The sequence below is a fragment of the Ixodes scapularis genome, unplaced genomic scaffold (genome assembly GCF_016920785.2).
Source record: "Ixodes scapularis isolate PalLabHiFi unplaced genomic scaffold, ASM1692078v2 PGA_scaffold9__187_contigs__length_104089568, whole genome shotgun sequence".
Taxonomy (NCBI): domain Eukaryota; kingdom Metazoa; phylum Arthropoda; class Arachnida; order Ixodida; family Ixodidae; genus Ixodes; species Ixodes scapularis.
In genome coordinates, this window is record NW_024609884.1 from 5,532,940 (window position 1) to 5,677,118 (window position 144,179).

The window sequence follows — 144,179 nt, forward strand, 5'->3', positions numbered from 1 at the left end:
TTTGTGTCACTTGTTAACAGTAATCGTCTATTGCTTTTTAATTTATACCCAACTGTGAAATTTAAACAAAATACAGAGGTGGTCGAAACTTGGGGAAGAACTTGAGAACGACGCTCTTGGGAGACGTAGAGCGGTTGCCAACGTTCGCCTGTTCTTTGAGGCCACTATAGGATCTTTCTTTTCAGGCACCCCTTCCGCAGACAGTTGTAGTTTCATGGAACGTCGGATTAATACGTCATATTTAGTCTTTTCAATACTTCCATTCTCGGGGAAAACTTTGTGAGGCCGTTCAGCAGCAACCAAAACATGTTTGGGTGCCTCAATAATGTAAAATGGGTCATGCAACATTTTTTGTACTTTCAGTAAATACCGCTAAGAACATATCCAAAACATCCATTAGTTTTCTCCTCCGCGCAATGGCAGACGCAGAATAAATAAAGGAAAGAAACAGCTTTTCCCTCCTCAACTCGTAATTAGAACAAGCCGTCACGTGATCTGACGCTAATTATATACCGTCAGTGTTTATCATAGTCATGCGCTGTGGTGGGCAAAGCATATAGCATGAGCTGAGCTTCAGACTTTGCTATTATCCTCTTTCATTGAACGTGAGCCGTTACCCGAATGTTTGGCGATGCTGATTGTCATGAATCCGAGTACTCGACTCAGGGTCATGAAAATCACGCACGTCACGGTGTCATGTCACTCTCGGTGCGAAGTCGTGACGTCATGTTACGTCACGGGGTCTTTCTAAAATTAAATCAACTTGACGCAGTAAGTCACGTGACGTCGACATTACTTGACAGCATGTTTTGACACCATGATGCCAGGTGACCACGTGACGCATGGTTAATCATAGTGCCAATACAAAAGCGCCACGAGAACCCACAATTTTTCTTACATTGCAGTTCTATACATGACGATTTTATCAACACATAGAAATACAGCTGCCAATTGTTTATTCACAGGTATTAATTTTGTGATACTAACAAAAAAGCAAAAAGAAATTACCCTGAACCGTTTTGAACCGGTTACTGTTATATTTTTTTCCGGTTCAGTTCCAAGATGGCGGTGAAGATTTCGGTTCGGTTCAGTTCCGGTTCGGCTAAAAATAACGGTTCGGCTCTGGTCTTCGGTTCGGTTCCGGTTCGACACTCTGGGCTGAAGTGCTCGTGGTCGAAGCGATGGGTTGAAGCGTAAGCTCCGGTCGCGTAAACTCGTAAGCGCCGGTTGCGTAAGTGTCGGTCGCGTAAGCTCGTAAGCGCCGGTAGCTGGAGCTGACGTGACCTGACGTACTCGACGTCGTCCTTGCGGTCGTCTCAGAAGTCATACTTGACGTTGTCCTTGAAGTTATCCTAGAAGTCTTCCTCGACGTCTTCTAGACGGCGTCCTTGAGGTCGTCATAGACGTCGTTCTTAACGTCGTCCTCTAGGAAGTCGTCCTAGACGCCATCCTCGATTTGTGTACGGCATATTACAACCACTTCATCACCGCACCATTTCCTTTCCTAATTGTTTTCACTGACGATGCTCCTCTAAAGCTACCGCATTTCATCGTGTTTAATCATATAAACAAAGCTGCAGCAATTCTTTTTTTTTTTCGCTGTTTATTGCACCGCCAACATGCGACCGAAAGCCGCTTCCTAAACGACAGTTTGGAAGCCGCAAAAAGTAGGCTCATCTTGAAACAAGTCTCCCGTCGTTGAAAGGCAAGCAGTCAGATGCTTGGGCTCGATAGTGAGCGGTTCAAGGGACTTGAGTCGGTGCTGCACCATCCTTTAAACAACCTGAGCGTTCCCTGTGGCGTGTTCGGCACCTCTTCGATTTCCGCTGAAAGGTGAGCTCCGAAGTGCTGACACACAGAACCAAATTTACCTTCGAGGTCGTTTCAACCGAAAAATTGTAAGGGAGCGGGCCATGGCTGTAGCCATGGTTTTGTTGTGTCGTAGGAAAGGGCAAGCCAGCCACCACAGGAATTGTAGGAATCGAATGTTTCTACAAATATATAATTTATTAAACTGATTAATACGTCGTGAATTTACCTGAGTACGACTTATGCGTCTGCTCCGGCTACTGGTCCCAGGTCGTCCCTCTCGCTCTTCGGCGGGGCTCCCTCGGCGGGAGCCGAGTTGTTTATTCTGCCGCGCAGCCGGGGCTCTCGTATGGTGTTCGGGACCCCGGTGCGTGGCAGAGACTCCTCGGAGTCCGACTTGTGTGTGGCGTCGTGGGAAAGAGCAAGTCACCGCAGGGCTCCCCCCTAGTGGCGCAGAGAGTAGAGAGTTGGCTCCAAATGAAGAAAGATGCTGAACGAAGTGGTGCCTAATGGCCCAGGTCAGGTACTGGCTTGTCGTTGATACGTATACGGTTGCCTGTTCGAGCGCTGGGCGTAATGTATTCGCGGGAACCATAAGCGTCAGGAGGACCATACACAGGTGTTCGCAATAGCCTCGCCGGGGTTGAGGCCTTGCCTTGAGTCTGCCGCATATTCGTGCTAAATAGCTAGCGGTGATACGTGGCGGTGAGTGGCCGGTGTTGAGCAGCTTGCGGTCGGCTGCCTGTAATGAGACGCTGTCCGTGAAAGTTCGGAGAAAACCACACACAGCAATTAGGACGTGGTGATTTGCGTGGTGTTGCGTTGCATGCGGTGAGTTGCGCGGTTGAGGGTGGTACGTGTGGTACAGCTCAACCACGGAACGTGCACTGCAACACCCCACAACTCACAGCATGCCACCGTCAACCACGGAACTCATCCCGTGCAGTGCAACACCACACAACCCACCGCGTGTCACCCTCAACCACGGAACTCATCGTGTGCAGTGCAACACCCCCCAACTTATAAGTTGTGGGGTGTTACACTGGGCGTTCCGTGGTTGAGGGTGGCATGCTGTGAGCTGTGTGGTGTTGCACTGCACGCGATGAGCTCCGTGGTTAAGGGTGGCACGCGATGAGTTCCATGGTTGAGGGTGGCATGCTGTTAGTTGTGTGGTGTCGCACTGCACAGGATGAGTTCCGTGGTTGAGGATGACACGCGATGAGTTGCGTGGTATTGCATTGCACGCGTTGAGTTCCATGGTTGAGTGTGGCACGCGGTGAGTTGCATGGTGTTGCCGCGCCGGGGTTGCACGCGGTGAGTTGCGACGTTTATTCTGCCGAGCAGCCGGGGCTCTCAAATGTTATCCCCGGCGCGCGGTAGAGACTCGTCGGATCAGGAGTCCAACTTGTGTGTGGCATCCATAGTAACCCTAAGATGTAGAAACAATAAAAAAAAAAAAGCGGACGTCGTAGGGAAAAGCCAGCCATCACAGTTTCACTATTGCCTCAGGGAGAAATTGAGACGCTCAAAATATTACGGATCAAAAACACTCCGAAGGCACTTAAAGGGCAACTCCGCTTCATTTTTGATAGTTAGAAAGCTATGTAGCCCTCTTCAGTATCATATAGGAAGACCCCATGTCAAATATTACGATCTAATTCCGTCTATATATTTAATAAACTGGCCAGCAAACCTTCAAGTGAGCCAAGTCGCCGAAATCTGCCAACTCTAGCGTGCGACGTGAGGCGCAATCGTCAGCACAGTCAATGCGACGGAGTTCGAGCGGCCAACGTTGAACCAATACGTCAGAGGCATGACTACGTCATTCTCACGTTTTGTTTGTTTTTACTTCTCAGAGCGAAATTGAACGATGACGTCATGAGTTTCTTCTCCCGGTGTTGGCTGAACGGCGTCCACGTGATCACCGTAACGCGGATGCGCCAGTTTTCGCTGCCCTGCGCGCTTATCGGTCTGTTTTCTCCACTCCCCTTCTCCTCTTTCGTCTTCTCCCTTTCCCCCTTTCCCCCGGGCCATCACCGTCCACGCCATGCGTAGCGACCTGCCCGCGTCGCGTGTCCTGTCCCTCGCCCCCCTCCCCCCCCCCCCCCGAACGTCACAAGACCACGTGGTTCGACGTGACGTGGCCATGACTCTGACGACACGAGACCAATGTTGCCTGACGCAACCGAAGTTTCGGTTTCGGTATCACCTGATGTTCAAATTAGGATTACACATATAATATTCCATATTTCGCGAATCCGAAGACGTAGAGATGTTTAGTAGTGCTTCGTGAAATGGAATCAGATGTAAGCCTAAATTTTTCGGAATTGAGCGGAGTTGCCCTTTAAGACTGCTCCCGTGTCGTGTAGGAATGCGAAAGCATTATTGTCCGACGTTGACATGACACTCCCCCACTGCGCAGGCGCGGCGTCCCCACCGGCTTCACGGCTTCCGTGACGAAACATCTGCATTGCTGTGCTTTTCTTTGTGTTTTATTTGTGAGGAGCGTCCGCTTTGACCTTGAGCGGCGCGTGCTTTTCTTCCCCGCCGGCTTCACGGCTTTCGTGACGAAGCGCGTTGCTGTGCTTTTATTTGTGTTTTGTTTCTGAAGCGCGTTCGCTTTGACCTTGAGCAGCGTGTGCTTGATGACGTATTTTTATGGCCATCTTTCGGGCACAACTCCGACGCATTTTCGCGTAATGGGACATATAAGGGTTTCGCCTTAAAACAAGTACGAACCGTTGGATAAAACGTCCTACATACTAAGATCGATCGTGAAATTTTAAATCTCAGATATGGCCCTTCGTTCAGTTTTCTACCAACGCGCGGTTCGTAGGCGCCGGGCCGGTTTATTCAAAAGTGCTCGGACTGCGTGTTCCCGGTTTATACGTACATCACGCACGTCGGAGCGATGGAAGAAGGTCGGAAATGTTCTCAAATTCGAGCTTTTTGGAATTATTGCGAATTTATGACCGTATGCAATCCCCTGCAAGTCGCCAGCTGCTCTGCAAATGTCTCTTTCCTGCACTGCCCCTCGATGTGAGGCGAAGCCCGCCTGCGCGGATTTGGTTTCGGCTACGGCATAGGAAGTGAAGTAAGGCGACATAGTACGTCGCGACACAGCGTTCACCGCATCTTCGTCGTACGGTGACCAGACTATAATGGTCGTGGGCACTTAGACGAGCCGACAGAACGCGTGCCTCAACATTGACGACAGCGCCCCACTTTGAAATACCGCGCCGGTCGCTGAGTGGTCGCGCGTGCCCGAAGTGCGGAGTGAGGACACCGTCACCGAAGAGTTGATTACGTTGGGGCAAAAATATCTTCTTTGTGGTTTAAATAAAGTGGGACCATCGCGAGGCGTAATGAGACGTTTCAATCTCCCCACCCCGTCTTTGGTTTTTCTCTTTTGGGAGGGTTCTTAGCGGCACTTTGGGCCCTGGGCGTCCACTCGAGGAAACGCCCTTTGAGCAGTCGGCCCGAGGCCTCAGCCGGCTTCCCCGAGATGGCGCCACGCGGACGCCGGTCTTGGCGCGGCTGCAGCCGCGGTGCGCGCCCTCGGCCGCTTTCCGGCCACAGCTGTGTCGGCCGTGTTGCACACTCTGCCGGCTGCGGAAGGCGGCGTAGGCAGCGTAGGGCCCGAACCGGCAGCGCATCGCGAACATGGCGTCCCGCTGACGTCAGGAGCCCGCGCACGCGTTGCCTAGGAGACCGTCAACTGGGTCCGGCGCGTCGATTGGCGTAGCCCCAGCGAGCGCTCATTATCATACCGCCGCGGAAAGCCGCCTTCCGGGCCGCACGGTGCTCTCGACGTCTGTCCAGCGCGTTCCAGGGCCAGCTCGCCAGCAGCGGCGCGTGTGGAGTGTGTTGCCCGGACGGCGCCCCGAACGGCCCGCGACGCAGGGAGGCTCGGCCGCCGCCCACCGGGGATCCAGGAGACGCCCGAACAGTGCGAGCCATGGGCTGTGCCATGAGCGCCGAAGAGCGGGCGGCGCTCGCCCGCAGCAAGCAGATCGAGAAGAACCTCAAGGAGGACGGCATCCAGGCCGCCAAAGACATCAAGCTCCTGCTGCTCGGTGAGCGCGGGGGCTCCTCCGCAGCGCCGCGCGGCTCGCCGGCGAGGCCCGCCGCGGCACCCGGCCTCAGGCCCGGGGCCTCAGGTCCACGGGCCCCGGTGCCTGACGCCGGGGCTGAGCCTCGTGCACTGCCGGACTGCACGGGACTGCGAGCGTGATTAGGCTTAGCGCACGTCATGGCGTCCATCATGGCTCTGGGCAATGACACTTATGGCGCCTCCGCTGCTTTCTCGGCACCACCTCTGACGGCACCGCTTCTTTCTTGCAGGTGCGGGAGAATCGGGCAAGAGCACCATCGTCAAACAGATGAAGTGAGTGGTGCCGCTCCTTGCCGCCGTCCGGTGCATGCGTGCGCGCGCCATGCGCTCTCAGGGATTCCTGGGGACCCCGGAGTGACCCGGGGCGTCCCTAGGTCGCCCTTGGGGCACGCCAGCACCGCGAGCCGGTCGCGATGGGCTCGTGCCACCGCGCCAACGGGCGCAGGCGCGAGCACGGTGTTCTCGAACCCGTGCCCGCGCCTCGCTCCGGGGGCTGTGCTGCACGCGTGCTGCAGTCGTGGAAGGCCGTGTTTGGCACGAGGTTCCGAACGTGCGGCCCTCGCTGTGGGCGCCGCTGCGCCTTCACGTTGTCCTCGGCCGACCCAGGGCTTCCCCTCGCCGGCCGAACCCGGGAGCCCCGCACTCGTGACGCACGCGGAGGCACATAATCGATAAACACTCTCCAGGCGCCATCTTGGGACGCGGCCCGACCGAAACATGGCGGCACGCGGCGGCCTTCTTCGGCCGCTCCGCACGCCCGGCACACGCCGTGGACGCGTTCACGCGGAACCCGCCGGCCACGTACCCCGAGCCCGGCTACGTGTGCGGGCGCGGCACTGACAGGGCCCGGCCGAAAGGCCTAAGGGGCGACCGGAAGGCCTAGCGATCGGCCGAGGCTCGCCGGACGGCTCTGCTCGAGCAACGGAGCGCAGACGGTCGAGAGCCACAGACTGGTTTGAGACGTCGTTCTGTAGAGCGGGCTTCGGTCGGGACTCGGTGTCACGTTGAGTTCGGACGAAGCTAGGTCAACAGATCAGACTGGGTGTCGCGCGCGGGGATGCAACGGTTGTGGGCTGGGTACGCGGAGATGTTCCTGTTGCACGAGCGTGAAACCTTCGCTACCCCCTCTGACCGGCGACATCCGAGCTCAATCCCTCGAGTGCATGTAAGCCCGAAATTAAGACCGAGTCACGGCCACTGTTCGGAGGAAGTCTGATGTGAGCTGACTCGATGGCTGGCCGGATCAATTAGCTCGATCTTCCGGAGTCGCATGTCTCGTACGTAACTGTCTTGGTCAGCACCACCTTGAGAAGGCAAGGAGCGTCTGTCTCTTTCCCACCTGGTGAATGCTCATTAAAGCGAAAGATACCATCAACCTCGTTAGGGACTGACGAGCTAAACGAGCCGGGTTTCCCGATGACCTCTGCAACCATCCAGGTAAACAAAAATGACAACATGCTGGGCGTTTTTGTGGGAATGCACGTGTGTTCTTCTCTCGTTGGTGCTGGCTATGGCAGCTCACAGTGGCGCTGGACGTCGGTCTGCTCTCGAAGCGCTGCCTCGGAAGCGTTTGTGCGTCGATCGACGGACGCATGTAACGCGAGGGCACTCGAACCGAGAGCCCGATTGGCCTTGCCGTAAAGCGAGGAGCGTGATTTACGACGCGGCTGCGTTGTAACTGCTTCCAGTGTGCGGCCCGACCTTTTCGCGGAGCTTCCTCGCAGAAAATCAAAGTTCATAGAGGAAAAGCTGGACGCTGTAGGGTCGGAACGTTTATCAGCCTTCTGTTTCCTCTTACGTCGTTTTCGGCACGGTGGACGACTCGCTGTTCGCTCGCTCAACAAACTATAAGGCCACTGCAGTTGCGTGCTCCGCTTTGGGGCTTGACCGTAGTATGAAACATCAGGATATCACAATACGCTTGAACACTGCGTTACAAATCGCAGAGGACTCGTGTATCGAGATGCACTGATTTACGAGCGTGTAGAAAATGTTTAACCGCCTGAACATACGCTCGAAAAGACCTCCTGAATGGCTTGTTGCTGGCGTACTGCAGATATTTTGTGCAATACACGGGAAAGTTGTGACTTTGCAACGCGTTTTATTTATGAACATTGTGTGCCACAAGAAGTATATCGTATGTGTAGCGTAAAATACTACCACAATTGAAAGGAAACCCGCCAACTCTCTTGTCGGCTGCCTCTCTGAGATAATCAGGTTCCTTTTCAGGTTCTTCGTACCAAAATCGACTACCGTAAAAGCTTGCTTAATACCGCGGTTCGTTTCCTTTATGTATTAACGTGTCGATTTACGTGAGTAGTGCGAGTGATTGTAATTTGACAAAAAAGACAACACCCCAAGATGTCATTCGTCTGGCTCTTGGGAAGACAGTACACTTACTTTTATTGTAACAGAATGCGCAAGTGGGCTAGCTAGTACCTAATTACTACGTAAAAGCGCAGAAAACAACAACAAAAGAAACGACAACAAAAATGTAGGAATGAACACACGGACCCAGGTGTTCACACGAAGCTGGACGTTCGTACGCTGCTTACATACAGAGAGCAGGAACTCTGTGGTTACAGCATTGTCCCACTCACGAGCCGAAACGAACGAAGTCTTCAACGTATCCGACGGACGCAAGTTGGCGTTGCAAAGCGAGTGTCGACACTTTCTGACGCAGTTCGCCGTCGGAAAGTTCCCGAGCCCGATTATTTCCTTATTAGTGGCGCGGAAAGATCTGAACATAAGTCACATCCGGGCGTGGTTCCTTTTTTTTTTTTTTTTATAACCATTTCTTTATGTTCCTCGTAAAGTGGCAGGTCCTCTAGAAACCCTACTGCGATACTCTCGTGTTCAGATACCGCTCAGCTCGGTCTCTTATCTTGCAGTTGTGACGCCAGACGACACATTATTCGCTTTTCGTTCCTTTTCTTTTTTTTTTTCTTTTTTTTTTACGGCTGGCATATGAGAACGAGCCGTCGGAGCAGAGTCGTAGTTTGCAAAGCAGCCAAAAGCGTCGTCTACAAATCCGAACAATGGTTGATACACACCGACAGACTGTTGACAAATGTTTAGCTGTGTGCACAAACCAGCGTCTGCGCGTGCGCACTGCCTACAACAGCGCCAGACAGCGGAGTTGGTGTTTCCAATCCCACATTCGCGAATATGCTGCGCCCATTTCGTTGGAGGGATGCCCTCCAAAGGCACACAATTTGGACGGTACATTAATTGAGAAATGTGTATCTATAATGAGAATTACGATGAAACTTGAGAACACTAGACAATCGATGTTTGAAACTTGCAGTTTTGCGTGCGTTCTTTTTTTCAATTAACGTCGTTTCACATTTGGCGTTGCCGCTAGGCAGAAGGTGACGGCAAAAGAAAACGCCCGAAATTCCTGTTTGGTCAAATTAATGCGACATAACTTAAACAGCGCAGTCTAAGAGAAAACAAGTTTTAAATTAAAAAAATCAACTAAATCGTCTTTTTTCATTGATCTGAATTTTAAATTTAAGATTTTCCCGCCATGCTAGAACCAAAAGAGCTTAATTTCTTTGGTTATTCGGAAAACTTTATTTGCTTCAGCTAAACAAAATAGGCATCAGTCCGAAGTTTATATGTAAAGCTTTTGAGTTGTTTAACGACAGTTGCTTCTTCTGGTTTTGAAGTGCGTAAAACGGTGGTATAATCTCATTAAAAAAAAAAAAAAAAAAAAACGGAAAGCTTGTTTAAAACAAAAAGGATGTACTGGCTGATGCAAGATCAACCGAACATACAAGTCGGTCAGTCTGTCTCTTCCTGTCTCTCCACGTCGCCTTCTTTGTTGGTCCGCGTGATTGTGAGTGCATGTTTCCTTTATATTGTGATTCGCTTGCATAAGATGCCACGTAATTGATGAAAGAAGTGGAAGATAGAAACAAAGCTTACCTCTCCGGTTAGCAGAAGATTACCGCGTTTGTTCGCGTTCAGCCTTCTAGGTTTACGTTTTTGTTTAATGATTTTGTTTAAACAAAATAAATGCACTTGAACAAAATCAAGTTAGAGATAGACGATAACAAAAGCGTATTTCTGAGATTAGGTCTGTGCGAAAGGTGTTTTAAGAAAAGTATCAGTGAAATTGGTGTGACCTAAATAACGATTTAAATCATCTTGATGTTTATTCTCCACCTTGAACTCGGGGTATTCATGGCGGTATGCTATCAGAATATTATTCCCTCGTTCGATTTTGTGAAACAAAGTGTAGAGGTTGCACCTTCCAGAAGCCGAGAAGATTTCTCGTCGGAAGCGAGCCTGCACTGTGATTTCCTAAATTTATATCCTGGGATAAATAAGCGGAGAACAGCTAGATCAGCTTTTGCAGGTCTGCCCCGACCCTCATGGAACGTCGCCCTCTAAGTGTCGGCTCGAAACTGCTGAACGCGTTTCACAGTCGGACGCCAGCGTCTCCGCTAGCGACGCCACGCGCGTTTTTCGAAGCGCCCCTCATAGTTCCCGCACGAGCGTACACTCGTTGTCGCACCAAAAAAAAAAAAAAAATAGAAAGTTTTGCGCATTATTCGTAAGCCATCCGAAGTAGTTACAAACATTTTGTTTGTCGAAGGAAGAAACTATGCTTTTGGCGTTCGACACACGAAGTAGGGAGGAGGGAGGGAGGGAGGAAGGAAGAGGAGGAGGAGGAAAAGGAGGAGGAGGAGGACTAGGAGAGGGGAAGAGATTAAAAACGTTCCGCAAGAAGCCGGACTTTTTTTTTTTTTTACTACGGTTCTTGAGGTGAACAAGCGTATAATAGGCGTAAACGTGCGATCAGGTGAGGCACTGCGACTTGATTTCACCTCACGCAATCGGAATTCAACTTTCGTTTTCTTTGTGTGATTATCGAGAAAAAAGGCTTCGTCGGCAGCCATGGCACGGTACAAAGGACACAGTTTCGCTGTTCAAAGCCACTAGCGCTGAAAGCTGCTAGTGGCTGATCAGATTTTACGGAAAATAAAGACCGGGATAAATGATAGCCCATTGTTCACGCGCGTCACTCACGTAGTGTTCCACGTGATTCGTAAAGAGATGGCTGGAAACGATGAACTGAAGGCGACCGTCTCTGTGGCTCGACAAATAAAACAAACAAACAAAACAAAATAAAACCTCGGTGACTTTGAGGCAAAGCGTCGACCTACGGATCCACAGCTGGCGGGATTGAATCCCGACCGAGGTGCCCGCAATTTGACGGAGACTTATTGCGAGTGCGCGTGTAACTGAGGTTTTGATTGGGCGTCAAGGGGCCGCCTGTGGTCTAAGGTTGTCCTGAACCCTACAGTAGTGCGTGCCACGTGCCCATTTTTGTTGCTTTGGTACGTCAACCTCCAGAATTGGCTTGGGGGACACGTTGAAAATCTACACAAACACAAAAGCACAAACCTTCTTTGTTTTCCCTCTTATGTTTTTTTTTTTTTTTTTTTTCAGTACGAACGTGGTTACGTTTGTGCTGTATAAAACCATCTCGCCAGAAATTTCCGACTTACCTTTTGCTCCGTTCTTTTCTTTTACAAAGACAGGATTGAAGACAGGTGAAATATATCGACAGCTAGGTGGTGCGCGAATATCGTCTCGCATTTAATAGCGCGATGTGCACTGTAAAAGGAGTCGGTAAAGGCGGCTTCCCCTTCGAGGGATCTAAAATTCTAAATGATCAGCATCATTCTTTATCAGTCGGGAAGTGACATGCGAACCGCCATTGGCCAGTCCCTAAATATACTACAGCATGTCAGAAGTCTGCCGTGAGGAGTGCGAATGGTTCCTATTAAATTACCTTGTTCACGCAGTTGTCTGCTTATTAACTGTTCAACTATAGACAATGTTGCATGCAATCGCATCGAGTTAGCGTAAGCGCATGCACACGAGGGCTTGAAATGAGTTCAAACAGCATCCTTCAAACTGAACGTCGAAAAGCTGAAGTAAACCATGTAGGTGCAAGCGAGCTCGAGAGTGACGAAAAGAGTGTGAGGATGGAGACATCTGCCAGAACTTCCGAAGCTTCACTAAATTTTAGTAATTGAAAGAGAACAAGCTTGGCCGAAGCTTGAAGACAGAGTTTCAGGGTGGATTTTTCATCCAAGTGAAGCAGTATGCTTCGCATGTGCGGACTATCTAAGAGAGACAGAAAAAAAAAAGATCACTTTTAGCCGAAATTTGCCCTTGCAGACTATAGGTATAGGAAAGTGCGCATATAGAAGAAGAAATATGCCCACCTATACCACGAAAACTAAACGATGTGTCATGTGACAGGAAATTTTAACAAGGAGTATAGTTCCAGGGTGAAGCACAGTGAATGGGCCAGGATTCCATCGGTGCGGGATTGGTTCAGCCAGGGATAGCAAACCCACAACGAAAACAACGATCGCCGATCTCACGCTACGTGCCGTCGAGGACGGTCGACCAGAGCAAAAAACGCAATGTCCATTACGAGACGTCTTTCTGTGGACCTATTACTGCCCGACACTAGTTGTTTTTACGTACACATGGAGGCCTAGGAAGGTTCCCCTAATCTAACCAAGCGCTCTGAATGCGCCGTGACGTTGCACTTTTGGTCCCTGTCGTACAGGTGCGAGCGATTCGAGCGGGCCTGTATTTATGTATTTATTTCGACACCTGCCTTATTGTATCGTCCATGTGCATGGGTCTCCAGCCGTATGAACCTGACGGCAGCGGGACCAAGCGAGACGAAGGGACATCGCCGCACCGCTGGCCAATCGTATAGCAAGCGGCGATGTCTTGGTCCCGGTTGATGCCGCCGTGTAGATTAGGGCCCCTAGGGTCGTGGTTGCTAGAGTGACGCAACGCGATGATATTAACCAGCACTCTGACGGCTCTGGTATTCTGAAACGCTGATGCTGGAGTACTTTGCCTGTTGAGCGGAATAGAATCGAGTTTCTACGGAGGATGCAAAATCCGCAATCGTGAAGGTTGATGCGTGCACAAGGAGTCTGGTCATTTCCGAGTACCACCCGCCATCGGAATCGTACAGGGCTTCCCGTGATCCCGCTGTAGCTTCCAAACTGTTGTCGCCTTGCAGTCCATGTCCCAACACTCAGCGGGCCAGCAGTGCGGAAAAGCAATTGACCAGTTTTGACTCCCTGTGGACTAGAGGAACTTGAAATGAACTGTGTCCTATCCATTTGCAAGAATTGTCAAGTATAGGCGATTCGTAAATACTCCACTGAAACGGCTCCTGCTTTTCGATGTAACATTATTAGGGAAATACTGTGCGGTTTAATCGACTAAAAGGCCATACTTTTTTTATGTATCACTCTACTTCCAAAAGTCCCAAGTAACGTAAAACCACGAGACCCGTGCCGGGAGAAAGTATAACATCCAGCTTTTTTCAAGACGCTATGCGCAGCGCAGGTTCGTCTGCTATTTTGCAGGGATTGTGGTGACGTCAGAACGCTGAGCTCTGATTGGCTCTGATTGAGGGATTGTGGGTAGACCTCGAGGCAGCCTGCTTTGAGGTCTACCCACTATCCTTCCGATCAGAGCCAATCAGAGCTTGGCGTCTTTCTGACGTCACCACAACCTCTGCAAAAGAAGCAGACGAACTTGCACTCCGCAAACTTCTTAGGGAAGAGCAAATATTCATTTAACTCTCTCAGAGCTAACGCTGCGTAGGAGTATCTTCGCACGACGGCGACGGTCTTCGTGGGTCTTCCGTTTCGCTCGGTCGTCGTTTCCTATCACCTTCCGTTCTCTTCGTCACGTAACACGGGCGTCGTCATTTTGGTGCGGCGATCCACGAGCGTTATCTGCTAGGTGAACACACTATACTTCGCCTCACCAACCTACGAGCCGATGGAAGGCAGCGCCAAAAGCGCAACGTCACGTCGTGTTTCAGCGCGTACGTTTTCACCGGTTGAACCAATCAAGCGCGCGCCGTGGTCGCGCTTTTAGTCGGTGCGCTCGTGTGTCGCCTTTGGCTGCGCTCCGACTTTTTCTGAAACAAAGTATATGGAGAGCGTGCTAAAATAGGAAGCGCCAGTTCGCCAACGGGCTTGCGTGGTGCGGACGCGCAACGCACGAAACGACTTAGTGACGTCACCTTCCGCGTCATCAGTGACGTCACAGAAATCAGCGCACGAGCAAATATTTACCGCTGCTTACACCTTCTAGATTAGAAAGCCGCAGTGCTGAATTTGCCTGCTTCACCAAAAGAGGTGGGGAGCAGATTGGACATGACTGCGGCGTCATCGTCACTGATCATCACTCTCACTGATTGAACGCGAGCTGAACGCTGACGAAGCACCAATTTCTGCCCTGCCTCTTGCAGGTGACGCAGTAAAAAAAAGATTCCAGTTTTCACACTCATTCAGCTTTTTCGACATCTCCCTGTTTATGGGGAGCGCTCAGAAACGCGCCGTAACTACACCACGGAACCACGTACATGTCGACGACAGCGGACCACTTTTACTTGAAAGTAGCTTGGGCGTTGGTTGAGCGCGCAGGCGACCTGATGAAAAGTTGACCTTGAGATAGTGAGGAAATAAACGGACAACACAACGTCTTCGAACTCAGCTCACATGTAATTGAAGGCCAGAACAGGATATTTTTTTTTTAATGTCTATTTCCAAAGGTCTTAAGTAACATGAAAACGCTTTTATTTCTTTCGCCGGTTGGGCTGTGCAACCTCTCGTCAGCATCTGGGCTCACGGCCGTTCTGGTGCACTGTATGAGCTCTCTACCGGATTACGCCTTTCCCGCTGACTCAGGATGGTCACGCTCCCAATCGCGTGCCGTCTGGCCCACCAAATTAATCGATTGGCCGCGAGCGAGCGCTCTCAATGGCTGGCCCGCAACTATATAACAGCAATCCGGCTGGAACGGGGCCCGGCGGCCGAGTTGGAAGTGTCCACATCTCCGACATACACCGCGACTGGTGGACGAGCATCAACCCGCCAGGTGGCCGGGAGCGTTTCAGCTTAGGGTTTTGGTTGTTTGTCTTGCGTCCGCGTTGGATGTTTGGACATTGACGTGACCGTATGTTGGACAGATATGGCCATGCTTGTTGGTTGTCTTTATGCAACAAATTTCCAGAGCTTTCCACATTGGGCAAAAAAACACTCCGCAGAAGACAGCCACTGCGCATGCTCAGAACGCGTTCCACAGATCAGTAGACGAAGATGGCAGAAGGGAATTGTTGGGATTATTAATATTTGCGGTTGTATTTTTTTATTTGAGAGCTCGTTAAAGATCGAGCACATTAATCCCCTACCATTTGGACAACCGAAACTGGCATCAACGTCTGGGGAACAGCACTGTTGTATCTTTAATCCGCGTTGCTAGCCTTAAGAAAAAAAAAAAAAAAAAGCAGTTCGGTTTTGTATTTTGCAGCTAACGAGCGAGCATTTCGAGGGCGTCCCGACGCAACAGTTATCTTGAGCAACCGTTCCACGAACCACCTACGTATCTTAAATCTTACTCATTTTTATCCACTCAAAATTCGTTCTCTTTTTACTCCGCGGCGAGAAATATTGTCTCGAGCATTTAGAAATCACTAGCTGTATTTGAGTTGGCTGTGCTTGGGCTAAAATATATTTTTGGCGGCACTTTCTCTAAAATCTGCTAAATGCGGTATTGATGTGTCTTGCGAGCTGCCTCTGATCGTTAGGAGCGATGTCCTTCTTGCGTCAAAGGGTCTGACGCAACAACGGTTATTTGAATCTTCTATGGAGTACGTGGACCGCCGCCGACCCAGGAACGGCCAGCTGTGAGGTGTACGCACAAGACGCGGGCTCGTCCCGCTCCAAGTTCCGCCCTTGTGGATTCCGAAAGACAGGTCGGCCCCTCGGTGTCTTGGCTGCCGTTCAGGGCGCAGAAAGTTCCAAAGCTCGCCGTCGGCTAAGCTGCACTACGATGGCTGCTCCACCTACCCGTTATATTTTGTTTTTTCTCCTTTCTTTGTGTTATCCACAGAGAAACCTGAAAGACCGGGCGGTGAGGTTCGGCTTTTCTGTTTTCGGCGGCGCTGGATGAAGGAGCGCTCGTTAGGCCGGCATCCGCCCACATCCAAGGCGATTCGGCCGTGGACTTTCTTAATCAAAGTTCGCTTTGTGGAGTTTTGATGTTGGTTTTACGACAGCGGCCATGACGGCGGCGGCGGCGGCGGTGGTGGTGGCGCGCCGGTCGCCAGCAGAGTTCCAGAGAGCCGCGTAGCGAGCTCCCTGGGGTCTCGGCGCGGGGTTTGGGCGCGGTGACCGGGACAATCCCCGGTCTGTTTTGCTTGGCATGGGCCGAGACGGGGCAAGGAGGGGGCTGCGGGTGTATCGGGCGGTGCAGGGGCTATGTCCTCCTATTAATAAACGGCCAGCGGCGAGGGCGGCAAAGAGCCCCCCCATCCTCCCGAGTGTCTCTCGCGGGCATCCGCGGTATGCCCGCCGCGGAATCCAAAACCCCCGCAATGCCGCGCGCGTCCGTCAGCGGCGGCGCTCCGCTCGGTTCAATCCGCCCTCCAGAGATTGTTTTTCTTTTTTTTTTTTTTTTTTGCGGGCGTGTGTTGGTTGGCCGGCTGATTTCATTTTTGCTTCGTAGTTTGTCTGGGGGCGGAAGGCGGGGGTGGGAGGAAGAATGTAATATTCCCCAAAGCCGCGCGTTTTCCCTTTTCATTTCTTCTTTTCTTTTCTGGTCAGTGAGGTCGGAGTTGAGAGAAGGGTGCGCAGGATAGAAAGAAAGGCGTCGAAGCCGGAGGAAAAGTTGAGTTTAGTTACAGTAGCGCCTCCGAAATAAAAGCGATACTCGCTCAATGCATTTTAGGGCAACGAAAGTGCCCCGAGTTTAGCTGGAGCGGTTTCTTTATAGCTTGACCGACCAAGACCAGCGTTCTCCGCCGTTCTTGGTCGGGGCGTCTTCACCGGACACGCAGATGCTCGAGGCATTGCACCGAGTCGCGCCTCTGACGTCTCGCAGGAAGGACACCCTGACGCAAAGTTTCGTCGTTATTCCTGGACACGGCTTTGACGTCGAAAAACAGAACGTCGCGCGTTTTTTTTCTTTTTTTTTTTTCTTTTTACACGGGATGTGTTATATGTCTGGCACCTAACCATATCCGGTTAGTGTCAGCAACGGAAGTCGAACCTCTTCCTCGAGTACCTCCGGTTTACTCCCGGCGGAAGTAAAACATGACGTGTTCAGACATACAGCGGCGCTCTGCCCCGCGAAAGAGCGCGCTACGGACTTCCCCAGAGAAAAAGCGCAAAATAGAGCGACAGGAAAGCAGAGAAAAATCGTTCCTTTGCCGCAACAGGTTGAGGTAGGCTCGAGTGTTTGGTTCTGTTTTGCCGCGAGTTGGTGCCATGGGCTCTTGTTCGGCGCTGCCGAGTTCAAATTGTTCTGCTTTCCGCATGCTTCGTCTACTGCGTCTCACGTTCCAGCAGTCTCTGAGAAACTCGCATTTCAACTGCGGCCGCAGATGGCACCTACACGTAAGACATCCACGGAGCATTCACGCGCTTATCTTGCGCGACACAAGGCCGCTTTCAGGCCATCCAGTCTCCACATGTATACACAGTTTCTTTACACTATAACACATCCCATTCCGTGTTACCACTGCGTTTGTGCACGCTAGTACGGCTGAGAGGCGACTCTGTCATCTATCGTCCATTGATAGACCAACTCATTGTATATAAATATGAGCGGTTTTCGACGGAAATAATCAACACGGCTCGACCAAAAAAAAAAAAAAGAAATGATTTTTTTTTTTAGCAGTTTGTGCACATGTCTCGTTCAGTGCCACCGCATCTCGGCATGGCGTCAAAAAAGCGAGATGTTGCCGGAAAGCCCGTTCGACGCGTATAACGGGGGGGGGGGGGGGGGGGGGGGGGGGGGTGGAGGCGAACTGGGAAACAATCGCCATTGTTGGAAGGCTCCGGCGGAAAGCAGCGTCGCAGGCCGACATCAAAAGGTCGGCCAGAACAGCGAGGTGTAGTCGAGGGCGGGCGCCGCCGAGCCCCCCATTGTACGCGCAACCTGCGATCCGGGACACGCCGCTGCTCCGATCTAAGGTTCTCGGCGAAGACGCCGGGAGAAGCGACGACAACGACGCGGCCGATGGCGTGGGAAGCTGTTCAAAAGGCGAAAAACGCGCGGGGTTCAAGTCGAGTCGTGCCTGACTGCACATGTGGCAAGCGACAACGGCCTTTTTTTTATTATTATTATAATTCATACGAGCGTATACTTCGTTTCCCTCGAAGCTGGACAGCAGCCGACAGTATAGTATCCTTGGGAGCTAATCTCAGCGTGTGACTAATTGAACCGCTGACAGCAAACCCATAAAAGCATCGAGTGACAAGGCACTTTTAGCGCTACTAGAATGGCTGCCGAGGAGAGTATACCGTCGGCCTAACTGTCGCATGTACTCGTGTCGTATATAGTCGACGATTCGTGCCTTTAACGGGCGACACTCGTTAAAGGGCAACTTTGGCTTTTGAGCTCGGCGTGAACGGTAACAGTTTAACAGACACTACACTCTAAAAAAAGCCCGTGGGTCTACTTTCCCGCACAACACTCGGAGAGCCAATCAGCGCACCTTACGTGGGCAGCTCGGCGAATGACGATGCTGAAACATATGTTTAGTCCAAAAAATGCAGTCTGAGTTGTGACATTAAGCAATGCAAGTGTGACGTTTTGCATTGCTTAATGTCACAACTCAGAGTGCGTTTTTTGGTCTAAACATATGTTTCTTTTTCGACATCGTCATTCGCTGAGCTGCCTCCGTAAGTTGCTATGATTGGCTCTCCGAGTGTTGTGCGGGAAAGTAGACGTACGGGTTTCTTTTAGAGTGATAGTCCTGCGCCCGTTTCTCGCGTCGAACACGGTCGGATCGGGACGTATTTATTTTCACTCCTCGTTGTCTGTACTGGTCGGCCTCGCGGATTTCGCATCCTTTTATTTATTCTACGATGACTACCCACTCAAATTCCGACGTTTGTGTGGGAGACTCGATTTCTTTACAACGTAACTCGACTGTGCAACGTTATTTCACTCGTAGCGGCCGTCCTGTTAATTAAACAAGGCGATCATTCTCGAAAGTAGATATACGTAATATTTTGATCGGAGCCGTTGTTTGCGAACTTCATGCGCATAATCAATAAGAGCATGCGCCTTTTTTCCCCTCTAAAAAGAGGTAAATATTTTTTTACAGCCTTATCGAGCAGAGTGTATGAAATAGAGAATCCTTATCGTTGTAATGTTTTACAAACTGCGGTTAATGTTTGCTTATTGCAGAAACAAGGCACGCGTGAGTTTGCTACCTTGAGCCGCTGGCATTAATAATGAAGTGCAATTCCTTTTTTTTTTTTTTCATATATAAAGCTTTCTAGCTTTATTTGTTTTGGGAAATAACACTCACTTATATACAGACGTTCCTTTTTGTATTACGTTCTTTTTATCTTTTTTTGTTTCCGTGGAACGGCACTGTATCTGATTTTGAAAATAAAACACACTAGCGGTCAATAAATTACGTGGAATGAACTCCAGTTCGTTTCACCTTCCTTTTTATTAGTGTCCCTTTCGTTTCGTTCAGTGTTTCGTCACACTTATACACCCGTCTTCCCGCGTGTCGTCAAATGTCTGTCGACGATCAGTTTGCATTTTACTATGCATCTTGAACCAAGGCCGATGTTTGACCGCGTGCGAAGAGCCGACGCAGCAGTGACAAAACAATTACTGAAATGGCCCGACCGGTTTGCGAGCAAACACGAAAAAAAAACAAAAAAACATTTGGCGAAGGCTGTTTACGCAACGTGTGCCCATCGACAGAACGAGACGCCGTCCACCATGTTAGCTCTCAGTCGAAGTTCTGACCCTACTTCAGCTTCTCCTGTTCTTAACCCTTTGACGGTCGTCGCCGTACATGCATACGGCGGTGATTACACATTTGAAAGTGCCCGCCTGAACGCGTAACTCCGCGCACCGCGGGAGGTCCTGCAATTTGTTATACCTGTGGCGAACTATAAGCGTTATAGTTGTAGGGTGTTTCGCTTTGCTAGCCTATACTCTGTTTCATACTTTGCGTGCAACGTTGTCAAAGCTACTGGCACGAGCGTGGGGCTACTGGCACGAGCGATCATTTGCACGCGTCCGCGCGCAAACAAAACCATAGAGGACGCCACGCGCTCGCGCCAGTAACTTTGACAGCGTTGCACGCTAAGTATGAAACAGAGTATAGTTATAGTTTTGAAATTAGACGCTCCGCGCACGTGATGCTCTCTGCGCGTAGCGGCCGCTCTGGCGATACTGCCAATGAGAGCAGTGGCTCTTCCGATTCAGACTTTCGACGCTTTTCGGAATAAATTCGGATGATGAGATCTCATCCGACATAGAAGCTCTGTAAGATACCTCAGATTGGAAATCTGAAGCGGCTGGAATGCCGTGGAACTGGGCGCGCCAGAGTGAAACCGAAGGGAAGAAAGGTGGCAGTTTTTCGCATTCAATATTTTTATTTGATGCTTCTAAACATAAACAGCTTGTAAGCACTGTCTATATGTGCTTCCGCTAAATAATAATGACGATGAAAGAAACAAAAAAAAACTTAATTTATATATAAATATATATTTCATATTATTCCTTTGGAAACAAGACCTCATCACTGGGAAACATATTTCGGAAAAACAAACTCTAGCGTCAAAGGGTTAATACCCACGTCAGACAGGCACATTAAATACCTTTAGAAATAACTCATTTAAAGGAGTGGCGAACCGGCACTTGCCGGTTGTCGATCCTGGGTTCAACCCCCGCCCCTGCCCGTTTCGATCTGGATGAGCATCGTACCGGCGTGCGATCGTGTATCACTACTGCGTGGTGCACTTTATAAAGACCCCAGGCTAGCGGTTGTACTGCATTGGCTAAATTTCTCATCTACAGCTGGGACACTCGTCGCCCGTTGAGGCAGACTAAGTGCAGGCTGTATAAGCATAACGGTTTTAACCGGTTCGAATCGTTTTGAACCGCTAAATTGGGAACATATTTTCCGACTTGTTTTGCTAATAGTCACTATTTCAACCCTTAAACGAGAAACTTTGTAGCTTTTTATCATTCGTACAACCTACTTTTATTTTCAGGTACCAAAAATAAGAAATTGTGTTATTTATTTTTTAGGAAACAGCAAAGGAAAAGCTATATTAACGTACAAAATGTGTTTATACGACTCGACGCCTACTTGTTTACCTCAGTCGCATATATTTTACCTGAATGGAAAGGTTATCAGCCCGATAGGTCGCCTAAAATACCCGTGATTGGTACAACCTCGCGTCGCAGTATTAAAAGTTAAATCTTAGTTGTGCTCTTGAACTTAGGCATTAATTACAGTGCATATAATTATGGAAAGGGTACCTCTTCGCCATATATATTGTGAAATAGAGTTTACGAAATACGTTTCACAATATGATGACGACGCAACTGAGCTAAAAGCGATATCTTCAAAATGCCACGAAATTTTCGGGACAAGCGCTTGCAGTCTACCTTTTTTATAGAAACACTGAGCGGCAGTCACAATGCTCGTTTTCCTGACCAACATTGTTTACACTCAGCACCGTGATGCGGGCGAATAATCATGCAGAAAAGAGTGATCGAAATTGCTCACTCTAATCTGTATGCACCTTCCTGCTCAGATCAAATCTGGCTTAATATAGCATGTGCACAAGTGAACATTTTCAGCATAACTTGGCGTTTGAGGTTTATTTGTTCTTGACAAAATGCCGGCCAATTTATTTTGCAAATAAATATCACCCTTGCTAACTGGTGATTTAAGAACAACGTAGTATGTCATACTCTACTCGACACTGCAGCTACTTGATTGGTCACTTTCTGCAGGTCTGTGTGCGCAATCGTCATAGTTGCGCGACACGCTTCCTGTGTACTTCGTTTTTGTTCTGCCCACATACACATAAAATTGTTGTTCGTCACATAAACGATGCAATAACAAACTTCTATATGTTTGAGAAGTTAAGTATGTGTGAGGAACACACAGTTATTTAAAGTAGCTTCAAAATCAGAAATTTGTTCCAAGGCTCTTCCAAATCTCTTATAGACGCGCGATAAAAACGCCGGAAGAGATTTGCAGAGCATATTTCAGATAATTTTGGGGTGCATTTACTTATTCATTCATTCATTTGTTTATTTTTTGTGTTCATGAACAGCTTGACGCCTTGGTAATAATGCACAACAAAAGGTTCACGGGTTTGTTACAAAAGTCTTAAAAGCTACGAAATTTGGGTTAAAAACATCAATATCTGCTCCCCTGAGGGTATTGCAGAAGTGTTGGATACGGGTCATGGGACTGGTTTGTATGATGTGATTAACATGTAAAGTGTGAAGAAACCCGCAAAACTCGACTCGGAACGTGAATATTAATATCAGACGTGAGATCTGGGCAATCAATTAATCCATGAATACATTTGTACAGGAAAACAAGATCGAGCTCACGCCGTCTGGAACTCAAAGTAGGGCATTTGCATCGTTCCAACAGTCTCGCATAAGAATAATAAACAGTATGACCAATGTAACGATCGTAAACAATTCGAACAAAAAAAAAACGCTTTTGAACATTTTTAATTATCTCTTGGCTTGTAGAACTAATACAATTCCAGATTACAGAGGAAACCTCCAACTTCGTCCGGATTAACGAGAAATATAACTTATGATGTATATCTTCAAGGTAATCGGTCTTTTACTTATGTTTTCCAATCTTCAGTCACTAATTAAATATATATTTTATTGTCATTAATGAATTTGACAGTATGAAGTTCACATAACCGCTTGAGACCGACGCTGGAGGACGATACTCGAAAATGACAACTGCGGAAACGCGCTTTTTTGTTCGCTGATTGGCAGTGTGAAACACAAGGTCGTAGGGTATGCCAAAAAGGACTGTGTGCTCACATAATAAATACGAAGGCAAATACACGAAAGTTGCAGCAAGAGCTATAATAGATGGTATTTTTCTGAATAATCCCTTACGGCAAAAAAGCAATACGTAGAGATCCATGCAATGATATTCCTTATTACACAAAAATAGCGCGAAGAACAGACAATATATTTTTAATATAAACCACATTTGGACATCGGCTTGCACGAGTTCGAAACTTCGCGAAATACTGTCTCGGGAGGTATAATACTATATTCGATTTTTACGTCCATTTGTTTTGGGCCCTCACTCGGCGCTTTTTCGGTCATTCGCTCTATCATTTTATTAGGCTGCCGTATATCATCGCGACACTGCTATATCTACTGCACAACTTTACAATTTGGACATTCACTTTTGCTAGTGTTGAGCACATCGTATTTCACCAGAAAACTGAACTGTTTAACATAGTTTGCACGCGACGTCACCGCACGCTATGCTGGTGGTCATTGCGATTTGTTCTTGCTGAGAAAATCAAATCGGGTTGTGCAAAATGCACGCTGCAGAAGGTTCGCGCCCAGTGCAAGTCATGTGTTCGACAGACATAAATTATTCTTGCTTGGTGCAGCGCCGTGACGAACGGCGCGAGCGTCCGGCACCACGAAAACGCGCTTTCTGGTATAGCAGTGCTTTTGCAAACAAACTAGTTTCCGGGACCACGCTTTCTGTTTTGTGCCGAAGATGCGGAGCAGAGGAACCTTTACAACACAGCTCCCCCAGAGAATACCTATTATTCCTGCGGGACTCCATCCTCTGTTTGGGCGTGCTAATTCCACATTTATATTTGTGTCATTTGTTAACAATAATCCTGCATTGCTTTAATTTTGTATCCAAAAACTGTGAAGTTTAAACAAAATACGGATGTGGTCAAAGTTTGGGGAAGAACTTGAGAACGACACTTTTGTGAGATTTAGAGCAGCTGCCAACGTACACACTTGTAGTTCTATTTATCGTCGAATTAATAAGTAACGTTTAGTGAGTTAAATACTTCTATTCGCGGGGACAACTTTCCGAGACAGTTCAGCAACAACGAAAATATATTTGGGTGCCTCAATGATGTGTACATGTAAACTGGGTAGTGCAACAATTTTTGTACTTTCAGTAAATACCGCTAAGAGCTAATCCTTGACGTTGAACAACTTGCAAAAACAACCATTAGATTTCCTCTCCGCTCAATGCCAGACGCAGAAAAAATAAAGGAAAGGAATAGCTTTCCCCTTCTCCACTCGATATTAGAATAAGAGGCCACGTGATCTGACGCTAATTATGTACCGTCAGTGTTCATCATAGTCATGCGCTGGGGTTGGCTAAGAGTAAAGCATGGGCTGAGCTTTAGACATTGTTAGAGTTCGGCTATTTTCATCTTTGACTGAACACGAGCCATTACCCGAATGTTGCGCGATGCTGACTGTCATGAACCTGAGCACTCGACTCGGGCTCATGACAGTCGAGTACCTCACGGCGTCACGTGACTCGCAGTGAGAAGTCGTGACGCCATGTGACGTCGCGGTGTTAACAACGCTAATACATCTTGCGACGTTCTCAATTTAAGTCAACTTGATGCAGTCAGTCACGTGACTACGTCACGGGGCCACGTGACATGACATTACTCGACAGCATGTCTTAACACCATGGTATCACGTGACCGCGTGACAGATGATTAATTGTGGTACCAGTATAAGCGCCGCCACGAAACCCAACAATTTCTCACACGTTGCTAATCGGTATATGACAATTTGATCACTACATATAAATGGCCAGCTGCCAATATTTATTTCTCAAACAATCGTTTTATAATACAAAAAAAAAATAGCGGTGACCCGTTTTGAACCGGTCACCGTCATATATTTTTCCGGGTCAGTTCCGGTCCAGTTTCGGTTCAGTTCCAAGATGGCGGCGAAAATTTCGGTTTGGTTCAGTTCCGGTTCGGCTAAAAATAACGGTTCGGTTCCGGTTCGACACTTTGGCCAGGGCTGCGCTCGGTGCTGCCGCGTTCCAATTGTTCTGTTTTCCCGCAAGCTCCGTCTACTGCGTCTCGCACACGTCAACAAACTGAGAAGGTCGCATTTACACCGCAACCGAAGATGGCACCCACTAGCAAGACATCCACGGAGCGCTCACGCGCCTCCCTTGCACGACACAGGGTCTCCACACGTGTACACAGTTTCTCTCCACACTAATGCATCATTCATGGAGACTTAATGTTTGATTGAAACGAACCGGGGCGTTAACTAGTGATGTAATCGTAGTTACGCTGGGTTGGGTGGGGGGGGGGGGGGGGGGGGGGTTGATAAGGTCGTACACAGTGCAACATGATAGCGAAGATAAGATTTTAATCTTATCTCGTATTTCTTTTACCACTGGAATAAAGGTCTATTTAGTTTTGAAATTATGTGTACAACGGCATGGGTCAATATATATTTGGTGCACTTCATCATTGAACTTTTTTTTTTCTGTAACAAGCGTGTAAAAGTGATAACGACATCAATTCCCCTCTTCCTTAATCCATATTGGTTGTTCCATTTCTGCGGCACCACATTTGAACTCTTGAAATCTAGTAAACCAGGGAAGAAATGTGCTGCTTCGTAAGCCACTGTGCCTTCTTGTGCTGTGCGATAACGCGAATGACGTGCGTGGAATAAGGATTAATGGCATATACTCGGATTTTGTCTGGAGAGCTTCGTCGTAGCGGCAGGGAGCCATGTCGTGTCGGGTACACCGTCATTTATTTATTTATTTATTTGTTTATCTTTCAAAAGAGAGGTGGAATAAATGCGCGTCACGTTAGGTCACATCACATTACGCGTGATGATTTTAAAAGATCGGTGGAGCGTGGAAAAACTAGCTAAAACTGCTGTAGGACAAAGCCACCGCGCGCTGCTACATCTAGAACCTGATGCCTCGCATCGGATCCTGGGCCCTGGAATAATCTTGCAGTAATTTGTCCGTTTGTGTGTGTGTGTGTTTTAATAATCTCCGGTTTGTGATAAATAATCTAAGAAAGTAGCCGTTGCCGCGGAGAAAACTCCAGCACGGTCAAAAACACGCACTTTAATTTGGTTCTCGGCGTCGTGCAAGATGCGTTCGCACGAGACGTAGCAGTGAATTGTATAATTGTGAAAACTTATGGTACACTCTTTTCCCTTTTCCAGTTTGACACCACGAAATTTTATTCAGAGTGCCTATGAGACAGATATACCGATGTCTATACGCGCTTCATCGTCGAAAGTGTGGCGATGCGTTCGGCCTCTGATTTGGCACACGTAAATAATACCGCCCGCTGACGGCGGGCGTACCTCAACGCTCCGGACATGAAGGGCGGTTGGAAAGCCGGCGAACCAGCTAGCAAATGCCGAGTGAAACGTATAGAGTCGAGATCGCGAGCTGATTCGTCGCTCGCCTTAACCGCATTTGGTCAAATGCTACTTGAAATGCCCGCGTGGCCGGGGTATTAAGCTGCTGCTAAGGCGGTTACACCTGACGTGCTTCGGACTCGAAATTTCGTCAGAATCCATACTGCTACAAAACATCGCCCTATGAATTGTTTTGTTTTGTTTTGTTTATGCGTGGATCAGCAGATGTAGTCATCGACATAAAGGAACGTTGACTGAAACACGATGTTCACGACTACAGGCCGTTGTTCAGAGTTGCGACGAAACAACATTTGAGCTATCGGCTCGGCGGCGCCCAAAATGGCCCCGGCAAATACGGAAACGATATGCGATCATCGTTGTGTAAACTGAGAGGGAAAATGGCGCAAGGGATTCACCAGCATGGCGACACACACCACGTTCCGGAAGGGGAAAGCGGGTTCGTGAAAACGCCCCATCTATTTGCGATCGAAAGGAAGAAGTTCATTTCCGTTCCATTAATTGACCCGTCCACATAGCCAGGGGCCTCTAAGTGTGACTAACAAAAAGATAAAAAAAAAAAGAAGGTAATGTTTCAAACCATAAACAAGTGTTTTATCGCCGAGGCCCGCGCAGGTTCTCGATACAATTGGCCATTATTACGTCATACGTTACACTTTCTCCGAATCCAAGAAATAGGTTGTACTTGTGATCCGGTTCGTCGCAAGTGTCGTTATATGTTTAATTCCCAGCGGCCTCTAAACCGCCGTTAGCCGTCCAGTTACCTTCGTTCAGTAAAGGCCCCCACTGTACACTCTCGTATTTCGTTTGGAGTCGCTTATCTTTACTCGAGCCGCCGTGGCTTGTGTAAAGTGCAATGCGTCCACGAAGTCTTTCGCAGTGTTAGCGCGCGCCTATAAGAACAGCTGTAGCCGCAACTGCCGGTCGCAACCTTCCCCGGCATGTTTTCATCGCTCGGAAGATAGACGTATCTCTCTCTTCCCTTCTCCCTCCCCTCGCCAGAGACAGCCTGTTCACGTTATAGTCCGAGCTCTTCCCGCAGCTTGGAGGCACCTGGGGTTGCGAGGGGAACCGCGCTGCGGGACAAAGAACCGCGCACCAAAGCGGAAGAAACAAACGATGAATCGACCAGCAGCGTTTCGAGAGTGAGCTTCCGTCGACTGGAAATAAAGGCAGCAAAGTCGACAGGTGTGTGTGTAGGGACGGGCCGACGACGGAGTAGGTATAGGGACCGGGGTTCTCGAAGCGGGATGGTACCGGGATGAGAAGACTAGCTCGCCCCCCGAGAGTCGACCTCCTCTTTGCGGGTGAACTGGTCAGCTCGTTCTCGCCTTCGCGGCGTGAGAGGACGCTCGTCCTCCTTTCGCCTTCGTCTGGCCCCAGGCGTTCTAGAGCCGGGCCGTTCGAGCGTCGATTCGTGCTCGTCGGTTTGCCCTCGGGTAGTGTGCTTCCCTCCGCCAAGAATCCAAAGTTTCATTATACGACATTATCTCTCTCATAGTCACGAAGTGATAATAATAATAATAATAATAATAATAATAATAATAATATTATTATTATTATTATTATTATTATTATTATTATTATTATTATTATTATTATTATTATTATTAATTTTATTCAACAGAAGCAAATACGCAAGATACAGGGACGGGTCTGTCGAAGCCAATGGAGACTTGACGGGGAGGACCCGTCAAGCCTCCATAATAATAATAATAATAATAATAATAATTTATTATTATTTTACTATTATTAATATTATTATTGTTTATGTTCGACAAGTCGCGCTAAAGAAGTTCTTTAATTCATAATTTAAAAACAAAAAAGACGTTTTTTTTTCTTTAATTTGTAATAAACAATGCAAATAAAGCGTCTCTGAACTTTTTCGATCCTAGCTGCATCAGTTGTAGTCCGCGAATTCCGTACAGCACTGTACAACTCGGGCGTAACACGAACTACGGAACACTAAATCATGCAAGAAAGAATAAAAAAACAATTCTAGGCCCCTCGCAGTTTTTCTCGTTTATCCTTTAGGACCCACCCAACCTTCTTCTATTTTTTTTGACTCCTACACCAAATAGAGTAAGAAAACAAATAGATGTAGAAGTGTACGACGTAACCCCCATTGCGACAGCCGTGAAGCCGCGCTCACGCTGCAAATGCACATCTTACGAAAAGAGTCAGCAAACACTGTCTGTTATATCATTGGTCATCCAAAATCTGCCCGCAGACAAGCTCAAAGCAGTGCATAAAGAAAACACGCTCGAAAGATCCTGGAGGCGCGATAATTCTTTCATCGTTGTCTACGACGACTGTCTCTTGTATACGACGATGGGAGCAGTGGAAGTGTTTCTCGATTCGATGCACAAGTCGCGTCCCGCGCGTGTAAGCTCGCGCTACAGCTCCGATTGAAACTCACGTCCTCTCTTGTCGGTAGACCGTAAAAGTACCGCGCTGTTCCGAGGCGCGCGTCGGCAGGCGCGGCAGCTGCCCCCCCGCCATCTGTCGGCTAGCCTGGGAGAAGCGTGGCGCGCGATAGATCGACCCGCGCAGGATGCCGGCACCGCCTCCACCCCGCACGGCTCGCGCTGGGGCTGGCGTCGACGGCCACCTGAACTACTTCCGGGACGCCATTTTCGCCAAGACTCGATACTTCTCAAGTGCTCTGTGCGACGGGATAGTCGAAGGGGAAGCGATGTCTCACCGTGGGGCTCACGGAGAACAATAACCCCAAAAAGAAAAAAAATCTGGTTTGTGTGTATGTTTATAAAGCCTAGACTTTAGTCTGCATCAACGGGCAACTTGTCTCCAAGCTGTATACGAGCAATTTAGCCAGTGCAGTACAACCGATAGCCTAGGGGTCGTGAACGTGCACCACGCAGTGGTGATATACACGACCGCACGCCGGTACGATGCTCATCCTAGATCGAAACGGGCAGGAGTGTGGGCGGTGACCGCAGGGCTGTAGGGAGACTGCTGGTGTTCATTTGCTCGCTCATTGATGGGTATAATGGAACGGCGTTGCGCTTCGGAGCATCTAATTTGGAAACGTGATTGCCGTTGCACTCTAGGTACGAATTTAAACGAACGAACACACAATTCGAATTTTGTTTGGCATGTCATGTTTCGATTTCTGTATTTGTTTGTCTAATGATTCCTAGCGGAAATGCCTTTACATTTTGAAAACCAAATGCGTTGTTAGAGCGCTGCTACGCAACAAAACCCCAAACCGAGAAGAAAGAAAAAAAAAAAGGGAGTCAATTGTGTTTAAGACTGAGGCGTTGGCCGTCCTTCAACTTTTTTGGCAGTGGATAAAAGTGAAATGTGTTGTACACGTTGTACACGTTAGCAAAACTAGAAATACCGAAATAAGTTATCTGTTGTAGAAAGTAATGCATCATCGTTGCGATACAAAATAACGGACCTTGCATGCGTCACTCCATTTTTGTTCGTAAAATTCTTATTTTTAAAATACAGATACCATCAAGCTTGAAGCGTCAGGGTATAAAAGAATATACTGTAATGTGGAGAAACTGGCACTATTGTTTGAGAACACCGACATAGAACTCGGCGAGAAAGAATGCGAATACGTGTAGGAGATCGTTTGTGAGACGTTCCCTTTTAAAAGGACCATACGACCGGCGTATAAGGGTCGCTAAAGGGCGCGGAGTAACAATGGAAAGCGGTGGTGAACAACGGAATGTATTTTTCGCAAGGAGGAGACATAAGTAGACAAATATTTTAATTTCTTTCATTGTTGTGTTTTGCTCTTGGCAAATTCCATACTTGGTAATTAAATATATATATAGTACGTCTCTTTCGATAAATGAGTTAAGTTTTCGAAGGACCTCCCATTGTTTGCATAGAATGATCGGTGGCCAAGCTCCACATTGGTCCACTCTATATATATATACACACGTATAAGGATACACATAAAGCGTTGCGCCTTATTTTTTTGTGTCTGATACTCTAAATGTCAAAAAGTGGTTCTAAACGTGAAGAATGCACTAGACCTGGGTGACAAATCATTCTCGTTGGATGGTCGAGTGTGTACAATTCTTTCGCAAACTGCCTGTCGAAGGGAGTGCTGGTTTCTTTTTCTCGTTCTTCCGCAGCGTGAATCTTCAGTAACCGAAAGATAAAGTGTACAAGCGGGGACTTCTGGAGAAAAAAAAATAAGATGAGACGTTGAATGTTCAAAGAGCGTGAGGTCACTCTGCCCTTGAGATACGGTGACACTGGTTTCACGCGGTTGATGAGAAATTTAGCAGTGCAGTACGACAGCCGAGCTGGGGTCTTTAAAGTGCCTCACGCAGTAGTGATTGAAATAGTCTGGTTTGCCGTCTGAGAGTATACAAGGCAGCTTGACGATTGCACAAACACATTACTCGAACGTTTGTTTATGCGAGTATTTTGCTCGTTCATATTTTGGAAGGGGAATCTTTTACGTTGTGAAACTGGCGCGTTTATTATTCGCTGTTTCAAAAATGCAATGATTACGTTAGCAAAAAAAAAAAAAAAAAAAGTAACTCGTTTGACCGTTACTGGTAAGGCGTCACTGCGAGCACTGCGTTTCTCTTGGCTCGAGATTTTCCCACTGTGTTGAACTTGGCATAGTCTGGTGCTTTCGCTGTGCCCACTCTTCTCGTCGTCTTTCTTGGCGTGTCACTTTGACTGTGACGGAGCGTCTGTCTGACCTCCCCGGACGCACGAACGTCAGAACGCTTGGCCGTCCGTGTGCGTCATGCACACTGGCGTGACGACGCTCCAGGAAGAGTGCACACGATACGAAGAACAACGATGTTGACACTTTCACGCGGAACATGATTGATGGCGGTTGATCGGAGCCATCTTGAAAACAGGATCGGCAAGCTCGAAACGCAATGAACCAAGGATAACTACTACGACTATAGTTCGTTTCACCTTCGCTGCAGCGTCAAAAGCACACCGTCATGGTGTTCAGCATGTTGCTGTACGTGTTCTATCATGGCTGAACCAATCATAAACAAAAAAGGTCCAGTGACTGGCGCTTTGCACGCCGCGTGATAGGTCCCATTAGCTTCGTAGCGTCGGGTGCGTCTGGGCTTACACTGAAACAAAGCTTCCGTCCTCTGCTACGCATGGCCCAAGCTCAAGTTGGGTGGATAAAACAACCTTCGAATTAACTTCCCTCTGTGCAATTATAGCGTTCGATCCAGGTAGCACGAACACAAACATTGAAGCTTATTCGCATTTTACTCGACGAGGTACGGGTGAGCCACAAACCCTACCGCTAAAGTTGGTGGCCCTGATGATCACTTTCAACCACAGTCGTATTTTTGATTAAATTCAGTTCTAAGAAAAAAAAAAAAAACAGGAAAAAAACAGCGATAACTTGTTTTGTGCCAACTGTATCGCGCTTTGTTCAGGGTATCCGGTGGAAATCTGGCATCGAGCCGTATCGCTCAATCCTTGCCGAGTAAGCCTTTAGCCTCGGTAATTCGTTTAAACCCGCCATTGCTTTAGTATCATATTTTCTAAAATACCGCAAAATAGAAATATTGCCACGATTCGACTTGTAGATTGACTGAGCACTTGCTTCATTTCGATTGTCTTCGTCCACCTTATTGGCCTCCTACCTGCTCAGTTTCCCATTTATTACCACTACTCAGTGTTCACAAAGCTCGATGAGTGGCTCTGGCTTCTCTCTCTGCCTCATTGTCTTGCTCGTTCCGCCTTTTACTGTTACTCTAAGAACTGCCTCGTCATCTACCCAGAGCCCCTGTATCGGCTTGGACTTACCAAGTGTCGCGCACATTAAACCACTGCCGGTGATGACAATGTTTGAATTTATGTGAGGCAAGGGCAGCTACCTGTCGAAACCGAAACCAAGCGTGGCTAGACGGGTCTCTTTTCTTGCGTTCCAGTCTGGGATCTTGATTGTGCATGTATACATCCAGCCAGACAGTTAGACAAGCTCCAGACAAGTGCAGTCTCGTCCGCTAGATATACGCGACCGCGAGAGCTAAGTTCATACACAGGAGGTAGCCATTAGGCCGGATATGTAGCAGACCCATCTCCCAACCAGTGTTGAAATGCACGTTTGCAGGGATCCCTTGAATTAGTGGCGGTTTCCTTTTACGGTTCCGATAAAGGCGTTTCCTTCTGTTTGCGTCTGAATGTAACCAACCGTAATGTAAGGAGCATTGATTCTATGATCGAACGAGTTTCGATCTACCGGTGGGACTCGACTGAGAAAAAAAATGCACACACTGCGTGGCCATGGGCGCTTCCTTTATTAATTTCCAGTTACTCCTGTATTATATTCGTAACGAGCGTGTTGTCTACTTGGAGCAAAAAGAATAAAACAGAAAGAGAACAAAACACGGACGGGCACAATCTATCAAGAACGTACACCCGTGAGCGATATGAAGGTGAACAGCCCTCTTCTTGTTTTTGACGCTCCTGCAAGTTTTGGAACAAGCTCTGTTTCAGAAGAGGGCTAGAACGCAGAGTTTAGACCCCCAAACCACGTACCATTTGAGACGTTGAGAGTTAATATAGCTTTAGGGAGCCGTAAAACAGGCAAGAAACCACGTAAGGTGTTCACCTTCATATTGCCGGCGGGTGTACCCGTCTGTGTCTCTTCCTCTTTCTGTTTTATTATTTCTGCTAGAAGAATATTCTTGCATTATTACATACCCGTCATGGCTGTATGACTAAATCAGCACTATTTAATAAGCTTCGTTTACGATTTTTTTTCCTTTTTTTTTTGGGGGGGGGGGGGGGAGGAAAGTTTGGTTTTTGTATTCATTATTTTTAGTGAGCTATTTTCAACTACCGACTCTATAATATACGGGCGTATTTCGAAACAGGTTTGTTTAACGTGCGCCCGACGATCGTTCAGCGGACGTGACATTCACCGCTTCAGTAAATCGGTACGGGGTTCAAACGTAGCCTCGCTCTGCTCTTCTATAGGCGACTCGCGCGAAACATTCTTTCGAGTTCCTCCGTCAGCTTCATGTTCTGGTCCAAGCTGCATGCCGTCGGGAACAAAACGGTTGTCCCCGTTCCGAAGCAGAGATGTGACCGCAACAAATGATCCCAGTATACGTGGCGGCTTATGCACCACTCGACTGCGTACAAAAGAAAACAAAAAGAAAAGCGGCAGTCTAGTTTTTCAACAGATAACAATCAAGCAGCATGCATGCGCCTTGGCCCATTCGGCAAGCCAAGAAAGCAGGCACCCCAACGCACTCTAGCCGCCGACGAATCCCGAACATCTCATGGTCGCTCGGCAGCCAATCAGGTTGCGGCATTCGCCGATAAGAAGGCCCAAGAACCAATCACTGCTGCACGCAACTCTTGGAATGGAGCCAACGGACTCTCACGGAGTTTGCTTAGTACGGTGCCGATCCTCAGCTGCAGTACGGAGAAAGGGGGATCAATAAGCGTGTTTCCGAGTGCGGTGTTCCCGTCGGCATTTTGAGAACGGCCGCAGGAAATTCGCTGCCATCGCTCCTCCGAAAAAGATGCGATTTTTTTTTACACGTCAGTGAGTGTACGCTTTGGCGGATTTAGCGCATTCAGTCTCGTTAAAACTGCACGCAAGAATAATGCACTCCTGTGTGTGTTTGTTTGTTTGTTTGTGTGTGTGTGTGTGTGTGTGTGTGTTTGTGTGTGTGTGTGTGCGTGCGTGTGTGTGTGTGTGCGCGCGCGTGTGTGTGTGTGTGTGTGTGTGTGTGTGTGTGTGTGTGTGTGTGTGTGTGTGTGTGTGTGTGTGTGTGTGTGTGTGTGTGTGTTGGACCAGCGTGCACGATGATCGGATTTGCCTAGCTCTTAGTCTCGTTATAATTTATACGATCCTTTTTAATTTTTTTCTCCTTCAAAACAAGTTTTTAATTATTTACCTAATAAAAAAAGGAAAGAGAGAGAGAGAGAGAAAGCAAAGCCAGTGTTTCGCATGACGAGCAAAGCCGTCACGAAATGCAAGAACATCCGACGTTAAAGGAAAACAGACGGAGAGGAAAAAGAAAAGAGGTGGGCCGTCAGATAAAAAAAGGCAGAAAAGGAGTCTGGGCCAAACGGCCTTCATCAGGCCTTTTTCTATTTTTGTTTGTTGAAGGTCGTTCGGCCAAGACGCCGGGTATTTTATTGCGTTGCTCCCGTCGCGTACGTTTAATTTTGTTTCCTTTTTTTTTCGGAGGGGGGGGGGGGGGGGGCTTGAATTTGCCGGTTCTTCGACATAGGTTCCGCCTCTTTAAGAAACTTGGTTCCGTTTATGAGTCCAGCGCCAGTGTAACGAGACTTGCACTCGGGTAGATCAACTGACGCACATTTGGGAGGCTAGCCTTACGCGGCAGTGTCGTCCCTACAATCGTAAACAACTGATCACCCCCATCGGTCTGAGTGGCTGTTCTTTCGCGAATGCCTTCATCGGTGTAACTTCGACCGCGCAAAACGACTCAATAAAATGCTCACTGAAGTGTAATCCTACTTTCGAAACGGGCTCTTAACTATTACCTGAGGCAGGAAAAGATGGGAAGCTACCTCTCCGGGGGCGTTACGTTTTCTACGAATTCGCAAATCACAGCAGCAGCTGTCGACGTTCCGACGTTTCGAATTCCGATTTCGCAATGTTAGCGCTTTTCTTTCTCCTAGTTAGTTTTGACGCTTCGCATTTTTGTTTTCTCTCAGATAGTGGCGTGAAAGAAGCGAAGTCGTCTTCTTGTCCCGCTTGGTGTTTGGATTCTGCTAGCAACTCCTCTACTTGGTTTCACCTTAAGCTTAAGCCCATCCGAAGCTGCAAGCCCATGGGGCTAATCAAAGAGTGCCAAAAGTGCAACGTCACCGCATCCGTCATCTCGTCGGTCTGCTGTAATTTACAAAACCAGTGAAGTGCGGTGAATGCACCTTGACCCTGCTCTTTGATCTAGTCGTGTCCGTTTTTGTACATATTTGAGCTTTTGACCGCGCTCTTACTTTTGGGGGAACAACGTTAGCAGCCACGGAGAGAGTGAACATGCCAAAATCGAAGCTGCAGAGGCTTTTTCTGCTATGGCAAACAATAATCAAAAGTCGTACCTTGAATTTTCATAAAAAAAGTAGAAAAAAAACAACATAAAATCGCCATCCGAGGCGGATTTAAATTTTAAGATCCGTCAACCGTGCTGTCGATAAAAGTGTGGTGTCACTCGATTCTCGTGTGTATCAACAAAACATTCGCCTCGAAATTGCTTTCTCCTGCTCTTGGCTCACAAACGGATTGAGAGGTTCGAAGGAGCCAAATATATACTCGGCTGAGTTTAGAAACGTCCTGAACAAATTATCTCGTTTTATTAGCGCAGTTATTTCGGTAGTTTCAAGACTGTAGCGTCAGCCGTCGTGGCTTTGCACGTAGTCCGCCTTGAAAGTTAGCTGAAAAATGTAGTACTCTGTTTCGCTTTTCATATGAAGAAGACCTCGTTGGTTTCCAGTGAGTGTGTCACTGCCAAAGTTTTGTTTCTCGAAGGCCTCCCCCACCTACTTGCACGTCGGTCCCAAAGGATCTGCGCCTCTCTTCCTCGCTTTTTATGTTTGTTTTCTTTACTTAATTTTTGGGTCCTGTTTTATTGTCTCGGTTCCACATCTTTCATACCCGAAATGTGACTTAGCGGAGCTTGTCTTACGCGGAGATGCGTGGCATGGTGTAGCGGCATTTCGTCCTCCAGAGTAGGCAGTTGACCCAGAACTGGACACCGCGTCGTACGGCCTCTCAGACTCTCCCAATGCTCGAGTAGAACCAACGTACCCGCGACAGACGCCGCTGTCCGAAACCTCGCACACTTTTTTGGTTGGAGTATTTACTGCGGTGGACGTTTGGACACATGTAGCGGAGCGACGAGCAACCGCGAGACTGCAATTAGGACGTGGCCCCGCTGCTACTTGATTTTCGACCTAATTAAGCGATATCGTGCCTGCACGGAAACCCGTTTTCTTGGACGTCGCACGACGTCCGCGCATGTTGTACGAAGACGCGTTCCGGGTACGAGGCGGTCGCCGAAGGACGTGCGGTAGTGACCAAAGATAGGATAACAAGAGAAAAGAAGACACGAGGGACCGCGAAAAGTAAAGCGGTCGAGCGTCGAGTGCAAAAGCGGAGCACGCGGCGCGTCTTGCCGGGTCACAGCGCCGAACGCCGCTCGGGACGCACGCTTGCGCAGAAACAGCGAAAAACGGAATGAAATGGATCCCGACTGACGTCACGGGCCATGATCGTGTGACGTAAGGGATCGATGCGCTTTGACGTCAGCAGTTCGGGATGCAGCCCTCCCTCGCTCTGGCGCTTCTCGGGTCCCGCTTGAAAGAGGGGGAGGGGGACAAATATGCCCCCAGAATGTCTCTCCGGGTTTCTGACGATCAGGCTGGCACGTAGAAAGACCCGCATTCGCCTCCTTTCCTCCAACAGGAAGCTCTCGTTCTTTTTTGATTCTTTTACGAGACGAGTTGAGAACGAATCGGGAGTAAGAGAAGGAGCTGCAGAGCGAAACGTTCTTCCGGCGAGGGGGAAGGGAACGGGCACGAGAGAGAGAAAGGTTCACGGAAAAGGTCATGACCCCGGAAAAGCGACGCCTTCCCTGGTTAGGCTCTCCCTGTTCCTCGTTTCTCTTCCCGTTTTGGACGTGCTCGCTATTTGAGTTCTTATTAAAGCGGCAACTCGTGCAAGATGAGAAACAAAGAGCCTCGGTCGGTCGAACCTGTTGGGTTGGCACCTGGAAAAGCGCCGTTTGGATGCTTGTTGTGCAGTGCGTCAAGAAAGATGCGCATGGGAGAAATTGGGTATCGCTGCTGTCGCCCAGCCTGGAGGAGGCATGGCGATGCTGAACGACCGTCAGTGTCGGCTGCTTGCGCCGCTGGCGACGGGGCGCCTGTTTTTCTTCGCGTCTGGTGGGTCTCGCAGCGGGGGGAGACGTTCTGAAAGGGGCGGAGAGGCAGATCTAAGGACGCGTGCCGTGACTGAGTGTCGCTGAGCATCATCCATCTTGGTAGTAACAGCTGTATCAGTACATGGACATCTCGGATATTCCCGGGTGAACATCGGCTCCCGCTTCTGTGTCCTATGTTTGAACGTTGAGATGTTTGGTAGGAAAGTAACAAATAGCCAGATACGTGCTTTTACGTCTGCTGAATATAAACAAAAGTCTCTGTAGTTCCCCTTAACATATTAAAGCGCGTGCGCAGAGAAAACATGCAAAGCATAACGTTGAAAAGAACTCTCTCACGTATGAAATGAAAAGAAACAAGACGTTTCTGCTGTCATCACACGCAGTTTGTTCCAACATTTTTGACTCCGCCTAGTGACTCTTAGGTAATATGTGTTGTAAACAGAACAATGGTTGGTGGATCTACGGCGCGTCGCCGTACTCATGCGCAGTGTTGCGACGACGGGAAACACCAAAGCTGCTTCTCCGCATTGCAGCCGCGCTCGGCAGGCAAAGCACGCTTTACAGGGGCTCTTCCGAGTATAGTCGCCCGCCAGAATTCCCCGTGGCCTCCCTCTCCTTGGGGTCGACTTGAGGAAGCGCCTAAAGTTCACCCTCCAATCGAGACAATTTGCCTCGACCAACGCAGTAATCGACATCGTCGAAAGTACAGCTAAAAAAAAAATGTATCGATGTGCGCGTGCTTTTTTTTTTTATTGTGAGTTCGATGTGGCGACCGAGCGCTCGACCTCGCGTGCGAGGAAGCATCTTCACGGACCGAACGTGCGCGAAATTGAATGCAGCGCGGAGCATTTAGCACCGCCGACCAAGCTTGCAACCCCTCTCCCGTCGTGGAAGCCGTAGCTTCGCTCTGGACCGCTCCCAAAGCACATACGGTAACGCCCCCCACGGAACGGCACGGAGCGACCGATTGCAGCCTCGAGCAGCGTCGTCCCTAAACGAGAGCGGACTCTGATTGTCGGTCCGCGCCTTGGCGCGGGCTTCTCTCTCTTTTTTTTTCTTTTTTCCCCCTCTCTCCTCTGGCGGAGCGACCGGGCGGAGAAGAGAGTAGTGCTTTGGGAACGAGGCTACAAGGGTTTGCCCCTCGCGCCCTCGTTCCGGAACTTATTCTCGGTCCCAGCGAGCGCGTCGGCGATCGCTGCGCCGCCTGGGCGACCACACCCAGCAGCGCCGGTGGCGGCCGCGGCGGCCGCCGTACTATCTATCACGTGATGGCTCTGTCGATTTTTTCCTCGTTTTGGTTATTTCCCCTCTCCGAGAACTATTGGGGTCGCGCTGCGAGTTAGGCTTAGAAGGACATCCGCTCCTTTACGGTGTTCCGGCTATTTGAGTGCGGCCGCGCGGCGTTGTCTGGCTGAATGCAGAATTTGACGAATGAAAAAGAATAACGACTTTGTTGCGTGAATTCTCCCGTTTTATTGCTTGTTCTCGAAATTCGAAAGTAGCCTTTAAGTGGTGAGTTCAAACAAACGGAAGAATACTTCGAATTAACGTCCTTACGTTAATTTAATTTTGGAAGCTTTGATTTAGTTACACATTACGTCTTCTTTTTCTTCGATTAACTGCGCTGGGAAGGTCCGTGGCTGCAGCTAAAAAAAGGCACTCGTTCTGTAGATCTTTTTTTTTTTTTACTTTACATTATTATAATTTTTCAGAAAAAGAAAACTAGTTTGTTTTACCGTAATTCATTTCGAAATTTTCAGCAGTTGCAGGTTCCGTCGCTTTGCTTTTCAAGACCATTCACAGATACACCTCGTCGCGGAATTCGACTGGTGACAAGTCGGCAATCGTGACATTTAATGATGACGAGGGTGAAGACTTCAATATACAGTAATTCTCAGTGTACACAATTCTTATATCAATACGAGTGCGTAGGGGTATTGATAAGCGAAGATACAGAATATCTCGGTGTGCATGAAGAGTATTTAACTGGTACAGTAACACAAATGTAGCTGTAATGAAGAATAGAGAGCAGTGTGAAGCTACAGTAGGTACGCAGTGACATGGAAGAGAGACTTGGCGCCTAATCTGGCTTTCGTGAATGCAGTCCTGTGCGCGAAACCGGAATTCCAAGCAAGGTTAGAAATTAAGCAGCGCGGGATGAGTAGGCTGGCCCTGGGAACACATGGCAAGACAACGAAGTAGGACGTACAAGCTTGGCGACAGGAGACTGATAGCATCCGAAGACAGAAAAGCTAGAAGTGAGATGATAGAAGTTGAGGGTCGACTAGGAGAAACGGGTGATGGGCAATAGGCACGCAGTACCCCACTAATTGTAAAGACTCCGACATAAACTAGAGGAAACTAACTAGAAAACCGACAGTCACATATTTGGGCAACAGTAGAAGCAGGGTAGAGACTGATTAAAAAATATTACTAAGAAAAGATTTCAGGCCACAAAGTGGGACATATAGGAAGCAGGCATTGAGACTAGATCTGCCTTGGGAGCGTCCAGAACGTTCAAGATGGATATTGCTAGAGAAGGTATCTAAGACAATCCTAAGGGACGATCTCTGCTGTTCGAAGACAAGACGGGAATGTTGTGGACTAAGATCTACAAGGCTAGATATCAAGAGATAGGCTGTGTATAGACAGGAGGATGAGACGACTGAGCGCTTGATACTCTAAGGGGTTTCACACTGCAGTTGCCGAAGGTGTGACTGATTCGCAATACACACTGGGATAGCAAGAAAAAGAACAGGCGTTGAGAAGATAGCGAAGTCTGATGGTGGCATAAGGCGAGGGGGGTATCAATAATTCCCTATTCTTCCTGAGGGCACCCAGTTGCGATAGGCAGATCCGTCCCACGAATATTAACGTTTCGAAATAGGAAAAAAATTACGAGACATGACCTTGATTTCCTTGTTACATGTGTCACCTATTGTTGTCGAAATTAGAAAGACTGGGTTAGATAACAAATGGTTCAACCGTTTGTTATCCATTCACTAATGAGCGATTGTGATGGTAAGGACGCGATGGCCCGCTGGCCCGTGGATGCAGATCTGGTCGTAGGTGTTCCGCGGTGTTGGTTCGCTTATTTCCGAGCTTCGTTTGTTTGACCTCAAAATAGAGTTATTTCCGCCATCCAAACTTGTCGTTCCAACGCTGAAATGGCCGCGGATTCGCTTGTCGCGTTTCGACGGGCCTCACTGCACAGAGTGAACCCACACGAGGACTGCCAAGAGGCTGTCAGTTTTTGCTTAATTTTCCGGGGATTCCTTTTCAAACGTCGGGTTAATTAGGCGCACTAAAATTACCTTCGTGATACGGGTTGGGGTTGCTCGTCTCGCTTATTCGCACATAAACTGAACGAAGCTGGAGACGTTATTCTTGTCTACTTTCTTTTGGGTAAGCCAGCGAATAGCGGACGCGTTTCTTTCGATCTTATCGGGAAGTCTTACAAAAGCTGAACGTGAAGGGGCTTCCCTTATTCGGTTTCATGCACGCCATATGTTTTTAGAGGAAAACTATAAATGTTCATGTATTTGCCGAGCATGTAAAACGTGCACGAAAACAAGCAGTAACGTCTAGCTAGTAGAGCTGATTTCCCCCGAAAACGTACATTTGCGCAGTCGCTATCAATACCTTATTTTTGTTTTGATTTTTTACATTTTTCTTTCGAAGCGTAGCCTTGTATTTTTGAGACTTAATGAAACGGAAACTCGTTTTTCTATCTACCAAGGAGTGGACGGCTCGAAAACAGCCGAGATGACTAACGATCTGTCGAGGTAACGGTACCAGTCATCGGCTTCTCTTTGCTGACAACGTTTTAAAGCGCTGCATTTCGATTGGAGTTCCGTTTCTGTTGAAATACATTGTTCAATCCCTGACCAATAAAGAAACAACTAGAAGGTACAGCTTTTGTCGTTTAACTGACTGTTGCATCCGAGACGCTTGTCGTCATGGCAGACGTTTACTTTAAACAGGCGACCTTGTCATACGAAGGGCGAAAAACAGGTTTACTTCTTTCTGTTTTCTATTGCTTACAGTCCTTGTTTTTCAAAAATCGTTTCTGAGTTCGGGATTTCAGCAACACCTTTAGCAAAAAAAAGAAAAAGAAAAAAGAAAACAAAAATGTGTAGGAGAGGGGGGGCTTGGAATTACTCGCCAGACGCGTACTCATTTCAAATTTTCTCGGAACAGGCGTATCGAATTTCCCAGGAGCATTCCACGACGGTATTGTAAACGGGGCCACAGCGTCGTGGATGTCGAGAACTTGTCACCAGACGGACCGTTTCGGCGATCGACTGGGACGAGTTATTTGTTTCCCTTCATTTTTTGTGCTCTTTTTTTTTTTTTCATTTCCAGTTGCATGTCTGTCTGTACTCTCGCTTAGCCCTATGGTTTCGTTAAGCTGCGACGAAACCTCTCCGTTGGGGACTTTCATTCGGGGCTGCAATAAACTGACGAGGTCCGATTCGACGACAGGAGGAATGTTTCAGGTGGCGCGAAACACCTCTGGTCTCGGCCAAGCGGAATCCCGCAGACAAGATTGCCTCTCGCTGCAGGCTTACACGCAACCGACGACGTCCCACGGACCTCCCAACAGAGGTCACTCGTTTTAACGGTCAAGTCGGGCGACCCGAAACCGCAACACCGAACCGTGCTTCAGGGATCTGCGTATTCAGCTAGCTAAGCAGCTTCACTAGTACGAGCCGGAGTAATCCAGGGAACGCAGTGCAACATGACCGGGAATGTTACGTTTCCAAGACATACTGTCTCTAGTTTTCTGTGCGTGGCCGTGTATCCCGGTTCGCGCGCGCATGGTTGTAGAAGCAGTGCTGGCCGAAGCCTGGCTAACTGCTCCGTTGTTGAACCATTTCTGCCGCCCGAACGCGCGTGGTCGTTATCGAAATTGCTATAGTCTCGGGTGTTCTGTTCCTCGGCTAAGCCGCGAGTCTCGGTACAATAGCGAAGGTTCTGCGAAAGCGGTCCAGTGTACCCCTCATCTGCGGCCGGACCTCTACTGACGGCCGCTCTTGCGTGCACCTGGCTTTCTTCTGTACCCGCAGAATCATCCACGACAGCGGCTTCACGCAGGAAGACTTCAAGCAGTACAAACCGGTGGTGTACAGCAACACCATTCAGTCCATGGTGGCCATCCTCAGGGCCATGCCAAATCTGGGCATAAGCTTCGGAAACAACGAACGAGAAGTAAGTCCCACTTTCTTCGATTCTCCCGACTGGCCGCCATCAAAGGCCCCGAACGTACGATAATACGTGTGTGTGCTCGAAAGAAAAAAAAAAAAAAAAACGAAGAAAAAGAGCGAAAACCTCGTGCACGTCTCCTAGTGGCAGCGGACCTTACGCTAAAAGACTTGGCTGTAGAAAATGTAAGTTTCTTGGCGTAACGTCGGCTGTCACTCTGCAACCTCCAGGAAACTCCTTTACAAAGTTCTTACTACCAGCTTCGATTACCTCAGTGACTTGTTTGTATGTGTGCGTGTGTCAACACTGGAATAACCGCTGAGAGTGGAATAACCGCTGAGAGTAGAAATAGAAGAAGAAAAAAAACAGGGAAGAGACCGTGAGGATGTCTGAATAAAGTCGAGGCAGTCGGTAACAATGGGTAGTTTATTACCCGACTGCCAATAAAAATCCACTTTATCCGCACCGGCTCCTTTTTTAGAAGCGAAATCACAAGGCTCCCAATTTGAAGCGCGCAAGCCACTATCGTCATCCGTTCGGCGACACCCGCATTTTAGACCTGCGTCGTCGCAAATCAGTTGCTTCGTCCGGAAATGTCGAGTTAAATGTTAAACGGGTCGCTCGCTCCGGCGTGCCGCTGCGCATAAATTTTGAATTTTCCAACTCGAGTAGAGATTTGCGTTCCCTAGCGTTTAAGTCAGGGCCGAAATATCTGCGCGTGGTGCGGTAGCGTTCACGGCGTGAGCGAAAGCAGTCGTTGCCCAATAACCCGGAACGAGCGAAGAAAGGCGAATCCCGAGCGTACACCGGCGGACATGAACCGGGGGCAGCCCACGGCGGCCATACAAGCCCTGCGCGCTTTGGCCGCTTCCCCCCGACCGCGGTTGCAAGGGTTCCTCACAATGGGACACCCCGACGAAAAAGAGAACATGGCGGACATTGAGGCGGACAAAGGCCCCGGGCAAAGCATCTCCGGGGGAAGAGCCGAGGAACCGCCGTGGAGGGGTCGACGACGTCTCTTTGGAGAGACGAACGAGGCGCATGCCCGACCACTGAACGTCATTCGAGACGTCACCTGTGACGACGCCGCTTTCGTTAGCCGGGGACCTGGGCCGCCTGGGCCGAAAGGTCACGCTGCGCTCACCCCGGCCCTCTCTCGTTCGGTCGCAGGCTGGAGGGAAGGGAAAGCGATCTGACGTTTCGATTCGCTGCATCATACATGCCATAAACCTCGCTTGGTTTGGTTTTGCGTAGATAGCTCGCTTTAATGGCGAAACACTTTGCTTTTGGCACTGTGCTCATTAAAAAAAAAAAAAAAAACATTTCGCTGCTCTCGCTCTTCCTCTCCCATGTCCTCACCGAGATGACGGGAGCGCCTCCACCGTCGGTGGCGTCGGGGCGTTGAACTTTATTGACGGGGGGAGCGGAATGCTCGATGGCCGATCAATGCGACTGATCTTGCGGGGCGCAGCACCCGGTCTCGTTGACCATGGCGACCAGCACCCTTCGCCGATTTTTCCCGGTGACCCAAAGGTGCGACGTTGCGGAAGTCGTGGCTCGCCCCTCGGTGCTCTCTTGGTATCAGATGCTCAACGCCCCGCAGCAAACATTCGCAAAGAGGCGCGCCACACGCGCGCATCGGTAGGAATCCCCCGCATCGAGATGAGCCAACACCACCTAGAATACTCGAAGCATGTGCACTCGAATTTGGGCGTCATCCGATGCGTCAGAGCTCGGCTGGGTCTCGTGTCCAATCATCGAGTTTAATCAGTTGGCGGGATCCGACTCTGATGACGTTCATCAAAGGAAAAGTTCCTTCATCATTCTAGAGGGTGTTGGATGAGCACGCACCAACCGACGGCTTTAGAACCTTTCTGTAACTCATCCCCGTGAAACATTCTGACCGTCACATTGCAATGCATGCGTATGCACGAAAGTGAGGTGCACTTGGCGTCCTCCTCTCCTTTTCGCGCGGGAGGCGGGACGAAAAGCTCACTCGATGTGCCGCAGTCCTCGCAGTGCGTCGTGAGAGAAAAAAAGCGGACAGACCGTGTGCGGAGAGAGAGAGCGAGAGAGAGCTACGTTTGGCCAGGCAGAGAGGAGCAAGCCTTCATAGAAGACGAGCAATGCTAGTGTATTTCGACGGAGTTTGCAGCAAAGCACCGCAGAAACACAGCTCCGTTTTTGGATTGATTTTTCGAAACTGTGGTTTCAAAACTCGCACGTAATCGAACGCCCTGAAATCTAGTTCTTGCTGTTTTTCTTTCTCCCTCTTCATCAATGTTAATCTTTGTATTTCTTTTTTATTTATTTTGTTTATTTTACAATACTTGAGGCCCCGCTAGGGCCCCGGCAGGGGTGGACGAATAATACATAGTACAGAACATAATAAAAAAAAGGGAAAACTCCAATACAATGAACCAAAACTCTAGCACCAAAAAATAGCAAAAAAAAAAAAGAAAAGAATCAAATCAAACCGTCAGGCTCGTAGAGCTCGTAGCTGTACGAGAAAATCATCCGGCGATGAGCTGTGAACGATCTCTTTAGGGAGTCCATTCCAATCAGTTATTGTTTTTAGAAAAAAAAAAATTAGTTTTTGAAAATGTTACTGTTACTGCGGTATGGCTGCAGTAATCTTCCGTGACTGAATCGCGTGTCTCGACGTAATATAGGTGATAGGGGGAAACGTCAACCTTCAGGTGTCCATGCTAAGGCAAGTATAACAACTTGGGTACTAGTTTAGTCACGTTAAGGCCTGAACCGTTGAGCTGACACAGTTGCTGTTGTTTTGTAGTCTTTGTTACCTAGGCGGGCGACTCCTCGTGCATTTCCCAAAATATTAAAGGAAAAATAAAATAGCTTCGACAAGTAACAGAGGCACTTCTTTTTTTTCTTTATTTTTTATCTTGGCGTATCTTGTGTGTGTGTGTGTGTCTGTTTTTTTTTTTTTTTCAACGCTGTCCGGCTGTAATTAACAAATTTAATGCCCTGCTTCAAAAAAAAAAAAAAAACTTAGTTATGTGCTCGTTGTTTACCAACAGGACTGGATATCAATTTCCTGCGAACTTTACCTACTTGAGAGGCCCGAGAAATATACACCGACGTATTACAAGCAGTCGCTTAGTGCATCCAGTAACATGAAAGCGTGTCGCATTCCTTCATTGGATGAAAGCACGTACCTCACGGATGATCGCAGTGTTCGTTGAAAGGGCTGACACAATTTTTGCCGCACTCGCACGACATACAAAATCCCAGACGGTGCGCTCCAAATTCTACCTGGTCGTGACGCTGGGAAAGGTCATCCCATTAGACAGCGGTGGTGCCCCAAATGGTGCCTTGCACGTATTACTGGGCCCCAGGCAGAGCCGTAGCATCATCGAAGGCTCAGTGCTCGCATCAAGGCTGGGCCAGCCGGAAAGGACACTCTGTTTTCTTACACAGTGTTACTGACCATCGCTTGCAATCGAGGAGTCGTTTGTGAAACTGCGCTGTTCAAACAGTAACAAAAAAGTAGACAAAAAACACGTAGTTCGCAAGGGCCTGTACTCGCTGTGTCTACTAACAGCACGTACATGCTCTGAGGGTAAAAGAACAAAAGCGCTGTCTCCTATCCCGATAAGAAGTAGCTTTTGTTGGTGCGAGTTCTCTGAGCAAGCTCGTAGCTCGCTGCGTGACCGACTGTTCCTTGACGCCTTCGAAAATGTTGGCGCAGGCGGACGCCAAGATGGTCTTCGACGTAGTCGCCCGGATGGAGGACACGGAGCCCTTCTCGGAGGAGCTGCTCAGTGCAATGAAGAGGTTATGGACTGACTCGGGGGTCCAGGAGTGCTTCGGTCGCTCCAACGAGTACCAGCTCAACGATTCCGCCAAGTAGTAAGTACACCTGCTGAATGACTCGCCTCCACTCACTTCCCCCCCCCCTCCTCACACACACACACGCACAGCAGATGCGGAACAACAGCTAAAGCAGTCAAATACATTTAGTCAGTATCCTTCCACAGCTATTGGGCGAGTCACCGCTTGGCGAGTTATTCCGTGGCGCCGGGCAAAGTTCGTCGGTTGTCCGCCGCAGATACCCTCTATGCCTGTCCAGACTTTGCGCGTGGTGCACAGCGAAAGCTACGGGCGTGGGGCCATATTATCGGCGGTGTTGCATATAACTAGCACCGATAATGCGCGACAAACATCGCAACCAAAACAGGGCGTGTGCTTGACTTCTTCTACGCGATCGATGCTACACGCCGCTGACAATGGCAAGTCAAGTCAGCGAATTCCACCGTCTATGAGAATTTCAGCGTTAGGCGAGCTAAAAGTTCAAGATTCCCCGCCCTTTTAAGCATACAAGTTACAGCCATCTTTGGGAGTGCACACAGGCTTCGAAGTTTCCAAATTTGATCACGGCGCGTACCCTGTGCTCATCCTCGTGGCCGCTTGCTTCGAATCTACCCGGGCATTGTAAGAGACGTTCGAATCGGAACAAGCGTATTGCGAACAAACGCGTGGGCAGGATGATCGCACTAGGTAATCTCTAGAGACTACCGACCATGTGCCGAGAAGGAACATAGAAAGCGAGAAACAGGGGGGGGGGGGGGGGGGGGGGGGGGGCAGCGTAAACGAACATGATGAACGCAGAACCTCGTTTCCCTGCGGCGGTCATTTCCGTAACCCGAGCGCGCTTACGAAACGCAGCGCAGATGCCTCGATGACGACAGACAGGAGGCGCAGGCTGCTCTTTAGAGAGCGGTCATTGCACCCGCATTTTGAGTCCCCATATCTCGCGGACTGTTTCCACGGCTAACAGCGTGTTCAAAGAAATCGAATGACGTCACTAGGCGTTAGTAAAATCACTCGATCCACCCCCCATGCTCCCGTACGGAACACTGGTCCCTAGGAAGCGCACCTTGGCGGACAAAGCGAACGCCCGAGTGATCCGTGCTGGTCCCGTAGGCCTCAGGCGCGATGAGGCGGCAGCCTCCAGTGGGTGCGGGATGCAAGGCGGTCTTGTAGTGGACGACTGCCTGGGGATGGATCTCGCCTTGAAATTACGGTTGATGTAGAATCGAAAATCAACCTTATGTCTCTCGAAAATGCGCGGACGTGACGTTGGTAGAATAGTAATGCGCGAGGGAGTGGATACTCCTGAAAGGTTGGAGCGGGAAAAGAATAGTAATGCGCGGTTTGCGAACCTTCAAGTGCACCGAGAAGCCCATCGAAGATGCGGCCTTTCAAAACCACAGGGTCCACCAGAATAATTTCCATTGTACCTTCGGAGAGAGCGGTGTTTACCATTTCGTTTCGTTAACCAAGCACTGTCTCGTCCCAATGCCAAGGCGGTGATGGGGGTGACGCCCCGTGACGCTCAGCAAGCCTTACCATTTGTGAATTCTTCCCCTGGGGACACCCGAAGGGCCCACAGGACTCCGGAGTATCCCATTTGAAACCCGCAGACAACCGGCCAGCTCAAAGACGCCGTTTCTCATGCACCAACACCGCAGCAAATATGGAGACGAGTGATGGGGAACTTAGCTTGAGGAGCGTCGAAGCGTGATGGCAAGCGGACTATAGAACAATCGTACAAGTGATAAGGGAGTGACAATATGGTCAACATTGCTCTTCCTGATTATACAATAAGAGTTCGACTGTGCCTATTCCGCTTACCTCTCAAAGCCGGGAGATTATTCTACCGAACCCTGTACAAAAGCGTGCGCCCTCCATTGCCTGACATAATTTAAAATAATTTATCTCGCCCCTTCATTGCCTGACAGAAAGGTAGAGAAAACGTAGTTTTTATGCTTGTTAAATTAAAAAAAAAGTTTCAGTAAGTTTATTTTAAAAAAAAGATGTGAATCTTGAGATTTTAAAAGTAAACTGGGACATGTCCATGAACTTTTTTTAAGGATCATAATATACCAGTCATGCCTAATTTTTACTGAATGGTACATGAGCTTAAATATCATAAATACTATGGTCACCGTTACAAGCATATATATAAATATATATATATATATATATATATATATATATATATATATATATATATATATATATATATATATATATATATATATATATATATATATATATATATATATATATATATATATATATAATTCCGTGAAAGATTTGGCAATGGTCCATATCTTTTCCTCTAAGAAAGGGGGTACAAATAAGTCTTCTCTTTAAACGCACTGCTCGATATAACGAAACCATATATGTCAAAGAAATCTTATTGCATATATAAGAACACATAGAAAGCTTTACGTATAAAGAATAAAATAAAAATACGTATTTAAAAAAATGACGTTGAATTTTGCACTTTTAGCTTTTTTTCTCAAGTTTACAGTGTTGTTTCTTCTATATAAACTACACTTCAGTTAACAACATTATAAATTTTACATAGGCTTAGGTTCAAGCTTTCATTTGATATGTTTCTTATGCCTTAAATAATTGTACATCGAAAGCTAGCTCGATTCAAACTTGGCCCATTATTGTCAAAGGTGCAAGATTAAAAACATCCTATTTTTTTAACAAAAAAAAAACCGTTTCTAGCAGTAAAAAAAAGAAAAAAAAAGAATCTATAAGTTTCGAAACTCCAAAATGTGTCACTGGTGAAGCATTATCCTCAAACTGTTCATTTAGCATCGTAAGTTGTCCATTACATGTCATACTCACACACTTTGTAAATAGATTTTCCTGTGCTCTGTCGTAGCTGCTGAATGGGGGGGGGGGGGGGGGGGGGGGGGAGCTTTTTTCTCCGGCCTCCCATTCACCACATGTATCTGGAGTGAAAAATAAACTCGTATCGTATCGTAGCGTAAAACTCCAAAAATGGCAAGACGTACTTCTGCTTTTTCGAAGCCCACGACTCAAGAAAAAAAACAAATGTTCCGTAGTTCTAATTTGCGGTTTTGTTCTAGCGACACATTTTCCACCAACATATATTTTCAATTTCAATTTGTTTTAAAATAAAAAAAAGTCTTTTTTTTTTTTTGCGCGCGAGATTTGAGATGAAATTGTTTATTTATGCGATGTCGATTCATTGACTATAATTCGAGGCGGAAAAGAACAGGCTCCGAGATCCCTCAAGGCTTCTTGCTTAACGCGCCTAAATAGAGAAAAAATGCGACTAATCAAAACTTGTTTTATTTATTTTTTTTTTTTGCAGCGGTAGTTGTTAGTGCTTTTTCCCTGCAAAAAAAGAAATGCTCATGTACGAAGGCAAAAGCCCCACTGTACACGCAGCCTCGTCGTTCCGCACACATACATGCGACCCCCAAGGCTCGCTCTCTCTCCCTTCCCCCCAGGTAGGCTGCTAAAATCGGAGGACACCAGTGGTTGTAAAGGAACATTGAGACAAATACTGATGAATGGTACTTTCGGACCGAGAGAACAAATCTTAGAATATGGAAAAGCAGAACAAACCGTAAAAAAAAAAAAAAAACACAACGAGGGAAAAAAAATACTGACAACAGGAAAGGGGCGTGTATCCGCGAATAGCTGATTTCATTTTCTTCTATTTCGTTTTTTTTTGTTGTTGTTATTGTTTACTTACCACCCTTATCGATCGAGTCTCCTTCTCTAAAAATAAACAAGAACGACCCGTAAAAAACTTTTTTATGTATCTGTCCCATGAACAGACGTGTCTGAAAAGAAGCGATCTTATTATGATGGTAATTTGTGTGAACAACATTGATCTGCTGCATTTTGCAAAGATTCCTTTTCATAAGCGTGTTTTTCTTACGAGGAAACTAAAGGCGTTCTCTTGACAATTTTGATCGAAGCGGTATTTTTTTTTAATTATTATAACATTGTTTTTCGATGTTTTTTATGACAAGGGAGACAGAAATTTTGCACCTTTGTTTCCTCTTCAGCTGAGCGCCGAATAAAATCCTTCTGAAGTGACGCAAGTGGAATTGTAGAATGCTGTATACAGCAAGGCGGCCAAAGCGCTCTCCGAAGCAACCGTTTCCACAGTTGTGTGTATATGCGTTCGGTAGCACAGTGTTCAATGCCCCCTTTAAAACTTTGCATTCACAATTCACCGCCAACATCACGCGACGTTACATTCGGGGCAATTTTCTAGACGCATCGCCGCCGTTGCTGCGGTTCGGCTGTTTGTTACGATGATTTGAATGGCAACTTCGTCCCTTCCCATGGAAGTGGTGTTGTTCATTGCAAATCGAACAACACGCTGACCAACGCTATCGAACCTACGTAACATTAGGATTCGAAGAAATACGAGAGTAAGTTATGCCCGTTGTTCAGTACTAGGGTTGTTGGCACCTGGTCGTCCGTTTGCCATTTCTGCTCGGGCGCCGCTAATTTGTGTCACGTTCTATACGAGTAATATTTGTGCCGTAAGTACAACCCGATATCTACAGTGCCCTTCATTGAAAATTTCAGGTGAAATAAATAAATATGTGGCGTTACGGGTGGGAGAAACGCTTGCGAGGCGGCAGACAGCGAAATAGGAAATGTCGCCTACAGCCTGTGCGAGCGAAAAAAAAAAAAAAAAAATCCGTTGCAAGTCCAGTTCACCGGCCAGAGCAGACGAGTTCCACGTACGCGGGAGGTGCGCCCGTTGTCCTGGTCCGTTCTGTTCAATTCGCAAAGAGCCGGTAAGACGAGAAGGCAGCCAACCAACACCCATAGAGCGCCCCAGAACCGCCGCAACAAAAACACGTAGAGCGGACGCCACGGAAAAAAAAATTTCTGGAGTTTCTCCCGAAGCACTCTGGTAAATCGAACCGGGCCAGCTTGTACACTCTTCTCTGCGCGATCATAAAGGGAAGACGGAGCGCGGGGGGCCCCCCAAAGAAAGGTCGTCCGCGACAATTCCGCCGATTTCCGGCGAACTTGCGCCGGGGAGCGGGGCAAGTTCCCTGCCTCTGGCGCACTTTCCTTTCGTCGCGTTGCCAGCGTGCCCCACTGCGCCCCAGTCGCGTAGGCGTTCCCTCAGTTTCAGTCCTTCTCCGTCGCTCTACTTTCTTCCTTTGTTTTTTCTCGCTTTCATTTTTCTTTTGCTCGGCAGTTGCTTCTCCGCGGTGTTCATCTCGGAACCATTTCTGCCAAGTCTTTTTCCGTCGTTAAGTATTCGAGGGTTGATTTTCTCTGCGGCGGCTGCGCCATCGATTTTCTCGTGGGGACGCGGAAGGGAAAGGGGACCGCTGGGGGAGTTGAGGGAAGTGCGAGGGACGGCCTCCGGTCCCGCTCGAACACACAACTCGTTCCTCTGCGCTCTCAACGACGCGAAGCGCGCGCCTGGCGCGTCATCGTCGCGCCATCTACCGCCATCCAGGCGCACTCAACAGTGCGCTCTCACAATACGATCGCGACGCGTTGTTCGAGCGGAAAGGAGCTAAAACAACGGACTGGGTAAAGTTACCATGAAGATGCGTACTGTAAAAATGGCTTACGTAGGTTGTTCGTTTGATTCGACGTTTCGAACGAGGACTGCTCGAAACGCCGTTTGTTTGTAGTAATGCGGCACGGCAGGCCTCAGGATGGGCCAATGGCCTTTCTGTTGTGTCGCAGCCTTTTAGGCTGAATAATTATTATTATTATTATTATTACCTACATATACATGTACTACAGTACACTATTTTTTCTTTCGTATGTACACAGTGTTTTACCGACAATTGAGAGTAAAAAAAAAGGGGGAGGGGGGCAGTTAAAAAAAAAAAAAAGGAATGATTGCTTCGGAATAACGCTACTAGGGGGTTTTCGTAGACCGCGTTTCCCCTCCACTAAGCCCTCCGCAACGAAGTAGCCGTTACTGCGCCTGCGCGCCGATAGCCTTAACTGTAGAGTTCCGGGTCGCGTAGCGGGTTGCGGTGAGCGTTGCGGGACGGCGAAAACGATCTACGAAAACTCCCTAATAGGGAGTTTTCGTAGATCGTTTTCGCCGTCCCGCAAGGCCCTCCGCAACCCGCTACGATAGCGGGAACTCCACAGTCAAGACTATCGGCGCGCAAGCGCAGTAGCAACTTCTTCGTTGCGGAACGCTTAGCGGAGGGGGCAACGCGGTTTACGAAAACTCCCTATTGACAGCAGTGGACGATAACGTTATCTTCTGGATAACGCGCGGCCGACAACGGTGGAAAATGTTAACAAATAAAAGGTGCCTGCAATGCGCCGCTCCGAGTCTTCATTGCCCGGTGGGCCCCCCTCTCGAAACGTCACCTTGAGCTCTTCAACAGTAACTCTAACCTTCCTTCTCAACCATTCTTCCGGAGTCAGTGGAATACGCAAGTGCGCTCAAAGTCGGGGAAATAACTTCGAGACAAGCACCTGTCGTTTGAAACTCTACGCTAGTTCGTCCTGTTAAGGTTCCTCGGTTTCGGCGAACGCGCACTGCTCGAACCTGAAGAGCCTCGAGGATAGCTAAGCTCCAGAACAAGCGTGCCCGACTGTCGTGGCTGATCGAGTAGTTCAATATCGTCCGCGTTAGCTCGCTGCCTGCGGCACTTCCGCTTAATTCAAACGCCAATCTTTCAGGTCCATTTTAGCGCTTTCGCTCGATCACTCCAACGCTCATTCAGAAGTTGAAGATAGAGTGAGAGACAGGCGAGCTGTTTTATGTTACACATTTTTGAAAAAAAATAAAAATAAATAGGATACGACGGACGAAAATAAGGGGGCAAACACAAAACGTCTCAAAACATATAGTTCATTTATAGTGGCGGTTGAACCGCATTCACAAACTTCACGCGCATTTGATGACGAAAAATGGGCGGATACGCTTTGCAAGTGCGATTCGAACGCCAGTGTGGATGCAGCTTTGAAGCGGCGTTCATTGAGCCGCGGTTGCGGTGAACCTTTGATGCCCGTTTTAAAAGTGCAGTTGGGATCCCACGTGTGAGATTTTGCAACACAACTCGTCAACGACAATTAAGCGATTTATTTTTCTAGCTTTGTTTTTTAAGTCACCGGAACAAGTTGATTCGGGGCACAATAGCCGCTCTTTCGAACCTCCCGCATGATAGAGAAAACGAATTTATTAGAATAGAAAAACCGCTCTTGGGTGTAGAGCTCTAAAGAGAAAGCATAGCTTCCAGCACAACAGTGACTCATTCATTTGCTTAGTTGTTGGGCAAACAATCCCCCCCCCCCCCTTTTTTTTTTTTATTGTTCCTTCGCAGGCTACGGTTACTGTATTCTTTCTTTTTGTATGTTCGCGTGTATCATTTACTCAGTTCTTGGCCTCGTCCGATCGCGCACTGCGCAAGGGCAGCGGCGGCAGCCAGGAGGGCAACAGACGCCGGGGGCCACTCGCCTAAAGGCTAAAAATACGAACGTCCCATTGATTTTTCCTGCTAGAAGTGAACGCTTCGTTTTGGCTTTTGGCTTTCTGGCGGGGGCGAGAGGAAAGGGGGGCGGCTTGTCGACTTCCTCTTCCTCCCCACTGCTTCGCTGTCACGTGGGAAAAAGGGGTCACGTGACTGGACCTCTGCCGCTCGCGAGCCGTATTCCCCACGGTGACCGGTCCCCTCGGTGCTGGACCGTGGGTTGGGTGACTTGGCTGTCCACTGGACCCGAATCCGATCGGACATTACACCTACATTTGGAGCACGGCGCAAAAGCGAAGGGAAAAAGAAAAAAAGAGAACCGCGAGATAGAGGTGTCTGACCTCCGCAGTCTCTCGAAGCAGCGACATGTTTTCGGTTCCCGTCTGCAAAGTTCGCGCTATTCAGCGTGCTGAAGGAGCACTATTAAGGGCTGCAAAGCTTCTAAAAAGAGGCAGACTGTTTCAAGAAGCTTGACGAAGAGAAAATAAGGGAAAAAGAAACAAACGCAAGAAAGAAAAAAGCCTGTCCAAGTTTACCTTATTTCTTGCTACATCCCCCACGTCTACTTGAGCCACGAGCTATCCCAGAGTAGCACCGACTTTGGCGCATAACAATTACCAACCTTGCTCGTGTGCTTATATGTTCGCGTGCTCCCAGTCAGGTACTGCAAAGGAAAGTTTCCAAAATACTCGTATGAAAGAAGTCGAGAATTAGTCTAGAATGGGGTTGCTTAGCTAAGCAGTTTAACGTTCATTAGAGCGGTGTAACATTTTACTGGAAGCAATCGGGTGCCCATTCGGCCCATCTCATCCGCTGCCCCACACAGCAAAGTTGTGGTGCGGTGAAGTCCCCATCACAATTGCGCCTTTGGCACTGTCGGTAATTGCGTGAAATACTCGGTGTTGGGAAGTACTTAAAGTGCGTTGTACCTAAAGTAGTACTTTAAGTAGTCTAAAAAAGACTTGTACTTCACTTCATGTTCATTCCCTGAGTATGTACTTGTGCTTCGCTTAAAGTATTTTGTCTAGTACTTTCCGAGGAACGCACAGCTCCCTATTTCAAAGCACATTCCCCGAATTCGGTCTTGTTAAGTTTGTATTACAAAATGATGAAAATAAAACAATGCCACTCGACTCTATCCAGTATTTTCCGCCGTTTTCAAAAACAACTGATGCACCCCCGATTAACACTGAAGCAATACATACCAGTTGAAAAAAAAAAAAAGAACACTGAATAGAGAAATGAAAGGGCATCGTGATTGTGTTAAAAAGTACTTGCACCTTACTTTGAATGTACATTATGTGTATAGTATTTGATGTGCCTTGCGCCTGGAGTACTTACTACCTAAGTAAATCACCTCTAATTTATTTTATACTTTACTTCAAGTGCTTTTCAGAAGTGCTTTACCCAACACTGGAAATACTCATCTGCAAATACATAATTATGTTAGTGCAGTTTAGTAGTTCAAACTGCTCACATTTTACTAGTCCCTACTACGTAAAAACTGACGTGACGTGGATTCGCAGTTTACTTAAGCTAGGCCTGGCACTCTGATATTGAATTGACTACTATTAGACTACAGCATTTCATCGTTTTGTGTTTTTTTCTAAATTTTCTTTTATTTTCTAGTCAATAAAATAATAGACTGCGGAATGTATGGTCAGCTAATATGACACTAAACTTCAATGTTTAAAAGCACCTTTTTGACAATTGGTAATTTTTCTTCTAAACTATACTCCTTTTATATCTCAACTCCCAACACTTGGAGCATTTACAAGCTGGTGTTTGTTATAAATGCAGACGGACTGAATAAGCAAAGCAGCATATTGCTTTGTAGCGATATCTGTTTATCTAGAACTTTGGCGCACCCAGGATTTTCGTCTAAAAAAAAGGGGGGGGGGGGGGGGGGGGAAGGGTTAGGAAAGCTATGCAAGCTTTTTTATTTATTTCCTAGCTATAGCTTGCGATTAAACGAACTTCGACGTGATGTGTTGAGATTGCTTCAATTTGCCGGAAAAAAGTTTCATGATCCGTGGTGTAGTCGATACCATTGGGTGAATTATTCGCAGGACATATTTTTCATGATTATTTTGAAAAGGCGAAACTTAGGTCTTTATGAAAACCAAGTTGTTTATCGTATACACCGTTACACGCAACTTCGCAGACGACAAAAGCTACGGCGCCTGCAACCCAGCGCGAGCTGTCAGAGCCAAGTATGTGTCCTCCCGGGGCTGTATTGCTTCATATATTGCCGCATGGCCGCGCCCCTCGTGGGCCATTGTGTATGACAAAAAAACTCGGCTACCTAGAGGCAAAAATAATTTAGATACAAAAAAAAACATCCAGTAGTATTGCATTTAAGGCCCGTTCACACTCTTGCGACTGCTTGCGACCTCTTAAACCTGGGTTCCTTAAAACTTCTTAAACCAGAAAACACACTGGCGCCATCTATTGGGAAGCAGTGTAAACTCGGCGGTCCGGCATATTTTTTTTTTTATTTCTCGCGCAATATCCTTTCTTTTTTGGCTCGAAAAACTTTTGTCAATGTTATAAACGAGCCTTTCTATGGGTATTACGCACATTTGACCTCGGAAATCCCGCAAAACCTTCGCTTTTGTGAAATGCAGTTCTAGGGTCACCGCATAGATGGCGCCACAATGTCAGTGTGTCCCCTCATTCTAGAAACATTTAAGAAGTTGTAAGAGATCTCGTCTCTCTCAGTCGTACTCGGTCGCAAGAGTGTGAACGGGCCTTTACTTGTAAATTATTGAAATCATCAACCTAAATACCAGAGGGATGGACGAAAAAACATTTAAAACATTACTATTAATTAAATATATATAAATTGTAATCTAATCTGATGAATTCAGCACACAAGTTTGGGCAACGGAAGGGTAACGATCCCGAAATAGTCCCTTTTTCCGACTTACCAGCGTACTGTCGAGACCGGTTATAACGAAGTCGGTTATAACGAAATAGCGGCTACAGCGAAGCGATCAAGAATTCCCATTCCCTTTTGCGCTTCGTTATAACCCAAGTTGGTTATAAGGAAATAGTGGATATAGCGAAGTGAATTCTGATTCCCGTTGTATAACCGGTCTCGACGTATTGGGCAGGAGATCGAACTATAGGGGGCGCTCTGACCCGTTTGTTTTCCCCACGCTCGGTGTTTACTCAACACAAGGCCTGTACACATGCCAACAGGCCTTATGGGCATAGGCATGTCATCTTCTACAATAGAGCGCGGGGCACAGTTTAATGTAAAAAATACTAACAATCGACGAAGCGACGTTAAGTGCCGGATCTATCTTCTGAGAATGCGAGCTTGACCCACTTCGGCTTTTGTGCTAAGCTGGGATCGTGCATGCTGCATTGTTCATGCAGGCCGAGTGGAAACAAAAGAGCCCCTCCTCCCCCTCGCCGGAGAACACGAACTCCAGCCGAACGCTGACGCCGCGTTCGGTTATGTCGGCCGAGCGCTGCGTCATTGTATTTGTTGTCCCCATCCGTGTAGTTGATAAGTTAACCGCTTGGGGCGTAACGGTCTATCCTCCTCCCCAATATCCCGAGGTCATTCGGATGAGTGGCTGAAGGGATTGGAAAAGGCTCGGCACTGATGGATTTATCAGATGATTCTACTGAAGACGATAGCGTCTGCTGAATCACCGGTTCGCAAAGGCTTGCAGTTGCACATTCTGGTGTTGCAAAGTACGTTGAATCCAAATCTCGAAACTTTTGTGAGAAGCAGGCAAGCATCGTATTTGACTGTCGCTTCAGGCAGCTTTCAGTGGTGTAACTCATCCTGGACTCTTAGATTTTTGCTGCACCAATCACGCTCAGAAAAAAGGTTGCAGCAAGTGAACGGCATCGGTGCATAACAAAGTTTAGTGCTTCGATGGGCCTGAAAGAACAATCGAAAGAAACAGCGAAAATGAAGAAAGGGAGCGAGAGAGAAAAAACGGAGAGGGAGGTAGAGACCGAGATAGTGATAAGAAAGAAGATAGGGGTGGAAAGAAGAAAGTCAACAATATCTACATGCAGTAACTCTGGGCTTGTGACAGGGGTCCGTCAAAATCTCAGCGAATCCAGAGGCTACTTGTCATACACCAAGAGGACCTCCTTTTTTGTTCTACCCTCATTCTCATTGTGTTGCCTGCCACGTGCCAGACAGGTGCGAGCCTCTGTTTCCAACGTGGGCGGTCTGCTGCCGGAGCCCGCTGTCCATCTCTGCCGCATGTGCAGGCCTTCAGAGGGTTAGCACTCTCTGGGAAGGGGTCCATGGTTGAACACTGCCGTACGGCGCCATTATTGTCCTCCAGAAGGGTCTCGAGTGCGGCAGTCAGACACCAAAGGCGCAGTCTTCGGGACGGAGGCGAACAGGTCCCCAGGCACCGGTATATGGTCATCGACCGGATGGCGGACGAGACCCCACAAATTCAAACCCACTTCAGTTGCTTTTGTTTTGTTTTTTAGATGGGGGAAGGTGGAGATAACTAATCAAAAAGGGCTAAATAATAATAATACTAATAATAATAATAATATTTATTTTCGGCTCAGGAAAGCCACGATACAGCAGAAAGGCATGGAGCCCATACCAGTGTAGGCCTGCTGTGTCGTTGAAGCTAGGTGATGATGTAGGATACTATATATAGACATGATGACTAGAATGGCACTTATAGGTGAGAGTAAATGAAAAGAGGATAGGGTGAATAAAGTTGACATAAGCACGCGCACTTCAAAAAGAAAGTCATCGTCAGGCCTGTCGGCAGAGTGCTCTTTTGTCCTCAGAGCCGGTCAAGATGGACCCAGTCAGTTCAGGAGGTAGAGAAATCCTAGTTTGGGGTGGACCCCATTAGGCAGGAGTCTTTGTGGCGTAGCGTACGCGCCGAGATTGGTTGTAGTCTCCCAGTACGGCTGTTTAGGTGGGGGGCTCCTGCAGGATCCATTGTTGGGTTCATAAGGTTACAGAAAAGGCGGAGAGATGCAACTTTTCTGCGATGGGCGATGGTACGCCACTTTGCAGCTTTTAGGAGGTCAGAAGTGGAGATTTCTCTGTAGGGCAAGACTGCGAACGACGGTGCAGCGTGTAGACGGCCCTGCGCTGCACAGTTTCCAGGGCATCTCGAAGGGTCTTTTGATGGGGGCTACACACTGACAAGCAGAACTCTAGACGGGGGAGTACTAATGCGGTGAAGAGGTTCTTAAAAGCACTTGGTGTCATGCCACGTATTAAGTGGGTTACAAAGCCCATTGTTCGGCGTGCCTTTGATATAATAGCACGTATATGCTTAGCAAAGTTCAGACGGTCATCAAAGGCTACTCCCAGTAGAGTAGTTTGATGAACTCGCTTAAGGGGAGAGGTGCCTAGGGTGAGAGGCTGGGGAGGGAGACGCTTTTTTTCACTTGGCACGCATCCAAGTCGTCTTGAAGTTCCTGGTACGAGAGAAGGGATCTGATAGGCTTTACCAGGGTCCACAGCCACAGCCAGGAATGGCTCTGGAGTGAAGGTTTGGCGGGATTCCGTTAACGTAGATTGAAAAGAGAGTAGGGCCAACTATGCTGCCCTGAGGCACTCCCGAGCGAACTGTGCGAGACGATGATACAGAACTCTGGAACAAAACGCGTTGTGTCCTTCCAATGACTAGGTCACAAAGCCATCGGAGTAGGGGTCCCCTGGTACTTGCATCACTGATCTTCTTGAAGAGATGTTGGTAATCAATGCGGTCAAACTCTTTCGAAAAATCCACCTGCACTAGTTCACAACGTATGCAGTTGTCGAGAGATGCATTTGCAGTATGCACGATGACACCCAATGCAGTTTCGTAGCTCCGTCCAGGACGAAATCCATGTTAGGCCTTCCATAGGATACTGTTTTCTTCAAGGTGGAATAATATATTCTTGTTGACAATTCGTTTAAGAGTCCTCCAGACAGTTGGTGTAATGGCAATAGGGCAGTAGTTCGCTATTTGGTCAGCACGTAATCCATTTCCCTTACGCACTGGGGTTATAAGGGCCTGTTTCTATGACGAGGGAACAGAGCCAGCACCAACAATCCTTTGGAACATCCTGAGTACAGGGCGTAAGATGGGATTGGCAAACTTCAGGAGGAGTGTACAGTGTCTGGACCAGGACTCTGAAAAGGGCGGAGTCTCGACAGAGCCTCTTCCAGGTCATCTTCTGTAATGGTAATGGAGGATGAGGTACGTGCAGCACTGCTCGACATTGTTTCGAGCGTTTCCTCTAAGGTTGATAAGGCGGACAGGGGGTTGCTGCAGTTGGACCAAATTGAAGCAAAGTGAGCGCTGAAAAGTTGGCTACCTCAGTAGGATGAGTGACAGGCTTATATCGTGAGTAAAGGATGGACTCAATGATGCTTTCCGCTGGCGCTTGACATATGTCCAGAAGCACTTAGGTTGCTTAGAAACCAAGGCCGCAGTGTCCACAACATACCTCTGGTGTGCTACATAAACTTGCTTCTTTAGTTCCTTCTGGAGGCATTTGGCTGCAGCAAGGCAGGTGAGGGAGTTTTTCTTCTTAGCCTTCTTAAACAACATTCACTTTCGCCTTAAAAGCTCAATGATCTCTTTCGTAATTCATGGGCTTTTCCACTTTTGGTACGGGCGAACCAGCGGTACACATTCAGCTTCGGTGACAGACATTAGGTCTAACCAGGTTTCGTACATGTTGTCGATAATAGCTGCATGAAGGATCATTGACCACAGTGCTAAGCGCACACGGTTTTGCAGATGTGAAAAGACCACGGAGCAAAGTGCATAAGGTGTTGCAGATGCGTAAAAGAATACCGACAATGGCATTCTTTTACGCACTGTCACAACCGTGCCACGACTTTAAAGACAGGCTTCAACCATCGGTGTCTCCTCCGCTATGTTGTCCAGACAAAGCAACATACGAGGGACGCCGTCAATGCAAAAACAGGGAGTGCATATCAAAGTCGGCGAAAGCCTCTTTTGACTTCCCCAAATGAGCCGTGTCATCGCATGCCCCAGGAGCCGGCGTTAGGACAAAAGGATCTCCCCGTTTCGGAAACCAGCATAGGACAGAAGGAAAACCTTGAAAGACACTTGGTGCTTCGTGAATACTTCGTTTCAGCTTACGATGAACTGCAGCATATGCTACGAGCCATTCAATGTCATGTAACCTTCCGGAGAGGTGGCAGTGACGCGCGGGGATCGAAATTATGTGATACATTAGCTGCCCTGGGTTGGCTGGAATGACATGTAGAGTCTGCTGCGGTCCAACGCAAGGTGAAGCAGAGTATAGACCGAGTTTTGCCACAAAAACCGGCGAGAGTGTAAACAAATGAAGAAAAGACATTGAAAGACCGACGGGGTGGCCCAGGCACCCTGCGCTACCACTACAGACGCTTTATTTTTTCTCGCCTTGCTTTTACGCCTATTCCAGTGTCGGCACCCTCTTTTTTAATGTATGGCCCGCGTTTCCAAACCCAAAACTGCTTTTCTCGTTTCTTGTTTTTAGCGACATCCTAGTGAAATTTACTTTTTATTTTCTATTTCCTTCAAAGGTGAACAATAAACGCGTTAGTATTTTGTTCTCAAAATGTTAGAAAATGCGCTATGCTACTCCTCAACCCCGGCCCAGGAACAAAATAATTTGCTACAAGTCTAAGCAACAGTGAGAACATGTATGCTACTCTGCCCAGCCCGCAGGCCGTGCCAGGTCGGGTCCGGCCTTTTGTGTTGTTCCCGGGCCCGTGCAGAGCTCTAGATAGAACTTTGCCTTAATTCTCATCAATTATATACATGCTCATGCGGTCGAACAGAGCATTTCTGCATGCCTGTCTTGTACAGTGTGTGTGTGTGTGTTTTTTTTTTATTGCTTGTCATGTTTGAGAAGGGGAAAGTGAAGAAGGAGTACATGCAAGCTCTAGGTGACTCCCGACGAGAAATAAGAACGGAGTTGAGAGGTGACTTTTATCAGAAGACATTTGAAATCTAGAACGTTATGAGACTTCTTATTGAGTAAGAACTTCTATCTAAACAATGTTTCAAATTATTAAATAAATAAAAAAAATACTTGGCACTTTCACCTCACCTGCGTATTTGTCCCTGCAACACTTATTAAAATAACATTTGAAAAACCTCACTCATTGTTCCAGGTTAGCAGGTCTCAAATTTTTATCCATTAGATAAACATTTATTGAATAAAAATAAAGCACGTGAAATATGCAGAGAGAATCTGAAGGCGGCCAGACACCTAATTGAGCGCCAAATCGACTTTTTAAACAAATTTCCGTGTAAATAGGTACACAGGTATAATAAGGTGGTGCATTTGTTTAGCAAAATATATAATGATTTGTTCACTTAGTAAAGGAGCATAGAAACAAAAATCTACATTTTCTATACTTTGATCGCGTGTAACAAATAATTTTTGGGTCATTGCCCTGTTTATTTTGACAAACTGAAGAGGATATCTAAGCAAATTTTGCTTAGATACCCTCGGGGCCATAAGGCATTAGAGAGGGGAGTAGGTGTTAAGTACAATGTTTGATACTGCTTCTCGGAATCTGATCGGGTCCTGGATGGTGACGATGTCGTCGGGAAGGTCATTCCAGTCCACACTTGCATTCTTTATAAACGCCACAATGGCCTAATGTTTTAATCGATGATTTCACACAAAAAGGCTCAGCGTGGATTCGTTATTAGGCAAAAAAGCAATCTTCAGTTTTTTTGTTTGTTTGTTTTTTTTGGAGGGGGAGTTTTTATTTTCTTTAATGAATTTTGTTTTTCTATTTTCACTGCAATCGTGGGACCTTCTTTTTTTTTTCTACCTTGCACTTGGGACCAGTTGTTCCTAACTATTTTCTTCTACAGGCTCTTTCAGTGCTACAGAACAACCCTATGGGGAGTATTCACTGGACGCCATATTTGTGGGTACTGTTCAAAGCGCATGCTCAGAACGAGCTCACATCAATAGGCTGCTAAGACCGGCACTCTGCATGGTGCGGAATGCACTTTGCAAAATAACTGTGGAAGCTCGCCATCAGCACGCGCTCAGCATTCGCGCACACAGCTATGGCCGCCAGTGAATACTCCCTATATAAAGGGTCCTGTCCTCAATAAAGGTTTAGCTGTGTTTGAGACGTTCTCCTTCTCTTCCTTGTCGTCGTCTGTCAATACCTCAGTCTCGGGTTTTTCACTAAAATGTTGGATATACACCAGCTCACTTGCGCTCTTACGTTCTGCTCATTAGAACAAAATACTATGAATGGTTGCTGCTAGCCATAATGAGGTATAGCATGTTCTCACAAATTTCCAACACTCCGATGATGATAGCGATTTAAGTGAGCAGACTGAATTTCAGAAAGGTTCCAACCCGTCAGGCAGAAATGTCTTTTTTCCCTCACCCTACCAAGCTCCGGCGTCAAATAAAAAAAAATAGAGCTTGGGGGGAAGGGGAAAGGGGTTGAACACCCCCTCCCCCTGTCGGTGCACCATTGATCTAGAAGCAGTGGTGTGTCACTTGCTCGAAACAAATGCAATTCATGATACTGCACCCAATAAGATGGTACACTGTTTAAATTTTTTTTTTTTTTGCGGGGGGGGGGGGGGGGAGGTTCTAAATTAAAGTTAAGCTTTGTTTGAGCTCTGTTTGAAGAATGCACATGTGAATAATGCTCCTTTTCTTTCCCAACAGTTTCCTCGATGACTTAGACCGTTTGGGCAAGAAGGAGTACATGCCCACGGAACAGGACATCCTGCGGACAAGAGTCAAAACAACGGGCATAGTAGAGGTTCACTTTTCCTTTAAAAACTTAAATTTCAAGTAAGTGCCTCCTACAGACTACCTTGATCCCATCTTGCTTCGCAAAGGGCCCTGACATAATCAAATAAAGTGTGAACTAATAGATTAAAAGTGAAAAGTACATTATTTATACCCACATTAATTTAAAAATTTGCTGCAGTTTACACAAATCTACTTTTGTAATTTGGTGTTCCTCCTGACTTCCAACTTTTAAAGCACCCTGATGGCTCCAAAATGTGCATTTCCAGTGCTAAAACATTAGATAAAATATCCAAATCTCTGAACAAGCTTCTAAAATGTGGACAACATTTTGACCTAAAATTAGTGTGCGATACCTGTATTACATGAAACCAGTTATTTATAATAGTATGAATAAGCAACATCTAAATGTCATGTTTTCACAAAGGTTGAATTTTTTTGTGTTTTATCCTACGTTATCAGCATGCTTTTATGTTCGAGAATGAGGCCTCTTTTCTATTATTGTGAAACTACTGGTATTTAAATGTTTCCCAAGTCAGTGCTTCTTTGAGCTTACGATAGAAGTTCATAAGAGTAACACAGTAGCCTCAGTGATATGAAATATTGTGTCACTGAGAATACACGGTATTCTCAGTGTCATGAAATGTTGTAGTAAGCAATGCGCTGTTTCACAATTAAGAGAAAAAATCACTGTAATTGTTGCAAAAATAGTTCAGAAAACCACAGATGTGGTTATTTATTTGGATTATGAAGAAACCGAGTCTCAAAAGGTTCCTTTTCGAGTTAGAAAAACAACCAAGCTCGCATTGAAATGGCAGCAGCACGCCAACACGAAAATAAAAAGAGTAAAGAAAACATAAAGTCAGACTATTTTTTACTTGAATCAATAGCTGTGCTTATGAATGAGACCACAAATTAGTTTAGAGACAAGCTAGTTTGTGATGGTGCAGTTTTATAGCAAATTTGTCTCGGATGAAGGGCCTTTTATAAAGTACAAAGAATGCTTTTATCACAGCCTGATGTACTCGCGGCAAAAGGAACCTTTACGAAATAATTTTCAGGCTTGGTATTTCCCGCCTGTTGTAGTAGAGTGTCATAGGTAATCCCCATTTCTTTGAATTCGTGCCTTATTCAATTTAATCTGAATTCCTATACTTTCGAAGGAACCTACTGGAATCCTCAAAAACGCAGTCAACATTTCACTGACAGACGGCCAAGACTCTTAGCGAAACTTTGACAGCCACACTCCAAAAGCTTTCTTTCAAGTTCTTCCTATTGTCTTCACCACCTTTATGCTTTATTTGGAATTCCATATGCTAGAAATCGGGCACCCACAGTTGGATAGCGTCTGCAACATGCCCACTGTTGGAAATGTGACTGTTGAGTTAAAGTTGTTGACTTGAGCACAAGTATCTGCACTATCTGAAGTCTCAAGGAAGAGGCACAAGTTTGCAGCGACCATCAGAGTGATTGATAAAGTTTGCTGCAGTGTAATTATCTTAAATTTTCATGTAGATGGGCGCTTGTGCTGTGCATGCAACTGTTGAATATATTGCAAGAGCAGTGGCCAAAACAGCAATCAGAGCCGTCTCACACCAAAACGGGTGGTGTGAGATGGCTCCGATTGCCCATACAAAACAGATGCGTGGCCCTGCCAGATCGCATCAGCAGGTGGCGCGAGTGACTTCTTCGACTACTGCTCACACATTATAGTTAACAGTTGCATGCACTGTGCAGTGCCTATTTAAGTAAAAACAAACACTAAAAACAATTCACTAGACACCTACTTGGACTTCAAAAGTGTAGGTGTTTCATCTATAAATGGTGTGCATATACGGCTGTACGACACGAGAGCGCACGACACGAGAGCGCCGACAGGAGAGCGCCGCGACACGAGGGTGCGTGCCATTAGAGCGCGCGTCACGAGAGCGCATGTGTGCGCCTTGGGAATGATCGGTGCTTGAGTCTTCAAACACGTGTTTTCTCGGATCGAACGCTTTACGCAATTTTATTGGTTGAGTACGCAGACCTGTGGGAAGTCTAAGAAATACAATTTTTGCAAACTCGAAATGAAGAAGCAAGATACAGAGTTTCGGAAATATAGTTGTTTATCAATTGCCGTTCCATAATATTAAAAAAGAAAAATCAAAGATTGAATGACTCCGCGACACCGCGGAGGTAGTCTAGCATGCACCTTTGGTCGTACTCTTCAACTAGCTTGCTCAGATTCTTCGCTACACGAACGTAGGTGGCCTTGATGCTCCTTTGAGGCTCTCCACGAAGTGCATCCGCCAGCTTCTGCTCTGTCAAGCTCTGCTCTCTTCGAAATGCGACCGCTAGCTTGTACGTGTCCGGATGATGCAGCCCCAGGGACATCTGGAATGCATTGTGCCAGGCCTCGACGTGATTGTTGGTCCTCGGGAGCCCTTCGGAGATCCGTTCGTTGCAGCTCCAGAAGTCGTGCGGGAAAAGTGCTGGCCTACGCGAGCGGCTTCTTCCGATACTCCAGGTTGGACAGGTCACTTGGACCGGACAACGACCGGACCTCCTGAAGGCCATGAGAATCAGTGATAGAAAACCCTTTGGTGCCATTTGTTCCTACTTTACACCTAGGGACCTTCTTTCCGGGGACATTTCTTCCGGAACCCTCTACCAATCACGCTATTAGCGGCGGTACTTGCAATTGTAACATGAACCATACAGCCATAAATTAAAGGGGTGATTAGAGACTTTTACTTCATTTCCCAACATATTTTACCGTATATTGGCACCTCCAATGTCCACATACCTTGAACAGCGCATATCGAAGACAACATTCACAAAGTACAAAGCCCTACTTAAACAAATATTGTTTTGATAAAAGAAAAAAAAAACACCCTGTCTGTTGCATAGAATTTACAATATATTGGGCAACTAACTTCATGCAAAAAACTGCGCTATCCGAGAAAACGTGTGTTTGAAAACTCCGATGTCTATCATTCCCAAGGCGCGTACATGCGCTCTCGTCACGCGCGCTCTAATGGCACGCGCTCTCGTGTCGCGGCGCTCTCCCGTCGTGCGCTCTGCTGTCGTGCGCTCTCCCGTCGTGCGCTCTGCTGTCGCGCGCTCTTCCGTCGGCGCTCTGGTGTCGTGCGCTCTCGTGGCGCCCTTCCGTGCATATACACGTGTATGACAAAAATTAACTCTGGATAGCAGTGTTACTAGCATCACGACAATGTTCATTAAGCGTGGGAGATGTCGGATACTATATCAGGAATACTGATATTCATGATAAAAGGTTACAAATTCGTTGTCTCCATAGGATGAGCAAATTTATCCAAACGGAGATTCCAGACATAGTCTCAAATCAGCCAATATTCCAAGGGCCATATAGCTTGGCTCACCTAAAAGTGTTTACTTCGTTCACCCCTCTCCTTGGTTGTAGCAAAGGTTGTCACAGCGAGTTCACAGGTTTCTGAGGTGCCTTCCATTCTACAAACACGCGTACAGTCCAACCATCTTCCATTGCCATCAGCTCAGGCTCAACACTTTCGTAAATTGGTTACTGGAGGAACATAACTTGTCACAGTACTATATAAGTTAACAAGTTCATGTGAAATAATTTCCTGTTGTTGTGACAGACATACATAAGCATGAGTCTGGACAAAGTTCAAACCCTGCAAGCAATTAAGCACCAAAAACGAAAACTTCCCAGAACCAAGACAAATGTCAACATATTGTAGGGAATATTGCTTTGAAATTCGGACTGGGGTATTTGGTTAAAAAAAAATTTTATAGTTCATCAGCTTTTCCAACACTATGTTATAATCTCTCTGGCTCCCCTTGCATAAGTCAACACCAAGAAAGTTCAGGAGGGTATTGGAATAGCTCCCAGTAGCATGCTACTGGCACTTGGCAAAGCAATAACCATCGTGAAGAGGCTGTGAGAGATCAAGTACTTCAGATAAGAAGGCACTACAAAGGCTTATCCGAAATGCTGTAACTGTTCACAAAATTTGAAGACATACCAGGCTGATCTGGGACCTTGTGTATTGGAACCTCAGGCATGCCCATTACTTTCTAGTGTATTCAACAGTTCTATGTGCAAGGATTAAATGTGAAGGCGGCACATAGTACGTATTGGTCATTGCTGATGCCCTCCTGTCAAGGCATCTTTTTCCCAGAATGTGAAACCCACGCCTCTGTATTTTCAGATTGTTTGACGTTGGTGGACAGCGGTCAGAACGAAAGAAATGGATCCATTGCTTTGAAGACGTCACTGCCATAATTTTCTGTGTAGCCATGAGCGAATATGACCAAGTCCTCCATGAAGATGAAACTACTGTGAGCCTCTACCAGTTTATTTCTCATTTTCCTGAAGCATTACATTTCTTTGCTTATGGTAGTGGGCATTATCTTCTGCTTGGAGCAGCTGTCGAGCCTCCTTGGGAAACTATGAGAAAACCAAAAAAGCAGCAAGTGCACACACTGCGAGGCCTTTAAATGTGTGGCCTCCATACTCAACTGAAAAGCTGACACTGTGTCGCCATTTGCCTAACAAATTTGTAGCACGAAATATGACATATAGACTTCGGTAAAACACTATGAAAGCTAAGAGCACAAAGACATAGCTTTGGAAGACCAACCGATTGTTGAATATATTATCTTTCGTTCTTAATTTACACCACATTTAGAAAGGCCTTGAACCTATATAGTAGAGAAAGGAAACTCGGCTCATGCTTATGCCACCAACGGTATGGGCCACGCACGAAAAATTATGTTTGAGATCTACTAATGCTGTCAAAAGAAAGGTGGAGGAGAATTGATTGTCACATGATGGCACTGTAGCAGCCTGGAAGTGTGGTCTGCTGTGCTTACACGTCTACTTCTAGGTCCTCCTTTTTCAAACATATTTGTTCTGATGATATGTTCTACTCCTTTAAACATAGCACATTTCTGCTCCTGTGATCTACTTTAAACATTTGGCTGAATGCCTCTATAGATGTTTGCTTGCTGTCCTTACTTAATACTTTTTCAATATTTTCTTTCATTGAAAGCCAATTTACTGTAGATCACTTTGTTTTTACAGAGCAATCTATTTTTGTTTGAAAACACATTGCATGCAGACAGTTGTCTTTAGTTGCTTTGGTCTTTCAAGAAAAGATCCAGACAGTTGTCTTTAATTGCTTTGGTCTTCCAAGAAAAGAACATTTGTTAGATATGCACACATAATGTCATGTCATGCTTACCTTGATATGCTCATCCCCTATTTAAAGCATTCCTAGGAAAATACGTTTTCGGGGCTCACATGCCAAACAAACCAAGGGCTTCTGCCATACCCCAGCGAAGGACTGAGAGCAAATTTAGATTACCTGGGAATCTTTTTAAGTGCAACCAAAAGTCTTCGCCGCAATAAGGCTCCATCAAATTGCAAGCACCTTGGCTGTGGTTCGAACCTGCCAACTGGTGACTGGAGACTGGTAGGCCGGGGCTCTGGAAGCACTGGTGGAACCGACAAGTGGTGATTTGAAGCAGCTCTTGTAGCAAAGAGCAACAGGTTTTGGAGCAGAGATTCCCACTCCTGGAGCAGACAATTTTGAGCTTCTATGTCAGAAAATTTTATAAGATCGCTTTTAAAGTTAGCCTGTGGAAAAAACTGCAGTTGTAGGAGTGTTAATTGGGAGATATTTATTCATTTATTGAACAATCATACACAGGTCATTTTGCAGATGTCTCGATTAACCTATTAGGATTACTGATGGCGTCTTCAGTCTGCGTTTGACATAAAGAGATGTTTTGGGCTACCGTGTAGGGTTGGTGGTATCCCGGTGACGTCATTTTCGCGAATTCGACATCAAACGGACACTTTACTGTCGAATGTGTCTCACACTGCTCTCGCTCGTATTCCACCAGCTGCTGTTCATAGAGCAGCTAAGCCGACCACATAGCTATTCTAACCAATCACAACAAATAGTGCTAGCTATTCATTGCGATCGACGTGAGCACCGTTCGCACAAGAAACGATAACTCTTTGTTAGGCTTGTGCAAATAATAGATTTTGAGTTTGAAGCGAATTCAAAGCGAATAGTGGTTTTGGCCAATTATATTTTAATTGAATATTAATAGTTTCTGCGCCTTCCACCACGAATTTCACTACTGTTACACCATGGTTAAGCGAAAATTCAGCTTAATGCAAGAAGGTTGTTCCCAAGCTTCTAATTGCCCACTTATGAGCTCCGCTAAATTTAACCAAGCTATATTTATAGACTGGCCTCAGAAAGTTCAATACCTACACTGGGATGGCAAGTAAACGACACATTTGACATGAAATTAAACCTATAAAGGAGCCCAGCCATACCTAATTGGGGGGATTTATAAATCTTCTTGCTATATGCAAATATTTTCTTCAATTCTGAGTTAAAAGAAAGAAAAAGAAAGTAATGAACACAGGTTGTTAGAACATCGCTGCCTAACATATACCCTTGCATAACAGCCACAGCTTTTTTTTTTTTTTTTTGCATTGAAGGTGTGTTTTTCACTTAAGCGCACGGCTGCGCTGAGGCGAAGCGAGGCGCGAGATCGCGATATGAGCTCCGCGGGTATTGCTTCTCCGCAGTGCACCGGTGCTTGAGGAGAAGCGCACTGTTCATTTTGAAGCGAATATCAGATAGCATATTATTTGAAACTACTATTCCAAAATTCGAATAATCGCACAACCCCACTCTTCGCATAGTACTTACGCTCCCGAAAAAAAAAGAAAAACTGCACTTTCTTAATTTTTAGTGGCATCGCCAACAATGCCACGTGCCAGACACTTTCAGTTTTCATTTTCGAGAACAGCTCCCTTTTGCCGCAGACAAGGCGCAAATTGTGCACAAATACAGCCTTTGGAGCAGCATGTAGCGGGTTATTCGTTCTGGTGCAGTTTGGCACAAATGTTGCAGAAGTTCCACCACTGTGGAAGTATCAAGCACGTTCGTTACACAAGAAAACTATTGAAAAACCGGACATTTTATCACACAGTGCTGGATAACTGGGACGTGACCGTGCTTATACGAGCCAGCAGTTGGATGTGAGCAGTTCAAGCCAAGTTCAGAGGTGTCCAGGAGATAGGGGGCGATGGGAGGGGGCAGAGAATCACCCTCTCTTTACCCCAAATTGCTTATTAGAAATGTCTGAAATATTAAGGGGGGGGGGGGGGGGGGTCCCCCCCGCCCATTCTGACACCAGTGGTGTCTTATGACATTGAAAACTAAACAGGATATTGAATTAAATTGTCATCAAATTATAGTGTCTTTGGAAAAGTCGAGGAATTGTCAAGGAACTTGGCAAACGACCAGTCAGATGCAGGGAATTTTGTGTAGCCTTTATTTACCTCTTGCTCCCTTTAAAGAGCAGTGGTAGTTTCTACCACACATACTGACAACAGGGGGAGTAATATCAGAGTAAACACTTCAAATGTGAATTAAGATTTTGTCCAGCTCATACAGAAATTCTTAAAAGCCTTCACTGCTGTATTTTTATTATTTTTTATACCTCTTGAGTTCACGTTTGTTAAAGATTTTGCTCAGAAAGTCATTAAAAATGTGAGTCGAAAAACTTGAATTTGCGATTACATTAGACACCAATTTTTGTCCGAGTGTTATTGAACAACCCCACAATTTAGAACGGGCACACTTGTGTGCAATAAGGTTACACACAAATATTTAAAGGTTTTATGTAGAGTATAAGAAGTGCTCTGCATCCGTCATGCAACGAAATATTATTGCTTTTGGTCAACAAGTCAAGTAAGCTTAACTAAAATGAAGTATGTGCTGCTCTTTACAGAACCGCATGCAGGAGTCTCTAAAGCTCTTCGACTCCATCTGCAACAACAAGTGGTTCACCGACACATCTATAATCCTCTTTCTCAACAAAAAGGACCTCTTTGAGGAGAAAATCAAGAAATCTCCACTCACCATATGTTTCCCCGAGTACACAGGTAAGCAAATGCTGTGAACCAACTGGTAAAACAGAACAAGAGCTTGCATTAGGCTACACAAAATAAAGCAGTCTGAAAGATAATGCTGGGGTGCCTGTCCAAAAGTCTAAAAGAAGTCATGTTTGGACTGAATTTTGTAGTGTGACATGAATCAATCCACATAGCATCTGTAATTGAGCAATGTTTGGCATCCACTTAGCATCTGTTGGCCAGCTTTGCTCCAAAATTGCAAAGAACTGGTTAATGGCTGATTGTGTCTAAAAATAGAATATAATGATATCACATTAATACCCAGTCAAGCTCGGTAAATGCTAAATTTTTCACTCTTGTAAGCTGCGAGCCTTTGTGGGCCATATAACAAAGTTATTGGTTAAGAAAGCGGAGACATGCTCATCACTGAAGTTCATGAGAAGTGTTGTATCACTCACAATTAAATTCTCGCTATTCATGTATTTGCTTTTGAAAGATAAAAGGGCTCACACTCTTGTTTATTTGATAAAACTAAAACAAGCAGCTTCATTTGTTACCTTTTAGGCAAAAAGGATTTATAGATCAAAGGCCAACCAATGCCCAACTGTGATTTCTGATTGCATAAAACTCATGCAGCACACATTCGCAAGGTTTTATTCATACCTGTGCCAAAGCCACCTTCAAATCCCGAGGGCTACTCAACTCCAATAGACCTTTCGCTAAATTGCCGAAGCATCAAAGATAATGTTGGGAACGCAGGTAGACGCCGCCGCATGCGCTCGCCTTCCCTATGGAAAATATTAGCAGTAAATAACCAAAATAAAGCGGTCGTGGAATGCACGTGCAAAATAGAATTTGTTTCAAATTTTTGCTTTGGAACAGTTAGAGCTGAAGAGACCAGCACGCGCAGCACGTGTACCTACGTTCCCGGCATTCTTTTTGATGCGTAGGTAATTCGGCAAAAGCTCTATTGCTGAACCGGGTGCTGAACTTGATGTTGCAGTTAGGCAACAAGGAATCTCAATTAGTGTTGTTGCTATTTTAGAACCCTAGGGTTTCAGCTTTTAAATAGCTTATGAGGGCTGCTCCTATAAGGTTTCTATTTCTTCTTGCTTGTCTATCTCACATACCGACCACAGTGACCTTGAACCAGAGCCGAGGGATTTTCCCGATTTTTCCTGAAAAGCTTTTGTGCCTTGCTCCGTCGTTTGACGCAAAGCAGGTAGTTTGCTGCGACGACAACTCACTCGACCCGTTTCTGTGCCGGGGACAGGTGCTCAAGAATACGGGGAGGCGGCTGCCTACATCCAGGCGCAATTTGAGGCCAAGAACAAATCCACCACCAAAGAGATCTACTGCCATATGACTTGTGCCACGGACACCACCAACATCCAGTTTGTGTTCGACGCAGTCACAGATGTCATCATCGCCAACAATCTGCGAGGCTGCGGACTCTACTGAGCCGGGCTCAACGCGGAACGTACGGCGCCACTGCTACAGACACCACTACCATCGCCCACCCAGCCGAGACACGGCAACCAACGGGGATCTCTCTCTCTTCAACGGCAGCCTCCTTGCCCCCCTTTTTTCCTCCCTTGGTTGGCCCGCTTCAGTTTCCCCTCACCGAGACGCGGGGAAGCCACGGTCTCCCCCGCATCTCGGTCCCTTCCCCACCCGACGTGCGCAGCGAGGGGTGCCTCCCTCTCTCGGAGAAAGACACGAGCGAAACAAAGATTCCAGCACCTCTTCTGCTCACCCGGCAGCCAAGTTGCATGTCTGTCCTCCTCCCGCGCATTTTTGGTGAGCACGAGCAGAGACGTGGGCAGCCACTGCCCCCCCGCGTCGCCGGTGGCGTCTGCAAGCGAGGGCGAGAGGACTTCTGTTCCCCACCAGGAACCAAACGGGAAAAACAGCCTCTTCTGCTCACCGGGCAGTCAAGTTGCATGTTCGTCCTCCATCGTGTTTTGTGAGACAATGCCTCCGTTTTGCCGCTTTGTCTCCGCTTCCGTTGCCCCAGCTGGGTGGCAGCCGTGGACACTGAACTTGTGGATGTGTTCTCCCTTTCGCAGGTTGGGGAGGTATGCAACCTTTTTCCATTTCTCCTTCGTTTTCTTAAAACTGTTGCTGTTGGTGGCGTTACTAGGGCGTTTATTTATTTGCGTGCAATTGTCGGAGAGGCCCCTGTGTGGGCTCCTTCCCCCCTCTCCCAACCCGGAGTGTTGCGTGTGTGTCTTCTCAGTTGGGCTCTGTACAACAGACGGGGCCAGGCGGTCGGATGTCCGTCCCCCGCTGGCACCTTGTCCCCAGAGGGTCCCACCCGGTGGCGACAGCCGCTAACCCTTCCGTTTAATGCTCCCTTCCCCCAGCCTTGTCTCTGTTCTATTCCGCTGACTGCAGAGGGGGATAAAAGAATAAATGCAGACTCTACACATCAAACAACCCACACCTCAAGTCTGAGAAAAAAAAATAATGCAAGTGAAGGATTCAGAGCTCAGCGGAGTCACGGGAGGAGCAAATGCTAGAGACGTCTCTACAAAAATGGACTGCCTCGTGTGTTTCTAACTGTACAGCCATAGTTTCTAATTCATCCCATCCTTCTTTGTTTTTCTAAGAACAAAATCTGAACCAGGATCTGTTTTACATCGCAACACCCGCGCACGTTAAATCGTGCGGTGCTGTGTTCGAGGAGCAGTCAAGACTGCCCGCATGCAGGCAAGAGGAAAAACCCTCGAAACATCTTAATCCGCGTTATATGTACACATATATATCCATATAGTTGCGTATATTTATATATATGTACATATATAAGCGTATATGTATGTATATATAAACACAAATATGTGCGAAAATTGTTTGAGGAGTTCCACACAGACACAAAATAAAGACAGCAGGAGAGTAGGCAAAGTCAAGAAGCGAGGTGCCGCTTAAAACGAGAGAAGCAACAGACGTTTTTGCCAACGTAGCCTAGTTTGGTAGACCTCTTGCACCGCCGCTAACTGCTCTGCCAACCTGGTTCTTCGTCGAAACGGTGCAAAGACGGTGCGACGGACGAACCCCCAAAGTGATGTATTATATGATGCTAGGGCAGGGGAGGGTAATTTCCCACCCCTTTCCCTTTTGTAAAAGCACGGTTCTTTTCTTCCCCTCCCCCACTGGCCTGTCTGAGCCGGAAACTCCGCATTGCCGTGGTGAACGGCAACCCAGCGCTCTTCCGGCTGGCACACATTGGCCGTCTCTCGCATAGGGAAGAGACGTACGAACAAAGACATACAATGACAAAAAAAAAAAAGCAGCAGCAAAGTGAAGTTGTGCATGTGTGCATGTTTCTGTGGCGAGACTAGGAGGATGACTACTCTAACTAGCTGAGATAGAGGGCGAGAAAGCATCCTACGTTGCAATTCTTTGTTCTGCTGTTCTTTGCCCTGTTGTTTTTGCAAGGAAGCTCAGTTCCCTTGAATTTGTCCCGCCTTGTGAAGGAGACAGACAGAGCAGGTGCGAAAGGGACCACGTCCCAGGTTTAGAGCCCCAAGCCCGGGACGTCCTTCCTTTTGGAAGATGGCAAGCTAGGAAAGAGGGCGGTATATAAATATATACATAAATATATATAATTATATGTGTACCGTGTGAGAGTGCAGGAAGCAAAGCCTCTTTGTTTTCAAAAGTGCTTTTGGAAACTCGAGCATCTGTCCTCTAACCCGGACCCGTCTTCTGTATCGAGGGAAAATACGACAGCCCCTGTTCATTTCACATCAACCCTCCATGCGCCTGTTACTTGGCCCCATTATTTTTCATAAGCAGCGACTCGCGTTACCCTCCAGGTGGGAAGGCCTGCGTCTGTGTAGTCATTCAAAGTTGTTCAAGTTCAAAAAAAAAAAAAAATGTGAGCCAATGGGAGCGGTCTGAGCTACAATGGAACAGTGTATTCTGCTACCGCATTGGGGATTCTTAATTGCTTTGTCCTCTGCCTGTTGCTCTTCCCTCGCGGTGATCTCCCTCTTATGACTCGCAGTTTCAAAATGCGCTTTCGTTGCACTCTGGCACCCAGAACAAGTGACAATTTGCTCAGGTACTCCTCCTTCTCTGCCAGCGTCCCCAGTGCTCTGGAACAGGGCCTGGGCAACCGCCACCCGAGAGCAGTATTTCAACACCTTGCAAAATTGTGTTTGTCCGTTTTTTTCCTCCTCCAAGATGGTTCTAGTGTGTGCGGCAATGTTTCTGCAAGCGTCCCTCAACGATTCCTTTTGCCTGCGCGACTAGTTCCTCGCCATTGGTTGTTGCAGTTGAACAGAGGCTTTGTTCTTCGCCGCGTAGGGCCGTCCCTTGTTTGCTTCCGGTCACTCCCGCTGTTTCGGCAGGAGCGTCCAGCCATGTCCCCTTCCCTTCCCTTCCCTCCCTCCCTCCCTCCCTCCCTCCCTCCCTCCCTCCCTACCCCTCCCCTCCCCTCCGCCCCCCCCCCCCCCCCCCCACCTCGCCAAGTTGAAATTGTGCGCGCAAGGCAGCGTACCCAACCCGACTGCACCAAAGCTCCTCTGGCTATGCAAAAGGCCTCCCGGACGACTCTCACGTTGTTCCAGGCCGTTTGCACTCTTCCAAGCTATGCTGGAATGAAAGGCCTCCCCCCGAGGAGGCTTTCTTTCGTCGGTCCCCATAGAGCCAGGTAAAGAGGCCAGAGGGCAACATAGGTGGCCGTGATATGTCTCAGCGCAGCCCAAAACCACGTCGGAGCCGGTGGCGTGCGTTGGCCCCGGCCATTTTGAAGTGCAGTGCTTTATCGCTTTGGTTCTTCCACTTTCTCCCTCTGGCACAAGGGACACATTCCTCGTGTTTGGGTCGGGACGTTTGCATTTGTCTCACCTGCTGCGGGTTGCTTTTCAAGCTGTCGCTGCGCCTGTTTTAATTGGCCGGGAAGCCCCGTGCCTGGCCGACACCCGCCTGTTTCCCCCCTGGGTTGAGATTACAGAGCCCCGCAAATAACCCCCTCTTTGCAGGGCATTTGGCCATTTATGCTTTTCTGGGACCATGCACGTTTTGACTGTGAGCCTCCCTTTCCCCCTCTTGGTTCCTGGTTTGTCTGTTGTCCCACTTTCCTCGCCGCAGAAGCCTTGTGTTTGCCCCGTGCTTCTTTTTCTGAGGTGTCAACTTAAGTATGAGGAGTGAGTTTAGCCAATGTGACATGCAGCTCTTGACCTGTTGTTTTTTCTCTAAGGCAGCAAGTGATCCGAGCAGCTGAAATAACAACCGAGACATCCAAACCACCTGCTCTATAATGACAACAAAAAGTTTCTCTTTTTTTTTTGTTCTGTATGCAGTATCTGCAATTTTAATGCCAATGAATAAACCTCCTTTGTCGTGTGTTCCTTGGAAATGTGCCATTTTTTTTTATTTCCTCGGTTACACACTTTCAGGCAGTGGAGAAGGGCATGTGAGCGTTCGTTTGCCACCATACCTGAATAATGAACCAAAGTAAGGATAATGGCATGCAGGTGGTAGTTTAATGTGTGAACATGCCCAATAGTATTGTACTTTGTTGCTGACAATTGTTTCGTCTTGGGCGTTCTACTAGGTTAAGTTTCATTGAAAATGGTGTGAACAATTTATTGGCAGGCAATTGCAAGACTTCCTTCCATCATCATCCTAGAAAAGTTCCTGCACAATCAGTGCCATCAAGACATCACGATTCAAAAAAACTGTTCATGAAACAAGAATTGATGGAGTATGTTTCGACTGACGCAGTGTCTTAAGTGCCATCCGACGCCGTCCTACCCGTTGCTCAAGCGTCGTTCGGCGGCTCTTCTACCAAGCATTTGAGTGCTATTCATTAGTGAAGAACAGCATGCTTTTAGCATACTTCAGCCAAAATTAGTATCCCTACTTTTTTAGTATACCTTATAGTGTTTAATGGCTAATTTCGAGTATGCTTTCCCATAAATATTTTAATATTACTGTCTTAGGTAGAAAATACACGAGAAAACAAAAGAATCAGCCTTTTAACTTCTCCGGTGGCGCAACGATTAGCATGCCTACCCACTAAAATTTGTTCCCCTTCGTATACGAGGCTTGCACATGATGTTATCCAAAGAGTGCCCCGATGGCCACCAGAGAATGGAGGAAGGAGTTCCCCTTTTTTAATACCCTCTTTTATGTCTCACAGATTTGCCCAGACGTCACTATCCCCCCCCCCCCCCCCCCCAAGAAGAATATAGAAGATTAGCCCGCCACTCAAAATTCCTACAAAAAAAGCTTCCTTCTCTCTCTCTCTTTCAAGGTGGCCAAAAGTATGCGATGTGACGTCAGTGCAAGCCATGTACATAGAAGTTGGATATTGCACGCGATCAGGGGAAATTTTTTATGTTTTTTTCCTCTGCCATCGCTCTGCTTTGGGTAGCGGCTGTCACCAGTGAAGAACTTTAGGTCTGAACTCAAACGATCTTGAATCACAGAGTCGTAACCCTCGAGAGCGCACCGTTTCGGCAAAGGCGAATAGGCCACGTGCATGCAGGCAAGCATGGGCTGATAGGCTCTTGTGACATCTGCTTTGCTTCAACTTTCTGATAGAAGAAATGAGCGGAAAGCGGCCAACGGAACACAACGTCTGAATAACAGTGCAACTCGAGTTTAACACCTTGGTGCTTAAATTAGCGTTAGTGACACTGCCAACAAACCAATTTTCAATTAAGCTCGGTCGATGGAGGCGGCAGACTCTTGGAATGCCCATGGCCCCTCTACAGTTTTCAGTGTTTGAATGCAGGCACGGAGTGTTAGCGTAGCAGAAGTTAAGACAGCAAGCTCCAGGCACTCTGGGCTTTCAGCGTCCAATGCTCGTGCAGTGCGTCTTCGAGGGCAACATGCTTGTGCTTTGGCTTTGCTCGCACATAAAACGACACATACCGTCTAAAACGTGTATTCGTAATTTCTGGAAAACTTCCAGGAGTGGCTCTGTATTGTTGTAGAAGTTTCATACTGCGGTCTCATGTTTAAGCGCCAACTTGGGCAACTATGAAAAAATCAAGACCTAGGAAAATGTTTCGCAGCAGTCTGCGCTTCACAGCCTAACAAAAATGTCTGCTGCAAGGTGTTTTATCCAGCGAAGTACAGGGTGAGGCCGTAAGGACCAGCACACTTGGCACGCCTTGCAAAATCCTAATTCTAGTCATACATACCTGAAACTAGGCACGCGAATGCCGCTTCGCAGAAAGATTTATCCCGATCTTTTCTTTAGAGCTCAACTCGAAGTGGTGAAATATTAAGGTAGTGTCTATTCTCCCGGCAGCTAGGAGAATAATTTCCCCGAAATACGAACGCACCCCATTAGCGGTGGCAATCAGTTAATCGTACGACGTTTCATCGAGATTGTTTCATTGACAGCTCAGATTAGCTTTTTTGTGTAATGAGCCACCACAGCCTGTCGCCACAAAAAGGGCGTGAACGGGTGGGCCGAGTAGATTAACACGCGCCTCAGTGATACATGCGCGACGACATGTCCCTACAGCGTGCAATTCGCGTAACAAGTGTTGATGAAACATTGGTATCGACGAAACATGTATCCACGAAAAGTTGCCCATGAAACAGGTTTCCACAAAACGCCGGGAGAATAAAGAAGTCAATATTCTACCGGCAGTTGTCACATGATTTCAGACAGCTATTTATTTAATTATTTATTTATTACATGTACGCTCAGGGCCTTTGGCACTGATGAGGGGAGTGGTTACAAAAATGATGTTGAAGTAAAAGAAAGCATTACTAGAAATACAAAAAATGGCGTCTATTCATACAATATTAGTTAAGGCGTTCTTGAACAGGTGGAGGTCTTCGATTGAAGCTGTTGGTACGGGAAGGCGATTCCACTCTTCTGATGTGCGTGGGAGAAATGACTGAAAAAAAGCATTAGTCCTGCACGATGGGACACCGACCTTATGGACGTGATCTAATCGAGATGAAACGTATTGGGGAGGTAATATAAGTTCGGCGCGGAGATGGGGCTGATAAAACAACTTGTGAAAGAGGCAAAGGCGAAAGTTTTTACGACGAGATGACAAAGACGGTAAGTCAAGGCTGAATTTCATTGTGGTTATGCTCGCAGTTCTGTTATAGTTAGACAAGATAAAGCGAACAGAGTTAATCTGGACCATTTCGAGTGAGTGAATTAGATTTTCATGACAAGGGTCCCAGGCTGAAACGGCATATTCGAGTTTTGGACGAATTAGTGTTTTGTAAAGTAAAAGTTTTAGAGATTAGGGAACTTTTGCAAAATTACGTCGAAGATATCCCAACATACGGTTAGCGTTATTAATTATATATGTTATATGAACTGTCCAAGTGAGATGTGTGAGATGTGTGATGTGAATACCAAGATATTTATAACTAGTCACAGCATCTAGGGGCGAGTTATGAAGATGGTAAACAGGTAGATTATGATTTTTCCTGGACACCCGCATAAATTTACATTTGTTAATGTTCAATTGCATGCACCACGTTTTGCACCAAACAGAAATAGCGTTAAGATCGGACTGGAGCGTGTTAATGTCATTTTCACAAGTTATTTCCCTAAATACAACACAATCATCGGCAAACAAATGAATATGGGAAGAGACACAAAAGGGTAGATCATTAATGTATATAACAAAAAGAAGAGGTCCGAGCACAGAGCCTTGTGGCACACCGGAGTGAACGCCACTCGGCTGAGAGAGGTGATTATTAGCTACAATGAACTGCGAGCGGTTAACCAGAAAACATTCAAGCCAGATAAGAAGTTTTGGGTCAAGGTTAAGTTGGTGCAATTTATAGAGTAATAGCTTATGGCATACCTTATCAAAGGCTTTTGAAAAGTCTAGAAAGATGCAATCGGCTAATGAGGAATGGTCAAGAATAACATTGAGTTTATGAAAGACTGATACCAATTGTGTTTCACATGAGTAGGTTTTTCGAAGGCCATGTTGTGACGACATGAAAAACGAATTATATTCAAGGAAGTTGGCGAGGTTCGAAAATTTTCTTCGAAAATTTTACATGGGATGCTGGTTAGTGATATTGGTCGGTAATTAGGTGGAGAATACTTGTTACCTGATTTATGAAGTGGAATCACCTTCCCGACCGTCCACTCAGCTGGAAGACAACCATTATCGATGGTCTGTTGAAAAATTTTTGACAGGATAACTGAACAATAAACGCTCGTACATTTTAAAAATTTGGGGCTGATGAGGTCACAACCAGGAGCGGAGGAAAGTTTAAGTGATCTAATTATGCTTTCGACACCTAAAGGATCTATGATTATCGGGAAAATAGCAGGGTAGTCGTAAGAATTGGTAGTTGGTAGTGGGATGTTGGAAGTTACAGAAAAATTATGCGTAAAAATTTCATTGAAGATAAACGGACATTGATGAGGGGGAATGAGATTCCCTGAACTGTCAACTAATGAAATATTATCATCATCAGCAAGATCTATCACGCGCCAAATTTTTTTAATGTCGGTTACAAGCATGGATGGTAACGTAGTATTATGGTATTTTTCTCTGGCTGTTTTAATGGCCGCCACGTATTCATCAGAAGCCAGTTTGTAAGCGGCCCAACGAGCATCGTCTGATGATGAATTGGCCGATCTGTACAATCGCGTTTTTCTGTTAGATAGACGTCTGATTGGGGGGGGGGGGGGGGGTTATACCAGGGAGCATTACTGTTAGATATGATAGTGCGGGTAGGAATGTACTTATTAGTTAAGTCGTTAATCTTGGCCACGAAGATATCCCAGTTGGATTGCACGCTGCGAATATCAAAGTCCTTCAAAAATGTTTCGAGGAAGACGGATAGATCACTATTAATAGCCTCAAAATTTGCCTTTCGGTAATTACGAATAGTTTTCATTTTTCTTTTAGTCTTAACGCGCTGCAGGTTGACGTGAAATGACAAAAGGGTATGATCACTCAAGCCAGGTAAGTAAGTAATTTCTGAGATGAGATCAGGGCAAGATGTTAGTACAAGGTCTAGTGTATTCGCGACTGATTCGGTTATTCTTGTGGGTTGCTTGACAAGTTGCGTGAATGAAAAGAGAGAACATAGATTTAGAAATTCATCTGCTAGAGTGGAAAAAGGTTGCATACAAGGCGATTCGCTGTCCCATGAAATATTAGGAATATTAAAATCGCCCAGTAAAAATAAAGGTAATGTAGGATGACGAGACACAACTAGGTTAATTACATGTAGCTCGTTTACGAAGGTGGAAGAATAATTAGGGAAACGATACCAAGCACCAACAATAACTCTTTGCCGATTCATTTCAATAGTAGCCCATACCATTTCCAAGTTGCTGGGGATATGAATACACTGGGAAGGCAATTCCTTGGAAATGGCCAAAAGAACGCCGCCGCCTCGACGCGTTGTGCGGTCGCAGCGAAAGACAGAGAAACAATGTGCTGACTCGAAGATTTCGTGATCGCGAAAATGAGGATGCAACCAGGTTTCAGTTAATGCTATGATATGAGCATTAACTGAAATGCTATGATATGAGATATGAGCTATAGGAGGCAACTGCCAGTAGAATGTCGGGGGAATTATTCTCCCGGCTGCCGGGAGAACAGACACTGCCGAATATTAAGAATAGTGCAAAAACGGCGGCCGCGCATTTTCTATGCCGTATACCGGATGGTCGTTTGCACACTGGTTTGCGAGCTTGCTCCCAGGTGGTCATTGTTTATAGATTTTGTTAAAATTATTACTTACCGCGATTATCCTGCTCGTCGCAATCCTCTACTAGGTGTTCTCCACATTCTTGCTTTCAGCAAGCCACCCGGGAGCGAGCACGTAAAGCAGTGAGCAGACGACCAACAGGCAAGGCTGGTATAGTACAAAAAATACGCGGCCGCCATTTTTGCTTTATTTTGAATATTTCACAACCTTTAAATTAATCTCTAAAAAAATATACATAAAATTTCTTGCAAAACGATGTTGGCAAATCTTGAATTTGAATTCCGAACGATGTTCGGCATTCAAATTTTGCATGGTGTGCCAAATGTCCTGGTCCTACACTGGCTGGTCCCTACGACCCCATCCTGTACGTACAAACTTCTGTGCAAAACACTCCCATTAAAGGGATACTTCAACGAAATTTGAAATATTCCCGTCGTGTTCAAAAATAGATTGAATATGATCCACAATATCCGTAAATGACAATCGCACGTTTGTATTTTGATCCTGGTGGCTGTATTTTTCGTTATAAACGGCCCACTCTGGCAAGCGCTCGGAGAAGGCCCAGCTTAGAGCACGTGACATCCAACGCAATCGTGACGTAGGTCGTCTCAAGATGAGCAAAGCTACGGCGAGGCTGACGTCGAGAGGATGGCCTAGTCGTTCCAGCCACCGAAGCGGCTGCTTTTGTACGAATTTTGAGTGACGGGTTAATCTTCTATAATCTTCTAGGGGGACAATAGCGACTTCTGCGACACACAAAAGGGATTCTCGGGAAGAGGTGAGTTCCTCCTTCCCCCCTTCTCTCGTCGTGGCCGGAGACGAGACAACCTCCGTCACTAGCTGTCAAGGTTCCTAGACGAGCATTACAAACGAGGCGTTAGCGACATCCACCAGGTGCTCTTTGCTAATCGTTTAATTCGTTTTAAAATTCCTTTTTGAGACTTTTTTAACGAGATATTTGTATGTTCCATGTGATATTGCTCTTTTGAACACATATAGACCAAAAAATGAGCGCCGAAATTTCGTTGTAGTATCCCTTTAAAAGTAGCCTCCCTTTATTTGATAGCTACTCAGAGTCTGATTTAAGACCTCACTCAATGAGCTCCTTTGTGATACGCTAGGTAGAGGTCCTACCTACCCTCTAGAGTGCGGTAGTTCGAACTGGCCCTCTACTCACGAGTTAATGGCGAAGTTTACTTTGTCAGCAATGAGTGCTTTTAGTAGCGGCTCCCAGCTCCGAACGGAGTCTCAAGTGTGAGTTCTCAGAGCACGTACCGAAGGGCAAAAAAAGCGCGGCTCTCCAGCTGCTCCTACGCAGTTTCCGTTTCCTTCTCTGTGGCAGACGGTCTCCGAATAAAATGAAAGCAGACGGCGCCAAGCACGACTGCTTTTATATGACGCCGGTATTGAAGAAGTCTAGGCAAGGTCGTTGTTAAAAAAACGAGTCAATGTAGACATCAGTGCAGCTGTTCGAAGCGATCCAGTGATCGAGCCTTTTGCAGGGCGGTGCAAAGGACGCTACTGTTATAAAAACCTACAATAATAATAATAATAAAAAATCAATCTGCACACACATACAGAAAAAAGAAAACGGGACCTGGAGTGACGTGCTAGGCTGGGCAGAAAGGTGCAAAACCCGTATGCAGTGCGCCTGCCAGCCACCCAAGGAAAAAAACAACATAACAAAAAAATAATAACAAAAAGAAAGGGTTCACTCAACACTAGCCAGCAACCGCCCGCCACACATGCCACCACATCGCCAGCAACTGCAGGCAGCAACAGACAAGCCCATACAAACGTGCGAGACTCCGCGGCAGCCAGACAGTCGCCAACCAGCCAGCAATGATCAGAGGGAGGCAGTAACTGCACTAGTTAGCCCCTCCTTCCAACCACCACCCCATCACCAGATCCCACACGCCCACAAAAACCAAAAGAACTAGTCACCAACAACGCAGCAACACATATGCCAAGCACAGCCCATGCCAGCAAACACAACCCCGGGCCCACTTTAAGAGGGCAGTCGAGCATATGTCCAATGCTTAGAGAGTTAGCCATACAGTAATCACAAGCCCGCACGATCCCCAGGGAGCGGTGTCTGGACCTCGAGTGACACCGCAAGAAAGTACCGAACAGCCGCCGGTACCACCGAGTGTTGATGGTGGACAGCGTACAGGGGAAGAGGTTGTCCTGTCCGCTTACTGCGTCGGACCACTGAACAAATAAAAGCATTTCCTAGAGAGCCATCTAGTACTCGACAAAGGAGGCCAGCTCGAGCTACAATGCGACGAGGGTCCTCCACTTGAGATACTGCAGACATGTCTCATGCTGCGGAAGGTCGTCGCGATGGTGACCAATACAATAAAAGAATGTCCTAGTGGCATGGTGTTGCACCCCTTCCAGTCAACTTGTCAAACGGACCTGGAACAGATGCCACGCAGACGCACAATATTCTACACTCTTAGAAAAAAGGGGACCAAAAGGAGGTAACATACCGCCTTTACCACCCTCCTCCCGGCCAGGGGGGAAGCACTCCGCTTGTTACCTCCTCAGGAGCAGCAGACACCAAGAATTCGTTGCTACGAGGTGAAGTTCGCCGCGAAGGAGCAGCAACAAGGTAAGTATTACCTCTCAGAGGGTGCACCTCTTTGGGCACTGCAAGAGCCTGGGCGCTGCGATTGGCTGTGGGAAGGCGCAAACGAGTTCGCTAATTGGTCTCCTCGTATGACACGTCATTCTTCTCGCATGCGTGGGAGAGCGCCTGCCCGGTGCCGAGCGCGTTCCCCGCCGACGCTCGCAGCGTACCTTACATTTCCTTACCGTATGCAGGTAAGGAAATGTTCTGCGCGGGCGACAGCGGGCGTCGGTTATGACCGCCCCGGAAAGGCGACCCCCGTCTTCCTTAGAGAAAGGGTTGGCGGACATGTTTGCACGTTTGAAGAACGCAGATACGGTTTAGACCATCGAAGTTCATAAAGAGCAAGAACAGGAATGACTGTCGCTTGCACGCATATTTAGAAGGCTGACATACCCTAACCAGTGGCGTAGCCAGGAGCTTTTCCCGGTGTATGTGTGCGGTTGGAGGAAGGGGGAGAGCGGCGGCCCGGCGAGACTGGAGCCGGGTGACAAGACGCCTTTTGAATCGGGGGTCGCCTACGCTTAAGGCGTGAGGGGGTAGGAGGTTTTCTCTTTTTGGAGCCATTGGTCTGTCGCGTCGGACGTTATATTGAGGATCTCATCAAATATTTGAAAATCTCATAAGGTGGTTGTTTTTTGTTTTTTTTTCGCAGAGCAGTAGTCGATTAGGCATTCATTGGTGGCACCGGCCAACCGGCGCGATTAATTCTCAACGTCGTTGATATTTGTAAGTCACACTCTAAAAAAAGCCCGTGCACCTACTTTCCCGCAGAACACTCGGAGAGCCAATCAGTGCAACCTACGGAGGCAGCTCAGCGAATGATGAGGCCGAAACATATGTTTAGACCAAAAAACGCAGTCTGAGTTGTGACATTAAGCAATGCGAGCGTGACGTTTTGCATTGCTTAATGTCACAACTCAGTCTGCGTTTTTTGGTCTAAACAGATGTTTCGGCATCGTCATTCGCTGAGCTGCATTCGTAAGTTGCGGTGATTGGCTCTCCGAGTGTTGTGCGGGAAAGTAAGCGCACAGGCTTTTTTTAGAGTGCAGTGTTAAACACAAATTTTTTTAATATCAACGTTTTTTTTTTTTTTTTGTTTTTTTTTTTATTTTAACGAGGTTTATTAAATAGTTTGGTAAAATGTCACGTTACCTTGAAATACCGAATATAAATGTCTGAGCTAATTATTCGTGCGCTTCACAAACATTAATAGTAGTATATTACGGAATAAGGTCATAAAGTTGTTACCGGCCGCGAGACTAGCAATTATATTGTCTTGGCATTTTCTTTGCGTGTGATCACGCATTTCTAAAAGTCTGATCATTCAGTAGGCGAGTTAGATATGGCTCAAGTTTGCATTATTTGAAGTTGATTGAATACATTTCTTTCGTCCTGCGGCAACATTTGTGGCTTTCCCCTTTTTGGGGGGTACCACTTAGAAACACAGAAGGTTCCTTGGGTCCGGATAAAGACGTGTTTATTTGACTTAGATGCCACACGCTTGCCCGAAGGCCAACAATGTTGGAGATGACGGCGCTGTCTCTTTTGACAGGATCGCCAGGCGGAGTCCGCGCTGCCGCTATTGACAGTATCACGGAGGGGGAGGATCAGATAAGGATATGAAGGCTGCGTCGAGCAGAGCCTCCCCCCAGCGAGAGTCCCGCCCGTTGGATTAGGGCCGTCTTATATAGCCTACGGGAATGGACGCGCCCGGGGTGGGTCGGATGTAGGTGGCTCCCCGGAGGGGCGGACGCGTCCAAGTCATGATCCCGAGGGGTGTGCCTTAGGCAAATCACCTGAGAAGGACGAGGGAAAGCCGTCCACCAGGGTATACGGCTTCGCCCTCGCATCCGGGACGCGCCTCCACGTGGCGACTTCCCACGGTCTGCCTGAGCTAGGCCTAGATAGGGATCAGGGTTGCCAAGTAGTTTCTATCTGAAACCGCCAAAAGCCAGACGGTGTAGCCCAAAAGTAGCCATATGCAAGATATTTGTGTAGCCCAAAAGTAGCCATATTCTGCAGAGCCCAAAAAATTGTGCGTTTGAACGTGCGAGCTCAATTCGAAGGCACTGCGTCTGCATATCTAGGGTTTGGGAGCAGCTTGCAAGATCTACGACATCGTCAAATGTATTGAACGTTTCATTTCAAACACACAAATACAAAAATTTTCCACACGCGTTTTTGCAGTCACATAGTTATGAAGCACACGCTCGTGTCCGGCTTACCCGCCTCATACATGATTTCCGTGTTAAAACGGGCAAAAGCTTCTTCAGTAGGGTTGATGTCCTTGCAGAACTCGTTCTTCCAAGGAAAGCAAACTTTACATAGAGGACGGTTGGAAGAGACATGTTCTACCTTAGGACTGACTTTGTGAGGGACACCGTGACTGTATACTCTCTCCACGGTGGCATTCGACATGGGCAGTGTCGGGAGCGCGATGGCAAGCTCAGATAGCAACGGAAACAGGGTTGCTCCCGCGCATTGATCTTGGCCTTGTTTGAAATATTCATTGTCCCAAATTTGTTGTCTTTTATTATGGCTCATTGTGCTTTAAGAAACTTTCATGTTTCGCGGAAAAGCCTACAGCACGCGTTATCAGGCGACATGAAATTGTGCAGGATGTCTTGAATTGCCTTTAATATCATTTTTCCTCGGACGATGTGCTTCCTTTAGGGGGATGGTGGGAAACTCGAGGAAATAAGAGACGCCAGTAGGAAGCAGAAACAACTTGGGAGCATAAAATGAGCCACAATTACTACAAAAGCGATGTCGTCGGAGCTGAATCTAGGTCACGGTAGCTCACTTGAGGTAATAGGTTCTTGCATCACGCCCACGAATCTTCACGCAGAAAATCCCAGAAAGTGGGAATCCAGAAAGGGTGGACTGTCGCTTTGTGTCCATGCTGAAGTGTCTTTTGTACAACTCTAAACCAAAAAAAAATTGCCGCGTTAGGATTTGAAATAGCCCAAAAATAGCCACGTAGCCAACCGCCACATTTCGACGCCAAATGCATGACAAAGTAGCCCAATTTGGCCAGTGTTGCCAGATTGGGCTATATATAACCAAATTGGGCTACATTTTTTTCTAGTTGGCGTCAAAATTTCATGGTTGGCTATGTGGCTATTTTGGGCTATTTCTAAGAATGCGGCGAACTTTTGTCGAACCTCAGGTTCGACGCCGAACTTTAAGGTTCGGCTAGTTAATTTTCGAACGTTTAATCAGTTTCGAAACAAAAAAAAAAAAAAAAGTTTCTCTTTTGGCTATTTGAGAGGAGGGAGAGGAAGGAGATGGGGTTCAAACTTTTACAAACTTTGAGGTTTTCACATTACGCAGTGAAGCAATGCTTGGAGAGTTCAAGCGGTCTCCCTACAGCGCAGTGGAGCAAACCAAACATATTGCACTATTACCACAGGCCCGGTAGCGCGCCTTCAACCCGGACGCATATGGCTCTGCCCCGACGTAGACTGAACTCTCTAAATGCTGCATTGGTGCCCTTTGTGAGAATCCTTAGGCGTCCAGGTTTGTAAAAATGACAAGTCCGCAGTTTCACCGCTAAACTATTGACTACCTTCCAGTCGTTGCCCACCCCAAGAAAGGACAACACAATCAGAAATAGCGTGAACATGAGTGGGTGACACTAATATTCTTCACACAGAAAAAGAGACGGAGGGATATTAGTAAGGACCTGAGATATTGGGGTTCTGGTTTGAAACACACAGTGTTATGAGTGTTCTGCTTCTGTATTTTGTTCTTTTATTGTATGATCATATCTCCCGGGCTTCACAATAAAGCTGTCTTTGTGTGTTTTGTACTTCGGAAAACCCACAAAGAAAGGGCCAATTTTGTACGGATATTCATCCTTCCGAAGCTTTTCTTGAAAAATTCACAAGTAACATAATGTGCTCAAAAGGTGGTGCATCTGAGGGTTGAAACAGAGATGGTAACATGTATTGTATGAGCATAAGAAATTGTCAATATAAGGCTTAAAATTCATTGTTTTAGTCTTGGCTATTCTGGGCTATATTTTTTTTACGGCTTTGGCTATATTTGGGCTATACCTCCCAGTCGTTTGGCGGTTTTTTGGTGGGACCATCTGGCAACACTGAATTTGGCTATTAATAGCCCAACCTGGCAACCCTGATAGGGATGCGGGGAACACGTGCTTCCCACATTGTAGGGTGATTTCGTCGAGGGGTCTGGATGCCTGCTACCTTGGACTAATCTCGTGACACTTCTTAACACTGTTTACTGCAGATGAGCGTAGTCCGATATTTTATTTTGATTTTCTTGTTCCCATTTGTGCACTTGAAATGGGGCTCTTGATCTTTGTGTTTATTTTGTGTGTGTGTGCTGTTTGTTCATTTCCAAGAGAAAATTGAGGGTATACTTCGAGTAAATAAATTAGAGTAAGACACACAAGGCGCTTGATTGTGTCTTTTTCGGTGTTCTATTTTTGTGTTTCCGTCCTTGTGTGCTGTTCTTCTCATGGTCTAAATAAAACATACATTCAATTTTAATCTGGCAAATTACGTCGGCAAAAATATTTACATATTTGCCGAATTTCGACATTCGGCAGTTAGAAATTATTCATGCGCTTCGCAAACATTAATAGTAGTATATTACGGAATAAGGTCATTAAGTTATTGCCGGCCGAGAGACTAGCAATTACATTGTTGTCCTGGCTTCTTTCTTTTTTTTTTTTTTTTGCCTGTGATCAGGCATTTTTAAAAGTCCGATCATTTAGTAGGCGAGTTAGATATGGTTCAAGTTTGCATTATTTGAAGTTGATTGAATATATTTCTTTCCCCCTGCATCAACATTGTAGGGTGATTTCGTCGAGGGTACTGGATGCACCTTGGACGCAACTGCAGGTAAGCGTCGTCAGATATATTAATTTGATGTTCTTGTTCGCATTTGGGGACTTGAAATGAGGTTCTTGATTTTTATCTTTTCTTTATGTGTGTGGTGTTCGTTCATTTTCCAGAGAAAATTGAGGGTATACTTCGAGTAAATAAATTAGATTAAGATAAATTAGATTCACAAGGCGCTTGAGTGTGTCTTTTTCGGTGTGTTCTTTTTCTGTTTTCACCCTTGTGTGCTGTTCTTCTCATGTCTAAATAAAACATACATTCAATTCTAATCCGGCAGAGCACTTCGGCAATAATATTTGCATATTTGCCGAAGTTCGGCACTTAGGGTTGGCGGTCATGGGAGGCTGCTGGGGTGCTGAGTAGCTAATGTGGCGTAGCGCTCTGTGGTGTATGTTCTTCCTCTCTCCTTGTCTTAAAGCGAAATCATGTTTTTTCTCGTACAATACCAACTCGCCCAACAATCAGCACTTGTATACTAACCTGCTACAGTAGTTGTACCCCTTTGACTACCAATCTACGATTACCACCCGCCATGTGATAATTTTAGTCAAAGTATGGTTGATGCTTTATAATGGTAGAATCAGTGGCCCATCAAATGCTCCAAATGCGTCTTAGAAAAATCTAATATTTCTTCACAGTTTCTTTAAATTGGAGATGATAGTTTCAACTTCATATCACATGATTTCCATTCTTTTGGTTCTAGGCAGGCAGTGCAATCTACCCGGTGGCTGTCAGCTCAAGCTAATTAATCCTGAGGCGCCCAGCTATGTGGCAGTGGAGGGAGACCTCGAAGCCGCGTCGCCCGCTGAGGCAGTCATGGCTGCATTCTGCTTCTACTCCATCTTTAACTACGAGTACCATCACCAGTTCAGGCGCACTTTCATTGCACTAGAGTACTTAATTGATCTGAAACACTCAAATGTGGAGTCACGTGCAACACATTGCTTTCAAACCTAGAAGAAATGCCAAAAAGTATTTGATTTTTTAAGGGCTTTTTTATGCAGGTTTAGGAATGTTGTTTTTTATGTCGTTTGTTTAATGCTTCTTTTTTTTTTTTTTTTTGTTGTCTGACATAAGGCAGGATGGTTGATTCTGAGAGTCACAGAAGGTCAATGATATTGCTTTATAGTCACATTTTTCTACTTTAAAAAATCACCGCTTTTTGCTTTGTGCAGCATTGGCATACTTAATTTATTTCAGTCTACTTCATACTCGGTGCCTGAAAGCATTCGAGGGTTGTGGTTCCATGTTCACAGTGATTTGTGCTTGCAAGGTTTAAATACAAGATGGTTTTCGATGGCTTGCAGGGATTAAATACAAGATGGTCAAAACCGATTTTCGCGATTCATTTGAAGTGGGTTAGATCCCTTTGGCCCTCACGGTAGTTTGTTGCAGCTCATTGGCAGCAGGAGATACGAGCCCTTTCTTTTTTCCACATTATAAGAGCAAATCCCGGAGTCTGCTTTCCTCTACTCCAGCGTTCATTCCACTGCTGTGGATAATAGAACGGGCATGGTGTACTGCTGTCCTTGAGTTGCAACGCACTAGTCATTGCTAGTCGTGTCTTGGTTTGTATTGCTGTCTGCAATATGTGTGATACAGAATCTATGTTATGCAGTGCGGTCATTTTGATTCTGGTTTGTACAAGACTCAGTCATTTGAGTTCACCTCGGTGAAGCTTCGCTATTCCAAGCAGTGTTCCAAGCATTCACTTATTTTCTGAGTAGACACCGATTGTTTATGTACTTTTTTGTGGCAATTTTATTCACTGTCGCGAACTATAACCCCGAAAGTGTTGTTCCAGATGCCTTTATTGTGCTTAGTGGTTTCATCTTAGAACTTTTAAAAGATGTCTAGTCATGCCATTAATTTTTATGCCATTTTGCTTGTGACAGCCACAATAAAACATTGTCATGTACTTTCAGAACTAGGCCGTCTTCATCTATTATAAGGCCCACCCTTGAAGCATGAACAGTACCTACATAGCTTCCAAAAAAATGTGTTTCTCTACTGCAATTGAAACTTACAGCAGTTGATGTAGCATACGGTAATGTTAAAATTTCAACATTTAACAAAACATTAAATGTAAGTATTTTAATACTTCGTTCAGGCTAAAAAGCTGTGCTTTACAAGGTAGACAAAAAAAATAGAACTCGATATTTTTAATTCGACAAATGTTCCTGTAAAGTGAGCTCATACGCTCAGGAAATATGTTCATTTCCTTTCATGAGTAATCTCATCACCACTTCCTCAAGCCACTCTTCATGAGCGACAGGAGGAGGGTCCACTCTTTGGTGAGATGAAGGATGTCTCCTTACTAGTATTTCTAATCATGAAAGCGGGAATTGTAGGGTGCATACCTTTTGTGTTCTTTGCTCATATATTTTAAAATAACCCTTGATGCTTGTAAAATAGTGTAGAACTTTGTGAACTTACAAGTTATGTGTGCAATCACTTCAGTTGCTTGGACGCTCTTCAAGATGAAGAGGCTCAGGGGCCACACATTGGTCAGAACCAGAGATTTTACCAACGATAAGAGCATAATATATTTTAGCGGGAGCTAAGGCAGTCAGTCTTTTATAATGCAGTGAAATTGAATTGGTGGTGGAAGCTGGGATGTAGGTATAGTGGGCAATGAAAGCATATCAAAATTGGGCCTCAGAAAAAAACAAAAATAAAAGGTGGCGAAGATAACAAAGAGATGTGGTCAGAGTCAAAAACAGCTCAAAGGAAATAGTAGAGCATAGATGAGAGCCTGGTGATGCATAAGTGCTTTGTGGTGTTTTAAAATCGCTTTCCCCAGTAGGTGCTTAGCTGTTTTCTGGTTTGGTTATGCATAGTCAGACTGAAGTAACTTGTTCATCATAGCTGTACCAAATTCAATTTAATCTAAAGCTAATGAGCGGTTAATTTATAAAGGTTTTACTTTTTTTCCCTTAATAGATACGCCCCAGAGGACTTCAATGGGCAGCACTGCGGCAGCCGTAGCTGGCCCTTTGTCAAGCAGCACAGCTGATCCAAAAGCAACCCCAAAAAGGCAAGTTCGAAGACCCAGGAAACGTACACATCCCGCACAAGAAGCATCTTGGCACACTTAAGAAAAACAAGAGACAGATAGCTCAGAAGCCTTTTCAAGGCATCGCAGAAAACTGATTTCGCTGATTTGACAAGACATCAGGTCCTTAAGGGTGCATCGAAATTCCTTTCCAAAGGAGCACTTGATCTCTTCAAAATTCAGTTGCATTTGCAGCCTATGAACAAGTTCGGACGAAGATGGCCTGATGAATTCAAGCCTTTTGCCCTAAACCTTTACTTCCAGAGCCGCAGGGCTTACAAGTACCTTGCCAAATACCTGAGCTTGCCATCAGTTAGCTTGCTAAGAACTGGCTGTCTCGCATCGCTATGCACCCTGGAGTTGTTCCCAGTCTCATCATGACGGTTGTAAACAAATTACACAATTGGCCACTTAAAGATCGAGCATGCATTCTGATGTTCGACGAAATTTCCCTCAAAGAAAATATATTCTACGGCTCTAAATCAGATATTGTGCATAGCTTTGTGGACAACTGTAGGAAGCGAACTGCTGATGTGGCTAACTTAAGTTTGGTTGTTATGCTGGCAGGTATCTCTAAGTCCTGGGTTCAACCATTGGCTTTCGCTCTATCAAAAGCAAAAGTTTCTGCTGGATGTCTTCACGATTTGTTGACAGACATCATTCAAAGTCTGGCTTCTCAAGAAATCTTTGTGAAGTCTGGTGTATGTGACCAAGGAGCCAGTAATTGCACTCTTTTCTTTGTTGGCAACACATTGGTACCATGGAAATATATATATTGTTGCTCAGCTCACATGCGACTTCCTTGAAGAAATGGACCAAATTTTTTATTTGCTAAACAGCCAAAAGTCTTCAATGTGACCAAGGAAAAATGAGATTTGCTCTTACTTCTACATCTGGACCCATATTGATTTCTTGCACTCAAAAAGCTCGAGGATCTCGCAGTGGCAGTTTCACTCTCCCCGACAACCTCACAGTAAAAGGATGACAAATCACCATCAATGCCATCCTCTTACTGTTTGAAGATCTCAAGCACAACTTTAACTTTGAGCACCTCCTAGCTAGACGGCTCAACCAGGACCCGCTAGAGAACATGTTCGGCATGGTACGGTGTTGTGATTCGGAGAGCCCAAACAAAATTAAAAAGGAAAAGAAGCAGGGCCGAGGCGGCTTGCTGGAAAGATGAAGTCTCACATGCCGAAGCGGGGCGGCGAGCACCGGCGGGCCCAAGGGCGGGAACGCCCCAGAAGAGAAGAGACGTCGATCAGTGTCAAGGTCCAAACACGTACCGATTTATTCATGGGCAAACAACCCGGGGGCCAAACTGCCCCGGGGGAAATCCACCTGCGTGCACGGGCCCGATGGGTGAACAGTAGCGCCACCTGGCTACGGGGATTCCTGTGGCAGTTCGTGGCGCCACCTAGTTAGTGTGGTGAAACCTAAATGAAAAAAAATTGAAATACAACACTTTCCTTTCCTTAAAAAAAAATAAACACCTCTTCTTCCCTCTCTTGGGAAAAAAATGGAAAGGCTGTCTTATACAAAAGCAAGCAGCTATGGTCTCTTGAAAGACAAAACATTACACAGGGAAAAGAAAAAGACTGAACTAACTGACAGTATCAGTCAAGTATTAAATGGAGACAAGAAAATTAGAAAATGCAAAGCCTTGAGTGAAACACTTGCGACAAGGTCGGCTAAGCGACGCAACAAAATGCAGTTGAAAACACATAACATCTCGTAAGGCTAAAACCTTAAGGGCAGAATAAAATGAAAATTTAGCAAAAGACATTTGGCAAGTTAAACAAAAATTGGCCAAGACACTGGGCAAGTAGCCAGTTATACACTTCTTACTGCATGTTCCAGGAAAGAAAGCGAACACTTTACATTAAAAAAAAATGTTCATGGGCATGCAGTAGCACTGAAAATAGTTAAGTTTCCTAAAATGTCCGTTGTCACCACACAAAGAAAAAAATCACTGAGGTTGGTTCTGGTTAGTGGCCTGTTGATATTAACTTAAAAGGTCCTCTAGTGTCATCACATAGTCTTTAAAGCGTCCCGGCTGTCGACGAGCTCGACGCGGGCGACTCTGCTGGGAAGTGGATGTGTCTGGACCCTGGCCCTGGGTTTCTGGAGGATCCAACCTGGGTGTCGGCTCACGGAGTGATGCTGGCGGCACTCCAACAGGGAACGGCATCGGCACGCCGTCAAAGGAGGTGCTAGAGGCTGCACCCCCAGTGGCAGTCTCTGTGCAGCTGGATGACCAGCTGGCGTCTGACCAGCTGTTGTCTGGCGACGTCCCAGAAGACAGGTTCTGCCCAGGTGACGGAGCATTCTCCTCGGGCACAGGATCCACGATCTCTGGAGGACCCTCGGGGAGGGGAAAAGGACTCCTAGCCGCAGCAGGATTCTCAGGAAGAGGAGGGAAGTCCTCAGAACTCAGGCTTGAGGCTGGTCGTTGACCCTCGAGGTCTGGATTCGGGGTGTCCGGGCTGGCCGGACCAAGAACAGGAACAGGCGGCTCTGGGGGAGCCGGCCGGACTGCAGGCGGAACAACTGCAAGGGAAAAGGGGGGGGGGGGGGGGGGGGGGGGGGGTCCGGGGGGAACAAATCTTCCCAGAACCAAGATGGTCTGGTTGGTTAAGGTTGAAGAGTTGTGTGCGTTAGCTTGGACGCATGCCAGGTGGATCCATCGTCCAGCCGGTATGTAGCAGGACCCACTTGGTCTTGGATCTTCTGGGGAGCAGCATACTTCATCTGTAACTTTCCTCTGTGACGAGGTTTGTTGACCTTGAAGGCTGGTTCAGACATGTGCAACGAGCACGCTGCGTCCGTTGCAACCGGAGCGACCGGAACAACCGCTCTGCGCCGCGCGTACACACACCTGCAACCAGTGCAACAAGCTCAGCGGGTCGTCAGCACTGCAACCGCTTCTACGCCGCCATCAGCTGTTTCAGCAGTGCCTCTAAAAAGGGGACGCACTGCCACTCAATGCCGTAACAAAATATAGACAGACAGTTTTCTATAGCCTAAAGCTTTATTATTTTTTTTTTTCATGATAGGCTTGCAGGGTACAGTGGATGAAAAAAAAGAAAAGAAAAAGATGCAGTACGCCCCCTCGGACGATCACGACTCGAATACACCACTTCGCCAATAGTACAAATCTCGCCACACGCCTTTTTTACGATTATAAAAGATGATGTAATCTTAGCAGCGATATAGCAACATAGAAATATGATTTCGTGATCAGATGGACGTTGCGAACGTCCAGGATTGCTAACACTAATCACTTTTCTCCGGTGATGAAAACGCGTGAAAATTCGCATCCTTTATACGGTATGCGCAAGTAATACCTTGAACTAGAAATCCGAATCCGGACGACGTTTGAGGACACAAATGCTTAGAAAGCACCACTGTAGTCGAAGTAAACAAACACGACGGCACAGGCGTTTCTGCTGTCTTGAGAGTGCCGCCACGACATCGCCGCACGAATAGGTGGATCTTCCATTCTAATACGTGCTGGGTTATCATAGCGACACACAACGAAAATTCACAGTCAAGGATAGCGCTTTTACGCGGAACGATGAGCTCTCACCACGCCGCCCACGTCGACGATCAGCCCTGCCCGCGACCGGCGCGACAGGCATGCAACGCGCGTAACCAGTTCTCCTCGACCTGTGATTAGTCTGTCGTTGCGGTTGTTTCGGTTGTTTCCAACGCAGCGAGGAAAGTTGGGCTCGCTCCAACTCCTTGCGTTGCGAACGACACATGAGCGCGTCCCTCCGTCGCTATGGCAACTGACGGTTGCAGACCCCTGCAACGGTCGTTTCGGTTGTTCCGGTCGCTACGGACGCATGTGTGTGAAAGGGCCCCGACGGTCTGTCCAGGAATGAATGTAGGTCGCTTGACAGCACGTCTTCTGTCTGAGTACATCTTCATGCGTTCTTGGTATTTCTCGATTGTCTGTGGAAGCCTTTCTTGGACTATGGACCTTGAAAGTTGCGGGTTGGGGACTGGACGCCCCGAAAGATGAAGACGGTCACGATGGTTCCTGCCGTGTAGCAAGAACGCAGGAGTCTCTCCCGTCGCAGCATGACGAGTGGCACGAGTACTCCGTGACTGTCTCTTGGAGGTTTCGTTTATGTACGACAGCCAACTGAATGGTGGACTTCAACACGCGGTTAAAGCGTTCCACCTGTCCATTCGCTTGTGGGTAGTACAGGGATGTCCTGAGATGACGAATACCCTGAGTCTTGAGGAATTCTGTAAATTCTTTGGAGATGAACTGGGGGCAGTTGTCGGTGACTATTTCTTCCGGCAGCCCCTCTCGTGCGAAGACGAACTTCAGAAAGTCTATCACGGACGCAGTCGTGACGTTGTGAACACTCATGACCCCCAGCCACTTGCTGTGGTAGTCCACAAGAGTTATGAAGAAACGCTTGTTGCGCGGAGCGCATTCGAACGGACCAACAATGTCCATGCCTAACTTCGTCCAAGGACGAGATGGAAAGTCGACTGGCTGTAATAGTGCTCGGTACGTCTTCGCAGGTTTGTCTGTAGACTGACAGATGGTGCAATGTTGGACATATTGTTTGATGTGGAGAGATACTTGAGGCCACCAGTAGAGTTCTTTGATGAGGCCTGTGGTCCTCCTGATCCCTTGATGCGTTGTGTGCGCCATCTCGATGACCTGGTCACGCAGACTGGTCGGCACGACAATCTTTTCGGCATTTAACAGCAGTCTGTCCACCTGTGACAGCTGTTCTCGGACTGCGAAGTAGGACTTGAACCCTGGAGGCAGCTTGTCTTCAGCTGGCCACGTTGACGAGATGTACTCCATGACCTTCGGTAGAATAGGGTCACGAGCTGTTGCATCTTGAAAGTTGCGCTGGTTCAGTGAGGCGCAGACAATGGAAACCACTTCCTCAGGAAACTTGGTGTCATTTTCGGTGTCTTTGACGGGCAGACGGGACAGTGCGTCTGCAACGGTGTTTTCAGCTCCCTTGAACTACTCCATCAGGAAGTTGTAGTTGAACAAACGGGCTGTCCAACGACTGATGCGTAGCGGTCGGACTCCCGTGCCCTGCGTAGACATGAGGGGGACGAGTGCGCAATGTTCGGTGCGGATGGTGAACTGTCTTCCCCAGAGGTACGCATGCCACTTCTCGCAGGACCACAGGATCGCCAGGGCCTCCTTTTCTCCCACGGAGTATCTTCCCTCGGTGTCCGTCAAGGAACGGCTTGCGAAGGCCACTGTCTTGAGCAATTCTGCCCATGCTGTTGTTGCAGAACTGCTCCGAGACCGTAATTCGAAGCATCGGTCGACACGATGACCGGTAACATCTGGTCGAACATCGGATGGGTAATTTCTGGAGACCAGTTTTGACTTCCTGGAAGGTGCTCTCGACGTCAGGAGTCCAAGAAAAAGAATTGCCTTTGCGCAATAAACGACGCATCGGTTTCACCACTGTCGCGCAGTCTGGAATGAATTTGCTGTAATATTCCACTAAACCGAGGAATGCCTTGAGTTGCGTTGGATCGGACGGTGTGAGAAAGTTCAGAACGGCTTCTATCTTGGACGGAAGGAGCGCTACGCCTTCCGCGGATAGACTATGGCCGAGAAAAGGCAAAGTTGGGACGCGGAAAACCGCCTTTCGGTTCAACTTCATGCCAGTGGACTTGATTCGTCGGAGGACTTCATGCAGGTGCGTGTCATGTTCTTGAGGTGACGATCCGTAGACGACCACGTCGTCCAGGTAGAACTGTACGCCGGGGTAGCCCTTAAGGATCTTCGACATAACTTGCTGGAACGCGGCTGGCACGGAGGCCAGGCCGAAGCAGACACGCTTGAAGCGAAACAAACCCTCATGCGTAATAAACGCTGAGGTCTCGACTCTTGGGGTCGAGTCGCACTTGACGGTAGGCCGACGTACTTCGAGCTTGGAAAAGCAAGATGCTCCTTTGAGCGAGTTTGGGAGCTCGTCACTATGCGGTAGTGGAAACGAGTCGATCACGACAGCGCGGTTGGGAGCCCAAAGATATCAACGCACATGCGGACACCGCTGTCTCTCTTCTTTACGACTACAATCGGCGAGACCCACTCTATGGTCGGCGAGATCACGACTACGATCGGCGAGATGCGTGATCGAGCGCTGATGCGCTCGATCACGCCCTAACGTTCAAGTTTCTGGATCTCGGCCGTTACGGACTCAAGCAACGTGAACGGTAAACGACGGAAGTTCGCCTGTACGGGTGGGACATGATGACGGACCGTGACGGTATGTGTCTGGTTTACGACCAGACCCAACTCGGACACCAACTAGCCCAAGCACTTACCATCCCAACTTTGGTTCAGCTTTCAGTGATGACGAAGACGGGATTTCGGCCAAAGAGAGAAGGCAACTGTGTCCGCTCCGCACGCAAATAATACTACAAATGCGCACCAAAGCGCGGCGAGCACGCAGACTGCGGAGCACACGGCGCCAGCTTTGGTGGCACTAATGCCCCTGAATAAGAAATGTAGCGACATCTCACCGCTCCTCTGACGCGCACACCTTTTAACTTTATGTTGTGCTTTTTTACCCTCGCGCGTCGACTGTAGCGCCGCCTGGATCGGCCCCAAGATAGCAGACGTTCTTCCTATACTTGAGTCGGAGCACAGGGAAAGGCCTGAAAGAGGGGCAAATACATACACACAGGCCAAAAGCGCACTGTCACGGTCTACCAGCCTCAAAGAATCTGCTCAGAGAAAGACGATGAAAGCCGTGACGTTCCACAGTCGGCGTTACTTGATTGGCAAAATGAGCTCATAGCATGCACTGCACCCCGACCCAGCATAGGCATTCCTTTTCTCTGCTCGTCCCTCATGCACACTCTAAATTGTTATATTTTGCTATTTTGCGCTCGCACGTTGACTGTAGCGCCGCCTGGATCGGCCCAAGATAGCAGGCGGCATTCTTCGAAGGATTACGCTACTTTTCTGTATAAAGGGACGTTAGGCGGCACTAGCTGGTGCCTTCTGTAACAGTCGGCGCCCTTTTTACCGCGGAACCAACACAAACAGAAAAACAAAAGTACCCCACTGTTGCAAACCTAAACTATGCGGTAGCCCGCCCACTGAATCTGGCTGGACCTCGAAGACAAGCAGGCAAAGAGGAACTCGCTGCCCGCATTCGAGGTTCTTGCGTTCTGTTGGTGTGGTCGGTGTGGTATCGTGTCGACCGATCTGGCAGATTTTGGCGACTGATCGACATCCATCGTGCCAGCACAAACAGCCAGCCTCGTGACACTAAAACGATTTGTACTTGTAAGCGGAGACATGCATTTTACCCTCGTTATGTTCACCTAAAGTTTTGTTTTTATGACCGCGCTTTCTCTGATCCACTTGAACAGGCCACGCGTCTATTTTTACTTGTAATCTTGTGGACCTCAAAATGGTGCTATATTTAAATGAAGTGATACTGATTAATTGTTTTTGCTCAATTCAAGGGACCCATCATTGCACAAATATTCGGGAGGCACTCACTTGATCGAATAACGTTTTAGCGAATGCCCACGTTTTACCGAATGACACTTTAGCGAATAGTCGGACGCCGCGAAGTGGCGTTTTCGGGTGGGACAAATGGGTTCACATTTTTGTAATGAGCTGCCGCAGACTGTCGCCGCGAGGCGGCATAAAGCGCAGCGCGGCGGATGGGTTAACGCGCGCCCCCGTTATTCGCTAAAACGTCGATTCGCTCAAATGTCGCTGTTCGCTAAAACGTCATTCGCTCATGTGATATGGACCCCCAATATTCTAGGGGCAGGGTGTGTCTTGGCTAATTGAAAAGATCCGAATGTTTATGTGTCGGAGGTGCAGGAATGGAGTACACTAAAGAAAGTCCTTAAAGAACAGATGCAAAGAAAAAATACACTTCTTGTAAGCAGCCGCGTTAGGAAAAGGAAGTCACAAAACGAATTTACAACGAAAAAGAAAAAAATATAGAGCTATATTTACTGCGCGATACAAATTTGTAGTTGGCACCCGCGGGCAGGCGCCGCGGAAAAGTGGCCGCTATTTGTCTCGTGGTGCTTGCACTCTTTCGGAAGCTTCCTATGGCGTCTAAAAGTAACTTATTCAGCTTCGTTTGAAGTGCAACAAAAAACTAAGATTAATAAGTAACTTTTAGAGCACAAAGGAAACTTCTGAAAAAGCACAAGCAGACGTGATACACTTGTGCGCCGGTCAGATGACGGCGGCGGCGCCCCGGAGCAGACGAACTTGCGCGGCGGCGGTGGCTGCGGCTGCGGCGGCGTGGAGAAATGCGTTGAACCGGTGGCACACACGCACCACGCTCAGCGTGCGGCGGCGGCGTGACTTTGAGGCGGCAGCGGCGCCGCGCGACTGCGCACAGGTCTGCCACGTGACCCCCGGCGGCTCCCGCAAGCACCTATTACAAATTCATTGTGCGCCGTAAATATTGCTCTAAACATTTTTTTCTTCGTTGTAATTTTGTTTTATAACGTTATTTTTCCATCTAGGCTGCTTAAAAAAAAAAATAATTTTTCCTTTGCATGTGTCCTTTAATACTTTGATAGACTTAAAGTTACTTTGCAACGCCAGAAAAACAAGAAAATACACGTTTCTTAAAAAAATGTTTTTCTTTTTTTATCTATGGCTATTGACGTGCGAAATACCGAAGTCAAAAGCAGAGATTTGGGATTACTTCATAAAAGATGCGACAAGCGGATATGCTAAGTGCACTTTGTACAAAAAGGAATACAAGACAAGTGGAAACACTTCAAATTTAAGAGACCATATGAAACGAAACCATGCCGGATCATCGTTGCACCAGGATCGGGAAAAGCGAGAGCCCGAGGAAGTTGGAGACTCGCGAATGGCTGTGGCTGGCCCCTCAAGGCCGAAGCGAAGCCAGTTACATTCATTTGTAGCTGATGTTAGAGGTGGGGTTTAGGCCGCACGTCCATTCCCTGAAGTGAAGAACCCAGGGGTCCAGTGGAGGTGGGAGAATTGGTAACGTAACGAACGGTTTAATTACATGGTTGCGATACAGTCGTCAAACCCGAGAGAACAACGGAGCAGCCTCACGCCCCGCCTTATATAGGGTCCGTTTCTCCCTCACTCGTTTCTCCCTCTCCCGCCGTCAAGTACGTCCTAGCAAAGTCCGCCGCGTCGTAGCCAGAAGTGCGTCGTAGCCAAAGTTCTCCGCAGTTAGGCCCTGCCTCTCTCCCTTCCAAGTGTGATGTAGCCAAAGTTCTCCGCAGTTAGGTCATGCCTCTCTCCCTTTCCTGAGCGCAACAACCCCCACGCACACACACACGCGTCCCGTTGACGTCACGGATGCGTTGAGACTTGTTTCCGCAGGCCCCGACAAGCAGGCGACGGTCCCGGACACGACGGGACTCATTTCGTGATGGTCCCGACAAGCGGACAACGGTACCGGACTCGTCTTGACTCGTTTCTGCAGCGTTGAAACTTGGAAGAAGGTCGCCGAAAGTTCCGTTCTTAACACTGAGAAAGCCATGCAGTACGGGGACCAGACTGAAAAGAAAAATAAACTTGACAAGGAATTGGCCCTGATGATAGCTAAAGACATGCAACCATTTTCTATAGTCACCGACTAGGGATTTCAAGGCTTCTGTCATGCGCTAGACCCCAGGTACAAGTTGCCAAGCCGAAAGCCGACTTCAAGCGTTCTTTTACCTAATTTGTATGACGAAGCCAAAACAAGGTTGTGAGACCTGCTGACAGACATGTGGACATCATGCACGACTGACAGCTACGTCACTGTCACCTGCCATTTTGTGCAAGAAACAGTTCTGCGGTCTGCAGTGTTATCAACTGCGGTTTTTCACGGAGCTCACACTGCTGAAAACGTGGCCCAGGCCATCACAGGTGTGGCAGAAGAGTGGGGTATTCGAGAGGCGATCGTTGCGCTTGTCACAGACAACGACAAGAGGATGATTCTCGCGTCCCGGCTGCTCAACATCGAGCACCTACCGTGCTTCGCTCACACGTTGAACTTAACCATCCAGGATGGACTAAAGAGCGGTGATGAACTGAACGACGTTTTGTTGAAATGCAAGAACATTGTGCGTCATGTGAGGTCGAGTTCCATAACTACCACCAAACTCCAAGAAGAACAAGAGCGCTCTGGTAAAGTACCGGCGTTGAAACTCACGCAAGAAACTGAGACGCGATGGAACAGTGTTTTATACATGCTGAAGAGGATCCTAGAAGTTGGGGAGGCGCTAACGTTTACGTTGACGAAGCTACCCCAGGCGCCAAGTCCTTTGTCAGAAGATATCATGCTCATCGAAGACGTTGTCCAGATTCTGGACCCTTTTGAGGAAGCCACAAAATTGCTGTCTGGAGATCAGTACACCACCGTATCTCTAATCGTTCCTGCTGTCTGCGGCATCGCAACAGAGTTGAATAAGCGCATTGAGCCTGCACTGAAAACCGCTGTGGCCAAAGAAGTGCTTCGAGACTGCGTTTCTGCTTTGCATAGAAGAATGTATGCTTACGAGAAAAAACGAATGGCAATCGAGCATATAGCATCATGACGGGTCGTGCCCAAATAAATAAAAAAGCAAAAAAAAAAAAAAAACTAAAAAGGTACGCGGCGGCATTTTTCTTTTGATGGCACCCTGGGCGACCGCCCAGGTTCCCCACCTCTAGGGCCAGTCCTGGTCGCCTCCACAAACATCACATTCAAGCCCAATGATGCTGGGCAGATCTTGAAGGAAGCGGTCTACAGCATAACAACTGACCATTGACATGACTTGTGTAGAGCATGTGAAGAGTCCAGTGATAATAGTCTGGACGTATTTTGTGAGTTTTCCAAATAAGAAAAATTACGGTATGTTATTCCATTTTTAATTGTTAAATTTGCATTTCTCTTTTTCTTCTTATTCAACTTAAAGGGGCACTGACACATCAAAATCATATTTTTTTTTATTATCCGAAACGGTTGAAAACGATGCCGGGACATTACCCTCAAAATTTGAAATTTGGGAATTCAGTATTTGTGAAGTAAAAAAACAATTTCCAAATGCCGAATTCGAAGTTCCCGCGCGATCGGCGCCGGTGCCTTGACGTCAAAAATTCCGGAGATCTGAGAGTCCACTTCCCTGTCACCACTCCCTGCTGTTGCCATGGCGACCCAAAGCGAGGAGCTAGCGAGGAGGATAGGAGCGAGCGCCGGCTAGCGCCGGCGTTGCGGCGGACCGGTTTTGAGCGGTGTCGCCTGTTTTCCGTTGGAGGATACAAATCCAGGAGACGGCACCACAACGAACTCCCGATTTTTGGTATTTCAAAAAGAAGGGCCGTAGTGCGTTCGCAATTGCGTTAAAAAACATGTTTTAGGATTGCCGTCATTAAATGTTATAAAGATGCCGCCTACAAAGCTTCTAAATTTCCTGATTTTTGACGTCACCGATCAAAAGAAGCGAGGAGGCGAGAGGCGGGAAAATCAAACGCCAAAAATAAAAAGGCGCGCGCGCGGGAAAATTTTTTTTCGCGATGCGTTTTTTTTTGCGTGTCTATGGCTGCAACTTGCATCGTTTTAGACAATAAAAATAAATACGACCTTTGGGGTGTCAGTGCCCCTTTAAAATCAAGGGTTGTTTTTGTTTCTTTCACCTTTTGGGGTCGGCATAGAATCAATAGCGGCCTAGGTTCAAATGAATATCGTACTCCCTGCCACTACCACATCAAGTGCTCCTAGGCTTCCAAGTCAATGGCATTGCACATGAGCACACTTAGGAAACAATATACTTTGTTTCGGCCTCAATTGGCAAAAAGTGGATGCTAGAACCCCTAAGCCAACCAGAACGATCAAGTTTTGCTCCACCGTTTCGAGTGGCTTGCCTGCAGCATAAGGCAGTCGCTATAAGAACCTATCTAAGACAATGGTTGAGATAGTAAAATGTTTGCTATCAGATGGTATACATCCCCATGTTTTGAATAAAGCTCTCTAAGCACTGAAGTGGCTAGAGAGCACTCTGCCAACAAAATGACCTATTGCTTTATGCCAGTCTCCTCTCTGAAAACCTTGTTAAAGGTGCCACTTCGTCACACAAGCGATGCTTTTGATCTAGAACTTGAAGAAATTGGCATGGAGATCACAAAAGGCATCATTGGGCAATAGGAAGTTCACGTCAAGTGCACACTCCATCTAAGGAGCCTCCTGCAGTCGGAAGGTGCGACGCCACTTGTCCGTGACCTTCTCATTGCCGACATGGAAGACACACTCAAAATTCCAAGACTGTTCACAGAATAAAAAATTCTGATAAAGGTTGAAAAATTATTTTACAATCCTACCAGGATGGTGAAATTTAACTGTCAAGATGCCAAGAGAAGATGTAACAGTTCTAGCAGAGTATCTTGTCAATGTCATACAGTGCTGGCATATCCTCCGAGACATGCCAATCTTGCAACATCACACCTTAAGGAATATGATTGGCCTGAGTCATCTTGTAGCACCATTTGAAGCAGCCAAAAGTCCATGATGAAGCAGCAAAAAATACTTTTAGAGCACAAGCACACACTTTTTTTTTTACTAACACCACTGTGAATATTATACTATGTTAAAGGAGTACAGAATTGAAACTTGAAATATCCCTGGAACACATTGAAACGGGTGAAATATGATCCATGATATTAATAAATATGATAATCACATGCTTGTATTTTCAGCAGATGGCTATATTTTTTATTACAACCGACAGATTCTGCCGAGCGCCTCAAAATCAGCAATCGAGGCAGCACGATGCATCTCGGGAGATTTGACAGTGACGTCACGCTCGCAATGTCACGGGTTCATAAACGGCCAAAGGTACTGTAATTACAATCGTCGTCCCCAGGTCGCGCCAGCTTTATCGTCAACGCATTACAATCCCGCCAAGTGGGAATACCCAAGGTATTCCCACTTTTAATAACATATTAGTAATTTCTGTCACTGATACCCTGGTGAAATCCAATAGATTATGTAAGGCTGCAGTAAGATAGGTTGTTGTCCGAACTTTTCGCAAATCTGACCAATCCGACCATGTTCAGAGTCGCAAGTGCTCATTCAGGAACCTTGATCCTCAATGAGCACTGCAGTTTAACTTACACATTATTTTCCGCAGACCAAAGTACCATTCCACCCAAGGGTGTTTGGTTGGAACTGGTAGCATGATGCACTCCCTCTTGGCGGAATTGTTGTGTAGTCTGGTACAAGGACCGACGACCCCAGAACTTCTTTTTTTTTTTTTACTCGCGTGCCCGCTCAGCCGCCCAGCTGACCACCGTGGCCCCGCAACCGGTGCGCTCAGCCAACGCTCAGCCAGTGGCCAAGCTGGCCAAGCGCCAAGCGATGTTTGGAGCTTTCGATTTGGAAGTTTGTATTTCTGCATTTTAACTTTCAACAAACTCCAGTAGAGATGAACAGTCGACGCCGCGAAAAAAGAACAAGAAAAGTGCAAGCATGAAGTTTGCAGATTTCAACACGAAAAACGAATAGACCGATCTCACAAGCCAGTTTGACTACGCCACCGCTGCCGCAAAGCATTGAGGAAACTTTAGTCTTTCTGCACGTGCGACAACCTCGCTGGAGCTCTGAACGTGCAGGCCACGAACAGTCTCATGCACTGCCGATTGCCTCCGGTGAACTAAAGTTATGGCTACCTCGCGCATGCGTCGAACGCTTGGTGAGATCGGTCTATAGGCCATATGCAAAATCCTTGCCAGCTAATGGCATCATCATCATGCCATTAGGAGCCGCTATATTGGGGGGTTTATCCCATCTTCTAGTTGTGGACGAAGCGCATCTACATTAATCTCGGTTTTCATATTAGGGCAGTTTATTTGTACACTCAACCGGTTGCTGGTTAGTTTCGGTTCAAAGAAAAGAAAGACGGCCGCAAAATTCTGGAAAAGTAATTGTCAGCAACGAAGTCGCAACAGTCGTCACTCAAGCAGTGAAGTGGGCCATCCAGTTCAATGAACGGTATTTCTCGAAGACGTCTGTGAAGGGTTCGTACTGGACTTGCATCAGGTGATCATATCTTAGTTGTACGACTTCCATTTTGCCGGGACTATTGTGAAACGGGCGAAACCATGCATCGGTACGGGAACCCCCCCAATGTGGGGAAAATCTGATAATTGGATCATGAATACACTAGATGGCGCTTCTTTTTGCATACGGTCTAATGGCCACAAGCACATCATCATCATCATGGCGCGTAGCAGACGACGTATACAGCATCTGCTATGCACGGCAGTTTTGAAGCGCATAGACGAGCATGGCAGCAACCTGCTCCTCTTTTGCCAGTGTATTAGACGCAAAGGGATGGACAACCAACCTAGCCGAAGCTCTCACGGTGTTGGAGGGAAATATAGACAGATTCTTCAGGCAAACAGCTTCGATTTCAACAAGACAAACGTTTAGAGGGTGGAGCTTCAAAGAAGAGAAGTTTGTAAGGAACGTCCAGTTCCTGCGAAACAACGACAGCAGCTGCTACGTTAGAAGCACCTGTCTGCCCTCTATGAAGGCAGGCCACTACCAGCAGCTTGTTTTCATCGAGAAGGATCTGATATGTCACGCATTCTCAAATAATGCTTTTTTTTATTTTCTGAAACTTTGTTTTCTTTGCCAATAAAAGAATAGTCACAACTTAGATCAATAAAATAAATGTGCACATACCCAAATGAGTTCATTTCCTATCCAGGCTCAGCCAAACGTGTCAGCACGTTGCCGGCTTGCTGTATGCGTTGATGGCGATAAAAACACACTAATGTACGGACACACCTTGCACATGGGTTGTTCCAAGCAATGGTAGGTACACATACCAACACTCATGTCCTACTTGATCAACACTTACCGCTCATTCACACTGGAAGCGGATCTGCGTTCGCAAAGCGGTTGCGAACGCGGATCCGCTTCCAGTGTGAATGAGCGGTTAGGGGTGCTTCAGAAATCAGCGTTTCACTGCACTGCATCGCATCAGGAAAGGCATGCGTCCTTTGTAAAAAAAATTATGATAGTCCCCTTACAAAGGTAGCGCGCATGGTCTCAAGCGGACGCACTGGAGATTAGCACAACCAAACACAATATCTGAAGCACCCTTTAGTAAGCAAAATTATGATTAGGCAGAGAGGTGATGCAAGTTTGAGAGACAAAACAATATATCTTAAAACTGTTACTATCAACAGATGCGTACCTATGGAATTGGTCAGGTTTGTGCCAACCCTTGTCCGCTTTTCTACCATTTGTTCAAAGAAAACATTAGGTCACGGTCTCCATCCCTCATGTCAAATATTATTCACAGCTGCAACTGTCAAGAATATGACCCCGCTTTGCTGAGGGCTGCAGAGTTTGTTTTGAGAAGGATATAAGCATCCTGCGCTGAACTCTGAAGCTCTGAACAAACTGTAGCGCCCTCATTTTGGGTAGTACAAGCTCACCTGATTGAGCCTCGCACTACTTATGGCACGTTGGTTGAGCTTCTTTAATTCTGTCCTGGTGCTGAAGAACGAAAAAACACCCTTGGACGCCAGAAATTGGCCAGACTCAACGTCGCAAGACAATCAAAAGTGCCGAATTCATGACACCACCGCTAGGGTACGTGTCTCGTCTTATCTCTGGGTGGTGACGTCAAAACACCTGCGTCGCGAAGCTTTCATTTTTCTTTTTCTTTGTCATGTCTACTTTGGAACACGTGAAACGGCATCCCTTGGCTCACGCTCTTAGCGTCTGAGCTTTGACAGCGTTGGAATTTTTTTTGTTTCTTTGTGTTTTCATCGTGATCTCGCGCTCCGCACCAGAGCAGGCACGCTTCTGCAAGCGTGAGTTTGAGACGCTAAATTTTGTACTACCTAAAAACAAGGCCTAACAAGTCCCTTTTCGCAGCACCCTCTGGGCAACGAAGAGGCCCATTGAGTTTAAATCATGTGGGTTTGAAAAACAAAGTGCTCAATCCATGAGTCCTTTCTCATCGTGTGTGTATTGTACTTGTCATTTATTGCTATTGGGATTACCCCTAGGACTGCAATGATGCTTAGCTAAACTGTGTTAATTTTTACATGTCACACTTTTTTGAGTGATATACTTCAACTTTGAAGGGCGGTCATTATCACAGTTTGAACCACTATAACATAGTGTGCCAACTAGAAAGGTAACAACATGCTACCATGACGACGAGAATGTGCCTACCAGAAGTATTCTTCTGTCTGACTCATGAATTGGACAACACAAATATGAAGAAATAATGACTAGCTTATTCCATGCAGCCTTTTTGCACAATGTATAAGTGATTACAGGGTGGGAAATATCACGGCTTCCAAATTAAAAAAAAACAGTGTCCTGCAGAAAACCCGAAGGCCTGGTGAGGGACATCCTCTACCCTAAAAAACTGAAGCAATGCTCCGACCACCACCCGAGCGATCCACGCCGCTACGGGCTAGAAACCGAGCCGGTTGCTGTGGAGGCCTATAGGCATTGGTGCCGTCTCCAAGGTAAGGACACCGTTGTGACGTTTACTGGACTTCACATCCATGAACGGTTCCCTTTCCTTGGGGCATCACCTGGGCCCGTTTGCTCGAACCACTAACCGCGGCTAAAGTTAGCCGCAGTACCTAGGTGAGGGATTTTGAGATCACGTGACTGGCTCCGTAGGGATGCGGGGAAACATGGCGGTGTCCCAGTGAGTGAGCGCCGCTCGCATTGGAACTAATATGTCGCTGTGGTTGCAATATCGGGCACGTTAGTCAGCAACGAATGGTGCAGGGGGCTTTCGCTTTGCCTTACCTCACTTAAACTGCAAAGCATGGGCAATGACATCACCGCATTTTTTTTATAGTGTTTCGATTCTTGACACTCCTAAGCCTAAATGAACGCGATAATTGTCGGCATGACAACGTCTTTGGAAAGCGGATTGTTGATAGCACACAAAAGCAGACGGCGTCCCAACAGACCTTTTTTCTAAATTATCCAAGCATCGCGAGGAGAACGCTGGAAGTGTGATTCTACGGTTCACGCACGCTGGCCTTCCTCTTATAAAAGATTTGAAGTAAAAAATCATAATGAGGCTTTAACAAACGCGCGTGCAAGGCAAAATTTGTTTTATACTTTTTGCTTTAGAACGGTTACTACTGCAGACGCCAGCACGTGCGACACGTGCAACTACAGTCGTAGCATGCACCTCGGTGCTTGGATAATTTGGATAATACTGTAATGTATTATGATTCTAATGCAGAAATGGGAAGTTACGTAATAATGAGGTATATCATTCTTTGCAGGTTTTCATCAGCCATAACCACTGTGCGTGACGTCTGAACAGCAAAAAAAAAAATGTAAACAAGAAATAAAAAATATTTTGGAGTGTCAGGTAATTAGTGCCATGTATTTTATTATATCATGAGGTATTACCAGGTATCTAAACTATGAGGTACCTAATGTCATTCAAGGGGTATCTAAAACTCGACAATTCCCAAAAGATGATCATTGAGTGCAGCTCTTATCACTAAATGCCAGGGGTCTTAGTCCCCTTCGACGGGTTGCACATATATGGTATGAAGTATGAACATATATTGAAATATTAAGCACAGTAATTTACATTCTCTTTACGAAATAGGACCAGGACAAGCTCCATGGAAACCAAGCGACTACTCAAAAGTGTGCAGCCTTCACTTTTGAAGTGAAAACCGCACACAGTCCCACAATTGCACAAAACACTCGAGGAGTTGGAGTTTGTGATTTCGCGGCGGCCGATGTGCTGAGAGTGCCTCGACACTTGTTGCACATGAATGAAAGCCTCCGCGTCTCGCTTAGCAGGTGGGTCACTGACAGTGAAGACACGTCGCCCGGCGACTTGGGGGTTAAAGACCATATAGGGGTTGTAGGCGACGTCTGGTGGAGTAAAAAAGCGCCCGGGGTCGGCGGAGGCAGCGTACGGGGCGAAGACCCGGGGCTATGGAGGAGCGGTAGCTGCGGTCTGGGTGGCAGCTTAGGGCCATGTATTTTATTATATCATGAGGTATTACCAAATATCTAAACTATGAGGTACCTAATGTCATTCAAGGGGTATCTAAAACTCGACAATTCCCAAAAGATGATCATTGAGCACAGCTCTTATCACTAAATGCCAGGGGTCTTAGTCCCCTTCGACGGGTTGCACATATATGGTATGAAGTATGAACATGTATTGAAATATTAAGCACAGTAATTTACATTCTGTTTACGAAATAGGACCAGGACAAGCTCCATGGAAACCAAGCGACTACTCAAAAGTGTGCAGCCTTCACTTCCCCCTTGAAGATTTCTGCCAAGGTAAGCGTAGAAAGATGTTGAAAAAAGATGCTATTCTTACGATTTCTATACAACCAACTCCACAGGAGGAGTGCAGACCACCCGCCAGCAAGTACTGAGCGACGAGATGATTTTCGAAATCAATGCAATAGCTGCTCTCAAGGCAACAGAGGTGAGACAAACCGAGCTCGGAACCAGTTTGCTGGCAGGAGCAAGAAAACTAGTTTCGGATGAAGTCAGGCATCCATAGAGACGCTCCTGGTCCACTAGCTGGACCATGAGCGGGAGATACACAACCGGGACCTGCTGACAAAGGACGAGGGAATCTCCCGGCCGCAAGCGGAGATCCAGGACCTGGCGGACGTCAAGGTGGCCCTGTACCTCGAGATCGCAAACTACGTCCACAAGCTGCAGCTCCTGGAGGCTGAGGAGTCCCGGCTCCACATCACGCACAGTGAATCCGTGGAGTTGACGAAATAATTCAAGTGCTGCTACCGCCTCCTACATTAACAACAGACAGCGTACGAGGTAGAAAGGAGAAGGAAAAGGGTAGAGTTTCTACTCCAATCCGAACTTAGGAGAAATTGCGATACTGTAATGTAATATGATTCTAAGGCAGAAATGGGAAGTTATGTAATCATAAGGTATATCATTCTTTGCAGGTTTTCATCAACCATAACCGCTGTACATGACGTCTGAACAGCAAAAAAAAAGGTAAACAAGAAATAAAAAATATCATTTTGGAGTGTCAGGTAATTAGTGCCACGCATTTTATTATATCATGAGGTATTACCAGGTATCTAAACTATGAGGTACCTAATGTCATTCATGGGGTATCTAAAACTCGACAATTCCCAAAAGATGATCATTGAGCGCAGCTCTTATTACTAAATGCCAGGGGTCTTAGTCCCCTTCGACGGGTTGCACATATATGGTATGAAGTATGAAGATATATTGAAATATTAAGCACAGTAATTTACATTCTGTTTACGAAATAGGACCAGGACAAGCTCCATGGAAACCAAGCGACTACTCAAAAGTGTGCAGCCTTCACTTTTGAAGTGAAGGCCACACAGAGTCCCACAACTGCACAAAACATTCGAGGAGTTGGAGTTCCGTGATTTCGCGGCGGCCGATGTGCTAAGAGTGCCTCGACACTTGTTGCACATGAATGAAAGCCTCCGCGACGTCTCGCTTAGCAGGTGGGTCACTGACTGTGAAGACACGTTGTCGCCCGGCGACTTGGGGGTTAAAGACCGTATAGGGGTTGTAGGCGACGTCTGGGGGACTAAAAAAGCGCCCGGGGTCGGCGGAGGCAGCGTACGGGGCGAAGACCCGGGGCTCTGAAGAAGCGGTAGCTGCGGTCTGGGTGGTAGCGGAGGGCTGAAACTCAAGCTGGGAGGCCAGCGACCAGGGGTCGGTGGCCGAGGTGGCGACTGTTGACTGGGCGACAGTTCCAGGTTGGAGACGGAGTCCTCCGAAGGCGGCGACGGGTGGCGGCTGCAGCTGGGGGGTGGACTGGGGCGGAGGCCCTCCGACGGTGACGTTATGAGCCAAGGCCCTTCCAACGGCGGCTGCCAAGGTGTTCGCCATGGATGCCTGGGACTCTGCAGCAATTCTCTGGTTCTCTCGTTAAAGTTCCTTGTATTCCAAAGTTCCTTGTGTTCCACTTCGAAGCCATTTTCCACAAAATACAATGGCAACTAGACACAACGACCGCGACTGCCGACTGGCAAGGTGGGCAAGGTGCCAAAACATTTGTGAATGGATAGTAATTGGTTTGTACTTTGTGACGGACGGTAGCTTGCGCCACCTTACCGCCGCGCCAAACGGTCATGCTGTTTTTTGTGTTTTTTACTACAAACGCACTGTCATTGAGCATGACGAGCAATAAAATAACGATATTTGTGGGAAAAACGCGAATAAGCCCAAAAGACGCGACACGCGACTGGAAAAATCTACCAGCGACTCGGTGAAAAACGAAGCCCAAATCCGCTTATAATAAGCGGAACTGGCCACCCTGATAGAGACGCTCCTCGTCCACTTGCTGGACCAGGAGCGGGAGATGCACAACCGGGACCTGCTGGCAAAGGACGAGGAAATCTCCCGGCTGCAAGCGGAGATCCAGGACCTGGCGGACGTCAAGGTGGCAATGTACCTCGAGATCGCAAACTACGTCAAGAAGCTGGAGCTCCTGGAGGCTGAGGAGTCCCGGCTCCACATCACGCCCAGTGAATCCGTGGAGTTGACGAAATAATTCAAGTGCTGCTACCGCCTCCTACATTAACAAGAGACAGCGTACGAGCTAGAAAGGAGAAGGAAGGGGGTAGAGTTTCTACTCTAGTCCCCACTAGGAGAAATTTCAATACTGTAATGTATTATGATTCTAAGGCAGAAATGGGAAGTTATGTATATCATTCTTTGCAGGTTTTCATCAACCATAACCGCTGTGCGTGACGTCTGAACAGAAAAAAAAATGAAAACAAGAAATAAAAAATATTATTTTGGAGTGTCAGGTAATTAGTGCCACGTATTTTATTATATCATGAGGTATTACCAGGTATCTAAACTATGAGGTACCTAATGTCATTCATGGGGTATCTAAAACTCGACAATTCCCAAAAGCGGAGGGCATAAACTCAAGCTGGCATGCCAGCGACCAGGGGTCGGTGGCCGGCGACTGTTGGCTGGGTGTCAGTTCCAGGTTGGAGACGGTGTCCCCCGAAGGCGGCGACGGGTGGCGGCTGGGGCTGGGGGTGGACTGGGGCAGAGGCCCTCCGGCGGTGACGTTATGGGCCAAGGCCCTTCCAACGGCGGCTGCCAAGGCGTCCGCCATGAATGCTTGGGACTCTGCAGCAATTCTCTGGTTCTCTCGTTAAAGTTCCTTGTGTGTGGCGCCATCCTGAAAACGCCAACAAACACGACGGCGCCTTTGTTGAATCGCCTGAAGCGTCATCCGGGGCCCGCAAGGAGTATGAAAGCGCAGCTGCTACGGCAGACCAACGTCATGGTCCAAAGTCCAAGGAAGCAAGTACATGATGCTGGGTTTCAAGCCCCGCCTGAGTAATCAGAGCGTTCGCGCCAGGGCAGTAACAAAGAAAATTGGCTGCGTCATCACAACTGGCTTGCACTGCTACACAGTCGCAGAGGAACCAGCTTTTCTGGAGCTGAAGAAATGTGCAGTGCTTGAGTACAACGTTCCCTCTCGAACGAACGACGTTCTCGAGGACTGTCGTACCGGAAATGTACGATGCTGCTAGATATGCTTTCCACACTTTGCTGCACAGCGTCCTAAGGAAGGACGTGGGGTGTATCGCCTTCACCACTGACGGCTGGACGTCACAAGCTGGCGACAGTTATGTGTTAGTGACATGCCATGTGATGAGCGAGAACTTCGTGCCTTTACTGTATTGTGCTTGCGTACCGCTGCATGAGTGAACGCCACACTGCGGAGAATGTGCGTTCCCTGATCGAGGACATATTTGAGGAGTGGGGCATACCTCTGAATCTTTCTTGCTTCATGGTTACTGAAACGCCCGGAACTTCGTTTCTGTGATTGTTTGAACGCCGTGGGTGCACACTGCTTGTTCTGCACATACCTTGCAGCTTGGCGTTCAAGATGCCAACAAAGAAACCAAGGGATTCGCAATTGTGTGCCCCAAAGTGCAAGCCAAATGTGGGGTACTACAAACGGAGCAGCAGTGCAAGGGCAAGACTGCAAGATAAACAAAAGAGGATGGGCATATAAGTTCCTCTTGAGCTGCTACAAGATGTAGCCACAAGATGGAATAGTAAGTACGCCATGCTGGCACGCCTGTTGAAGCTCTAGGCCGCTGTTGCGCTTAACCTGGCAGAAACCGATACCTTTGAGAACTTGACCACGGACAAATGGCGTCTTGTACGGCTTTGGTGTTGGTGCTGAAGCCGATTGAAGATACCGCAACAGCTGCTTGTGCCGAGTCTTTCCCAACGCTTTCCATGGTTGTTCCACTTGTTCACTGTGTGAAGACGTTGCTTTCTGAGGACGCAAGTGGAACTCAAGGCAAGGCATTTTCCCAGAATCTTCTGAGATCAGTGAAAACAAGGTTCCTAAACGTAAACAAAGAGTCACCTCATGCCCTGGCCACCTTCCTTGATCCTCGATTTAAAGACATCTGCTACAGCGAGGAAGAAAAAGAGAATGTAAAGTTCCTTCTAAGTACAATGCTTCAGGATGTACCATACTCAACACAGCTCGCGTCCGAAGAAAGTTGCACCGAACAGCAATCTCAATCCAGTGAGCAGCCTTCAGTGTGGAAGATATTGAACATCTAGGTATTGCCGAAAAAGATTGATGCTCCAAGTTGTCTAATACAAGAGGTCTACGACTACCTTCACACTCCAGTTTTGCCACGTTCTACTGCCCATTCCACTGGTGGCAAACTGTAGGCAAAGAAAAGTATAAAACTATCGCATGTGAGGCGCGACAATACCTGGCAATTCCCGCAACCCAGGTTGCGAGCGAGAGACTGTTCGCAACGTGCTCGAACACTGTGACAAGCCAATGAAAGTCTCTTGCTGCAGAACACGAGGAAAAGCTTGCTTTCTTGCATGGGAGCTATAAGTACCTCAAGCTGACGTAACAAGCCTTCTCAATTTCCTTATCTGCAAAAATCAGATGTATAGTGTACTGTCTCATCTCATTCACATATGGCTATTGAAAAAAAATCTGATAAGGTGTAGGATTTTTTCTTAGTACCGTGCGAACTGTGATTTTATGTTTAGCATCCGCGTGGACCTTGATATTATGTTTAGCATTCTAACAATTTAGTAGCTTTTGTCTCTATCTAAATATATATCGTAGAAGTCTAATCATCATCGTCTAGTCGGATTGTTACAATGATTTTAAGACACGTTATAGAAAAGTTTTTTTTTTTTAAATCAGTACTCTTCTTTAGTAGCAGTCCACTTACTATTCGAAAATTATTCGATTCGTATTCGATTTGGTGCTTCGTATTCGATTCGGTTTCAAAAATCACTATTCGCACACCCCTACGCAACAGTAATCTTTACCGCGAAACGTATGCGGTTAGCGCAGCGTGCCTCGCATTGTTATTGGGACCACCTTATTATCAATTATCTGGTTCCAATGCTTGTTTTGCGCATGTTCTTTATTGAAACGAATGCTGCGGTGTATGTTGTATGTGTGATGTTTTTGTTGTTGTTGTTGTTTTTTTTTTTTTTGCGAGGACGAATGTCCTCACAAAAAAATTGCTCCCAAATTACTACTACTACGACATGTGAGGAAACCAAACTGACAAGGGATAACAAGCTGGAGGTCTGGGAATAGCCCTGCGTGTACTTTAATGGTATGTTAACATCTGAGAAGAAATCCGCTGCCGCGGGAGCGGATACGCTCCCGGCAGTGGCGGCGACGAGCGGGTTGCGTTTACATATATTTCCTTCGAGCGGCGGCGCCGGCTGCGGCAGCTGTTCTCGTAACATTCCGTCAAATATGACGAGAAGGCGCGAGAGGTCCCACCTCGGGCTCAGTTGTCTCTCCCAGGCCGTTGCTGCTCCCAGAACAACGCATACTCATGACGTAGGCAGCGTCGCACTGCGCAACAATGTCACTTCCGGTCAGCGAAACGCCTTGTTCGGCGGCAGAAATAGGTCCCGGACCCATACGGCTCGCCGCCGCGTTTTCCGCCCAGCGTTTCGCCTCAGCTGCAAAAGCTGGGCGGATTTCCTGGCGGATCCGTAAGTGTAAACGTACCATTAGGCAGCGTAAAGTTAGTTGGCCCCAATGAGCGTCTCGGGAAATGGAACAAATGGTCCTGGAACAAAATGCTCAATCCATGAGTCCTTTCTCATTGTGTGTGTATTGTACTTGTCATTTATTGCTATTGGGATTACCCCTAGGACTGCAATGATGCTTAGCTAAACTGTGTTAATTTTTACATGTCACACTTTTTTGAGTGATATACTTCAACTTTGAAGGGCGGTCATTATCACAGTTTGAACCACTATAACATAGTGTGCCAACTAGAAAGGTAACAACATGCTACCATGACGACGAGAACGTGCCTACCAGAAGTATTCTTCTGTCTGACTCATGAATTGGACAACACAAATATGAAGAAATAATGACTAGCTTATGCCATGTAGCCTTTTTTCACAATGTATAAGTGATTACAGTCTCTATTAATGACTGCCTTTCAGACCATGATTACAGTGTGACCAATAAAAAAAAAAGTTTAGTTGTTTATCAAACTAACCTTCACGGTTAAATCCCCAACTGACATTCGCAGAGCCAGATAAATGCAGTGAGGATGGCATTCGTGCAATGGTCACTTCTTTTCCTTGAGATGTGTGCATTATTGGGTAATTATTATGCAATTTATAACACTACACTCATGCCTGACATTTACCGCTTTCGACTATGTTAGTCTGGTCTTGAGAAGCCTTTTTTATTTTCACTGTTAGGTGGAACGCCCTATAATACCCCATCTGTTGACAAGACCTAGTATCTGTACATTGTTTTCCTAATAACTACAGCAGGCTGAAACTTCCATGTTTGTGATACTGCTCACATACTTTCATCTGGGAGCAAGTGTCTGCTTTAAAGTGAGACATTTGACTGTTATGGCCAAATAAGACCTCAAAATTTCTCAGGGATAGTTATCACCACAAAATCTGGAATTCGCTCAAATGTCATACAGTGGTCGGTAGCACACAATGTCTTGCTATGTTGATGCCTATTTAATCACAAGTATGTCTCTTTCAGCACAGAAGAGACCAGCCCCAACGGAACTGGACAAGGTCTGGTTTTGGAAGGTGAAGGAGGGGAAGGCGGCCCTTGACAAACCGAAGCAAAGGAACACCCAGCCCATCACTTCCACAGAAGGGGACCCTTTCCATGTTCTTGCTGCGTCGCTGAAAGAGACTGGACCAAATGTGCTCTGGCTCCGCTATGCAGATGACGAAGCCAGCCAACCAAACCCGTCCCCTCCTCTTCCGCACACGGAGGATTTGCTATCAAAGAGTGCGCAGTCCCCGTGTGACGAGCATTTTGAGGAAATCAGGCCACTCAGTCTAGAACAAATTGAAAGGATCAGGACCACCACTATTAGACAGACAGAAAATGACAATTGGTTTAAAGAAAGGGTGGGAAATATCACGGCTTCCAAATTAAAAAAAAAACAGTGTCCTGCAGAAAACCCGAAGGCCTGGTGAGGGACATCCTATACCCTAAAAAACTGAAGCAATGCTTCGACCACCACCCGAGCGATCCACGCAGCTACGGGGTAGAAACCGAGCCGGTTGCTGTGGAGGCCTATAGGCATTGGTGCCGTCTCCAAGATAAGGACACCGTTGTGACGTCCACTGGACTTCACATCCATGAACGGTTCCTTTTCCTTGGGGCATCACCTGGGTCCGTTTGCTCGAACCATTAACCGTGGCTAAAGTTAGCCGCAGTACCTAAGAGAGGGATTTTGAGATCACGTGACTGGCTCCGTAGGGATGCGGAGAAACATGGCGGTGTCCCAGTGAGTGAGCGCCGCTCGCTTTGGAACTAATATGTCGTTGTGGTTGCAATATCGGGCGCGTTAGTCAGCAACGAATGGTGCAGGGGGCTTTCGCTTTGCCTTACCTCACTTAAACCGCAAAGCATGGGCAATGACATCGCCGCATTTTTTAGATAGTGTTTCGATTCTTGACACTCCTAAGCCTAAATGAACGCGATAATTGTCGGCATGACAACGTCTTTGGAAAGCGGATTGTTGATAGCACACAAAAGCAGACGGCGTCCCAACAGACCTTTTTTCTAAATTATCCGAGCATCGCGAGGAGAACGCTGGAAGTGTGATTCTACGGTTCACGCACGCTGGCCTTCCTCTTATAAAAGATTTGAAGTAAAAAATCATAATGAGGCTTTAACAAACGCGCAAGCAAGGCAAAATTTGTTTTATACTTTTTGCTTGGTTACTACTGCAGACGCCAGCACGTGCGACACGTGCAACTACAGTCGTAGCATGCACCTCGGTGCTTGGATAATTTGGATAAAACTGTAATGTATTATGATTCTAAGGCAGAAATGGGAAGTTACGTAATAATGAGGTATATCATTCTTTGCAGGTTTTCATCAGCCATAACCACTGTGCGTGACGTCTGAACAGCAAAAAAAAAAATGTAAACAAGAAATAAAAAATATTTTGGAGTGTCAGGTAATTAGTGCCATGTATTTTATTATATCATGAGGTATTACCAGGTATCTAAACTATGAGGTACCTAATGTCATTCAAGGGGTATCTAAAACTCGACAATTCCCAAAAGATGATCATTGAGTGCAGCTCTTATCACTAAATGCCAGGGGTCTTAGTCCCCTTCGACGGGTTGCACATATATGGTATGAAGTATGAACATATATTGAAATATTAAGCACAGTAATTTACATTCTGTTTACGAAATAGGACCAGGACAAGCTCCATGGAAACCAAGCGACTACTCAAAAGTGTGCAGCCTTCACTTTTGAAGTGAAGGCCACACAGAGTCCCACAACTGCACAAAACATTCGAGGAGTTGGAGTTCCGTGATTTCGCGGCGGCCGATGTGCTAAGAGTGCCTCGACACTTGTTGCACATGAATGAAAGCCTCCGCGACGTCTCGCTTAGCAGGTGGGTCACTGACTGTGAAGACACGTTGTCGCCCGGCGACTTGGGGGTTAAAGACCGTATAGGGGTTGTAGGCGACGTCTGGGCGACTAAAAAAGCGCCCGGGGTCGGCGGAGGCAGCGTACGGGGCGAAGACCCGGGGCTCTGAAGAAGCGGTAGCTGCGGTCTGGGTGGTAGCGGAGGGCTGAAACTCAAGCTGGGAGGCCAGCGACCAGGGGTCGGTGGCCGAGGTGGCGACTGTTGACTGGGCGTCAGTTCCAGGTTGGAGACGGAGTCCTCCGAAGGCGGCGACGGGTGGCGGCTGCAGCTGGGGGGTGGACTGGGGCGGAGGCCCTCCGACGGTGACGTTATGAGCCAAGGCCCTTCCAACGGCGGCTGCCAAGGTGTTCGCCATGGATGCCTGGGACTCTGCAGCAATTCTCTGGTTCTCTCGTTAAAGTTCCTTGTATTCCAAAGTTCCTTGTGTTCCACTTCGAAGCCATTTTCCACAAAATACAATGGCAACTAGACACAACGACCGCGACTGCCGACTGGCAAGGTGGGCAAGGTGCCAAAACATTTGTGAATGGATAGTAATTGGTTTGTACTTTGTGACGGACGGTAGCTTGCGCCACCTTGCCGCCGCGCCAAACGGTCATGCTGTTTTTTGTTTTTTACTACAAACGCACTGTCATTGAGCATGACGAGCAATAAAATAACGATATTTGTGGGAAAAACGCGAATAAGCCCAAAAGACGCGACACGCGACTGGAAAAATCTACCAGCGACTCGGTGAAAAACGAAGCCCAAATCCGCTTATAATAAGCGGAACTGGCCACCCTGATAGAGACGCTCCTCGTCCACTTGCTGGACCAGGAGCGGGAGATGCATAACCAGGCCCTGCTGGCAAAGGACGAGGAAATCTCCCGGCTGCAAGCGGAGATCCAGGACCTGGCGGACGTCAAGGTGGCCCTGTACCTCGAGATCGCAAACTACGTCAAGAAGCTGGAGCTCCTGGAGGCTGAGGAGTCCCGGCTCCACATCACGCCCAGTGAATCCGTGGAGTTGACGAAATAATGCACGTGCTGCTACCGCCTCCTACATTAACAAGAGACAGCGTACGAGGTAGAAAGGAGAAGGAAGAGGGCAGAGTTTCTACTCTAGTCCGCACTTAGGAGAAATTGCAATACTGTAATGTATTATGATTCTAAGGCAGAAATGGGAAGTTATGTATATCATTCTTTGCAGGTTTTCATCAACCATAACCGCTGTGCGTGACGTCTGAACAGAAAAAAAAATGTAAACAAGAAATAAAAAATATTTTTTGGAGTGTCAGGTAATTGGTGCCATGTATTTTATTATATAATGAGGTATTACCAGGTATCTAAACTATGAGGTACCTAATGTCATTCATGGGGTATCTAAAACTCGACAATTCCCAAAAGCGGAGGGCATAAACTCAAGCTGGGATGCCAGCGACCAGGGGTCGGTGGCCGGCGACTGTTGGCTGGGTGTCAGTTCCAGGTTGGAGACGGTGTCCCCCGAAGGCGGCGACGGGTGGCGGCTGGGGCTGGGGGTGGACTGGGGCAGAGGCCCTCCGGCGGTGACGTTATGGGCCAAGGCCCTTCCAACGGCGGCTGCCAAGGCGTCCGCCATGAATGCTTGGGACTCTGCAGCAATTCTCTGGTTCTCTCGTTAAAGTTCCTTGTGTGTGGCGCCATCCTGAAAACGCCAACAAACACGACGGCGCCTTTGTTGAATCGCCTGAAGCGTCATCCGGGGCCCGCAAGGAGTATGAAAGCGCAGCTGCTACGGCAGACCAACGTCATGGTCCAAAGTCCAAGGAAGCAAGTACATGATGCTGGGTTTCAAGCCCCGCCTGAGTAATCAGAGCGTTCGCGCCAGGGCAGTAACAAACAAAATTGGCTGCGTCATCACAACTGGCTTGCACTGCTACACAGTCGCAGAGGAACCAGCTTTTCTGGAGCTGAAGAAATGTGCAGTGCTTGAGTACAACGTTCCCTCTCGAACGAACGACGTTCTCGAGGACTGTCGTACCGGAAATGTACGATGCTGCTAGATATGCTTTCCACACTTTGCTGCACAGCGTCCTAAGGAAGGACGTGGGGTGTATCGCCATCACCACTGACGGCTGGACGTCACAAGCTGGCGACAGTTATGTGTTAGTGACATGCCATGTGATGAGCGAGAACTTCGTGCCTTTACTGTATTGTGCTTGCGTACCGCTGCATGAGTGAACGCCACACTGCGGAGAATGTGCGTTCTCTGATCGAGGACATATTTGAGGAGTGGGGCATACTTCTGAATCTTTCTTGCTTCATGGTTACTGAAACGCCCGGAACTTCGTTTCTGTGATTGTTTGAACGCCGTGGGTGCACACTGCTTGTTCTGCACATACCTTGCAGCTTGGCGTTCAAGATGCCAACAAAGAAACCAAGGGATTCGCAATTGTGTGCCCCAAAGTGCAAGCCAAATGTGGGGTACTACAAACGGAGCAGCAGTGCAAGGGCAAGACTGCAAGATAAACAAAAGAGGATGGGCATATAAGTTCCTCTTGAGCTGCTACAAGATGTAGCCACAAGATGGAATAGTAAGTACGCCATGCTGGCACGCCTGTTGAAGCTCTAGGCCGCTGTTGCGCTTAACCTGGCAGAAACCGATACCTTTGAGAACTTGACCACGGACGAATGGCGTCTTGTACGGCTTTGGTGTTGGTGCTGAAGCCGATTGAAGATACCGCAACAGCTGCTTGTGCCGAGTCTTTCCCAACGCTTTCCATGGTTGTTCCACTTGTTCACTGTGTGAAGATGTTGCTTTCTGAGGACGCAAGTGGAACTCAAGGCAAGGCATTTTCCCAGAATCTTCTGAGATCAGTGAAAACAAGGTTCCTAAACGTAAACAAAGAGTCACCTCATGCCCTCGCCACCTTCCTTGATCCTCGATTTAAAGACATCTGCTACAGCGAGGAAGAAAAAGAGAATGTAAAGTTCCTTCTAAGTACAATGCTTCAGGATGTACCATACTCAACACAGCTCGCGTCCGAAGAAAGTTGCACCGAACAGCAATCTCAATCCAGTGAGCAGCCTTCAGTGTGGAAGATATTGAACATCTAGGTATTGCCAAAAAAGATTGATGCTCCAAGTTGTCTAATACAAGAGGTCTACGACTACCTTCACACTCCAGTTTTGCCACGTTCTACTGCCCATTCCACTGGTGGCAAACTGTAGGCAAAGAAAAGTATAAAACTATCGCATGTGAGGCGCGACAATACCTGGCAATTCCCGCAACCCAGGTTGCGAGCGAGAGACTGTTCGCAACGTGCTCGAACACTGTGACAAGCCAATGAAAGTCTCTTGCTGCAGAACATGTGGAAAAGCTTGCTTTCTTGCATGGGAGCTATAAGTACCTCAACCTGACGTAACAAGCCTTCTCAATTTCCTTATCTGCAAAAATCAGATGTATAGTGTACTGTCTCATCTCATTCACATATGGCTATTGAAAAAAAATCTGATAAGGTGTAGGATTTTTTCTTAGTACCGTGCGAACTGTGATTTTATGTTTAGCATCCGCGTGGACCTTGATATTATGTTTAGCATTCTAACAATTTAGTAGCTTTTGTCTCTATTTAAATATATATCGTAGAAGTCTAATCATCATCGTCTAGTCGGATTGTTACAATGATTTTAAGACACGTTATAGAAAAGTTTTTTTTTTAAATCAGTACTCTTCTTTAGTAGCAGTCCACTTACTATTCGAAAATTATTCGATTCGTATTCCATTTGGTGCTTCGTATTCGATTCGGTTTCAAAAATCACTATTCGCACACCCCTACGCAACAGTAATCTTTACCGCGAAACGTATGCGGTTAGCGCAGCGTGCCTCGCATTGTTATTGGGACACCTTATTATCAATTATCTGGTTCCAATGCTTGTTTTGCGCATGTTCTTTATTGAAACGAATGCTGCGGTGTATGTTGTATGTGTGATGTTTTTGTTGTTGTTGTTTTTTTTTGTTTTTTTTGCGAGGACGAATGTCCTCACAAAAAAATTGCTCCCAAATTACTACTACTACGACATGTGAGGAAACCAAACTGACAAGGGATAACAAGCTGGAGGTCTGGGAATAGCCCTGCGTGCACTTTAATGGTATGTTAACATCTGAGAAGAAATCCGCTGCCGCGGGAGCGGATACGCTCCCGGCAGTGGCGGCGACGAGCGGGTTCCGTTTACATATATTTCCTTCGAGCGGCGGCGCCGGCTGCGGCAGCTGTTCCCGTAACATTCCGTCAAATATGACGAGAAGGCGCGAGAGGTCCCACCTCGGGCTCAGTTGTCTCTCCCAGGCCGTTGCTGCTCCCAGAACAACGCATACTCATGACGTAGGCAGCGTCGCGCTGCGCAACAATGTCACTTCCGGTCAGCGAAACGCCTTGTTCGGCGGCAGAAATAGGTCCCGGACCCATACGGCTCGCCGCCGCGTTTTCCGCCCAGCGTTTCGCCTCAGCTGCAAAAGCTGGGCGGATTTCCTGGCGGATCCGCAAGTGTAAACGTACCATTAGGCAGCGTAAAGTTAGTTGGCCCCAATGAGCGTCTCGGGAAATGGAACAAATGGTCCTGGAACAAATGGTCCTGGAACAAAATGCTCAATCCATGAGTCCTTTCTCATCGTGTGTGTATTGTACTTGTCATTTATTGCTATTGGGATTACCCCAAGGACTGCAATGATGCTTAGCTAAACTGTGTTAAATTTTACATGTCACACTTTTTTGAGTGATATACTTCAACTTTGAAGGGCGGTCATTATCACAGTTTGAACCACTATAACATAGTGTGCCAACCAGAAAGGTAACAACATGCTACCATGACGACGAGAACGTGCCTACCAGAAGTATTCTTCTGTTTGACTCATGAATTGGACAACACAAATATGAAGAAATAATGACTAGCTTATGCCATGTAGCCTTTTTTCACAATGTATAAGTGATTACAGTCTCTATTAATGACTGCCTTTCAGACCATGATTACAGTGTGACCAATAAAAAAAAAAGTTTAGTTGTTTATCAAACTAACCGTCACGGTTAAATCCCCAACTGACATTCGCAGAGCCAGATAAATGCAGTGAGGATGGCATTCGTGCAATGGTCACTTCTTTTCCTTGAGATGTGTGCATTATTGGGTAATTATTATGCAATTTATAACACTACACTCATGCCTGACATTTACCGCTTTCGACTATGTTAGTCTGGAAGAATATTTTTTCTATCTTGAGAGGCCTTTTTTATTTTCACTGTTAGGTGGAACGCCCTATAATACCCCATCTGTTGACAAGACCTAGTATCTGTACATTGTTTTCCTAATAACTACAGCAGGCTGAAACTTCCATGTTTGTGGTACTGCTCACATACTTTCATCTGGGAACAAGTGTCTGCTTTAAAGTGAGACATTTGACTGTTATGGCCAAATAAGACCTCAAAATTTCTCAGGGATAGTTATCACCACAAAATCTGGAATTCGCTCAAATGTCATACAGTGGTCGGTAGCACACAATGTCTTGCTATGTTGATGCCTATTTAATCACAAGTATGTCTCTTTCAGCACAGAAGAGACCAGCCCCAACGGAACTGGACAAGGTCTGGTTTTGGAAGGTGAAGGAGGGCAAGGCGGCCCTTGACAAACCGAAGCAAAGGAACACCCAGCCCATCACTTCCACAGAAGGGGACCCTTTCCATGTTCTTGCTGCGTCGCTGAAAGAGAGTGGACCAAATGTGCTCTGGCTCCGCTATGCAGATGACGAAGCCAGCCAACCAAACCCGTCCCCTCCTCTTCCGCACACGGAGGATTTGCTATCAAAGAGTGCGCAGTCCCCGTGTGACGAGCATTTTGAGGAAATCAGGCCACTCAGTCTAGAACAAATTGAAAGGATCAGGACCACCACTATTGGACAGACAGAAAATGACAATTGGTTTAAAGAAAGGGTGGGAAATATCATGGCTTCCAAATTAAAAAAAAACAGTGTCCTGCAGAAAACGCGAAGGCCTGGTGAGGGACATCCTCTACCCTAAAAAACTGAAGCAATGCTCCGACCACCACCCGAGCGATCCACGCCGCTACGGGCTAGAAACCGAGCCGGTTGCTGTGGAGGCCTATAGGCATTGGTGCCGTCTCCAAGATAAGGACACCGTTGTGACGTCCACTGGACTTCACATCCATGAACGGTTCCCTTTCCTTGGGGCATCACCTGGGTCCGTTTGCTCGAACCATTAACCGCGGCTAAAGTTAGCCGCAGTACCTAGGAGAGGGATTTTGAGATCACGTGACTGGCTCCGTAGGGATGCGGAGAAACATGGCGGTGTCCCAGTGAGTGAGCGCCGCTCGCTTTGGAACTAATATGTCGTTGTGGTTGCAATATCGGGCGCGTTAGTCAGCAACGAATGGTGCAGGGGGCTTTCGCTTTGCCTTACCTCACTTAAACCGCAAAGCATGGGCAATGACATCGCCGCATTTTTTAGATAGTGTTTCGATTCTTGACACTCCTAAGCCTAAATGAACGCGATAATTGTCGGCATGACAACGTCTTTGGAAAGCGGATTGTTGATAGCACACAAAAGCAGACGGTGTCCCAAAAGACCTTTTTTCTAAATTATCCAAGCATCGCGAGGAGAACGCTGGAAGTGTGATTCTACGGTTCACGCACGCTGGCCTTCCTCTTATAAAAGATTTGAAGTAAAAAGTCATAATGAGGCTTTAACAAACGCGCGTGCAAGGCAAAATTTGTTTTATACTTTTTGCTTTAGAACGGTTACTACTGCAGACGCCAGCACGTGCGACATGTGCAACTACAGTCGTAGCATGCACCTCGGTGCTTGGATAATTTGGATAATACTGTAATGTATTATGATTCTAAGGCAGAAAGGGAAATTACGTAATAATGAGGTATATCATTCTTTGCAGGTTTTCATCAGCCATAACCACTGTGCGTGACGTCTGAACAGCAAAAAAAAATGTAAACAAGAAATAAAAAATATTTTGGAGTGTCAGGTAATTAGTGCCATGTATTTTATAATATCATGAGGTATTACCAGGTATCTAAACTATGAGGTACCTAATGTCATTCATGGGGTATCTAAAACTCGACGATTCCCAAAAGATGATCATTGAGTGCAGCTCTTATCACTAAATGCCACGGGTCTTAGTCCCCTTCGACGGGTTGCACATATATGGTATGAAGTATGAACATATATTGAAATATTAAGCACAGTAATTTACATTCTGTTAACGAAATAGGACCAGGACAAGCTCCATGGAAACCAAGCGACTACTCAAAAGTGCGCAGCCTTCACTTTTGAAGTGAAGGCTGCACACAGTCCCACAATTGCACAAAACACTCGAGAAGTTGGAGTTTGTGATTTCGCGGCAGCCGATGTGCTGAGAGTGCCTCGACACTTGTTGCACATGAATGAAAGCCTCCGCGATGTCTCGCTTAGCAGGTGGGTCACTGACAGTGAAGACACGTCGCCCGGCGACTTTGGGGTTAAAGACCGTATAGGGGTTGTAGGCGACGTCTGGTGGAGTAAAAAAGCGCCCGGGGTCGGCGAAGGCAGCGTACGGGGCTCTGGAGGAGCGGCAGCTGCGGTCTGGGTGGCAGCGGAGGGCCATGTATTTTATAATATCATGAGGTATTACCAAATATCTAAACTATGAGGTACCTAATGTCATTCATGGGGTATCTAAAACTCGACGATTCCCAAAAGATGATCATTGAGTGCAGCTCTTATCACTAAATGACACGGGTCTTAGTCCCCTTCGACGGGTTGCACATATATGGTATGAAGTATGAACATATATTGAAATATTAAGCACAGTAATTTACATTCTGTTTACGAAATAGGACCAGGACAAGCTCCATGGAAACCAAGCGACTACCCAAAAGTGTGCGGCCTTCACTTTTGAAGTGAAGGCCGCACACAGTCCCACAATTGCACAAAACACTCGAGGAGTTGGAGTTTGTGATTTCGCGGCGGCCGATGTGCTGAGAGTGCCTCGACACTTGTTGCACACGAATGAAAGCCTCCGCGATGTCTCGCTTAGCAGGTGGGTCATTGACAGTGAAGACACGTCGCCCGGCGACTTGGGGGTTAAAGACCGTATAGGGGTTGTAGGCGACGTCTGGTGGAGTAAAAAAGCGCCCGGGGTCGGCGGAGGCAGCGTACGGGGCGAAGAACCGGGGCTCTGGAGGAGCGGCAGCTGCGGTCTGGGTGGCAGCGGAGGGCCATGTATTTTATAATATCATGAGGTATTACCAAATATCTAAACTATGAGGTACCTAATGTCATTCATGGGGTATCTAAAACTCGACGATTCCCAAAAGATGATCATTGAGTGCAGCTCTTATCACTAAATGCCACGGGTCTTAGTCCCCTTCGACGGGTTGCACATATATGGTATGAAGTATGAACATATATTGAAATATTAAGCACAGTAATTTACATTCTGTTTACGAAATAGGACCAGGACAAGCTCCATGGAAACCAAGCGACTACTCAAAAATGTGCAGCCTTCACTTCACCCTTGAAGATTTTTGCCCAGGTAAGCGTAGAAAGATGTTGAAAAAAGATGCTATTCCTACGATTTCTACTGAACCAACTCCACAGGAGGAGTGCAGACCACCCGCCAGCAAGTACTGAGCGACGAGATGATTTTCGAAATCAATGCAATAGCTGCTCTCAAGGCAACAGAGGTGAGACAAACCGAGCTCGGAACCAGTTTGCTGGCAGGAGCAAGAAAACTAGTTTCGGATGAAGTCAGGCATCCATAGAGACGCTCCCGGTCCACTTGCTGGACCATGAGCGGGAGATGCACAACCGGGACCTGCTGGCAAAGGACGAGGAAATCTCCCGGCCGCAAGCGGAGATCCAGGACCTGGCGGACGTCAAGGTGGCCCTGTACCTCGAGATCGCAAACTACGTCCAGAAGCTGCAGCTCCTGGAGGCTGAGGAGTCGCGGCTCCACACCACGCCCAGTGAATCCGTGGAGTTGACGAAATAATTCAAGTGCTGCTACCGCCTCCTACATTAACAACAGACAGCGTACGAGGTAGAAAGGAGAAGGAAGAGGGTAGAGTTTCTACTCTAATCCAAACTAAGGAGAAATTGCAATACTGTAATGTATTATGATTCTAAGGCAGAAATGGGAAGTTATGTAATCATAAGGTATATCATTCTTTGCAGGTTTTCATCAACCATAACCGTTGTGCGGGACGTCTGAACAGAAAAAAAAATGTAAACAAGAAATACAAAATATTCTTTGGAGTGTCAGGTAATTGGTGCCATGTATTTTATTATGTCATGAGGTATACCAGGTATCTAAACTATGAGGTACCTAATGTCATTCATGGGGTATCTAAAACTCGACAATTCCCAAAAGCGGAGGGCTGAAACTCAAGCTGGGAGGCCAGCGACTGTTGGCTGGGCGTCAGCTCCAGGTTGGAGACGGTGTCCCCCGAAGGCGGCGACGGGTGGCGGCTGGGGCTGGGGGTGGACTGGGGCGGAGGCCCTCCGGCGGTGACGTTATGGGCCAAGGCCCTTCCAACGGCGGCTGCCAAGGCGTCCGCCATGAATGCCTGGGACTCTGCAGCAATTCTCTGGTTCTCTCGTTAAAGTTCCTTGTGTGTGGCGCCATCCTGAAAACGCAAACAAACACGACGACGCCTTTGTTGAATCGCCTGAAGCGTCATCCGGGGCCCGCAAGGAGTATGAAAGCGCAGCTGCTATGGCAGACCAACGTCATGGTCCAAAGTCCAAGGAAGCAAGTATGATGCTGGGTTTCAAGCCCCGCCTGAGTAATCAGAGCGTTCGCGCCAGGGCAGTAACAAACAAAATTGGCAGCGTCATCGCAACTGGCTTGCACTGCTACACAGTCGCAGTGGAACCAGCTTTTCTGGAGCTGAAGAAATGTGCAGTGCTCGAGTACAACGTTCCCTCTCGAATGAACGACGTTCTCGAGGACTGTCGTACCGGAAATGTATGATGCTGCTAGATATGCTTTCCACACTTTGCTGCACAGCGTCCTATGGAAGGACGTGGGGTGTATCGCCATCACCACTGACGGCTGGACAAGCTGGCGACAGTTATGTGTTAGTGACATGCCATGTGATGAGTGAGAACTTCGTGCCTTTACTGCATTGTGCTTGCGTACCGCTGCATGTGTGAATGCCACACTGCGGAGAATGTGCGTTCTCTGATCGAGGACATATCTGAGGAGTGGGGCATACCTCTGACGCTTTCTTGCTTCATGGTTACTGAAACGCCTGGAACTTTGTTTCTGCGATTGTTTGAACGCCGTGGGTGCACACTGCTTGTTCTGCACATACCTTGCAGCTTGGCGTTCAAGATGCCAACAAAGAAACCAAGGGATTCGCAATTGTGTGCCTCAAAGTGCACGCCAAATGTGGGGTACTACAAACGGAGCAGCAGTGCAAGGGCAAGACTGATAGATAAACAAAAGAGGATGGGCATATAAGTTCCTCTTGAGCTGCTACAAGATGTAGCCACAAGATGGAATAGTAAGTACGCCATGCTGGCACGCCTGTTGAAGCTCTAGGCCGCTGTTGCACTTAACCTGGCAGAAACCGATACCTTTGAGAACTTGACCACGGACGAATGGCGTCTTGTACGGCCTTGGTGTTGGTGCTGAAGCCAATTGAAGATACCGCAACAGCTGCTTGTGCCGAGTCTTTCCCAACGCTTTCCATGGTTGTTCCACTTGCTCACTGTGTGAAGATGTTGCTTTCTGAGGACGCAAGTGGAACTCAAGGCAAGGCATTTTCCCAGAATCTTCTGAGATCAGTGAAAACAAGGTTCCTAAACGTAAACAAAGAGTCACCCCATGCCCTCGCCACCTCCCTTGGTCCTCGATTTAAAGACATCTGCTACAGCGAGGAAGAAAAAGAGAATGTAAAGTTCCTTCTAAGTACAATGCTTCAGGACGTACCATACTCAACACAGCTCGCGTCCGAAGAAAGCTGCACCGAACAGCAATCTCAAACCAGTGAGCAGCCTTCAGTGTGGAAGATATTAAACATCTAGGTATTGCCGAAAAAGATTGATGCTCCAAGTTGTCTAATACAAGAGGTCTACGACTACCTTCACACTCCAGTTTTGCCACGTATCTATTGCCCATTCCACTGGTAGCAAACTGTAGGCAAAGAAAAGTATAAAACTATCGCATGTGAGGCGCGACAATACCTGGCAATTCCCACAACCCAGGTTGCGAGCGAGAGACTGTTCGCAACGTGCTCGAACACTGTGACAAGCCAATGAGAGTCTCTTGCTGCAGAACACGTGGAAAAGCTTGCTTTCTTGCATGGGAGCTATAAGTACCTCAAGCTGACGTAACAAGCCTTCTCAATTTCCTCATCTGCGAAAATCAGATGTATAGTGTACTGTCTCATCTCACTCACATATGGCTATTGAAAAAAAATCTGATAAGGTGTAGGATTTTTTTTTCTTAGTTCCGCGCGAACTGTGATTTTACGTTCAGCATCCGCGTGGACCTTGATATTATGTTTGGCATTCTAACAATTTAGTAGCTTTTGTCTCTATTTAAATATATATCGTAGAAGTCTAATCATCGTCGTCTAGTCGGATTGTTACAATGATTTTAAGACACATTATAGAAAGTTTTTTTTTTTTAATCAGTACTCTCCTTAAGTAGCAGTCAACTTACTATTTGAAAATTATTCTATTCGTATTCGATTCAGTGCCATAATTATTCAATTCGTATTCGATTCGGTTTCAAAAATCACTATTCGCACACCCCTACGCAACAGTAATCTTTACCGCAAAACGTATGCGGTTAGCGCAGCGTGCCTCGCATTGTTATTGGGACCACCATATTATCAATTATCTGGTTGCAATGCTTGTTTTGTGCTTGTTCTTTATTGAAACGAATGCTGCGGTGTATGTTGCATGTGTGATGTTTTTGTTGTTGTTGTTCTTTTTTTTTTGCGAGGACGAATGTCCTCACAAAAAAATTGCTCCCAAATTACTACTACTATGACATGTGAGGAAACCGAAACTGACAAGGGATAACAAGCTGGAGGTCTGTGAATAGCCCTGCGTGTACTTTAATGGTATGTTTACATCTGAGAAGAAATCCGGTGCAGTGGCGGCGACGAGCGGGTTGCATTTACATATATTTCCTTCGAGCGGCGGCGCCGGCTGCGGCAGCTGTTCTCGTAACATTCCGTCAAATATGACGAGAAGGCGCGAAAGGTCCCACCTCGGGCTCGGTTGTCTCTCCCAGGCCGTTGCTGCTCCCAGAACAATGCATACTCATGACGTAGGCAGCGTCGCGCTGCGCAACAATGTCACTTCCGGTCAGCGAAACGCCTTGTTCGGCGGCAGAAATAGGTCCCGGACCCATACGGCTCGCCGCCGCGTTTTCCGCCCAGCGTTTCGCCTCAGCTGCAAAAGCTGGGCGGATTCGCTGGCGGATCCGCAAGTGTAAACGTACCATTAGGCAGCGTAAAGTTAGTTGGCCCCAATGAGCTTCTCGGGAAACGGAACAAATGGTCCTGGAACAAATGGTCCTGGAACAAATGGTCCTAGAACAAATGGTCCCAGAATAAATGGTCTCGGAACAAATGGTCCCGGAATAACTGGTCCCGAAACTAATGGTCCCGGAACTAATGGTCCCGGAACTAATGGTCCCAAGTACAAACTAGGAAAAAATGGCCCAAGATAATTATTGCCCATGTGGCTTCTGCATTTTCAGATAAATCCGATAAAATCAGCACTCGCCAAATTTCAAGGCTGCCGGTTGCGCGAACTCGACCGGTTTTTATACTTTTCTGGGAAGCTCAGAAATGTTTTCTGAGCAACCCCACCCTTTTTCATCAACTGCACGGCTATTTGCGGCTTGGCTTCCAGTTGATGCGGGAGTGTTGTACACTATAAAAAATAACCGTAAAATATTGGTCAACGTGGTTAAATATCACTGTCGACCAACCGTATAAAACTAAACAGTATTCGTCAGTATTCCGCCCTTCGCTACCTGTGCGAAGCACAAAAACAGAGGGGAAAGAACGAGCGGAAGAGGTTTCTCGTCTACATCAAGGTCGCAGGCAAGCGCTCGTCTGAATACGCGTGCGCGTGCGGGAAAAAAGGAGGAGGAGGGGAGAAAGCGGGATGGGGGGAGGGGGGTTGGTCTGTTTGGCGCAGCGCCGTCGCTGCCTCGTTGCCTAGTTTTTTTTATTTACCCAACTGTCAAGCAGAAGATGAACCAGCCTGTCGACCACCTGACGTCAAAAGTCGAGTGAATGCCTGTTTGCTTCGGAACAAACAAAGCACGGGAAGGTCCACCGTAGCTTTCACTTAGCTGGACACCCTACTGCCTAACACGTAAGCCATTTATGGCATGACCTTTGGGTATTTGTATGTTTACCGCACTAACAAACCCGATACTTTAGCATTGAAGATGTGACTATTTTAATGCACCCGCGATATATGAAAGAAGTTCACGGTGCGGTGTTAGAGTCGAACATGTCATATACAACGCGTCGCTTATATCTTGCATAGAGGATATTCATTCATAAAGATCGGAACAAATAATGTTCAGAAAGAAGGCATAAACGGCAAGGGGCTTTATGCGTAATGAGTGGGGCAACGAACTGACTTATAAAAAGGACTTGGTTTAATATTTACATGCCCACGGTAAAATCCATCCTGACAATTGCCCTGCTTCCTCGTCGTTCCAAAACCAAAATGTCCCTCCTCGCGCCACCAACACTTCTTCTTCGTCCTCAGTCCCAGACACAATCTTGTTCAGCGAAAAATGTCACAGGCGCGAGACAGGATCGCCCTCGACTAGTCATTTTCCAACAGGGCTCTCTACTCTACCGTTGTGGCTGCGCTCTGTTGCTCAGCAGGATGACCAAGGAATGTCCTTCCTCATGGGTATTGGTCTCCATTAAGCGTAAGATACCCACTCAGAGCTATATATTGAGTGAACCATTCCATGTTGCACTACATATATCACTGAAAAAATATTCCGTAAATAAAAGGCGTACAAAGAAGAGGAGTCCCTGGTTATTGACGCGCAGATCGACGATTGTGTTCTCGTGAGTTAGAGAACATTCTCGACCAGAAAATTCGGAACTCGATCAGTCGAGAATGTTCTCGAACTCACGAGAACGCAATGTTGAAAGAATAAATAGAAGGGCATTCCACCGACTGGAATCGAACCTAGATTTTCCGCGCGACAGTCAAGCGCGGTAACCACTCGGCCACGCACGCAGTCGCTCGCTCGCCGACGCACGTGGCAATATTATTCTATTTTTAATTGGTAGATTTGCATTTCTCTTTTTCTTCTGATTCAACTTAAAATCGAGGGTTGTTTTTTTTTCTTTCAATTTTTGAGGGGTCGGCATAGAATCAATAGCGGCCTAGGTTCAAATAAATATGATACTTCCTGCCACAACCAGATCAAGCGCTCCTAGGCTCCTAGGCACGTGAGCATACTTAGGCCAGAACATACTTTATTTCGGCCTCAATTGGCGAAAAGTGAATGCTAGAACCCCTAAGCCAACCACAACGAAAATCGAGAACAATCGCCGGTACATTTTCCGTCGATATATTTTTCTGAAAAACACAAAATTTCAAAATCAAAACGACAGAAAAAAAAAGATGGTGTTTTACAAATAAACTTTATATGAGCACAGTGTCACTGGTCCTGGGGCATGCCACTTCAGTTTCCTTTGAAATATATACGTAGAACTACTCACAAAAGGGGTTTGCCCTTTGAGGTTCCTTCAAGACAGTGGGTCATGGTACCCGGACTTTATTTTGCTTTTGAAGTTTTTTTTGTAATTATAACAACACAGGCAAATTAAATCCGAATTTAAAAGATTGGGAATTTGACAAAAATAAACTCTGATAAACCCAGAATTATCAGCGAAAAATGAACTAAAAACAAACATCTTCCGACTTCATGAGAAAAATCTCAGAAAACACGCGGAATCCTAGCCGCATTTGTGACAACATATAAGAAATTGAAATTCAAATGATTAACTGATCAACCTTTGAGATCAACGACACAGCAGCCGTCCAGCCCGGGTACGGTGTGAGAGGGCTGCTTGGTCTCTCGGGGGCAAGCGAATTCGGCTAGAACTCCAGCAATGTTTGGGGCCATGTGTGTTTTTCCCCTTATATGTGCTCCGATGTCTTCGTTTCGGCGCCTCTCCATGTTCTTGTATAGGCTTAGCCCAGGCGAAAATTTCTAACTGGGACCAGTTGGCACCTCAACTGCTTTCAGCTGGGACTAACTGGTACCAACTGGGAATCAACTGGGACCAATAGGAGTCCAACTGGGACCAGATGAGGAATCAACTGGTTTGAACCATCCCCAGTTGGGAGTCAACTGGTTTGAACCATTCCCAGTTGGGAATGGAGTGAACTAGGACCAGTTAGGAAAGTAACTGGTTGGAGCGATTCCCAGTCGGACTTCAAATGCCTTTCCCGTTCCCAGTTCACACGGGGCAATGATTTTGACAAGTTGGAGGTCTATTCACCTTTGCTAATGAAGTAAACTAAAAATACTTACATTTTTAAATTTATACAAATAGGGATTGTTTTAATTACTGGGTACATTTATATATTTATAAAAATAATATAAAAATTTTAATTAAGTAAATAATTTTTTAATTGGAAAATATAATTAGTGACAAAATGTGTTCACCTTAATGAACATTTAGTGCATTATTAAAATATATAAAACATTTATTTAAATACCCACAGTATCTTTCTTTTTTTTATAATTCCAATCAGAGCTAGCCGGCCGCCGTGGCACGCGGGTGCGGATTAGTGGTAGGCGCTGTCGACAGATGGCGCTGCCTATGCTGACGCCGGAGTCGGACGGACGCGGTAGAGGAGGGTCACCATCACCCAAGTTGGCGTCGTCATGAAAATGTCAAAACTACAGCTGCGCTTCTTTGGACCTAACTGTACACACACCATGGTGGCGGCGGTGAACTTCGAGGATGGAAAGATGCAGTTCAGCGATCGGAGGGCACCCAGGAAAAACCGGAAACACGTAGACCGGGCGGAAGAGAAAACGCCGCGGAGAGTATAATGGCTAAAATGGCGGGAGGTCTACCTCAAAAACGTTCGACTGTTGTGACAGAGATTGCAAGGTGGGAGCGCTACCGCATCCTATCAGGACTTCACCTGCGCAACGCGGGATCACGGGTGAGCACCTTTCTTCACGCGGTGGGGAGAGAAGCTGAGGACGTTTTCACTATAACAGACGCCAGCGGCCGATCTTCCATCTTACCTCTGAAAAAGCGATTCAACCGTCGCAAGCAAGTGGCTAAACCCGGTGCGTTTACGTCACCGAACCTATTATTTAGTTTCATTCTCCAAGTTTTTGACAATAAAGCCTTGTCAACCTTCCATTTTGTGCCGTGTTTCATTGTTGTTGGAGTTGGTACCAGCGGTAACTGGGACCAACTCCAACTGGGACCAGTTGTAACTGGGACCAATTCCAGCTGGGACCAACTCCAACTGGGACCAGTTGGACAACTCTAACTGGGACCAGTTGCAAATGGGAATTGTTCCATAAACCAGTTGCAACTGGGACCAATTGGTCCGAGTTGAAAATTTTCGCCTGGGTATCCTTGTCTTTAGGGGTTGAGGGTGCGTTTCTGTCTGCACACAACCTCGCCCAGTACTTCCACTTTTGCGTTTCATATAACCCTTAAAAAAAAATTAACTTCATCTCCTTCTTCCACTGCAACGTCGTCAGTTGCGTCGGTCGGGCCGACAGTGTTCCCTCCGCCGGCCGTGTTCTTAGCTGTACCCGGTTCGCCAGCCGTGGCTTGGCCTGTCTGGAAGCGTTCCTTCCTCTCGTTCCTTGACACGTCGGGGTTACACACAGTCGAACCTCGTCGTAAGAAAGCCATGCTCTTTTCTTTGCTGGGTACAGAAGGGCAGCGCATCGTGGATGCCTTTCAACTCGATGAGACGCCCGTCGCTGAAGGAACCAACGCGTTCCACGCATTTCTAGAAGCCGTCGGTAATCACTTTGAGTTTTCCGGCTGTGTTTTGCTAGAACGCAGGAAGTTTCGAGAGATGATTCAGCGTCCCAAAGAGACAGTTAGCGAGTTCCTCGCCCAGCTGCGCCGGCAGGGCTTGTTTTGTGCTTTCGGGGACAACCTAGATGAACGGTTGTGTGAGGCTTTCCTGGAAGGGTTGGACTCGAAACGCGTCCAGGATCGAATTCTTCGAGAATGTACCGGCAGTGAGGTGCCTATGCAATCTAGGTCTATCCAGTTAGCTAGCTTCAATATGAGCAGTCCGCGAAGAAGGCGGAATCCTTTTATCGTCACGAACAACCCCGGGCATCGGCATCGGCTGAAGTTCAGCGCGTCCAGGAGCGCGTGCCCATTCGAACGCCGAGTCGGCCGAGCTTTCAAGATGGCGGTCCATGGCCGTCTTCCTCCACCGGTGCTGTTCAAGATGGCCAACCCAGCTACCACCCGTGGCCCTACCATGGATACACCCCGTCGCAGCCTGGATCCAGGATGTCTTGGGCCCCGGCCGTCCCTGGTCACGTGCCCCGGTTTACGGCGCGGTCTTTTCCGCAGCAGCGAGGTCGTGATCCTGCTCCGCCACGGATTGGATGGGGAGGTCGTGATCCTGCTACTTTTGCGGCCGACATAATCATGAACGCGCACTGTGCCCGGCGGCTCAGGCAACCTGCTTCCTGTGTGGGAAGTTGGGCCACTTCGCGGCAGTTTGTCGGAGCCGTCGTCCACCGTCCTCTGCCTTCATGTATGACCGGCGTCAGTCTTCGTTCCCAATGCAAGGCCGTGACTCGCGGCGAACCTTCGCCGACCGGCAGTCCAGAGGAGCCAGGGCTAACCTGGTGGGCCTGGCGGATCCCCCTCCTGCTCAGGATCAGCTGTCAAGTGTGACGTTCCTGGAAGACAACCCGCTTCCTGTCGAGATGGCGGAGCGAGGCGACAGCGGCACCGTGTATCGAGACGCTTTCATTGCAGAGATCACGGTAAATGGAATTCCTTTCCACCTCCTTGTTGATATGGGTTCCTTAGTATCAATCTTGAGTGAATGTGCATTTAATGAAATCAACAGGGATAACAGCATAAAGTTACATCCACCACCGAAGACTCTCGTACACTACATGCAGGATGCGATCCCTGTCCTGGGATGCTTTGTTGGACAAGTAATCTTTAAAGATCGATGGGCGGCTTTGGAATTTTACACCACTAAGACTGGACGCTCACTACTTGGCATCGATGCTGTCCGCGACTTGAAGCTTGTTTTGAATGGTGCTAAATACCAATGTTTATATACCAACACAGCTGAAAGGAGAGGAGCACCACGACCTGATGTGAAATCAGCGACCCAACCGCAGCAACGACCGGCCACCGTGTCGTCCCATCAAGCCACGCTCCCTCCTGGTTTCCAACGAGCTGCAAGTTCTGGACTGGCATCAGTTCCGGATATCAACAGTCCTTCATCTTCTGGGTTGCAACGAGCTGCAAGTTCCGGACTGGCTTCAGCTCTGGATGTAAACAGTCCTTCATCTTCACCTTCACTTCTGGTTTCTAAGAAACCACACCGAAAGTCCTGGACGATTCAAGTCCGTAACACCATCCTGAGAGTCAAGGACTTCAACGACCACACCATCATCCTACGAAGGCGAGTCCATCAAGTTCTGCATATATAGACCCAACAAGTCATCATAGAAATACAAGCAATGTTCCTGTTACATCAAATGCATCCACACGAGATACATCCAAGTTGCCACCAGGTTTCGAAGAATTCAAACATCTTTTCAGTCCTGGATTGGGTCTGGTAAAAAACCACACAGATAAGGTTAAGGTGCGACATACTGTTCCACCTGTACAATCGAAGCTCCGACGTCTCCCGATGACTCTAAGGGATTGTGTCTCTCAAGAAATTTTCAAGTTAGAACGACAGGGTGTCATTGAACGTGTCGATGCTTCTGAATGGGTGTCACCCATCGTCATCGTACAGAAACCAGACAGTAACATCTGAATGTGTGTTGATCTTAGGGAGCCGAACAAAGCTGTCTTCATAGATTCATTTCCGCTTCCTCATATTGATGAACTTTTGAATTCTTTGCGTGGAGCAGCAGTCTTCTCAAAACTGGATCTGGCATCTGCATATCATCAAGTTCGTCTCGACCCGGTGAGTCGGGACCTCGCGTCTTTCATCACACATGAGGGCTTATTTAGATTTAAGAGAGTTTGCTTCGGGTTGGCATCTGCACCCGCAGCATTTCAACAAATCATGTCTAAACTTCTCAAGGACTGTCCTGGTGTCTGGTTCTACTTGGACGATATCATCGTCTATGGATCCCCTTTGAAGGAACGCGATGAGAACCTCCGTCATGTGTTGTGTCGTATTTCCCAAGCGGAAATGAAATTAAATCGTAAAGGTGTCTTTCGAGTTCAAGAACTTTCATTTTTGGGACACCTTCTTTCCATGAAAGGGTTAGCACCCCTTTCATCTAAGGTAGATACAGTCCTAAATTTTCAAACACCTTCAAATCCAGTAAAGTTAAAAGCGTTTTTGGGTCTTGTTGAATACTATAGTAAGTTCATCCCACATTGCTCCACCATCGTTGAGCCAATGCGTAGACTTCTTCGTAAGGGTGTTCATTTCAACTGGACTCCGGAAGTGGAGGCTAGTTTCCAGAATGTAAAGGCTTCCATCCAGAAAGCTCCTATTTTGTCCATGTTTGACCCGACATTACCTATAGTCGTGGCAACAGATGCTTCACAATATGGTCTTGGTGCTGTTTTACAACAACAGTATGGTAATCAACTTCGTCCTGTGGCTTTCGCATCTCGCTCATTGACTGATGCTGAGCGCAGATATTCAACTGGCGAAAAGGAAGCACTCGCATGTCTTTGGGCCTGTGAGAAGTGGCATGCTTACTTGTGGGGAAGATTGTTTGTCATTTGAACTGACCATCAAGCATTGGTTACTTTACTTTCAAACAAAGGTTCCGGAATTCGTCCTTTACGAATCACCCGCTGGTCAGCAAGACTGTTGAATTACAATTTCAAGATGGAATTTCAGAAAGGGGCAGCCAATGTCGTCGCTGACGCATTTTCAAGATTACCAGTGCCCGACACTGAAGAAGGCATGAAGTTCGACGAGGAAGTAGTTTCTACCATCATGGCTCCATTGTCTAAACAAGGTTTTCAAGAGGCTAGGCCAACGACACAGTCCTGCCATCAAAGATTCGTTACACTACTTCATCCTGCCCGCAAGACAATAACTCAATTGCAGATCTACGACCTTACTATCAGGTACGAGATCAACTTTCTTTGAACGAAGGGATTCTATACAAAGGAGAAAAGATGGTTGTTCCTGTGAAACTACGTGATTGTATAATTGAACTGGCGCATGAAGTCCACCAAGGAATATCAAGAACCACAAGTGTAATCCGCAAACACTACTGGTGGCCTCAGATGAACCAACAGATCAAAGTGAAGATAGAAAATTGCACAGTGTGTCACTCACCGGACAAAACAGTCAAGGCGGCACCAGCTCCTCTACAGCCCATCAAGTTTCCAAGCCAACCTTGGGAGAAGCTCGGAATCAATATTGTTGGCCCGATTGATCATGCGCCACCGTTTCAGCGATTCTTCATTGTTCTCATAGATTACCACTCTAAGTGGCCCGAAGTCCAAGCTACATCTTCCGTAACGTCAGCCACAGTTATATCGTTCCTGAAGAACGTTTTTTGCCGGGAAGGACTTCCATTTGAGATTGTCTCTGACAATGGTGTCCAATTTGTGTCTCGCGAGTTCCAAGATTTCTTGCGTCAGCATGGTATTGAACATAGGACAACAGCTCTGTATCATCCTCAATGTAATGGGCAGGTCGAAAGATTTAATCGTGTCCTGAAGCCTTGCCTCCAACTCGCTGTAGTAAAAGGTTGTTCGCTTCCTGATGCTGTTCGTGATCATCTAGAAGCACATCGTCGAACTGTGCATCCTGCAACTGGGTTTGCACCATCACGTCTCCACGGGCGGATTCATCGCTCAAGACTTGATCTACAAGGTATGCCTACGAAGGAAGTTCCAGATAACTTCTCCGACAAACGAAATCAGCTTCCCGAAAGAGTCCACGTACCGTATTTACTCGAATCTAGGCCGATAGTTTTTCCAAAAAAATTAAATCCGAAACTCGGGGGTCGGCCTAGATACGAGGATCCGGCTCCGCCATGACAGCGGGACGCCATCTTGTCTACATCGCTTCGGGAAGATACGCTGTGTACCACGGAACGCACGGAACGTTCGTCTCTACTCGACGCTATGGCATCGACCAGTCGATGCCACTACTCCGCGGCTTTTAAGAGGAAAGTTGTCTTGGCTGCTGAACACTCGTCCAACCTGCAAGCCCAGCGCGACTTCGGCGTGGACGAAAAAAATGTGCGTCGCTGGAGAAAGCAGCGTGGTCAGCTCTTTGCATGTGCGGCAACAAGAATGGCGTTCTCAGGACCGCGGAAGGGAAGGCACCACGAGCTGGATCGCGGCCGCATGGGACGACATCCCGGCGGAACTGATAGTAAAATCGTTCCGAAAGTGTTGCATCTCGAATGCCCTGGACGGTACGGATGACCACGCGTTGTGGGAAGTGGTCAGTGACAAAGATACGAGTGAGGATGACGAATGATCAGAAAAAATGCGGACATTAACCGTGAGCATGCCGTCGGATTAGTGACCGAAATAGTGCTGTACATTGCAGATAAATTCCGTTCTGTGTTTAATTTATGGTGTTTTTCCTATACTTTTTGGTCGGCCTAGAATCGAGAATTTTTTTTTTTTTTTTTCGGCCCTGCCGTTTTTGCGGGGTCGGCCTAGAATCGATGCCGGCTTAGAATCGAGTAAATACGGTATATCAACAGAAAATGAAGTCCTACTTTGATCATCAACGTGCTGTACGACCGCCACAGTTTCGTCTTGGGCAAACAGTTCGTGTATTCAAGCCCAATCATCATGATAAACTGCATAGTACATACTCTGAACCTCATTGGATACATACACAACTGGGACCTGCCACATATCGACTGGACGACGGTAGACGCTGGAATGCTATGAAGTTAACAAAGACATCTCGTCTGCCTCCTGTTCCTGTGGACCTTCCTGATCAGTCTTGGGATAGCGATGAAGATGAAAATAAAATGCATGTTCCCACTTATAGGCATATACATACACATCCTTTGGTCCACCATGCATCTACCCGTGCTCCTGAACATAATATCCAAGCATCTGTCGGTGGTTCTCCGCCACCTGAAGGGTACAGTGGGCAGCCAGTACTCCGCTCTCCTGGGGAACCAGATGCTGCGCTTCCCGAACCGGGTTTCCCTGTGGAGTCTGATCCGTCATTTACAGCTGCTGGCCTGGGTTCCTTGGGAAACCTCGGGCATGCTGTGCAACCTGAGCACTCTGCTGTGCCAGGGCCTAGTGGGCCTCCTCCTGCTGTGTCTCCTGGTCCTGCTGGTCCAGAACCTGGGTCCGCCGTGGATCCTTGCCTACCTGCTGTGGCCCAGGGTCATTCTATTCCTTCAAAGTCTGCTGGGGCACAGGCTTCCCAGCCGTCCGACGCAGTCTTCCATCCGCCGAGGGCGAGCACACCGCTCGGATCTCGGCCCAGCTCAACATTAAATACTGAACCGCAGTACCACACTCCGCCTACTCTTTCACCGCCACCACCGGTACCAGCCCGACCACCCCGCAAGAAGAGAGTTCCGGCAAAGTTCAAGGACTACATCATGGCGGTGTCAGTTAACAGTGGGCAGGTTGAGTCCAGTGATGTGCTTTAAATATTATTTTGATTATCATGCATAGTTTTGAACAGTCTCATTGTCATAGGAAAACCTTGGCCAAGGTGCAACAACAGATGTCCATGGCAAACACTGAATACAAACTACACTGCATGCTTATCACACTACTAACCTACTAACCACACTCACAAAGGTGCCCTGGACATTTGATTTGTTGTAACATGTATCATCATATTGAAATATCTTAAAATAGTCATTTACCTACAAGTACAAATTTATTTTTCATGGAAGGGGGAAGTCGGAGTTACTACATTTACGTGAAATATTTTGAGAAAGCTGTGCTCTTAAAGACAATCGTGTGAACAATTTTTCTTTTCTGTGGCGTGTGACTTTTGTGTACTGCAGGTATTAAGACTTTCTGCCAGTGTTAAGACTTTGCGCAGTGTCAGGTATCACTATATTTTTTTTGCACAGTACTTCTGGACGTTTCCGTGAAATGCGATAATGATACTTGCTCGATTTTTTTTAGTGCATTCTTTTTTAATATTTAAGTGTCCTAACGTAATTCTCCCCTCCCGGGTTTTCTTTTTCTGTTAAGAGAGGGAGAATGTTGTATTCTTTGAATTAAAAAAAGATGGTGCTACCGGTCTCACGCCGACCGTGCAATAAACACGAGCGAACGGCACGCGCCTTGCGCGGGGCGGAAAAAGAACAGATGCTCGCTGACCCTTGACTTGGCTGGTCTGCTTCCCTACGCCTCCGGGCGTCTGCTTCAATCATTGGACAGCAACCACCTTTTCTTACCATGTAGTTTTGGTCCCCTTTTCAACTTAGAATATTACACTAACACTGAAGTACGACGAGCAGGAATCTTCTTGAACATTTGGACATTGTGTGTGCCACGGAGGTATGCGTAGTTGTATGAATTTTCTAACGCGAGTGCAGTTTCGAAGCGGCAATGAGCTAGAAGACGACACAATAACCACGACGACCAAGCCCGCACGCGTGCACTTCCGAGTGATTTGGGAAATGCATGACGGTGCATGCGTGGTGAACTGCACCTCCTGTCATTGTGACCCCCGCAAGAACAAGGGAAAGTGGACGTAACGAGCACACAAACAAAGCGAAAGAGCACAGCAGGAACAGCGCCGCAACCACATGAGACCAGTGAACTATGACAGTCTAAACAAAAGACGGCTGCATGCACCAGAGGTATAAATGCTTACGCATTTGATAAACTCCTCATGGATCTCACCAAGGAAGTGAAAGCTATCTTCGAAGAGCAAGAGTGTGCATCTTCTGGCCTGGAATGAACTCGGAGATCAAAGACTACATCCACTCACATGGAGTGTTCCAGAAGCACAGCCATGCACAACCAAAGAAACCTCCAATGTTGCAACAATGGCAAAGGTATCCATGAAAAAGAATTGGCACAGACATCACAAATATCATATACAATCTACTCAATTTGTATATGGCTAAAAAGTATGGATTGGGATAAGTTATCCCTAAGAAAAGTAAAATCACCCTTTTTCTCCAACAGCTAAAGGCAGTTGCCTTTCTTTGTAGTCTTTGTGCCTAGTTTTGTATGATTTTATCTCTGCTATCCGTCATGCCTTAATGTTAAAAAAAAAAAATTAAAATTTGTGCTTAAAATGTTGTGATAGCAACGATCTTTGTACAATTTTTTGTTTTCGCTTGATTACTGTTTTTCCCGGCTCTGTTGCTGCTTTCTGTAGGTGGCTAGGGACCCGTCAAGCTGCACCCGACAGCTTTTTTCCCTGATTGCCGCCATCTTATGGTGGAAATAAACATCATTATTATATGA

At 47.1% G+C, this 144,179-nt stretch overlaps 2 protein-coding genes and 1 long non-coding RNA gene across 4 annotated transcripts in view; 2 read left to right on the forward strand and 1 right to left on the reverse strand.

Moving 5' to 3' along the window:
• Positions 1-5,384: 5,384 nt before the first annotated feature.
• LOC8026872 (guanine nucleotide-binding protein G(o) subunit alpha) lies at positions 5,385-76,679 on the forward strand. Its single transcript, XM_002406417.5, has 8 exons — positions 5,385-5,885; positions 6,154-6,196; positions 42,210-42,351; positions 46,058-46,218; positions 63,309-63,437; positions 67,589-67,718; positions 71,202-71,355; positions 72,599-76,679. The coding sequence occupies exons 1-8, from the start codon at positions 5,768-5,770 to the stop codon at positions 72,784-72,786; spliced, it is 1,065 nt and encodes a 354-aa protein (XP_002406461.2). The 5' UTR covers positions 5,385-5,767; the 3' UTR covers positions 72,787-76,679.
• A 24,391-nt stretch (positions 76,680-101,070) lies between these two features.
• Positions 101,071-103,290, forward strand: LOC120836969 (zinc finger BED domain-containing protein 6-like). The gene has a single exon (XM_040499370.2). The coding sequence runs from the start codon at positions 102,314-102,316 to the stop codon at positions 103,124-103,126; it is 813 nt and encodes a 270-aa protein (XP_040355304.1). The 5' UTR covers positions 101,071-102,313; the 3' UTR covers positions 103,127-103,290.
• Positions 103,291-128,867: 25,577 nt separating this feature from the next.
• The window catches only part of LOC120836972, a 24,138-nt gene continuing 8,826 nt past the window's right edge, over positions 128,868-144,179 (reverse strand). For both annotated transcript variants that reach the window (XR_006076867.1, XR_006076868.1), the window contains exons 3-4: positions 130,141-130,274; positions 128,868-129,185 (exon numbers count right to left, since the gene is read on the reverse strand). This is a non-coding gene — a long non-coding RNA (uncharacterized LOC120836972). The remainder of the gene's footprint in view (positions 129,186-130,140; positions 130,275-144,179) is intronic.

Bases quoted from the DNA above. Each gene is read 5' to 3' on its own strand.
- LOC8026872 (XM_002406417.5), top strand. From the start codon at position 5,768: ATGGGCTGTGCCATGAGCGCCGAAGAGCGGGCGGCGCTCGCCCGCAGC. The intron at 6,197-42,209 runs GTGAGTGGTGCC...CTGTACCCGCAG, and splicing joins ACCATCGTCAAACAGATGAA to AATCATCCACGACAGCGGCT. The intron at 71,356-72,598 runs GTAAGCAAATGC...TGCCGGGGACAG, and splicing joins ATGTTTCCCCGAGTACACAG to GTGCTCAAGAATACGGGGAG.
- LOC120836969 (XM_040499370.2), top strand. From the start codon at position 102,314: ATGTGGACATCATGCACGACTGACAGCTACGTCACTGTCACCTGCCAT.